At 37.8% G+C, this 141,058-nt stretch overlaps 5 protein-coding genes across 9 annotated transcripts in view; 2 read left to right on the forward strand and 3 right to left on the reverse strand.

Annotated features, from left to right (window-relative positions):
- Positions 1-1,243, reverse strand: part of LOC133870936 (uncharacterized) — a 7,755-nt gene extending 6,512 nt beyond the window's left edge. The window contains exons 1-3 of one of the 3 annotated variants that reach the window (XM_062308227.1): positions 1,100-1,243; positions 121-746; positions 1-12 (exon numbers count right to left, since the gene is read on the reverse strand). The exon at positions 1-12 is cut by the window's left edge and continues 367 nt beyond it. In XM_062308227.1, coding sequence (XP_062164211.1) covers positions 1-12; positions 121-673 — 565 coding nt within the window. In that variant the 5' untranslated portion in view covers positions 674-746; positions 1,100-1,243. Of the gene's footprint in view, positions 747-1,099 lie in introns of all 3 variants that reach the window. The other 2 variants (XM_062308225.1, XM_062308226.1) reach the window with 2 other exon arrangements.
- A 36,774-nt stretch (positions 1,244-38,017) lies between these two features.
- LOC133871284 (uncharacterized) lies at positions 38,018-82,239 on the forward strand. Of its 2 annotated transcripts, none has more exons than XM_062308695.1 (22): positions 38,018-38,280; positions 38,694-39,374; positions 39,462-39,880; positions 40,181-40,835; positions 41,756-41,842; positions 42,884-42,930; positions 44,130-44,239; positions 44,389-44,489; positions 44,689-44,781; positions 54,170-54,253; positions 54,568-54,651; positions 56,971-57,039; positions 57,665-57,724; positions 73,699-73,770; positions 74,043-74,150; positions 74,263-74,339; positions 74,795-74,878; positions 75,045-75,156; positions 75,278-75,367; positions 76,236-76,301; positions 76,378-76,473; positions 81,760-82,239. In XM_062308695.1, the coding sequence occupies exons 1-22, from the start codon at positions 38,164-38,166 to the stop codon at positions 81,880-81,882; spliced, it is 3,435 nt and encodes a 1,144-aa protein (XP_062164679.1). In that variant the 5' UTR covers positions 38,018-38,163; the 3' UTR covers positions 81,883-82,239. The 2 variants fall into 2 exon arrangements, with proteins under 2 accessions (XP_062164679.1, XP_062164678.1); XM_062308694.1 differs by having other exon boundaries at positions 38,020-38,280; positions 39,459-39,880.
- Positions 82,240-82,932: 693 nt separating this feature from the next.
- On the forward strand, positions 82,933-99,872 carry LOC133871395 (RNA-binding protein 208-like). Of its 2 annotated transcripts, XM_062308848.1 has the most exons (14): positions 82,933-83,121; positions 83,353-83,496; positions 85,260-85,321; positions 85,666-85,768; positions 87,804-87,880; positions 92,699-92,760; positions 92,869-92,956; positions 93,264-93,339; positions 93,478-93,508; positions 93,613-93,732; positions 93,858-93,926; positions 94,700-94,785; positions 98,548-98,721; positions 99,296-99,872. In XM_062308848.1, exons 2-14 carry the CDS (start codon positions 83,383-83,385, stop codon positions 99,608-99,610), a joined length of 1,377 nt encoding a protein of 458 aa, XP_062164832.1. In that variant the 5' UTR covers positions 82,933-83,121; positions 83,353-83,382; the 3' UTR covers positions 99,611-99,872. The 2 variants fall into 2 exon arrangements, with proteins under 2 accessions (XP_062164832.1, XP_062164833.1); XM_062308849.1 differs by lacking the exon at positions 93,858-93,926 and having other exon boundaries at positions 82,934-83,121.
- A 1,853-nt stretch (positions 99,873-101,725) lies between these two features.
- On the reverse strand, positions 101,726-106,917 carry LOC133871501 (U-box domain-containing protein 52). The gene is made up of 10 exons (XM_062308940.1): positions 106,728-106,917; positions 106,424-106,533; positions 106,175-106,296; positions 105,201-105,415; positions 105,032-105,098; positions 104,415-104,727; positions 103,943-104,044; positions 102,997-103,425; positions 102,120-102,878; positions 101,726-101,788 (listed from the first exon to the last, which is right to left on the reverse strand). The coding sequence occupies exons 1-10, from the start codon at positions 106,915-106,917 to the stop codon at positions 101,726-101,728; spliced, it is 2,370 nt and encodes a 789-aa protein (XP_062164924.1).
- A 4,669-nt stretch (positions 106,918-111,586) lies between these two features.
- LOC133871142 (uncharacterized) lies at positions 111,587-117,406 on the reverse strand. Its single transcript, XM_062308519.1, has 11 exons — positions 117,216-117,406; positions 116,874-116,957; positions 116,042-116,101; positions 115,583-115,684; positions 114,799-114,875; positions 114,290-114,413; positions 113,619-113,683; positions 113,304-113,367; positions 112,654-112,729; positions 112,257-112,350; positions 111,587-111,918 (listed from the first exon to the last, which is right to left on the reverse strand). Exons 2-11 carry the CDS (start codon positions 116,920-116,922, stop codon positions 111,796-111,798), a joined length of 834 nt encoding a protein of 277 aa, XP_062164503.1. The 5' UTR covers positions 116,923-116,957; positions 117,216-117,406; the 3' UTR covers positions 111,587-111,795.
- Positions 117,407-141,058: the final 23,652 nt, after the last annotated feature.

Raw genomic sequence — 141,058 nt, forward strand, 5'->3', positions numbered from 1 at the left:
CAGCAGCTGCAGCTGCGGCATTAATTGGAGGAGCATTTAAAGGAGATGGATTCATCATAGGATTAGGAGGATGCATCATAGGTATAGAAGACGATGGAAAAGGAGGATTGAAGGGGCCACCTGGAGGATGTGTAGCTAACCAAAGCCGGTAACGGTAGTGACCATGCCCATCCCCACCAAAGAGAAAACCATAGTCAGGATTATCTTGCTGCTTTTCACGAATCATAGCTTCGAATTCAGGGCCATTCTTTGCAGCATACTCAACAAGTTTCTCAATGCGTTTGTGGAGCTCAGGATCCGAAGGGGGAGCAGCTGGGGGTGGAGGTGCATCATATGGACCATGAAAAGGTGGAGGAACGAGGGGAGGGGGTAAGTGTGGAGGGAAACCAGCCGGTGGCTGCTGTTGCTGCTGAAGATGGAGGAGGTGAGGATGGGGTGGAGGATGCGGATGGAGCTGCTGTGGTTGCTGTTGCAGGTGGGGGTGATAAGGGAATTGTTGGAGAGAAGGATGTGGGGGCATGAAAGGAGGACCGTGCACGGACGGAGGAAATTGTTGATGCTGTGGAGGAAACCCAAACTGCTGCTGCTGTTGTTGTATGTTAGGGGGTTGCCGCTGTTGTTGGGCATATGCCAGAGCAGAAGCTGATGCATAATCGTGAGGCTGCCGATCCATATCTCCCTTTTAGAGAAGAACAAGCAGGAGAAAAATCCGGCAGCCCTTGTGAGGATAATCAACTTTACCTACACTAAAACACACACAAACACACCAAAAAATAACATCGGTTATCATCATGAAGGGAAGGGCTATGTCATTGTCTTGAAAGGAACAACCCAAAAAATGCTACAAAATTCTCTCATTGACACAAATGCCCAGAATCCCACACACACACATATATATATATAGAATTCATCTCCAAACCCCCATTGGGTCAAGTTTTAAACCCCTAAATACTTTCAACACGCAGAGTATGAGATTATGTGTGGTCCCAACAAAACAAGAAGCACAGACAGAAACAGATTAGAATTGCTAAATTTTCGTACCCATCAAAGCAAGAAAACCAAGTTCTAAGCTTTTGATTCTCAGCAGCCACATACATACCTTTGGGGCTTTATCAGTCGTTCGAGCTCTCTGACTCTGTTGCTCCGTTTGGTAGATTTTTGGGGTTTTAGGGCTTCGTTTGAAATAACCAACAGATGGAATTGAACCATATACGTATGTAACTAAACTTTACACATTTACGGAAAGACCTACATATTTTTTATTATTCACTGAAGACCCATAAGTAAAATATAAAAATCTTTTTTGAGTCCCATACGTGTCGCTCAGGAAGGGCCTTAAAGCAATGTTTACAGCTCTTCAGGCGATATGAAGGGCCCTTCTGAAAAACTGCCGGTGACGATTAGGTAAGGATTGCTGCAAAACGCTCACGGGTACAATAACTCACTTATTGAGGCGGCCAACCGTGCCATAATAAGGTCTTGTTTGGTTTGCAAATTAAACATAATTATTCTCACGGAATAATTATTCATTTGTTTGGTTGCACATTATTAATAGGAATAGTTATTCCTCTAAAAAAAAATGAATGAAAGGAATACCTATTCTTTTCTTATGAATAACTATATTGTTACTTTTCCCCAAAAGCTCCAAGCTCGCTTAACACCCAACAGCCGAAGAAATTTGCTACGGTCTTCGTCAAGCCAAAGACCATCTCTCATCCGTCTCTCTGTTTCTCAACCCAGTATCTCTATCTTCATCTTAGCAATTATTCTGCAAGAAATTAAAATTGGTTATCTGTATCCTCTCTCTCTCGCCCCCCGCCATATGTTTGTCTCTCATCCCTCTCTCTTTGTTTCTCTATTTGGGAGAGACAATCTTGGATATGGATATGAATTTTTTGGGGAGGGAACCCAGCCTTTAAGAATAATGGACTTGTTTGGCAAATACATGTACAGAACCAAGTAGTGGGTTGTTAATTTTGAAATTAGTAAAAAGTGATGATGTGATATAAAGTAAAAAGAATTTATATAGAAAAGTAAAAAAGTTTTGTATTATATTAAATTTTTTTTTTTTAATAGTAATAAAAAAATAGTGATATGATATAAAAAGTAAAAAAAGTGAAAATGTTTTGATGTTGATTGATATTAGAAAATATGAAAAAGCAAAAAAAAAGTACATGAACAGTAGAATGCACTACTGTGTACCGTTCATATTCTTGCCAAACAAGGCCAATCTTTTTCGCTATCTTTTTTCGGGAACCGCCTGCTAAGCAAGATGCATTGCGATTTCCTCTTCTTCCTCTTCTATGGACGCACTAGAAAATGATCTGGGGTGGGAAGAAAAAGACTTTTTTTCCTCCGGTGGGCTTTCTCTCGTAAAGCCAAAGACGCCCCAAGAACCAGAATAGACAGGATGCCTGTATCTTGGAATTGCTATTGTCATTTTCGGATCAGGATCTCCGTCTCTCTTAACTAACGAAAAATAAAAATTCACTAATGTTGTTTATCAAAGAAACTTCATACCCCACTGACCTTCAAACCCACAAAGCTTGTTGAGATTCCGACAATTTTTGCTAACTCTGTATTTCTGCAAGCTTTGCTCTAGGAAACCCCGTCGACGATCCCAAGCTAAAGCAAGCTCTGCAACCAGATTTTTCTGATGAGTAGATGAACCCAAGTGAAGAAAAATTTGGGTTCAACTTCTCTCAAGAAAATTAACCATGGACACTTCTCATAATCACGCTAGGTTTGAAGGTCAGTGGGTTTTCCTTATTGTCTCACATTGCTAAAATTGTAGGAAATCGCTTGGTGCTCTGTTTTCTGGGTTACAGTGGGATTAGGCCACTATAACCTATAATCTCAAGTAGATGAGCAATTGGATAATCAAAGAGATGTCTATAGCCATAGATTGAGAGAACAACCAGAGAGTTGTTCATAGTTGAATGCAGACTAGTGGATAATGTAGAATATCAAGTTAGTTGATGTGCTTTTCGTATAGGTTTTTTTTTTCTAAAAAAAAAAAAAAAAATTGATGGTGATATGATGATTATGTGCTTTTTTGTTTTTATAAATCATTTTGTAGCATAATTATATATGGAAAAAAAAAAAAAAAAAGTTATAGTATGATCGATTATGTTTCTAAAATAAAGAAAAAATGTCCTTCATAATGTAAATTATATTTGTATTATAAGGGTGTTTTAGAGATTTTGATTACAATATGATTTCATTCACCAGCGTATTCAACTGTACCAAACAAAGGAATACATATTTAGTGTTCTATTCCAGCGTTACAACCAAACAAAATAATAGGAATAGCTATTTCATTCCACCTTCTTCTATTTCCAAGAATAGCTATTCATTTTCTTAATGCAATAACCATTATGCAAACCAAACGAGGCCTAAGTCTTTAAATAAAATCTTATTACCTAGTGCATTCACATGGGCATAGAATCATTCTTGTGTGGACATGTCAAAAAAAAAAAGAAAAAAAGAATCATTCGTTTGTAGGGGGCGGGGAGAATTGTTAATTATTTTATGTTGCTTTTTTTTTTTAGTGATATTTTAGGTTGCATGTTGAGATATGAAAATAAACAATATTAAATAATGATACCACAAAGAAATAACATCAAGATGCAATGTGCCAAAGTGCAAAGCCTTCAAAATGTTTACAGCCATCTTTGAAGCAAAATAAGACAACTCCTAAAACAAAATACGGTAAGTCTAAGGCATAAGCAACAATTTCTCTATACCTTCTTCTCTTCCTTAAATATAGAGAATTTTTTTTTTAAAAAAAAAAAAAAAAACACATAAAATGTCACCAGCAGCATTTCTCATATTGCTTCCCTATACATTATCTTAACATAAAATATCTATCTCATCTCTCATCTTTTTGCCTTTAATTTGAGATTGTGTTAAGATATTGTAAAAAATGTGAAAGTAGGTAGGGAACTTGTATTTTGTAAATAAATAATATTTTAATGGTATATGAAAAGATAAGGAAAATTATTGTAAAGTGTATTTGAATATTGAAGTAAAACGTAATTTTCTTTCAAAAATTTAGGAAAAATCGAAAGGAAGTTGCTACTAGTGCTAATACTATGTAACTAGACTTAAAACCCTTAAAATAATAATAATAATAATAACTTTGATAAAACAAAAAAGGAAAATTACCCTATAAAATTTGGCCTTATAACAAATATATAAGAATCTAAATTTCTAATTTGAATAATTAAATATATGTGTTTTGATCAACTAACAAATAGGTTATTCCATTACATTTTTCGTCTAACTTTTAATGGCAAAAGTGCTAATTGGTATTTATTTTTTTTCACCTTTTTTTGTAATGTCCCAGGTTCGTAAATGCTATGTTAGTTTACCAATTGAACCCGTAAGCTCCCCTATGTGGAGGTGGACATGGTTGACATCAACCCTGTAGAGGGACAATAGATTAGCTATTCCTAATGAATAATTATTCATAATAACAATAGTGCAACCAAATAACAAAATAGTTATTTCATTATTGTGCCTATTCATTATGTGTACTAAACATGCAATAAGAGCACGTTTGATATATGGAATAGACCATTGGAATGGAATGACTATTCCACTCTCAAAATGGAATATACACTCTTTTATTTGATTGCACATCATTTTATAAAATAGACATTCACATGAAAATGGTTATTTCCCTAAAAGTTATATTACATACTACACTATCATCTCACATCCATCTTATAGAGCTAATGTGACAGTGTCCATCAACCATTGAATTAGCTATTGTTAAAATAATAAATAAATAAATAATCAATGGTTGATGGGTCGTGACACCCTAAGCCCCTAGGGTAATTTTCTTATATTGTTACTGTTTTAGTTTTCTTTATTTTATTGTGTAGTAATTGTTTGCTCAATTATCCATTATATTTTTGTGGGTTTAATATAACTGTACAGTAGAAGGCTGAAAAAGAGTTATAAAATACAAAAATTCAATATATGTTGAGTCAAAAACCTAAGAGAATCTGGCCAATTGTATTTTTCTCATAAAAAAAATAAAAATAAAGTTTTCTTTGTTAAGACAAACTTTAATTGTATGCCAACTCATCTTTATTTTATATGAGATATGATTTTTTGCCACCTCAAGACAGAACTCTTGACCACCTTGCCCAAGTGGCAAGGTGGTCCCCTAGGGCTTTAGGGTTTTTTTTTCTTCTCTAAAATAAAATAATAATAAAAAAAATAGTAAAAGTTGCCACATGGATAAAGGTGGTCAAGAGTTGTGTTTTGGGATGGCGATGTATCATATCTCATTTTATATTAATTGTTTTCTGAAGTTATTTTTTTAAGAAAAACAAAAAACAAAAAATCACTTCTAGTTTTAAAAAGGAAACCTAACAAATTCTACTACTAGTTGATTGCCCCAAACAAAGAAAGGAAATTTAATTTTATAAAAACAAACATGACTTTGTAATTGCACTAAAACCCTAAATTCCCCTACAGCCGTAAGTAAATGTTTCTCGTGATTTCTTCAAGTTTTTAGAGTTTCTTTTTCAACAAACCTGATAAAATTTCTCTTTATTGTTTTTCTTAATCTATATGTCCTAAATTTTGCAAAAATAGTGCAAGAAACCGATTCTTGCACAAAGAAACTACTGCTACTCAAATAACATATTATGTCTTTTGTTTTCTCTTAATTCACGGCTGAATTTTGCTTAGGTATGAGTTATATTCATTGATGCTTAGTTTTGTTATTGTGAGAATCATAACAAAAACCTATTAATGCATGAATAACTGAATTGAAGTTGACATTTGAGCTTTTTATGCATACTGCCAGCACTAAATGAAACACGTTAGATCTCATTTCTTCTCTTAAATAGCATGAATATGGTTTGTACAACACAATTGCATGATTTCATGAGTGTTTGACATTAGGATAACATGTATGAGTGACTGACTATGTTGTATTGCATTGTAGAGAACAAACATTAAGATTAGCAGGGACTGAGGGAGGGGGGTAGGGGCCATGGCCCCCCCTCCACTTTTAAGAAGAAAAAAATATTGAAGTGCAGAAGTGGACGACTGAAACTCAACCGGGACACCGTCGTTGATAAAAAGAAAAAGATTATGGGAATGGGTCTGGCTGTTAGGGACTCTTTGGGACAGCTTGCGGTTGCTTTATGCATGACCCAGCCTTACATCTCTGATCCAGCCACTGTTGAAGCCTTTGCTGCTCGTCGTAGAATTCAGTTGTGCAGAGAGTTGGGCATCCGGAACATCATTCTTGAGGGAGTGGTACGTCGAGTCTAGACGACTCCGTACGTGGATTTTAAATTTGTAAATTGAACCACTTCACAATAATATGAATCAATTGTACTATAGTAAGGGTTATCGAACCACAGGAATTGGGGGTTGTTTTGCATAACGGAATACTTAAATAGTGTATTTAACTTAACTTGATAATAAAAACAAAAGCAAAGTTGTAGAATTGAAGCTACAACGAGTAAAGTAAAGGAAAGCGGAAATCGAAAACAAACTTAAAAGAAATTTAGGGAAATGATCTTATCAAATCCTCAACCAATAAAATGCTTTACGTCTATATGGATCTTCCTAACATGCATGATATGAGTGCGTAATGGGCGTCAACCATTACGACGACCTCGACATGAAAATACTTTCGTTAAGACGTAATCATAGAGCACCTAGTTTCATATTAAACAACCCCACGTAAAGATTAATCTATAATTGAAAACGTTTACACTACAAAAGGTGTGGGGTGATTAATGCTCCCTAGCTTACTACTCTATAAAACATCCTAATAAGCATACACAATACATGAAAAACCTAATTAGGTCACAATGATAAGGTATCTAGTTTCACATCGATCACATCACGTAAAAGCTCTAAAAAAAAAAAAAATGAATGAAAGGAATACTTATTCTTTTCTTAGGAATAACTATATCGTTACTTTTCCCCAAAAGCTCGAAGCCCTCTTGACACCCAACGGCTGAAGAAATTCGCTTAAGTCTTCATCAAGCCAAAGACCATCTCTCATCCGTCTCTCTGTTTCACAACCCAGTATCTCTATCTCTATCTTAGCAATTATTCTGCAACAAATTAAAATGGGTTATCTGCATCCTCTCTCTCTCTCACCCCCCGCCATATGTTTGTCTCTCATCCCTCTCTCTTTGTTTCTCTATTTGGGAGAGACAATCTTGGATATGGATCTGAATTTTTTGGGGAGGGAACCCAGCCTTTAAGAATAATGGGCTTGTTTGGCAAAGGCATATACAGAACAGAGTAGTGGGTTGTTAATTTTGAAATTAGTAAATAGTGATGATGTAATATAAAGTAAAAAGAATTTATATAGAAAAGTGAAAAAATTTTGTATTGTAGTGAATTTTTTTATTTGAATTGTAATAAAAAAATATTAGTGATATGATATAAAAAGTGAAAAAAGTGAGAATGTTATTATGTTGTTTGGTATTAGAAAATATGAAAAAGTAAAAAAACAAAAACAAAAAAAGAAAAGGTACATGAACAGTAGAATGCACTATTGTGTACCGTTCATATTCTTGCCAAACAAGGCCAATCTTTTTCGCTATCTTTTTTCGGGAACCGCCTGCTGAGCAAGATGCATTGCAATTTCCTCTTATGTGGACGCACTAGAATATGACCCGGGATGGGACGAAAAATACTTTTTTCCTCCGGTGGGCTTTCTCTCGTAAAGCCAAAGACGCCCCAAGAACCAAAATAGACAGGACGCCTGTCTCCTGGAATTGTTATTATCATTTTCGGATCAGTCTCTCTTAACTAACGAAAAATAGAATTCGCTAATGTTGTTAATCAAAGAAACTTCATACCCCACTGACCTTCAAACCCACAAAGCTTGTTGAGATTCCGACAATTTTTGCTAACTCTGTATTTCTGCAAGCTTTGCTCTAGGAAACCCCGTCGACGATCCCAAGCTAAAGCAAGATCTGCAACCAAATTTTTCTGATGAGTAGATGAACCCAAGTGAAGAAAAATATGGGTTCAACTTCTCTCAAGAAAATTAACCATGGACACTTCTCATAATCACGCTGGGTTTGAAGGTCAGTGGGTTTTCCTTATTGTCTCACATTGCTAAAATTGTAGGAAATCGCTTGGTGCTCTGTTTTCTGGGTTACAGTGGGATTAGGCCACTGTAACCTATAATCTCAAGTAGATGAGCAATTGGATAATCAAAGAGATGTGTATAGCCATAGATTGAGAGAACAACCAGAGAGATGTTCACAGTTGAATGCAAACTAGTGGATAATGTAGAACATCAAGGTAGTTGATGTACTTTTCGTATAGGTTTTTTTTTTTTTTTTTTTTTTTTTGTAAAAAAAAAAAAAAATTGATGGTGATATGATGATTATGTGCTTTTTTATTTTTATAAATCATTTTGTAGCGTAATTATATATATATATATAAAGCATGAACTTGACGGAATTAAAAAAAAAAAAAAAAAGAGTTATAGTATGACTGTTTATGTTTTTAAAATAAATAAAAAATGTCCTTCATAATGTAAATTATATTTGTATTATAAGGGTGTTTTAGGGAATTTGATTGCAATATGATTCCATTCAACAGCTTATTCATCTGTACCAAACAAAGGAATACATATTTAGTGTTCTATTCCAGCGTTACAACCAAACAAAATAATAGGAATAGCTATTTCATTCCACCTTCTTCTATTCGCAGGAATAGCTATTCATTTTCTTAATGGAATAACCATTATGCAAACTAAACGAGGCCTAAGTCTTTAAATAAAATCTTATTACCTAGTGCATTCACATGGCCATAGAATCATTCATTTGTGGGGGGCAGGGGGAATTGTTAATTATTTTATGTTGCTTTTTTTTTTTAGTGATATTTTAGGTTGCATGTTGAGATATGAAAATAAACAATATAAAATAATGATACCACAAAGAAATAACATCAAGATGCAATGTGCCAAAGTGCAAAGCCTTCAAAATGTTTACGGCCGTCTTTGAAGCAAAATAAGACAACTCCTAACACAAAATACGGTAGGTCTAAGAGCATAAGCAACAATTTCTCTATACCTTCTTCTCTTTCTTAAACATAGAGAATTTTTTAAAAAACAAAAAAAACAAAAATACCATAAAATGTCCCCTGCAGCATTTCCCATATTGCTTCCTTATACATTATTTTAACATAAAATATCTATCTCATATCTCATCTTTTTGCCTTTCATTTGAGATTGTGTTGAGATATTGTAAAAAATGTGAGGGTAGGTAGGGAACTTGTATTTTGTAAATAAATAATATTTTAATGGTATATGAAAAGATAAGGAAAATTATTGTGAAGTGTGTTTGAATAGGGAAGTAAAAAGTAATTTTCTTTCAAAAATTTAGGAAAAATCAAAAGGAAGCTGCTGCTAGTGCTAATACTATGTAACTAGACTTAAAACCCTTAAAAAATAATAATAATAACTTTGATAAAACAAAAAAGGAAAATTACCCTATACCTCCTTGAATTTTGGCCTTATAACAAATATATAAGAACCTAAATTTCTAATTTGAATAATTAAATATATGTGTTTTGATCAACTAACAAATAGGTTATTCCATTACATTTTTCGTCTAATTTTTAATGGCAGAAGTGCTAAGTGGTATTTTTTTTTTTCACCTTTTTTTGTAATGTTCCAGGTTCGTAAAGGCTAGGTTAGTTTACCAATTGAACCCATAAGCTCCCCTATGTGGAGGTGGAAATGGTTGACATCAACCCTGTAGAGGGACAATAGATTAGCTATTCATAATGAATAATTATTCATAATAACAATAGTGCAACCAAATAACAAAATACTTATTTCATTATTGTGCCTATTCATTATGTGTACTAAACATGCAATAAGAGCATGTTTGATATATGGAATAGACCATCGGAATAGAATGACTATTCCACTCTCAGAACGGAATGGCTATTCTTATGGAATATTCACTCTTTTATTTGATTGCACATCATTCTATAAAATAACCATTCACATGAAAATGGTTATTCCCCTAAAAGTAATATTACATACTACACTATTGATGTGGTCTTTTATTTACCAAAATATATCAATAATAAAATTAACCACTCGCAATAGAACGAATCCTTGTAGGATAAGGCTATAGAGAGGGTGTCGAACTTCAAGGACTGCATAGGTATTATTATCAAGCTTTTCGAGATTAAATATAACTTAATTAAAAAGATGTTTGATTTGGTTTTTGTTTTATAAAAAAGAAATACATAAAAGTAAAAGACATAAATTTAAAGATAGTAGGGATGAGATAAAGAACAGGGGATTGATTTCACCACTCACCGCATGACAATAATCAATCATAAATTAACAAGGAAAATTCATACTATGCATGATATAGGGCTCGTCTCACTCAAGTAGTCAAGAAATTACCTCTAAAGAATAAGTATAATCCATCTTTGGTTGGCACGGACCGTCCAACTAACCACTAAAATGCGGTACAACCCGTCTTCCCTAGGCATGGACTAGCTACGTCTTTAATAGGATATACACACAATCAATGGAATAGTATAACTCATCTTCAGTTGGTACGAACTGTCTACCTAAATTATACTAAACTAGGGTGTAGTACAATCCGTTTTCCCTAGGCATGGTCTATCTAATCCTCTTGATCATATATCAATTAAAACCGTTGTATAACAATCATTCACATAATCACAGAAAATATGAAGGATTGAGTTCAATCAATATAAAAGACTTTCTAAGACAAGATAAGAAATTCATAATGATTGAATATAAACATTAAAATCAATTCTCACAGTTATACAACCATCATGCATAGAGAAAATCTCAAACTAAAATACAATTAAACCATTGTTACTTGAAAAGGGCTACATCAACACCCTATTAGGAATTTAGCCGCTCATCGTAGTGTTGGGATGGCCTTCTGCCATGTTCTTCTCCTCTTCAACTTGTCAGGCCTCTGAGAAGAATTTTCTGTCTAAATCTAAGCACCAAGCACCAAGCACCAAGCACCAAGCACACCTTCTCTTGAAGCTTAGGGGTCTATTTATAGGGAGCACACAAGTCCTAGAAGCCCTTGGAATTCCAGAAAAATCGCTCTTGAGTCTTCTTGTCCAAGTAGGAAATTGAAACTTCAATCCAAGTAGGAAAATGATTCCAAATTCGGCAAGAATTGCGGTCTTTTATTGCGAGGCAATTTTAACATAGTAAACGTTCGAATTAGAGAAAAGCTATTTCTGACTTATTTGTTGAATATTTTATTAGCTTTCCAACGCCACCAATTTCATTGCAATCCAATATCTGACGCAAAAGTCATGATCCAAACACTAAGACATATGCAGAATCCAAATTTGAATCCAATCCAATTTTGACTCTTAGTGGAGAAATTCCGATTTAATCCTTCACTTGATTTGATTAAACTTAACCACATCATATAGGTATTCTATTATGATTGGTTAAGTTTAAACATATCTTCTAGGTCTTCTCAAAGTGTGCTTTAAGCCCAAAATCAATGGAATTAATTGCATCTTTATTTAAAACCTAAAAACAATAAAACAACACAAAATCAAACAAATAACAATGTTAAGGAATTAACATATATAAGTTAAGGGGCTTGAATGTGCAACATTCGACGCTTATCAACTATCATCTCACATCCATCTTATTTGGCTAATGTGACAGTGTCCATCGACCATTGAATTAGCTATTGTTAAAATAAAAAATAAATAAATAATCAATGGTTGATGAGTCGTGACACCCTAAGCCCCTAGGGTAATTTTCTTATATTGTTACTGTTTTAGTTTTCTTTATTTTATTGTGTGGTAATTGTTTGCTCAATTACTCATTATATTTTTGTGGGTTTAATATAACTGTACTGTAGAAGGCTGAAAAAGAGTTATAAGATACAAAAATTCAATATATGTTAAGTCTAAAACCTAAGAGAATCTGGCCAATTGTATTTTTCTCATAAAAAAAATAAAAATAAAAGTTTTCTTTGTTAAGACAAACTTTAATTGTATGCCAACTCATCTCTATTTTATATGAGATATGATTTTTTGTCATCTCAAGATATAACTCTTGACCACCTTGCCCAGGTGGCAAGGTGGTCCCCTAGCGCTTTAGGATTTTTTTTTTTTTCTAAAATAAAAAAAGAGTAAAAGTTGCCACATGGGCAAAGGTGGTCAGGAGTTGTGTTTTGGGATGGCGATGTATCATATCTCATTTATATTAATTGTTTTCCGAAGTTATTTTAAAAACAAAAAAACAAAAACAAAAACAAAAAAAAAACAAAACAAAACAAAAAATCACTTTTAATTTTAAAAGGAAACCTAACCAATTCTACTAATAGTTGATTTTCCCAAACAAAGAAAGGAAATTTGATTTTATAAAAACAAACATGACTTTGCAGTTGCACTAAAACCCTAAATTCCCTTATAGCCATAAGTAAATGTTTCTCGTGATTTCTTCAAGTTTTTAGAGTTTCTTTTTCAACAAACCTGATAAAATTTCTCTTTATTGTTTTTCTTAATCTATATGTCCTAAATTTTGCAAAAATAGTGCAAGAAATCGATTATTGCACAAAGAAACTACTACTACTCAAATAACATATTATGTCTTTTGTTTTCTCTTAATTCACGACTGAATTTTGCTTAGGTATGAGTTATATATGACTTATCATTGATGCTTAGTTTTGTTATTGTGAGAATCATAACAAAAACCTATTAATGCATGAATAACTGAATTAAAGTTGACGTTTGAGCTTCTTATGCATGCTGCCAACACTAAATGAAACACGTTAGATCTCATTTCTTCTCTTAAATGGCATGAATATGGTTTGTACAACATTATTGCATAATTTCATGAGTGTTTGACATTAGGATAACATGTTGTATGAGTGACTGGCTATGTTGTATTGCATTGTAGAGAACAAACACTAAGATTAGGTTATTGCAGAAAATGCTACACCATTGCAGTCACCAAGAAAGTTGGTTGTAGGGTGTCTTTCAGAAAGATATTTTTCAATAATTTGACCATAAAATAAACTTTCTTTGAGTTTTCTTTCTAATGGCCCAAACCATGCGATCATTGGACACACGTAGGGTTTACAGCTAAGTAATCTTTGTTGACACGTTGCTAAAATTACAACACACACAAAGAGACTAGATAAACCTTGAGGCCTTAAAAACCTATCTTTTTGGCCCAATACCATATGGTCATGTTTAGAAGCAGTCTCTACTTCACACCAAAAACCGAGTCACACAGTTACAAATGCTATGAGAGTAGTGTGGCAGGGAGCGCACTTGACGGGAGATAGACACCAGCAGTAGAGAGAGAAGCAAGCCCCTAATTCAAAATATAATGTGAGGGGGACAGAGCTTCCATTTCATATATATCACCAAGGGGCTTGCTAGGGCTTTCAGAGGACCCTTCGGAGATGGTATCTATCACCTTTGTGGCATCAAGTTTAATGTCCAAGACGTTAATGAGATGTTTAAAATGTGAATTAGATTAAGCAAATGATTAGAGTTAGTAAAATGGCAAGAAAACACCTTGAAAACGCTTAGAAAACACTCAAAAAAAAGTTTCGAAAAGTTGTGTCCGGACAGGCATAGGACAGGGACAGGACGGGAGTTCTAGAGAGTGAAAACTCACTCCCTGGATGTTGTGTCCGGACAAGCTATACCCCTATCCGAACATCCAATGCAAAATGCTAATTTTGTGAATCAGAACTCGCGTGTCCGAACAGCCACTTACCACGTTCGGACACCGCGCGATATAAAATGAAAATGAGCTCATTTTGGCTCATTTTTCCGGATCTCTCTCGCCCCTCTCTCACTTTCCTTTAGGTTTTTCACCTAAAACACTATATCCTTGAATATCCAAACCTCTAAACTCAAATTTAACACCGGGAACATGATTTACGCGAAGGGATCTACGTTTTGACCGATTGATTTGAGGTAATTTTGAAAACCCCTGTCTCTTGAGATTTTGGGTTGATTCTTGAAAGATTGAGTTTAATCTTTCATTATTCTTTAGGTTTTAAGTGTTTTGGAGCTTCCTAAACGATCACCAAGCTACGGGTTGCGTTTGGGTGAATTTTGATAAGTTTTCCGAAACCCTAATTTTTGGACTAATGTTTAAATTGTGATTTTGAGTGTCTAATCCTAAGTAAATATTATGGGTTAATGTTAAATGTTAATGGGTTAATGTTATTTTTGTTTGGGTTGTTAAATGGAACCTTAAAAATTCTATGGATTTTCCATGGGTCTAGCTCTTGAGCAATTTAAGAGCGAAGTGTGAATCTAGAGTTAGAAATATTGTGTTATTGTTAATGTATTGTGCAATGTGTTAATGCAGTGATCCTTAGCAAGGCTTTGGTAGAGGATTCTTCTAAAAGCCATAAACCAAGTAGCCAAAGTGAGTACTTTACTTAGTGAGAACCTATTTTAATTTATGCAAATAAAATGTTATGTTTTGTTAAATCTCGAGCCAAGGTTATTTTAGATGATAAATATGCTTATGGGTATTTTCAATATGTTCAAATGTTTAAGATATGTAAAGCCCAGAAAAAATAATAATAATAAATATATATATATATATATATATATATATATATATATATATATATATATATATATATATATATATATATATATATATATATATATATATATATATATATATTATTGTTAAGCTATCAATAATTTTTGGTAAAAAAATAATCATTATTTTTCATTGATGATTTTTAATCTATGCAGAAATGCAATTTATCCACCTAGCTCTTAAGTATTATAAGCTAAGTTTAAAAAAATAAAAAAATTCCAGATTTCGGCTTAGGCTTACACGCAACACCTATTCTGGTTTTATGTAAAAAAAAAATAATAATGGTATTTTTTTTTGTAACTTAGATAGGATCCAGTCCGTCTCTTATTACTAGAAGAGTTCAATTAGTTAGTAAATTAGCATAAGTTTATTTAGTTAGAATGTAACCTCTCGTTAGTTAGAGATAGTGATGATTACTGATATTTAGGCAAATTCATCGAATACTTTCAAGATTTTCACTTGGACAGCGCATCATCCACATGCCTTAATCCTTATCCGTCGATTGTGAAACGTCTAGACTGTATCTGACCATCAATGATTTTATAAATAGGAAGCTAGCCTTGCACCATTGCCTTGCACCCATCTAAGAAACTGAAGCACTCACTCTCAAGCTCTTCTCTGTAACTTTTCTTCTCTTTAGTTTAGTGCAAAGAAACCTCCTTCTTCCGTCTATCATTCTCGTGGCTCCTTGAAAACTAAACAGAACAACAGAGAGGTTCCTTCTCCCTTTCGGTAAGCCACAATCCCTGTCTTTTTGGTTGCCTTTTCTGGTTTATTGGTTTTCTTTGCTAAGGAAGACAAACTTTCACACTGACTCTCCCTCTTTTGTTTGGCTGGATTAAGAATAGAAGAAGAAAAAGAAGACACATAAAGGAAGCTAGGACCGGTCCCCTGTTTTCTTTTTGGCAAACGGTAATCAAATAGAAAAGGGAACATGAAAGTTCCAGATAGCATTCTTTTAAGCCTTTTCCTTTTTGCCTCTAGAAGTTTCGAAGAAGAGACAAAAATATAAAAGCTTTTGACTTTTCTTTTCTTTTGAACAACAATTTTAGGTCCCTAACATATCTTTTTGGTTAAAAATACTCTCTTCTATTGAAAATAAAATAAAACAAATAACAACAGTACATATATATATATATATATACTGTATTGCATGCATATGTGAGCCTTGAATGTGTGCGGTGATGCAACTGCATGTGTGTGATTCAAACATATGTGTGTGGGCTATAAATAAATATATATGTACTAAAGTTATACAAGTTAATTAATAAAAGTGGTATTTATTGATGCACTAAGTTATATATATGTGGTTGAGTTAAGTTGAAAGAAAGTAAAAATATTTTTAAAGCACTGTTATGATACCCAACTATTTTAAAATTTTGTTAGGCGTTTAATATATTAATGCCGTTATTCTACCTGATTTAAAATATAAAATATTAATATTTATGTCATTGTGCCGTCCATTTATATTTATATATATAAATGGCGTTCATGGAATTACTCTACCTATTTTTGTTGGTAAACATGTATAAGGACAGTTATAATTTCCAAGTAATTAATAATGTCTTAAATAAATAAAATTGAGGATTGTAATAAAGAATTAAGAATAGCAATGATAATAATATTATTCTATTAGCATCTTATGCTAATTTATTGTATGTAGTCTGTATTTCATGTGGACATCATTTATATCAGAATTGTAAGTATCTTTGTATTTATTGAGAGTGAGGCTGGTAGATCTTTTCCATAATATTGTTAATACTTGTTTATTCATTTGTTTGCGCATGTGATATTTGCATTTTTTCCTATTTCAATTAAATTATTAAATAACAAAGCTGGTACGCAGCAGGGGGAGAGATGGCTGCCAGTGGAACTTTGACTTCTGTGACACTAAATAAATAAAATGATTGAGACCTTTGGTGCTCAGTCAACTGGGACCTTTGACTTCCAGCAACAAACAAATAAACTATTAAGTGAGAAAATCGGTACGCAGCAGGGGGAGAGATAGTTGCCAGCAACATGTTAATCCAGACCGTTGGTTCCTTCACGAGTGGAGAGTTAATAAAATTAAATTAAGACATTGCATATAAAACTGTCATATTATTACTTTATAATCGTGTATATGTTCAATCTATGTCTGTGATTCGCAAACATAGACTATAAATCGCATATACATGTGATTATAAAGCCTTGTTTCATTATGTTGCATTTCTTTAATAAATCAACATTCATTATATTATTGAAAATAGCGGACTCACTTAGGTATTTTGTATTGTTGTTTTCTCTGTATTATTAATTAATATAGGTTATAAAGAAGAAGAGTATCAGGACTATCCAGACCCTTAGATGGATCCTGATATTAGTACTTGAGGCTAGGTTACCTCCTTTTTGTAAACTACTATGTTGTAGTTCATTATGCTAATATTTAAAAACAATGTTTATATTTCTGTTGTTGTGGAATAATTATACTCTATCTATTTTGGCTTGTAAATTATATGTGTCTTGTGTGGTACAAATACTATCTTATGTGTAATTAATCAGTTGCACTTTACATATCTATTTTGAGGTATTTCAATTAAAAGTTCTGATGTGTTATTTAATTCCAAGTCTGTTGGATATATATATATATATATATTCTGCTGCTATTTTATAACTCTGATAAGATCGTAATGTCACGTTAAAAAAAAAAAAAAAAATTCACTTACTCCTTTTTGTAAAAGGCGGGGCGTTACAAGATATGCTTTGATGATGATTACGTGTTTTGATATGAGATTTGAGATTGAATATGTGTTTTGAAGTATAATATTGGAAATGATGGTTTGAGATATGTTTTGTGAGTTTTATGAGAAATTGTGATTTCATGATGCATTGGAAAAGTATGAGATGACATGATGATATTTGATTGAGAAAGCATGAGGCATAAGTATGTGTATATATATGTAATGAATGTGGAGCCAAAGTTGCCTCCAATGCGGAGCTATAAAGTTATCTACATGTAAAAGTGAAGGTAAGGGAGCCGAAGTTGTCTCCATAATAAATGAAAAGGAGCTGAAGTTGTCTGCGTAATGGATAATATGGGCCAAAGTTAGTCCCATAGTATGATGTTAATATGGGCCAAAGTTAGTCCCATATTATGACTGCATTGCACTACATGAGATTTAATGATTTTTATGTGATTTGAGCTAGACGTATTAATATGTATATGTGTCTTAATGAGAAATAACTTATGTATATTTTTATTCGATAAGTATGTATGTGTTAAGTGATGTCTAATTTGGATGTTCATGTATACTTATATTCCCAGACATAGTGGAATATCTGTATGCTTGCATGACCAGGTTATGATGTCAATGATTTTCATGCATGATTGATGTTATGTTTTGATGTGCCTGTATACTTACATTCTTCGACATAGTGGAATAGATGTATGCTTGTATGATCGGGATTTAGTGTTGTTGATTCTCATGTTGGGATGTGCATGTATACTTATGGTCTGTTTGGGATCAAAATTAAATTTCAATTCTACCTAGGTTTTGCTTAAAACCCACCTCCTCGAAATTCAAACCGGTTTCAACCTGGTTTCACTCTTGAATTCAAGAAACAAAACACGTGGATCCCACCTTTTCTATACTACATTCAAGCCGGTCTCCAAAAACCCAAAAAATGCATGGGTCCCACCTTTTAAATAATTAAATGGTACTTATTTAAATCAAATAATATTTTTTAATAATAAATAATTATTATTTCAATCATTATTCCACACTATTTTTCATAACACCAATCATTATTACCCAACTTTTCAAACCTCCAATCATTTCCTACCATTAAAAAACATTATTTTTCAATCTCAAAAATCCAACATCCAAATACAATTTCAAAAACAATTTAAATTATACTCATCACCTAAACACATTTTCTGTACCTCGAATTCACAAACAAAATAAGATTTCAATTCTGATTTCAAAAAAATTCGACACCCAAACAGACCATTATATTCTCCAAAGTTGTGGAATATATGTATGCTTGCATAACTAAGCTATGAGGTCATTGATTTATACTCAGAGATGCACGTATGCTTGTGTTCCCCGAAGTTGTGGAATACTTGTATACAAGCATAGTTGAATCAACTGCTATATATGTATGTGTATATAACGTAGTAGACTTTCCAGTTCATGTGTACTGGTGTTTACTCTTATCAGCTACAAATGTTTTAAAATAAAGGCATCAAGTTAAAAGTAGCTGTTATCATAAACGTATGGTATAAATAAAATGATTAGCTCATTATGAAAACTTAGTGAGTATTATATTGCTAAGGTGGTGAACTCATACCTTCACCTGTACGGACATGGCTAACACCATGACCGTATAGATGATAGTGCTTTGGCTGCAGGTACCGTAGATGTTGACGATGACCCTGTGGCAAACTATTTGGGATACTCAACTAAAGCTCCTCGCTCAGGTCGTAGATGTGTCGGACTCGGATGGTTCATTTTGTAGTTGTTTCGTATATGGCTATTGTCGCTTATGACACATGTATTTGTAAGCCATTATTTTGAGATGTAATTAATATTTTGATAAGCCTTAAACATATATATGTTAAATGGCTCTTTTATGTAATTAACAATTGATGTTGTATAGATGTAATTTCCGCTGTTCAAGTTAATGTTTTCCGCTGCATAAATGTTGACTATGAAATCAAGTGTATACTAATAATCACAAAGAGAAATGAAGAGAGGGGGAGAGAAAGAGAGGAAGAGGAGCTAGAGAAAGCTAAGAGATCAAGATGGGCGAGAGAGACTGAGAGAGTATAAGGAAGAAAAAAAAGAGTCCCCCCTTTGCCTTATCGTTCTTTTTTTTATAGGGCCACCTCTTATCATATAATATTTTTATGGGGGGCCCTACCTTATTATTATATTTTGGGGGATATTATCTCCCCAACAATTACCCTCTAATCCCGATGTTTGATCATTTGAAAAATTCTAAAATCAGAAATCTTTAGGGTAGTTAGGATTGAAGTTAGCTCAACTTTTGTTATCGAACATGGAGTGTCAGGAATGGGAGCTTGGGTGCGACCGGTGATAAGCTGTGAAGATCATGGTTTAATTTTGTTCATGCCATCATCCTTGTCATCCCAAAATATATTTACTTTAGATAAGTCCGAAGAGAGAAAACGTTCTTCCTGAATCATAAACAACAAAAAAATTTACTTCTACGCTTGATTTGAACTTCTTACTTATCAGGAAAATGCCCATAATTTCAATTCAATTTCCTTTCTTTCCCTCTACAACACTTTTACTTATACCAAAAATACTTAATTAACATTCATGGAAAATACTATTTTTACACATTAAAACCCATAATCTTTAATCTCCAAAGCCACAATATCATAATAAAACATTAAACTTCAAAATGATTCAATATTTTTTTCATTTTTTGTGAACATTCTCTTTAAAAAATCGGTCAAACCATATTCACGTAGAAACTTTAAACCCAAAAGCAAAATATCACACCTTCCTACATTTAATATATAATTTATTAAGTTTGTAAGCATAATGTTTCTATATCTTAAAAAAAATGACATTTGTCTAAATTTCAATTTAACCATAGAAAAAAAAAATAGGAGTGCATTTGCAAACATCCCTGAGCCATATCAATAATAACATTCATTCCAATCCAATCCACAAGAGGTTTTTTTTGATTGAATGGGTTCATTTTTTGATCTTGATGAATCATGAAATAAAAAATACATTTCTTATCAATTTTATCATTTATTTGATAATTATTAACCCCAGTCTTAGTATTTTAGTTCTGTTGGTGATAGTATCAATATCGACCTAAGCCTTATTATCAGTCTAATTTCTAAGACAAAAATTGAGAATTTTCCAATCAAAATATTTTTTATCCATATTTTTTTTCTATATCTATACTATCATCGCCTACTAGATAATCCTTGATAAGTATACCTTTCATCATATCAAATAGTTTGCGTTTAAGCGTATTGTAAGTATTAGAAATCTCTTGATTTTTATTTACTTGTAATGGCAGAATAACTTGGTTGAAGCATAATGATCATACATCTGTAATGCATGTATGTCCCATAATAGGTCCCATTCTTCTACCATTTCTCGGGAGTCGATGACTATTCATAGCTATTACCTTGACACCAAAGAAGAGTTCGAACCAATGCTTTATTTTTGTCCTAGTTGATCCCGATTCGACATTATAAGTATATTGATTTTTAACCAATAACCGAATACTTTTGTCTGTAAATAATATATCTTTGATTCCATTCATAAATCTATTTTCTTCCCTATGAGTTTTAGTCTCAATAAGAATGTTAGTTCTTACAATTCATATGTTATGATATGAATATACCACACTAATTCGTTATGTATGGATGATGAGATTCCATTGATACAGAGCCAATTCCAATAGACTTATTATTCTTTTTCCAAGCTTTTTATTCCTCAATTTAAAACATATAATGTTAATTAATTAAATAGTATTGTTGAGACAGTTTCCGGTAGGTGACGTGTCGATCAGATATATGTCTAAGTTGCTCCTGGTTGTACCTGGTTCACCTGAAAAATAAGGCTGCGTCGGGGGGTTCCGACAACCCCACTCCGATGCTTAAGTAAGTGTATGGTTCTGAGAATAAATGTGCAGAATAACTCCAAAGAGACTGATTAGCATGTACCTTAGCATCTGAAGAGGTTCTTGTATTTATAGAGGTTATGAAGCAGTTCCATTAGCTTCACGATTCGTGCACGAGGCGGTTGGAGGAGACGTGGCTCCGAATGAACAAATATTCCGGGTTCCGTATACCTGATTAGCATGTACCTCAGCATCTGAAGAGGTTCTTGTATTTATAGAGGTTGTGAAGCAGTTCCATTAGCTTCACGATTCGTGCACGAGGCTGTTGGAGGAGACGTGGCTCCGAATGAACGAATATTCCGGGTTCCGTATACCTCGGTGGCATCATTGGGTTCCATGACGTGCATCGTGTCCCTTAGATTCCGGGTACTGCCGAGACGCATGCACTCCATGACGTGCATCGTGTCCCTTAGATTCTGGGTACTATCGAAATGCATGCAGATGCGGATACCAACTAGCATTTGGGTCGCCAACTCAGGCCAGTTGCGACAGATTGGGCCCAAGTGATCTCAATGGGCCCGGGTAAATTATGCTCTTTTTGATATTTGGGCCTGGTCAGGTGGACCCGAGTGGGCCTACTTCCCGGGTTGGGCCCAACGCCCATGAAGGTCAATATTTGTCCCAACAAGTATAATTATTTAATACTTCAACTTGTGAAGTAAAATATTTATGTTGCAAGGAATTTTATTGAGAAAATAATACACACAACATTAAGAAACTAATATTGCTACAAAAGAAAGTAACGAAACTAAATTTAAATTTAAGAAGAATAATAAAACTACCTCCACATGCATTGCAAATTATTTCCAATAGAACTAAAATCAAGCATTGCATTTTCTATTGCAAAATTGTTAAGAACCAAAAAGAAAAAAACAAAGTACTTATAAATCCTATCATTTATTTCAATTAAATTGAAGCATATAATATTATTCTAACTAAAGAGTGGAATACGAACATATAATATTGTTAGCATCACATTTTAACTAAAGAGTATAAATATAAGACACTTCAATTGTGACATCCCACATTGTCTAGGTATGGGAATGAGAATGTGCTTATATGTATAAACGCACACTTCTTGACACAACACGTTTTAAAGTTGTGATGGTTATCAACCTATCAGAACTCCACAGTTAAGCGTGCTTATGCGAGAGTAGTACCAGGATGGGTGACCTCTTGGGAAGTCTGGTTCGGGGGAGCCAAAAGCGGACAATTTTATGTTGTTGGGGGTGAGTCGTTACAAATGGTATCAGAACCATTGCCCAACCTGAGATGAGGGAGCATGCACAAGCCTATGAGAGTCGCTAGCGGGTACTCACTGGGACGCCAAGAATGGGGTGATCCCATGAGGGTTGCAAGCGAGGACGCTGGGTCCCAAGAGGGAGTGATTGTGATGTCTCACATCGCCTAGGTATAGGAATGTGAACGTGCTTATATGTATAAACGCATCATTCTTGATACAACGCGTTTTAAAGCTATGATTAGGGGTGGACAAAACCCTCCTCAACCCTTGCAGACCGGATTTCATGTTGAAAATCACGGGTCCACATCCAAATTTGGTAAAATTGTGCGGGGCGGGTTGCGGGTACACATCTTTTAAAATTTTGGATCTCCAACCTGCCCTGCCCTGTTTAAACCTAAACAAAAAAAACCCTAACTCTCTCTGCCCCTCACGCCTCACTTCTTAGTTCTTTCTTCATCTTCGTTAGTCCCTGTCATGTGTATTTCATAGGTTATGTCTAAGAATGAGGGCGGCGGCTAAGATATGTTGAGACGGCGGCTGAGATATTTTAGGGTTGCGAAAAGAAGATTCTGAAAGGAAAAGAAGAGATGAAGCGTTGAAGGGTAAATGGTGGAAGCATCTAGAAGGCACGTGGCGGAAGCAAGGGCAGTGGGTGGTATCTGGAGGTCCACATGGAAGATGAAGATTGAATAGGCAACTAATGTTTTACAGCTGTTAGGCCATCTCCAGCAGTTAGAGTTAAAATAGCTACTCAAAAAGTACAAATCTCTACTTTAACCACTGACTATCTTAAAAACACTCCAACAATAATCTTTATTCCACTTTTCATTTTCTTAAAATATTGTTTTTTTAATCTTTTTCTTTATTTTTCATTTTTTTTTCACTTCTCCCTCTCACTCTCCTGTCTCCCCCAACCCCCAACCCCGACCCATCTCCCCAACCCCAACCCCAACCCGCCGCCACAGCCGATGGGACCCCCAACTGGACTCCAACACAGACAACGCCAACAATACTCAAAACGGTGACGATTCGGGCAGCGGAGCGCGGAAGAGGAAGTCGCGGTGGGCCGATGACGAGCCGAAGCTGCCAACGTCTCTGCCACTTCAGCTCCCCGATTTCATGAAGGAACTCACCGGAGGTATTGAATTCGATCCCGTAATCCAAGCTTTGAATAGTAGGCTTTTAGAGATTAGTCGGATGTTATCGTCCGGGTTACCTCTAGACGATAGAGCAGAAGGGGCTCGATCCCTCGGCTTTCAAGCCACCGGCAGATTATCGGCCGCCGAAGCTACAGAAGAAGCTTTACATACCGATGAACGAGTACCCAAGTTATAATTTCATCGGTTTGATTATTGGGCCGAGAGGGAATACCCAAAAGAGGATGGAGAGGGAGACCGGTTCCAGGATTGTGATTTGGGGGAAAGGGTTGGTGAAGAGGATGGAGAGGGAGACTGGTTCCAAGATTGTGATTTGGAGGAAAGGGTCGGTGAAGAGGATGGAAAGGGAGACCGGTTCCAAGACTGTGATTTGGGGGAAACAGTCGGTGAAGGAGGGTAGGTTGCAACAGAAGAGGGATCGGAGAAAGAGAGAGGGAGAGAAAAAATTAATAAAAAAATTCTAAACAGATGAACAGTGAATAGTCAATGTTGGCTATTTATTGTTCATGTGTTTAGAAAAATGGTTAAAGTAACCATTCTGTTGGAGAAGAAAAAAAAGCAAAAAAAGTCAAATATGACTTTTTGGTTAAAATAGAGCTTCTGCTGGAGATGGCCTTAGCCACTAGTTCAGACGGTGTGTTTGGTTTGATAAATCACGCACGCCCAGATGGTGCGTTTAGTTGATGTATGACACACGTTTCTGTTGCATCAAGAACATGTGTGGGCTTGGATTTCGCCTACGAAATGCAAACCCCCAAGTCCCTTCTTTCTTCATTAGTGCCGCCATGGTTCCCTCATCAGCCTTAAGCAGCCCATGATAGCTGTAGATCCAAAAATTATCGTATCCCATCTTCCAAACGCATCGTCAACCACCTCCAGGACGCTCATAGCCACCATCACAGTTCTGCCTAGCAACCACCTCACAACGGCCACCCCAACCGCCGATTCAGAACCCATCACACACCAGCACCTGGTTCCATCCCGTGTCGCTATAGTTCCTCTAATGCCGATGCATCAGTTAACTCCCAGTTGGCGCACACGTTCGAGTCTCAGTCATTGAGGTTTCTTCTTTGTTTGGTTCAGTAACAAGCTTCTTTGTTTGGTTCAGTAACCCTAAATACTTGACCCGCCCCACCCAACTCGCAATCCGACGGCTATAGTGAACAGTAGTCGGGACACGGGTAGGGTTTTTCAAAACCCACATGTGCGGGTCCGAGTGCCAAAATGGCCAAAACCCGGCCCGGCCCGGCCCGCCCCGTGCCCACCCCTAGCTGTGATAGTCATGAACCTATCAGAACTCTGTAGTTAAGCGTGTTTCTATGAGAGTAGTACCAATATGGGTGACCTTCTAGGAAGTCTGGTCCTAGAGATCCAAAAGCAGACAATATTGTGTCGTTGAAGGTGAGTCGTTACATCAATTTATGTACTTATATATTTATGTAGAAAGCAAACCCATTAAATATATTGAGAAAATAGGGAACTCACATCATTAAGAAACTAATGCTACAAAACAAAGTGAAGAAACTAAATAAACATTTAAGAAGAATGAAAATACCTCTACACGTATTGCAAATTATTTCCAAGAGAATTAAAAGAAATAACATATATTCAATATTTACAAACAGGATAAATTATAAAGATAATTTTATATATAAAAAAAATTAAGATTAATATAACTCTAGTGTTAGTGATCATGGGCACATGAAGAGACTGAAAAATTTGAGAGGCTAAAAATTTTGATGATATATTCGAATCCCAAAACACACTTAATTTGGCTTTTAAGTATTTAATTGTCATTATATAGTCTATATCTAGCTCTTCCATAACGTTAAAACCTTTTTTTTTTTTTTTTATCCTCGTGTTCTTCTATGCATAGAAGCTTTTTGAAGCAATTTGCTTCCCTGTGGATGTGCTTCTCTCCTGCAATTTTTTTTATTGTATTTTAATGGCAGAGATATATAGAGAGATTGAGATGAAAAGAAAGAAGAGGCAATTCAAGATCAAAGGGTGGTCATGGGCACATGAGGAGACTGGTCCTTGTGCCTGTTGCCCTTGTTTCGAAACAATTATTGGTGGTTTGACGGTTTAAAAGCACACTTCTCTAGGCTTAAGTCATTTAATCAAGCGCTTCTGAATAAAGAGTGACACTTGTTTAAAATGGAAAGCCATTTGCACAATATTATGCATTCTTCTTAGTGATTCCCCTATTATATATATACTAGCATATAATCTGCATCATGCGTGGATTTTTACAAACTAGATACCTACAAAAAGTGCTTATGTTTATAAAATAATAGACAATTTACAAATTTTTTAAGAAAAGTTTGAGTTATTCGATGAAAATGCTACGTAAAATATATAAAGCCAATAAGCATGATATTTAAGAACTTAAAATAGAAAAACTAAAATTTGTCAAACATGATCATTCTCATTATCAATGAAAATTTGGAGGCACTACCTTTATTGGGAGCATTGTGAGATCTACACCGACCACAAGAGATGTCATCCTCAGGGACTATGGCTACAATGCTCATGGCTAAGAAGAAGATTCTTCTAGACATGGAAAAATTCAAAATCGAGATGGTTGGCAACACGCAATCCTGCTTCAGTAGTTTGGTTGTGAAATTGACATTGTTAGACCAAATCAAAGTTCTTAAGGTTGAGGATTTGAGCCTAATTAAGATCGTGGATGAGGTACGTGCAGGAAAGAAGTCGGATTTTAATATAGCAGAAGATGGTGTTCTATAATTTCGAGGCAGATTCTGTGTACCATATACTTAGAGATCATAGATATCATTCTTAAGGAGGCGCATCGTTCCTTATACATAGTTCCCCTAGCAATACCAAGATATGTTGGGATCTTCAACAACACTACTGTAACGACCCAAAATTAGGTAATTGTATTTACTTAACTTGTAGAGTTACTGGCGATTCTCGCAGTTCAATTAACTGGTAACTAACAAGTGGAATTACCCATAAACCTATAACATTAAAAAGGCATGTGGAAGTAGAAATCATCATCTAAGACTTTTATCAATAAATCCACAAGGCATAATCATGTATCATTGATCATAGACCTAGAGTCTTCAAACAAACATTACTATAACAGTTAAATTCTATTTACTCCAACCAGACAGTATGAGTCATCCGCTTGGCATCTTCATCCTAACGAATTTCTCACTCTATCACCACGCAACCTGCTAATCTGCAAAATATCGAGGTGTTTCAAGGTGAAAGAGAAATAATTGCGTAAGCCTATGATTTAGTAAATAAATATTACAAGACCGGTCATACAATGAGCCCTAGGTGACATTTAATACTTTTGGAATTATAAACGTGGGTTTTCATAAAATGGCATTTGTTGCCCCTGTTATTAAGCCAAATAAAATGATAATTTTTTTTTAAAGAATTTATGAGCCATAATTCCGGTACAGTAATATTTTAATGCATAGAAAAACATGTTATATATATATAGTGTCAACCCTACTGGGTAGGGGCTAATATCTTAGGTAGACCATATGGAATTGAAATATGACATGATTCTTGTTATAAGCATGTACTAGATCTATACAACATACATGACCATTTTATGAAATGAAAATAATGATATTCTAATGCATGTGCCTTACATCTTAAACTGAGTTCACCCAATGATAATATGTGCATCATGCGTATTTTTACTCACTAAGTTGTGGATTTATGCTTGTATCTTTCCACTTGTGAATTATGTATTTTTTTGTATAGATAGTTTTATTGATGACGACCTCGAAGTGAAATATGGTCTTGTTGGAAGGAGTGCTCATGATCATCTTTAAGGGGCTATATCCCATTTGGTTGGCTGGGATGTGGAGAGGAGATAGTGAATCCCATCGAGATATGATAGATACCATATGTATACTTTATCTTTTTAAGTGTAGGACTTGACTTTTAATGTTGTTATGATTCTAAGATCTTTGGGCTCTAGATCTGTACTATATTTGATGATTGGTCTTTTGACCGTACTTTGAGAGATTTGGCTATCTATGTTATGATGGTTTAGTTTTACTCTAGCTATTCTTATTGTGATTACAGATTTTAGATTGCTATATTTTATTTTAAGTAAAAGTCTTCCACTATAGACTTTCTTCGAAGAGGATAAAATCCATGTGGTCTTATTTTAGGAAGAATAAGACTAGGAGACGAACCATATAATTAACTAACAGTTAGTTAATTTCACTAGGGCGTTACAGTCAAGAAGGGTATACATATAAGCACATCCTCATTTTCATACTCAGGCGATGTGGGACGTCACAATCATCCTCTTTTGGGATCTAGCGTCCCAACTAGCGAGCCTCATGGGATCACCTCATTCTTAGTAATAAGCGTCGAATGTTGCATATTCAAACTCCTTAACTTACGTGTTTTAATTCCTTAGCATTGTTATTTGTTTGATTTTGTGTTGTTTTATTGTTTTCAGGTTTTAAATAAAGATACAATTAATTCCATTGATTGTATCTTTATTTGAGAAGACCTAGAAGATATTGGTAAGCTTAACCAATCATAATAGAAGACTTATATGATGTGCTTAACTTTAATCAAATTAAGGGAATGATTAAATCATAATTTCTCCACTAAGAGTCAAAATCGGATTGGATTCAAATTTGGATTCTGCACACGTCTTAGTGTTTTTATCATACCTTTTAGCTCAAATATTTGATTGCAATGAAATTGGAGGCGTTGGATAGGGCTAGCAAAACGGGTCTGTGGGTCGACCCGTGGAGACCCGCGACCCTTTTAAGCTAGACTCAAACACGACACGACAATTTCATAGGTCACCCGACAGGACCCGTGAAACCTGTTTAGCTTAAAAGCGATTTTTTTTTTTTTTGGGAGGGGGCCTTGTAATTAGACATTTAACTTGAAATACAAGGCAAGGATTACACAAATATGTCTCACCTAAAGAGATACAATTAAATGGATTAAAAAAAAAAAGGGGCGATGCCAGCAGGAATAACTTTCAACAACAAATTGTAGAATTTGTAGCCACCATCATCCTGTTTTCATATTCATGCAGAGCCTCAAAGAACAACACATAACACTACTTCCACAGGTCATCGGTTCCAAGGGAAAATTAATACATAGAACTGTAAGCTTGTTGACCATGTGTGCTTACTTCAAATAAAATGATCTAACAATATTTTAACATAGCCTTGAGACACTCAACCCAGCACCAGATATGCACAGGGATAGAGAGAGGTTTCCACGCACAACTTAGATTACAGAGAGATTTCCATGTACAACTTAGATTTCAAAATAACCTCATCCTCTCGTGTTCTGGCAGGGAGCAAGCGCATGCCTCTAATAATTTCAATTCTCCGCTTGCCTCCCAAGAGTTACCTCCATATACATTTTGAATTTTCAATATATATGTAAACACACAAATAAAGTAATAAACAAAGATTAACAATTTAACATACCGGTGGTACCGGATGCAACATCGGCGGAAGAGAGAGAGAGCGGCGAGCGGCTGGCGGCTGCGATGTCGAGCGGGGAGAACGGCTAGCGGCTGTGAAGTCGGTAGCGAGTGGAGAGCAGAGAGAGAGCATCGAGCGGGTCCAACGGGAGGAAGAAGAAGAGGGGACGACGCTGGCGCTGAAGGAAAAAGAAAAGAAGTGTTAGGGTTTTTTTTTTGGTGTTTTATTTAAGGTTAACCCAAACCGCTAATTTTGTGTCGTGTTCATGTTGAGTTGTCAGGTTGTGTCAAAATTGCCAGCCCTAGCGTTGGAAAGCTAATAAACAATACAACAAATATGTTAGAAATAGATTTTTTTCTAATTTGGATGTATGCCAAAATCACCCTGCAATAAAAGACCGCAAATCTAGACGAATTTGGAATCATTTTCCTACTTAGATTGAAGTTTCAATCTCTTACTTGGACTAAGAGACTAAATTCCAATTTTTCTTGAATTTCTAGAGCTTTTAGGCCTCTCTTAGTCTTTATAAATAGACCTCTAAGCTTCAAAAGAAGGTGTGCTTGTGCTTAGCTTTAGACAAAAAATTCTTTTTGGAGGCTTGACAAATTAAAGAGGAGAAGAACATGGCAGGAGGTCATCCCAGCACTACGATGAGCGGCTAAATTTGTAATAGGGTGTTGATGTAACCCTTTCTAAGTGACAATGGTTTAATTGTATTTTAATTTGAGATTTTCTATATGCATGATGGTTGTATAACTACGAGAATTGATCTTAATGTTTATATTAAATCATTATGAATTTCTTATCTTGTCTTAGAATTTCTTTTATATTGATTGAATTCAATCCTTCATATTTTCTATGATTATGTGAATGATTGTTATACACTGGTTTAATTGATATATGATCAATAGGGTTAGATAAGCTATGCCTAAGGAAGACGGATTGTACTACACCCCAGTGTAGTGTAATTTAGGTAGACAGTTCGTACCAACTGAAGATGGGTTATACTTTTCCATTGATTGTGTGTATCTTATTAAAGACGTAGCTAATCCATACCTAAGGAAGACAGGTCGTACCGCATCTTAGTGGTTAGGTGAACGGTCCGTGCCAACCAAAGATGGATTATATTTATTCTTTAGAGATAATTTATTGACTACTCGAGTGAGATGAGCCCTATATTATGCATAGTATGAATTTTGCTTGTTAATTTATAATTGACCATTGTTATGCGACGAGTGGTGAAATCAACCCTTTATTCTTTCTCTCATTACTCTAATCTTTATTTTTATGTCTTTAAGTTTATGTATTTAACTTAGTTATAAACAAAATCAAATCAAACTTCTTTTAAATTAAGTTATATTTAATCTAGAAAAGCTTGATAACAATACCATTGCAGTCCTTAAGGTTCAATACCCTCTCTATAGCCTTATCCTACAAGGATTCATCCTATTGTGAGTGGTAATTATTATAATTATTGATATATTTTGGTAAACAAAATGCCACATCACTTGGCATTCCAACGAGTGCTCGATGGTGACCCTTATGGGCTTGTAAGGCTCCCCCCGTCTCAAATTGGGCAATGATTCTGAAACCATTTGTAACGACCTTACCCCAAAGACATAATATTGTTCGCTTTTGGCTCCCTTGAACCAGACTTCTCAAAAGGCCACCCATCCTGGTACTGTTATCGCATAAACATGCTTAACTATAGAGTTCTGATAGGTTCATGGTCATCACGGCTTTCAAACGCGTTTTGTCAAGAATGGTGCAAATATACATATATAAGCACATTTTCATTCACATACCTAGATGATGTGGGACGTCACACATACCCTAACATTAACATAATACAACGAGAGTTCTAACCCATGCACATAAAAATTCTAAATATAACCTAGGTACTCTAACCTATCAATAAAACTTTAATGAACCCTTTATGGGAAATGAACATTCGGTGTCAAGGTCGATTGTTCGACCAGCAAAGGTTGAATGTTTGGTCAAATGCAGCGAACGTTCGAGGGGTACCAGAATGCATGAAAAACTCAAAGCTCAAACCCATACCATTCTCCCTTTTAACAATGCTCAAAGTAGCTTTATAACAACATGTTAAATCATACCAACGTGAGAGTTTATGAAAAATAAGTGTACAACATTATTGCATTAATAACTGAATTAAAGTTGACGTTTAAGCTTCCTATGTATTCTGTCAGTACGAAAGGAAACATGTTGGATATGATTTATTCTCTTAAACAACATGAATATTGATAAGGGTCGAATGTTGCACATTCATGCTCCTTCACTTGCATATGTTAATTCCTTAGCATTACTATTTGTTTAATTTTGTATTGTTTTATTGTTTTCAGGTTTTAAATAAATATGCAATTAATTCCATTGATTTTGAACTTAAAGCACATTTTGAAAAGACTTAGAAGATATAGTTAAGCTTAGCCAATCATAATAGAAGACCTATATGATGTGATTAAGTTTGATCAAATCAAGGGAATGATTAAATCGAAATTTCTTTAATAAGAATCAAAATCGGATTGGATTTAAATTTGGATTCTGCATACGTCTCAGTGTTTGGATCATAATGTTCTGCTCAGATCTCAGATTGCAATGAAATTGATGGTATTGGAAAGCTAATAAAAATGAAACAAATATGTCAGAAATAGCTGTTTCCTAATTCAGACTATGCAAAAATCTCCCCGCAATAAAAGACTACAGATCTGAACGAATTTGGAATCATTTTCCTACTTGGATTGAATTTTCAATCTCCTACTTGGATTAAGAGACTAAGTTTCAATTTTTCTTAGATTCCTAGGGCTTTTAGGCCTCTCCTAATCTCTATAAATAGATCCCTAAGCTTCAAGAGAAGGTGTGTTTAGCTTTAGACAGAAAATTCTTCTTGGAGGCTTAACAAGTTGAAGATGAAAAGATCATGGCAGGAGACTATCCCAGCATCACGATGAGCGGCTAAATTCGTAGGGTGTTAATGTAGCCCTTTCCAAGTAATAATGGTTTAATTGTATTTTAATTTGAGATTTTCTATATGCATGATGGTTGTATAACTGTGAGAATTGATCTTAATATTTATATTCAATCATTATGAATTTCTTATCTTATCTTATAGAGTCTTTTATATTGATTGAACTCAATCCTTCATATTTTCTGTGATTATGTGAATGATTGTTATACAATGGTTTTAATTGATATATGATAAAGAGGGTTAGATAGGCTATGCCTAAGGAAGACGGATTGTACTACACCCTAGTGTAGTGTAGTGTAATCTAGGTAGACAGTTCGTACTAACTGAAAATGAGTTATACTATTTCATTGATTGTGCGTATCATATTAAAGACGTAGTTAATCCATACCTAAGGAAGACGGGTAGTGGTTAAGTGGACGGTTCGTGCCAACCGAAGATGGATTATACTTATTCTTTAGAGGTAATTTCCTGACTACTTGAATGAGACGAGCCCTATATTATGCATAGTATGAATTTTCCTTGTTAATTTATGATTGACCATTGTTATGTGGTGAGTGGTGAAATCAATCCCCTATTCTTTCTCTCATCACTACTCTCTTTACAATTATGTCTTTTACTTTTATGTATTTATTTTTAGAAAACAAAAATCAAGCTTTTTTTAATTAAGTTATATTTAATCTTGAAAAACTTAATAGTGTAATACCCGGGAAAGACACCCTACTTAAGTTATTAAGATATGTGCATAAGTACAAGGCTTAAGAATTGCTAATAGTCTAATAAAATTATGTATTTATGCATGTATAGAAATAGATCAGTAAAGTTGAAATCGATCGAGCGACTTTCTGGTCGATCGAGCAATTATGGGTCGATGTCGATCGATCGACTAATTTTGGATCGAGCGACTTTATCCAGTGCGACGCAGCTTACAAGTAAACAGTAGAGAAGTGATTTTCTACCTTTGATTTTGAACCCATTGCTTATGGACGGCTCCAAATGATTGAAACTTATTTAGTTGGCCTAAGTTAGCTTAGTTTGGTTGAAATTGAACTAGATATGGTAGTACAATCTAATTATGACACTAGATATGGAAAAAAAAAAAAAAAATCTAATATTAGATATTACATGATCTTGCATGGATCTCTCTCTCTCTTGCTGTCAAAGATCCGACCATTGGAAGAAATTGTGCTGGCTTGATCTCAGCCATTCGAAGTTATAATATATAGCATGCATGGGACATCAAAAACCAGCTAAAGCCCTCCCCATACCACTCACGTAAGCCTTCCTTCCCTTCACTGTTTTGATGCTGGATCTTCCATGGAAACTCTCTCTAACTCTTCTATGAAAACCAGCACTTATGAGCCAGAAATGAAGCCTTAAATCTCCTCTTGTTTCTCAACAATACAGCAGAAAACCAACATCTGAAATCTTTCTCTGACTTTAGCTCAAAAACCAGCAACTTCCAACTCATTTCAAGCACTCTGTTTTGGAGTTAGACCCCTTCCTTTTATCCAATCTGTTGGTGCGAATTTTGGTAATTAAATCTTCCTTTTTACTCTCTAAAATTCAGTATGTGTTCCATAGGATCATGGGTAGTTTCTCCTCTTGAAAGAATTACACTCATGAAGTTTTAAGCAAGCAAGATAGTAGCTTTGCTTTAATATTTTGTGTGGGGATGAGCTGCTGAAACATAGGTGTGTTGATTAATAAAAAGGAATGTGTGAAGTGAATGGTGTGTGTGTGTGTTGTATGCTGGAACTCCCTGCATGAATGAGAATATTAAGTATAAACTTAGTAAGTGAGTGTAAATGGGTATATAGCTAATGTTGTGTGTGTGTAGAAGTATTATTTTGGCCTCATATGGGTATGAATGGGAGTTATATAACAACATACTAGTTGGAATGAATGGCTAATAAAAGAAGATGTCTTAGTTTCATTATTCAATAATCTAAGATGGCATTCAATATCTTGATTAAGAAAACCAAAACGGAAATATTAGGACAACGATTAAAATAATACTTTAAGGATAAGTATAGTAAACATATTTGTAGCCTCTTTTCACTAATTTAGTATTACTACATGATTGAAATTATGCAGTTATAGAGAAAGACTTTTGAAGCAGAAACTAGTAAGTATCTCTATACTTACTGAGGACGAAGCTGGTTAGCTTTTCCTATAATATATGCTTACTACTTTATTTACTTGTTTGCGCATGTGGTTTTGTATATTTTATTATTTATAATAATCTGTCTAATAACAAGCTGTTGGATCAAGATCCACGGTGGGTATGCGAGGCTTCACATGAGTTCTAAAGTTTTCAGTGAATGAGGAGATACCTGAAAAGAATAATAAATACAAAAACTGGTGTACCAAGGTCACCAGGGAAACCAAGGTTTCTAGGAGCCAAGGCTCCCAAAGATTATAATTAAAAGTTAAGTGAGGAAACCAAGGTTTCAAATAACACGCTAACCGTGCCAAGGCCAACAGAGTAGTGGAAAAAGGGAAATACCTAAAACTCTACACTTAAAACTGTCATTGCTTTATGATTACGTTTATGTTCATTTTATGTCTATGATTCGCGATCATAGATTATATTTTGTATATACATGTGATTATATGGCCATTGCATTATGTTGCATTAATTAAATAAATCAGCACTCATATTATTATTGGAAACAGCGGACTCACTTTAGTATTTATGTTGTTTTCTTCTCTTTGTATGGTATTTGTAATGGTTCAGGCTATGAAGAAGAAGAAGATTATCAGGACTATCCCGACACATAGACGGTTCCTAGTTCAGTTTTTTGTAAGGCTGGATAGCCTATATTTTGGGACTACCCTGTTGTAGTTCATTAGCATAACTTAAGACAGTACTTATAATTTCTCCAGTATATGTAGATATTTGGCCTGTATGATTACCTAGCCCTGTGAGGCATGACTGATATTACTATTTGTATAGTTATGCTGACTGACTTATTATATTTTGAGGTATTTCAGTAGTAGCTCTGAGGTGTCATTCTATTCCCAATCGATATTACATTTATTCCGTTGCCAATAATTACCTCTGATAAGTTAGTAATGTCTTGTGAAAATTCAAAAATTTTCACTTACGCTTTTTGTAAAAGCGGGGCGTTACAGATAGCAATTTCTACACAGTCTTTGAGGTTCGACATCCTCCCTATAGCCTTATTCTATAAGGATTTATTCTATTGCGAGTGGTTTTCTATTATTGGTATATTTTAATAAACAAAAGACCACATCAAATATAGTTTGTACAACATGATTGCTTGATTTCATAAGTTTTTGACATTAGCATAATATGTTGTATGGGTGATTAAGTGTGTTGCATTGCATTGCATTGTAGAGGCCAAACATTAAGATTAGGGTGTTTAAGAAAATTCTGTAGCATTGCAGTCATCAATAAAGGTGGTTGTAGGGAATTTTTCATAAAGATAATCAATAAAGGTGGTTGTAAGGAATTTTTCATAAAGATATTTTGCAATAATTTAACCCTATAATAGACCCTCTTTGAGTTGTCTTTCTAATGGTCCAAACACGCGATCATTGGACACTTGTAGGGTTTACAGCGAAGTAATCTTGGTTGACACGTCCCTGGAATTACAGCACACACACACACTACTCGAACCATGAGGCCTTAAAACCCCATCTTTTTTGCCCAATACAAGATCTGTCTAGTGAACATTATGGTGACCTAAGAACCCTATAAATTTTTAGAGGTAAGTGGTGTTGGGACCTATGCTCTAAAGACCACAAGAAATAAACTCACATTGCATAATCCATGTGTAGCAAATTAGGTATACATGTGTAGTATGATCATTCAAAGAAAAGAACTGAACTTGAAATATGAAATAAGTGTCTTAAAAATGAGAAATCATATATGTCCCTTAGTTTGGAAAGTAATGTTTATGAGAAGAAAACAATGAAAAAGAATGAATGGTATACGAGAGCGTTAACAATAATAGTTGTTGTGAATGTTTGCTTAGGTTGCTAAGTGAAGGGTGTTGAACTTTTGAAGCTAAAGAGCGAGGTAAATAGATATGACCATACATTTGTTTTCTTCAAAATGTCAATGTCACGTTTTCTTAAAATTGTTATAAAGGTATATGATATAATGTTGGCCTTCATTTTGCGGCCCTTTAATGCATCATGAACTAAATGTTGAAAAATAGTTTAAATGCAAATGACTTTATGTGCATGCTTCCGCTACGTTAGGTATATATTATAAATATGTTATGATGCCTGATGAAAAGTAACTTAAAAGAAATAAAGGAAAGAAAACTAAGTAAGTGTATGAATGCATGAAATGTTTAAAATGTTTTCTTAGCCAGATGAAATGATGTATGGTATCGGAGCTAATGGGTGGGGGCAACCATCTTGTATTGTTCGACAGGAACGGCTCATTCGACTGCACCATAGTTATTGAGTGATATCCATATCATAGACACGGCTCCACCTATGGCCACAAGAATGGAGCCAGGATCTTAGTGATCACCAACCCTTCATACATGGTGTAATTATGTGTCGGCCACCCAAGAGTTTAAGGAAAATAGAAGGTGTATGATGATGAATGTTTTATTTGTATTTTTGATGATTTGAAACTTAAATATTTTTCCAACATTATTTACTGTATGTTGTACCTAGTATTTGATTCACTCTTTGTTTCTGTGTTTTAAAACAATCTATATGATGTTGTGAATGGTTCTACAGGTCAAGGAAACTAAAGAAGGAAGCCCTCACATAGAAGATGAATTGAATAGGCGCTCATATCACATTAGTTTGTCGTTTTCCAACATACTTTCTATTTTAAGACTAAGGGTTTAAATGATAAGTTTTTATAACATGAGGTGTAATGATGATAATACAATGACTTAAGTTTAAATTATTACGAGTTGTTTTTTTTTTTTTTAATGGAATTCTTATATCATTATGTTTTCGAATGAGCAATGCATAATATTGTCTTCTTATGGGAATGAGGAGTTACATGGGCATAGTCACATCGGCAAGTGTGATGGAGGTGTCAGAAAAGAAATACTAGTGTACAGGAGCTGTACATCCAGCAATAACTATTATCTTTCCGAATGGAATACTCATTCAACAAACCAAACGAGGTCGTGGTCTTTAGCATTACTTTTCCCCAAATAAAGAGGAATAGCTATTCCTTGAGAAATATATTGCGTTTTTCAAAACAACCACATTATTTATATTTTTTTTTCAAAACCTAGATTAAAAAAGAAATTCTAAATGAATTTTATGGGTGGCGACCACTCCAAGGGGTGGCCGGTCACCCATAGAATTTTTAGTTTTTTAAATCTTTTGTATTTTTATAAATTTTGTTCAATTAGAGTGAGAGCACATAAGTTGTTAACAAACAAAAGAATATGCATGATCATTAAATTATAACTTCTTATGTTCCAAATAATAACTATTCATATTTTTAAAGAAATGACTATTTCGTGTACCAAACATGTTCTAAGTCTTCAAACAAGTAGAGTTGTTGTGAAACATTAGGAGCAATTTGATCCATGATTAAGAGTTACCTTATTTTACTCAAAAAAAAAAAAAAAAAAGAAAAGAAAAGAAAAGAAAGAGTTACCTTATTTTATTATTCAAATTAATGATTTCAACAATTAAAAATTTCTATGATTGCATGCCTCGTGTAAATCTAAAATTATTCTCAAACAATTTGATCATGGCATCCCCAACATTAAACTTAGGAGGTCTCAATTTTATTTTATTTATTGGTCTTTGTTAATTATTCGGACATAATAGAAAATTACAAATATTGGATTAATCGGAAAAAAATATAGAAGTAATTGATTAAAAAATTTGATATCGCATTAAGCATAGAAAATTACTTTCTGCCCCACATTAAGCACAGCCCAAAACCCTCGGCCATAAACCCTCATCCAAAATCCCTCGCCCTATTCCAGTCTCTCTGTTTCTCTCTCGTTCTCTCACACTCACAAGCGAAGCAAAAGCAACGCGAATAGCAGAGCGATGATGGCAAGCGAATGAAAGCGTAATTGGCGATGATTCAGCTACGAAGGAGCTCGCTATTGCTCAGCAGCGCGAATACTTTCTCTTGCTCCATTTCCTCAAAACCTTTATCTTCTTCATCTCTTCGGCTCAACTCCTTCATGTCCAAGGTCACTCTCTCTCTCCTTTCGCTCTCTCTATTACCATTCCATTTGGCTTCTGAGAAACTGAGAGAGAAAAAAGAACATGAAAAAGAAAAGCCTGGATAGTAAAGGATTATGTTTCTATTTGATTGTATATAACGAATATTTTAAAAGAGGAAAAGTAAGAAGGATATGGAATTCAATATTTATTCGTTTTAATTTTATTTTTCAGAAAAAATGGTTGAAATGAAGAGAAGTAGTTTTGCAAATTTTCTCTAGTTTTGTCAAGTTTCTAGTATCGCTTATCGGAAACCATAGGCTGCTTGAATTTATGTACAGCTTTTCACTAATTTTTATGTATAAATGCAATGCCGTTATGTTCATGACCATCTATATCTGATTAGCTGAAAATAGTGATTGCTGCGTGGTTTGTGTTACAGTTGCAGTACAGGGGACTTCAGGAGAACCCAAGTGTGCATTTACATTGTTCTCCATTTGGCATTGGTAATGGCAATAGATACAGAAAATGTTCTCAGCTTAAATTTAATAAAGTCAACGTATCTTTCATGATCTCGGCTAACCATGCGAAGGCCGGAAAAGATTCTCATATTTTGAGTAGCCCTCTTGATGGTTCTCGGCGGGCTGCCCACTTAAGATTTGGGTCCCTTAACGATACGGCACCTGCAAATACTGTAATTTATGGTTCTCTAAACCGTGGTATCAGGAGTTCAGCTAGTTACGGAAGTTTTGCTAGGAGGTTTTTAGTATCCAATAAGGCAAAAGCATTGGCTGCTCACAGCAAGAACAGAGCCGCAAATTCTGATTTTTCAGCGTCTAAAGATGTTGACACGGTGACGAATAGGGAACAACTTGCTGGAGATGGGAAGGATGATGTGAAGCTGGGATCATCAATTTCAACTTCTCCTGTTAAAAATGATAATCAAAACTCTAAAGTTCATAGACAACAGAAGCAGCAGTCAGGAAGCAAGAAAAGCAAGATACGGCAATCTGCCTGTGGAGCTTCAGAAGAAGCTGTTGTAGCCAAAGGGCCTGAAGGTTCTTTTCAGGGAAAGAGGTCCAGTGCTAGCAAAAAAGGCAAGGAGTCCTCACAGGCTTCAGAGGTTAGGAACTACTAATTTGTAGAACCATCAAGGTTAAGTCCTTCATTTTATTGCAATATTTTAATTAACTCTAGCATTTTTCAGAAGAATTCAGTTGGGAACACACGTGTGGAAGTTCTTGATGGTTCTGCTTCAAGAAAACCCCAGTCCAATAAGAAAAGTGGGAACCCTGGTAGAAAGGGGAAATCTTTCAAAGCAGCTAATGAGTCACCAAAGCAACAGAATCCACAACATATAGACAAAGTGACGCATCAGGGGCAAAGGATGCTGAAACAGCTATATCCGCCCAGTGGGAAGTCTGTTGTGGTGGTGGAGTCAGTTACAAAGGCTAAGATTATTCAGGGCTACCTTGGTGATATGTATGAAGTCTTGCCTAGCTATGGTCATGTAAGAGACTTGGCTGCAAGATCAGGATCTGTGCGACCTGATGATGACTTTAGCATGGTGTGGGAGGTTCCATCTACTGCCTGGACTCATCTGAAGAGCATCAAGGTTGCTCTAAGCGGGTATGGTTTCACTATCCCCTTTAATCACTTCAAACTAACCTAGAGCAACAAGTGTTTATGAGGCTATAGAAATACATTGGAATATTTATCTATTGTTATACATCACATTAAGTTTTAATTCTTAAATTTGTGGAGAGGTGTTTTTGGTGGTAATTTTCGTAATCATTGGTGATGGTGATATATTGTGCTAGTAATAGGTGCCTTTTATTTTGGCTCTTTCTCTGTGTGTGTGTGTGTATATCCCATAGTCTCATTTTTCTGTTTCTGAATTTTCTTATTCTTTGCTGCCTTGTTCCTCAGAGCAGAGAATCTTATCCTTGCATCAGATCCCGACCGTGAAGGAGAGGCTATTGCCTGGCACATCATTGAGATGTTGCAACAACAGGATTCTTTACGTGAAGATATTGGCATAGCAAGGGTTGTCTTTCATGAAATAACCGAAGCATCCATTAAAAGTGCTCTTCAATCTCCAAGAGAAATTGATGCAAACTTGGTTCATGCTTATCTTGCACGGCGTGCTCTCGATTATTTGATTGGATTTAACATTTCACCGTTATTATGGAGGAAGCTACCTGGTTGCCAGTCAGCTGGGCGGGTCCAGTCTGCTGCACTCTCTCTTATATGTGACAGGGAAATGGAAATTGATGAATTTAAACCTCAGGAGTATTGGAGTATTGAGGTGCAGATGAACAAAAATGGACCTGGTTCTTTAGTGAATGGCTTTTCTTTCCCAGCACACTTGAGCCATTATGATTTCAAAAAGTTAAATCAGTTATCAATCAGTTCTTTTACAGAGGCAAATGATATTGAAGAGAAGATTAATTCTGCAAAATTTCAAGTGGTCAGCTCTAAAAGAAACAAAATGCGGAAAAACCCTCCTACCCCATTTATAACATCCACACTTCAGCAGGATGCTGCAAACAAATTGCAGTTTACTGCATCATATATAATGAAGGTCTGGAAAAATTAATTTCTATCTTTTGCATTTCCATTTTACATATTCGTATATAAAATCTTCACTATTATATTTTTCAAATTATTTTACTTGGATTACTAATTATTTTTGTTCCATTGTCTTTTAATTTTGCTACTTTCTCGCTCGCTTCTCTTCCTAGTTAGGTGTATCCTTTGTAGACTCCTAGTGTACTAAGGGTCGCCTTACGCATTTTTTAATGAGATTGGTTTCTTACTTATAATATTTTTTTTTTTTTGTTTTTATTCTTTTAATTTTTATACTGGAATATAATCTAATTTCCATATGATAAGGTTACAGAGGTGAACATGTTAAGAAAATATTGCATTAATGCATAATGGATTAAAGTGGACTACCTTATATTTCTTCATAAACTCCCATCCATAGGAGTATAGAACGAGTATGTGCCAACTAAACTAATGGTTATTTTGTGCTTCCATAATCGAATCGGTTACATAGCGTTTAAAGCAACTCATAGGAATGCTAGGATAAACCTTCGTTTGAAATGCTACTTCAAGAGCAGTGAGCTAATGGAGGACATGATTAGCTGTGGATTCTTACTTCTAACATTTTAAATCAATTATATAGGAATTAAGATGCTCTGGTTTCAAGGCTTTTAACATAGTTTGTTCTGTTCCACTAGAACCCTTATTTTATGCCAAGTAATGTGGTAAAGTATTAGTAAAACAAAAAGATAAAGCAAGCAGTTTAAAGCTTATAGTTACAAGTCAATAAGTTACTATAAGGTAGTATGGTTAAGCTAGTAGCTAAATTTGAAGAATAGTAGTGAACATAGGAGGACAATATTGCTTTGAGTGTTCACATCTGTTGGCGATAAGTAACAATATTTCATGAGAAGGCATATTACTGAACCTCTGACTTACTTTATCATATGAATGCAGCTTGCACAGAAACTTTATGAGGGGGTTCAATTATCTGATGGTAAGGCAGCAGGTCTAATAACATACACCAGAACAGATGGACTACACGTAGGTATCGCTTTGGCTGCATGGATGTTTGTGTGTAGTGCCTGGTTACTTAATTTAGTGTTTCATAACTTCCCAATGCCTATTGGTGGTTGAATTCACAAATCTTTGTTAATTTTGATTTTGATTTTTGATTTTTGATGTGAAGCTTCTGTAACTGCATCCCTATATATATATATATATATATATATTTTGTGGTAGTAAAATGTTTTTTTTTTTTTTTCAATGCAAGTTGACATCTACTGCCATAGTGTGAGTCAGAAAGAGGTTTTAATTTATAACTAGTATTATTATCAACTTTCTTAAGGATTTGTGGAATGTGACTTTGGTTTTGGCTTTATGGATTGGAGCCGCAAGGCAAATTTCATGGCGAAAAAAGCAGGAAAGACAGCAAAACTTTTTGGAGGCCATCTCTATCCACCTTGAATTTTCCTTAGATGGTGCTTGTTGCGCCTTCTCTTTTTCCTTGGAATATCTCTGCTAGTTCTTTTAAGAACTGCTTGCCGTCCTGTTTATATTATAGTGTCCTTTTCTTTTCTTTTCTACAAAACAAAGGTAATTTGAAAATCTCAAATCTATTGATGCTAGTGTGTGTTGTAAATTTAGATGGTTGAGGAGGGGGTCTATGTGAACCTACTTTAGAAAATGTATATGAGACAATTGATTCTTTTTCTTTTTTTGCCTATGAAAGTATGTGGACTTCACTATTTTTAAGTGATTGACTAATTGTTCTAAAATGAAATTGCAAAATCATTTACTTCTGATAGTAGAAGAAAGTCTCGACTTTGACTAGTGATGTAGATATGACAAATGGCTTTACATCTATTGCCTCATTGATTCTGAATGCTATATTATTCTATATAATATTTTAATTGATATTAATTTCTTAATATGGTTGTGTCGACTTGATGCGCTATCGCATTTACTTTTTATATGGTTGCATGTGCTCAATAGAGCTCCATGTTTGGCCAATATTGTTAAATTCTGTTGTGAAGATGACCCTTTTGTGATATCTAACAAAATGGCTTTTATTTTCTCTGTCAGTTGTCTGATGAAGCTGTTAGGGACATACGCTCAATGGTCGCTGAAAGGTGACTTATATAGTTGCCCCCATTTACGCCTTTTTCTTTTTGGGATTTTTTCATTTTAGTTTATGAGCTGCATAGGCTTGATGATGCACATGTGCGAACGAAAGTACTTACTTGTTCTATAATAGTGACAATTATACTATTCTATTGATTGTTGTCGTTAATCTGGATGTTTTACACGTTTACGGCTTACAAAATTACATTTTGTCATGGTCTGGAACTGGTGGAAAATGTTAACTATTATTGAAAGGTCATGCTGGTTTACAATCATTGAAAAGCCAGGCTTGCTAATGATGGTACATGAATGTTTGCCTGTGGTTGTGGGTGAGCATATGCTGGGCTTTAGTGCCCCGCCTGGTTGTTTGCCTGTGGTTAACTCTCCGTTGCTGACAGAGACTGTTCCAGCGAGCTCGCTGCTGCCAGGTACGTCTTCAGAGGTGGGTGGATCTTCAAAGGGGGGTGTTCTGGACGGGACGGGGCTGGTGTTGGAGAGAAGGGTGAGGTGAGGGTTCTAGGTTACCCCAAGGCTGTGCATGATGTGAAGGTGTGTTATCATACTATGGGGATCTCTTGTGGGGGTGATGAGGTGAGGTTATTGGAGTTCTTGATTTTACTTTAAGAGGGACAGCGTCAAGAGGTTTCAGTTTCTGCTTCTAAGCCGAAAGGGAGAAGTGAGCTAAAAAAATTAGAGTGCTCGATAAACTTTGATTCTATGGGAGATTTTTCTAGCCTGGGTAAAGGCAAGAGGGCTCTTGTGACGTAATGCAGGGCGTTTCTGCGGGTGTAGGGCTTCTGTTGTGGGTTTCTTGGTGTTTCTTTTGTTTTTTGGGTTTCTGCGGGTGCTTTCTTTGTTCTTTTTGCTTATTCTGTATTGGTGGTCTTTGTGTCTACTTTCTGTATGCTTAGGGGCGCCTTACGCTTTTTAATGATATTTTTTGCTTACCTATAAAAAAAAAAAAAAAATTTGATGGTACATGGTGGCAGTGCAGTTAAATGTTGCTTGTTGTTGGGAAGAAATAAACTGTTGTGGAAATAATTACAATTTCATTTTTATCAAGGCACAAAAATGTCATCTCATTAATATTGGCTTGAACTGCTCTTCCCTTTTCCTCTTTTAGCTATTTTATGCTGAAATTGTTTTTCCTTATGCAGTGAAACTCTTGTTTTTCCTTCATTTAATATAAAAAACGTACTTTGTGTAGGTATGGACAAAAGTTTGTATCAGGAAGTGCACGGAAATATTTTAAGAAGGTGAAGAATGCTCAAGAGGCTCATGAAGCAATTAGACCCACTGATATTCGGAGGTTACCATGTAATAAATAGATTTTCAGGCTTTATGATAACTTTATCTTTTTGGTTTTTAATCTCAATTTTATAATGCAAATTTAATGTTTTTAACATTACCTTCTGATGGACTTCTACAGCCAATTAACTATAGAATTTTCTCTCATTGGCTTTCAGCAATGCTTGTTGGAGTACTTGATGAAGATTCCTTGAAGTTATACACTCTTATTTGGTCTCGGACAGTGGCATGCCAAATGGAACCTGCTACCATAGAGCAGGTTAGAATGTAGATTTCTTTTTAAAGTATACACATTCTTTCCCTCATTAAAGTGAGTTAAGATAGATTTTCTTGTATTGCATTATCTCTGACTGGTTTTATTTGTTTTCAATTATGACTTGTTTTCTCCTTTTCTAATAGTATTTATCAATACAGTTACAATCATCTATTGCCTAACATTTCTCTTTTAATCAAACCAGATGCAAGTAGAGGTTGGGAATGCTGATGAGTCCATTATTTTGCGATCTGCATCCTCAAGAGTTGATTTTCTTGGATATCAAGCAGTGTTTGAGGTATGGACTATAGTACCATCTTGAGGACTGTCTGCATGGTAGTATTCCTACAATGATGTAAATGTGTATTGATATAATCCATCATATTATGACCTACTAGTTGATTACATTAAAGCGATTTGCCATTTTTTGTTACTTTTTGATAGTTGCACATTAGTGGTTCATAGTACTTGTGTTGAACCTTTTTATTCTTTTTTCACTTTGTTTTGTGAATGGACCATATAAGATTTGTCCATTTTGTATTGCCGTCTATATTATGAAATTAATATTTCTTTTCATAACATTTCTAACCTTAAGAAGAAGAAGAAACAGAAGGAAGTAAGGAATAAGGAGAATGACCGGCTACACTTTATATTCTGAAGTTTATCAATTAAGGTTGTAACTCTTGTTTGTGCAGAAATTCATATGATGCATCTAGTATTGAATGTTGCATTAATTGTCTGGAGTAATCTCTTTTTTATGTTTTCATGTTTTCCTAGTAGGTGAATTCAGGATGATGAAATCCTAGAATTGAGATTTGTTTCTGCATGACTTAGGCTGCTGGACACAAATGAATACTACATATATATGTGAGCACAAGTGTCTGTGAGTGCTGATTGACAAAAAAATGTAAAATTGAAGCGATGTTTCATGTTTGATTATAACTCAAAGGAGCTCATCCTGAAACGAAAAAGGAAAGGATTTGTTTGAAGATTATGAGGGACTCTCTAACAGATAATGTCCTGCAATATTCCAGTTCCTACTCAGATCCAGTTGGCCTAGGTTTGAAGGCTATTCTTCCGCTGCCACCGTGTTTCTCTATTGGTCCTAACGATGGATTCTTTACTTTTGAGTCCTTCTGTTGGAGTCCATCTGTGTTGAGTTCTGCTGCCATGTCACACTCCCATTTTAGGGCTATCAACGAGCCAAGCTTGGGTGAGTAGTGCCTGTCCAAGCTCGGCTCATTTTAAATTTTCACGAGCTCGAGCTCGTGACGAGTATTAAAACTTGAGCTTGGCTTGGCTCGCCAAGGAGAATTCCTTGTGCAAGCTCAAGCTCGCCTGCTAGGCAAGCTGAGTACTCGAAACTCGGCTCTCTCGACTCGGCTAATTAAGAATTTATAGATTTTTTTTTTAAAAAAAATATTTAACTTAAGCAACTCATCTTCCCAACCATCAGATGAGACAACTTGAATTAAATAACATTAGTAAAAACTTTTAACTTCCAAACAATCAAATTGAGGACAACTTTGTAATTAAAACTCAAAGTTACTGTTGTTGGCATGTGTGATGACACACATGGCTTGGTTTAAAAGGAGAGGCTTGCATCCCTTTTTATTTTTGATTAGTAAGAAATGTTTTATTAAAAAAACGTAAGGCACCCCTAAGTACACATGGAGTATACACAGGAACAACCAATCTAGCTCACAAAAAGAAACCCAAACAAACCCACAAGGACCTGACCCCTTAAACTCGAAACCCACAAGGAGCACTTACAGCTACAACACGTGAGCCTTTCCTTTCCTCTGACTAGAGGACACACTTGCATCACACAGGAACAACCAAACCAGCCCACAAAAAGAAACCCAAACAAACCCACAAGGACCTCAGCCTCTAAACCTGAAACCCACAATGAGCACTCAACGTTACAACACTTGAGCCTTTTATTTTCTTCACCTAGAGGGCACGCTTGCACCGCCGTAGTTAATGGAGCTTTTCAGATTCAATACCTCTCTCCTCCCTTTGATCTTAAGACGCACACCCTTTTCAACTTGATGGAAATCCTCTTCAATGGCATCCAAAATCGCGACAGACAGATTTTCATCTTCAACACCATCCGACACCCAATCTAAGGCTATGTCAGGGGGGTAGACACCCAAGGGGTAAGGGGAGTCTCCATCCTTCTCGACCCAAACCTCATTGCCCTGATCCCACACTACAATCTCCCTAGATGGGCCAAAACCTACCAGCCACTTCTAAGATTGGATCAAGCCAACTAACCTGAAATTCACACCCTTTTTAGCAATTGGAGAGGCGCAACCACCCAAAGGGGAGGGAACACTTGGGAGAAGGAATCCTCGCCAAAGAAAGCTAGACGAAGGAGACTTACCGACCACTCCCCCACCTGGCTTCGGTGAGGACTAGACCACGATCCCACCCAAAGCTTGAGAAGAAGCACCCAAAGACGGTGTCGCCGGAACATGAGAGCTGTTACAACCTCGTCAAACAGAGAAGCATCCATTTGAGCACCTCTGCCTACCTTTGATCTCTAGTGATATCTTAGCACTGATTTGGACTCAGATGAGTAGATGGGAGCCCCACACTGACATTACTTGAAGAGAAAAGCGGAGCCTTTCTCCCAACGCAGCCGCCCCCAAAGAAGATGCACTGAAGGAATCTGACCCAACTTTCGAGAAGTTGAGTGCCGTAGAAAACCCTTCAAAAAACCCCTTAGAATCTAAATTCGAGCAATGAGCACCCAAAGGGGACACTCACTGCTTCTGGAGGCAGAGTAGAGGCAGAGGAGGCTATCGCAGAAGGGGACCCAGAAAACGTCGAAACAAGACTAGAGATCGCCGACAACGACATACCTAGAAACACAAAGGCTTGCACGGGAGAGGAGGTGTACATAGAAGATTCCGGAGCAAAAGAATCTGGCCTAGACCCTGCCGGCAACAGAAGAGTATGCGCAACTTCTACCGCTCATTATGCAAATCCCTCGAAAACAATCGAAGAGAGATCAGCGGCCAACGATGTGTTCAAGCAAGAGCTGGCACCTTCAGGAGGAAAGGACAGCGGCCTCGCAGGAGTATCTTCAGCACCTCTAGACATCTTAGAGCTGGTCGGAGCAGACAACCCCCCACCCATGTCAACTGCTGTCGTCACCTCTGGCCGTTGAAGACCTGATGTAGACCTAGGACCCAAAGAGAGCTCAAAACCTGCTTCAGGATCCAAAGGGAGCCCTTGACCTGTAACCTTAGTTCGCTTGTTAGATTTGAGCTTTGTCATTACCCAACCTAGACGGAAACCTTTAAAACAGAAAGTGGGTTTTAGACCCAAATCGAAAGCAACCGAACGACCCATCAACGACCTAACAACCCGACCCATCATCCTCACTAGAAGGTTCCTCCACGTACTCAAATTCAAACGAGGCAAAATCTTCCTCACTGATTTTGGTGTGCCTTGAGCAGAGAGAAAACGTGGTGGATGTTCCTTGCCCTGCAGTTTCAGTAGCAAGTCCTTACCCAGAGGTTACCATTATAGAGCAGTCCAGGGCCAATCTCACCTCCTCCGAGGCTGCTGGTCTCACTGCCGGGAGAAGATCAAGGTCACGCCTCTCAACCAGCAGAACCCATAACTTGACAGGGCCCTTTGACCTCACCACCCCCACGAACGACGGTAGAGCACCACCCACAAAGGGCCAAGCCCCACCCGAGCTTGGGGGGGGGGGGGGGGGGGAGACCTTCAAACCCAAAACCTCATTTCCATCCTTCATCTCCACCGGAGACAACACACCAACGAGAGAAGACCCATACGTGGTTTCTAGGAAAACCATCACCTTGCTCAACTCATCAACCACTCTTTTCCAGTCCCACCCTCCTCGTCCCTCCGGGACCAAGATGAACCCTCTTTGGCCACCCACTGCATAGACCACTGGCTCCAAGAAGCGGCCATCCTTATTACAGCCTTTCCGAACAATCGAAGCCTTCGAATCTTCCTAGAAAGATTTGATGAAATCCTTGACCCCTTGAGATCGCAAAGCCTCCTTCATCGCTGCGACAACCCAAGTAGTACACTGCAAACCCAGTAGCACAATCCCTAAGAAGCCTTTCCTTCTCTCCTCCGTTCTCAGCTCAGACTTGCCTTTCTCCACCAAGAAGAGGAAAGTTTCGGCCTCCATGAAGAAACGCCTCTCCAAAGCCATCCTCTAGAGAACGGAACCCCTTTAGATTACTTGGGCAAGGAATTCTCCTTGTTCTTTCCATATGGGACAACCGGAGCCTTGGCTCAATAAGAGAGGCTTGCATCCCTATAGATTACTTAGGTAAGGAATTCTCCTTGCTTTTTCCATGTGGGACAACCAGACAAGTCAACTATTCTTGTGAGGGGTGTGTGTTTGCTTTTATTTTATTGGTGTGGGGTACTTGTGAGCAAGCAAATACAAAGAAAATACACATTAGATCATATGGTATAACATATACTTAATCATACTTATAAAATATAACATATAGCATTATAGCATATACTTCTTTTGCTCGTGCCTTATGGAATGTCATCTTCAGCCACTTCAGTTTGTCTTGGGTCATGTCTCTTCAGGTAATAGATTGATTCACTTATTGGTGGGCGGGTGGTCGCTCTCGGAGTGTTGTTGTGTTAAAGATGGTTCATTCTTGCCTTTTACGGTGTTTGTGGAGGGAACGAAATGATAGAAACTTCGAGGACAAAGGACAATTGAGGAGCTCAGAACTTTCTTTTATATTCTTTGTTCTCTTGGACTGTTGCGTTCCTATCTCTTTTAGAGATTAGCTTTCATGATTCCCTATTCTTTTTTCTTCTTTGTCTTAGACGCTTCTCTTGTATACTCCCTATGTACTTGACTGCGCTTTGCATTTTTAATGATATTTCTCTTACTTATAAAAAAAAGCATATACTTATATGACATATAACATAAATTATTGAATGTACTTATATCATTTACTTATATGCTTATACTCTGTGTGTGTGTGTATATAACCAATTAATTATTTTTACTTAATATATATTAACTATTGTTACTCAATGGAATGTCATTTTTATGTGTCCAGTCCAGGATTGAGAGATGGAGATGGTACTTTCTTTCTTCGCTTGTCTTTATTCTATTTCGGTTCGACATCGAGAGGATGATAGGTTAGTTTGGAAACTCTCCAAAAGGGGTTTATTTGAAGTGAAGTCCATTTATGAAGTGTTAAATAGAAAAGATGACCCTTGATTTCTTTGGAAGAGTATCTAGCGTGTTAAGGCTATGACAATGGTAGCTTTCTTTGTATGGATAACAACTTTAGGTAAAATTTTGATGCATGACAATTTGCGAAAGAGGAATGTCGTGGTGATTGAGTGGTGCTGTATGTGTAAAAAGAGTGGGGAGTCCATTTATGAAGTGTTAAATAGAAAAGATAGCCCTTGATTTTCTTGGAAGAGTATTTAGTGTGTTAAGGCTTTGACGATGGTAGCTTTCTTTGTATGGACAACAACTTTACGTAATTTTTTTTTTTTTGATAGGTAAGAAATCAATTTTATAGAAAAAGCGTAAGGCGCCCCTTAGTACACTGGCAGTATACCGGGAAACACCTATCTAGAAATAGAAAAGCGAGTGAGAAAGTCAGAAAATGAAATATACAAAGGATGGACATAAGCCGAAGTCCAACAAGAGTGATAGAGCAAAGAAAGGATCTCATCCGAGGATCTTTCCAAGTCTTCAAAACTCCTATTGTTTCTTTCTCACCATAAGCACCAAAAGATACAAATGGGCGCCATTTTCCAAACAGCAGTACTCCTTGATCTACCAGATGACCACCAACATGCAAGCAAGTCAATAACTCGTCTAGGCATAACCCAAGACATCCTGAAACGGCTAAAGAGAGAATTCCACAATACAGAAGCCACGTCGCAGTGGAGAAGAAGATGATCCACAGTTTCCTCGGTCTTCTTACACATGCGGCACCGATTGATCACGATAACATGTCGTTTTCTAAGGTTGTCCTGGGTGAGTATCTTATCGAGTGTTGCAATCTATACAAAGAAAGCAGCCCTAGGAGGAGCTTGAGTACGCCAAACACTTTTTCAGGGGAAGCGACTGCTACTAGCACTAGTTAAGGAGTAAAAGAAGGTCTTGACTTTGAAAACTCCTTTTTGGAGGGGACCCACCACAAACTGTATTCATTGTCTCGGTTCACTTTGATTGAGTGAAGCAATTGAAAGAAAGAAGCAAAGACATCCACCTCCCAGTCATGAGCCTCCCTGATGAAGCTCACATTCCATTGGAGTGAGTCACCCAACAGCTCCAGATTATTCGCCACAACGGCGTCCTTAAGACAAGCAATGCCAAATAAAGCTGGAAAAGCTTCTTTGAGGGTTGTGTCTCCACACCACAAATCATTCCAAAAACTGATCTTGGAGCCATCCCCCACGACAAATCTAGTGAAACGAGAAAACGAAATTCAGCCTTTCTTGATGTTTTTCCATACCCCCACCCCAAAGGCACCTGTTGGCTCGAGAGAGCACCAACCACCCCTAAGGTTGCCATATTTAGAGTCCACCACGACTCTCCACCAAGCATCTCGCTCAGACCCATAACGCTATTGCCATTTGCCTAGGGGGGCTCGATTGAAAGTCCTCAAGTTTCTGATACTCAACCCTCCATCAGAGATCGGAGAGCAAACCTTGTCCCGTCTGACCAAGTGATATTTGAATTTTTCACCTATCCCTCCCCAAATAAAGTCTCTTTGAAGCTTCTCAAAACGGTTGGCCACACGAGTAGGAATGGAGAAGAGAGACAAGAAATACTTAGGGAGGTTGGAGAGTGTACTGTTGATGAGGGTAACCCTGGCACCTTTGGACAAATACAACCTTTGCCAACTAGCCAAACGACGCTCCATATTAACCACGATATCATCCCAAGTAGATGTAGCCTTGTGGCGCGCCCCAAGCGGCATGCCAAGATACTTCAAGGGTAGTAAGGCGGTCCCGCAACCCAAGATAGAAGCCAACTCGGCAACATTGTCCACATTGCCAATAGGGACAAAGAGAGATTTAGCCAAATTGACCTTTAAATCAAAGACAGCTTCAAAACAAACTAGGAGAACACGTAGATAGCGAAGATGGTCAGGATTAGCCTCACTGAAGACCAAGATGTCATCTGCAAACAACAAGTGAGAAATGTTGATCACGACAGGCCTAGAACCAACCAAAAAGCCTGAGAGGCGACCACAATCAACAACACTAGAGAGCATTTTGCTCAAAGCCTCCATGACAACTATAAACAGGAGGGGAGAAAGAGGATCACCCTGTCTCAGCCCTCTATAACTATTGAAGTAGTCAGCCGATGAGCCATTGACCAAAACAGAGTGGCGCGCCGAAGATATGCAATGAGAAATCCAAGAGACCCATTTATCCCCAAAGCCGCATCTTTTCAGCATGTACAATAAGAACTTCCAATTGACGTGGTCGAAAGCCTTCGTAATATCCAGTTTGCAAAGAACCCCTGGGATACCAGACTTGATACGGCCATCCAAGCATTCACTGGCTATGAGGACCGAATCCAAAATATGTCTACCTTTGACAAAGCGTTCTGAGGCACTGAAATAATCTTCTCCAAAATACGGCTCATTCTATTAGCGAGAACTTTAGCAATGATCTTGTAAATACCATTCACCAGGCTGGTAGGCCGAAAGTTTGCAAGATCGGTTGCCCCAGGGGATTTGGGGATTAATGCAATGAAAGAGGCGTTGAGGCTTTTCACAAATTTGCTATGAGCAAATTTGCTATGAGCATGAAAATCTGTGAAGACCCCCATGATATCAGCTTTGAACACATCCCAGCAGTTTTGAAAAAAAGCTAAGGGGTAGCCATCAGGACCAAGAGCCTTGTCTCGGTCCATAGATTTTACCACCTCTAGGACCTTCCTTTCCTCAAAAGGAAGCTCCAATTGAGCGGCCTCCTCCAAGGATAAGGAGTTGAAAGCAATACTATCCAACTTGGGCCTCCAGTTGTATTGCTCAGAAAAAGAGACTCATAGAATTGAACAATGTGGTCTCTGATGGCATGATGATCAGAAGTGACTGAGCCATTAACAGACAAGGATTCTATGGAGTTGGATCTTCTATTCGAGTTAGTCTGATGAAAGAACTTAGTGCATTTATCGATCGCTTTAAGCCAAAGAACTCTGGATTTTTGTCTGCAGCTGATTTCTTCTAAGAGAATAGTTCTTTCCAGATCACTAGCAATCGAGTTTCTCCTCAAAAGATCCTCAGAGTCTAAGCCTCTCACTTCCTCAAGATTGTCAAGCGCACGCAATTCTTCAAGACGAGCCAATTTAAGGGATTCCACATTTCCAAACACCTGTTTGTTCCAAGATTTGAGATCAACCTTTAAAGCCTTCAATTTTTGAGCAAGGACAAAAATTGCGAAAGAGGAATGTCGTGGTGATTGAGTGGTGCTATATTTGTAAAAAGTGTGGGGAGTCCATTGAACATCTGCTACTTCATTGCGAAGTTGCTTGCGATCTATGAAGTTACAGTCATACTTTATTTGGGGTAGAGTGGGTTATACCACGAAAGGTGTTGGAATTGTTGACTAGCTGGGGCGCTTCGTTTGGGTATGGTCCAGCTAAGGAAGTTTGTTAGTTAGTTCCGATGTGTTTAATGTGGTGTCTTTGGCGGGAGTAGAATGCGCGACACTTTGAAGATTTAGAGACATCGATGTTGGAACTACGGAAATGTTTGCTTAACACGTTATATATTTGGATAACAGCTCATCATAACTTGAGTGTTTTTACTTATGCAGATTTTTTAAATTTATTTTATGTTCATTCCTATTAGGGGTTCTCTTTTTTGTATACTTTCTATGTACTAGGTTGCACCTTTCTGCACTTTATTAATGAATTGACATTACTTATAAAAAAAAAAAGTTATTGTTATTTAATTTATGCTTAGATATTTATAATATATATAATTGATTATTGTTACTTGATCAGTAATATAATATATAAGCTATTTTTATTAATACATATGTAAATATTAATAAATATATGAGTCAAGCCTAACAAGTGATTCGAGTCTTATACGAGCTTGATCATGAATATTAATTGAGTCGGGCTGAGTTTTAAACAAGTATGTATCGTTTAATAATCGAGTTTAGTTTTATGTTCACGAATAGCCCATTTAATAATTGGGCCGAGCGTGAGCTAAACTTAACCGAGCTGAGCCCGAGCGAGTTCACGAGTAGCTTTGTTCATTTACAGCCCTACATTTGATATAATTATGTGTAACTCATACAATTGGAAATACTTTAGCAATTCAAGACTGATTGTGCCCGATTGATTGTGCTCATTGTTCTTAAGTTGTTATTTTAAATTTTGCTATTGTGACAATAGTTTCTTTCCCTATCTTTTCCAGTAGTGTATGCCTTTGATTGGGACTTTGACATGTTTGAGGGTATATATGTTTGCATGAGTTTTTATTGGTTAATCCTGATTAATCTGTATAATAAGAGATCGATTTTAACTTTTTATTGCTATCTTGTCTCTTTTAGCTGGCTTTTCTTCTTCTCAATCTGGAAGTTGCAGCACCTTTCTGTCTTATTTGGTTGACTTGCATGTGATTTGTGTAATGCTTCATTTTTAAGTTGGCACTTTGTCTATTCTGTTATTGTAGGACATGGAAACTAAAGCAATCCGGAGTGAAGTAAATAAATGGGATGATCGCAATGAGGCTTTTGGGATTCTTAATTTATTGAAGGTAGTTATTCTCATGTATGATATTTCTTGTTTACGTGAAATAAAGCATCCTTCTCTTTTTTAATTTTCCATTCCTCACCTTCCAAACCCCTCCTAACTGCTCGGATGGGATTGGAACTCTATAGGAAAAGAATTTTCTTGTAATTAAACATTTTATGGCTGTTAATGAGGCATGCCACAGATTTTGTTGCATCACCAGGCCATTGTTCGACTTTTCTATGGTTTTTTATCAAAGTCTCTTGAATTTATTCTGATGTTAGTATTTTTATATACATGTTCTCTGGGGTGTGCTTTATTAACTTATTTGTTTTGTAGCGAGGAGATCCATTGCATCTTGGTAAAGTGGAACTCAAGCAGCACTATACCCAGCCTCCAGCACGCTACTCTGAGGGAACATTGGTACATTATCAGCACCATTATTTATAGCAGTAGTATTTTTTTGCAATATATATATATATTTTTCACTCTATGAATGAACACCCCCTTCATATAGGAAGACGATATTACACACACTCAAATAGGATATAAGAATTCCATAAACTGAAAAATCAAAGCCAAGCAAATGTCTCATAACAATTAAAAACTTGAACCATCATACTACTGTTATTAAAGCTCATCCCATTAAAAATTAACCTCCACATCCTTAGTCTTAACATAGAAATCATGTTGGAACAAAAACAAACTAATGTGCTACGTGCACTTATTCAAATCCTCTTGTAGGAGAAGGCTTCTGACTTTAGTTTTCCTGGCCTGTAGAACCATCCACGACATCATCTAGGTTGTTTTAAAACATAAAAACAAATGTTGAGTTGAATACTCAGTAAAAAGATACATCATACAATAAATATAGTTGGAAACAATTTTCCTTTTCAGAACATCCAAAAAGTACAAGTAAAACATTTACACATATTGCAAATATTCTTTTTCCTTTGATCTCTTGAATGGCCAACACACAATTACATCCTGTGTGTAAGGGTTGGCGATCGCAAGAATTCCGGCTTCTCACTCGTGGCCACAGGTGGAGCCACATCTAGGATATGGACATCGTTGCTTGATAAACGATGGTGCACTTGAGTGAGCCATTCCCAACAGACCATACAAGATGGTTGCCTCCACTCATTAGCTCTGGTACCATCGCACATCATTTCACATGGCCAAGAAAACAATTTAAAACCTTTTCATGCATTCATAAAATTGTTTTCCTTTTTTTCTTTCATTTCTTTATTTTCATTTACTTTCATCAAGCATCATAACATATTTATAACATCTTCATTACATAGCAGAAGCATGTGTATAAAATTGTTTAGATTTAAAACCCTTTATCAAACACAGTATTGGATGCATAAAAGGGGCTACCAAATAAAAGGTTAAAATTATATTGTATACCTTGAAAACAATTTTAAGAAAACATTGCATTGGCATTTTGAAGAAAGAAAAGGTACGATCATATCTGCTTACCTCGTTCCTTAGCTTCAAGAATTCAACACACTTCACTTAACAACCTAAGCAAACATTCACGAACAATTATTATCTGTTAACACTTTTGTATATCATTTACTCGTTTCAATTGTTTGATCCTCCTAAATATTACTTCCCACACTAAGTGACAGATCTGATTTCTCCCTTTCAGGACACTTGCTTTGTATTTCAAGTTCCTTTTTTTTTTTTCTTGAACGATCACACTATGCATGTATGTTCAATTTTCTACACATGGATCATGCAATGTGAACTTATTCTTGTGGTCTTTAGAGTGTAGGTCCCAACACCACTTACATCTAGTCGTTATAGGGTTTTTAAGTTGCCTTAAGGTCCTAAACAGGCCTGGTCTCTGGCCAAAAAGATAGGCTTTAAAGCCTCAAGGTTCAACTAATGTGTTTGTGTGTGCGCTATAATTCCAGCAACATGTTAGCAGAGATTACTCAGCTATAAGCTTTACGTGTGTCCAATGATCACATGGTTTGGACGATTAGAAAGACAACTCAAAGAGGGTTTATTCTATGGTCATTTTATTGCAAAACATCTTTTTGGAAAAAGGCCCTATGGCCAAAAAGATAGGCTTTAAGGCCTCAAGGTTCAACTGATGTGCTTGTGTGTGTGCTATAATTTCAGCAACGTTTTAGCGGAGATTACTCAGCTATAAGCTTTACGTGTGTCCAATGATCATATGGTTTGGATGATTAGAAAGACAACTCAAAGAGGGTTTATTCTATGGTCATTTTATTGCAAAACATCTTTTTGGAAAAAGGCCCTACAACCATTCTTGGTGATTGCAGTGCTACAGAATTTTTCTGCAGCAACCTAATCTTGTTGTTTGGCCTCTACAGTGCAATGCAACACACTCAACCAATCATACAACATATTATGATAATGTCAGGAAATCAAGTAATCATGCTGTATAAACCATATCTATCTCTTTTAAGAGAAGAAATCAAATCCAAGGGGTTTTCCTTAGTGTTGGCAGCAGGCATAGGAAACCAAATTCAAAGGGTTTTCCTTGCTGATTTACTCTGCCAAAAGGTGTACTTATGAATTGTGATGATTTAGTGGCATGAGTGCAAACTGGCCCACTGATACACACAGCTCTTTTTATGTGTGTGTCGAAGTACCAAGGTGTTTTTGGTTTTTTTTTTTGTGGGGGGGGGGGGGGGGGGGCTTAAATTACTTCTGGACTTCTGTGTTCTTGGTTGGCTTTCATCTTTGCTATCTTGAAATTTATAGGTTAAGAAGCTAGAGGAGCTTGGGATTGGAAGACCTTCAACATATGCGAGCACCCTGAAAGTTTTAAAGGTAAGTAGTTTCGTGCAAATTGTCAGTTTTAAAGGTAAGTAGTTTAGGTGTCAAATCAGTAGGTTTTTGCATATGTTCTTGGGTTGCGTACCTTTGTTGTGCTCTTCTATTTTGGGCTCTAGTGCGTGACACTACTTTCGAAGGGCCTCCTGACCTTTATATTTTCTTTTCATTCTTCACTAAATTCCTTTTTTTTTTTTTTTTTCTATTAACTAAAAATGCATCATTTGAATTTGTCACTTGACAAAATATGCTTATGAAATACTGCATAGGATTATTTTACTTGAAGGTTAATATTCAGGCAGGGAATCTTTATTTGCTCCACTTTTCACTTCCTCACCATTTTGTGAGTGAAAGGGTCATTTGCAAGTACAAGAGAGGATCTGTTCTTTCAAAATGTAGTGCAAAGCTATTGAATATTGAATATATTTCTAGTATTTATCGTGTTATGGTTTCATTAACTGGTGAAATTTTTGTAATACACTGCAAATTTATGTACATGTGCTTGTTGTCTGCAGTTTGTGGAAAGCTTACCAGTCTCATTCGTATTCTCTCTCTCTTTTTTTTTTTTTTTTGGTTTTTTCTGACTTACAACATTTCTACTTCTGATTTATCTACGACACAGGATAGAAACTATGTGACCGTGAAAAGTCGTGTATTGCATCCAGAATTTCGTGGTCGCATGGTATGTTCTGGACTTGTCACTGAATACCTTTATTATGTTATTCTTTCAACCATCTGATGGAGATTAAAATGCTAAACCTTAGCTTTCTATCACTAGAACTGTCTAATACTAGTGTCATTTGGCTGCAAAGACTAATTTTACAGGGGATACATTTCTGATTATATGAAAGGTTGAATTGGGAAATACTATATCTCAAAGATTTGAGTTTGTCAGTGGTGTCATAGATGCGGGTCTGATGTCAGTTCATACCTACCTATCCAAAAAATTTCTCTTGAGACTGTTCTTATCATTATAATTTTCTAGTCATGGTATTTGCAAATCTCAAGATTCTAAATATTCAAATTTCGAGATTCCTTGATTTTATATTTCCTTTTCTTTTGCAAACTGGAATAGTTGTAAACCCTAGTTTATGAGATTGCTAAAAAGAATCTTACAAAGTAACTTATATGGGATGAAAGTGATCTTCTGGTTTTTTCAGACTTAAACTCCCCACTTCAGGTACAGATTAAAAAAAAGAGAGGAAAGAAGTTTTTGGGGTTTGGAGTTTCAGAAAATTACTAACAACATTCCTTTAGAAGTAGTTTCCCCTGAAAAGACAAGGTGCTGCCTAAAGAATGGAATCTGTCCTTGTCAGCAAACAGGGAAATCTGATTCCTCTCATGAAAAACTTGAAGCTTTGGTTTTTTTTTTTTTTTGATAAGTAACTTGAAGCTTTGTTGGCCTGGTCCAATTGAATTGTTGAGATAAATTATAAGGATCATTCACTTAAGAGAGGACAACTGGTTGGGTGAGGGATAGTTCTCTGTTTGGGTTAGGGTTGCACTTGCTTGAATGTTGCCAAACAAGGAGATCTTAACAATAGCAGAACAAAAATAGCTTCGATCTACTTCTTCTTGCTATTGTTTAGCGCTACTTGTTACTTCTTTTAAGTGTGTATATGGAGATTTGTAGGTGCGTCGTTAGCTTTTTTTTTTTTTGTGTTTGATCTTACGATGGGGTTTTTGAGTTGGTTCTTTGTTGAGTCCAAAACCTGAGTTATCGGTAGTAGAAGGGGGGTCTTTGCTTCGGTTGGTCTAAAGTAGCTGAGGGTTTTCTTGTGTAGTGTTGCTGGGTAAGGTGAGTGTGGCTTGGTTGTCCTCTACAGTGGAGGAATTGGTACAAAAGGCAGAGGCAAATGAATTCTTCAAGTCAACTAGGGAGGGGAGTAAAGCTCTTATAGCCCAAAGAAGATCTAAGAAGTATGGTCACTTTGGTGGTGGAGGTGTACGGGGGTGGTGGTCGTAGAGGCTCCATTTTGTGTTGGAGGGACTAGAAGGGAGAGAATGGAGAATTTTCGTGGCAGAATTGGAAAAGGTGGTGGCTTTGAGTGGTGGGAGCTCTCGGCAACCCAGTGGTGGAATGCAAGCCACCGGAGTGGGTGACTCTTCATCGGCTTCTATGCGCAAGGCAACTACATTGGATGGCTCTTCTTTGACTCCAACATTAGGCGGCAGTAGCTCGTCCTTTGCGAAGGTGCTAGGCGGGATGGGGAAGCTGCTGAGTTGTTCTATGGCGAATGGTTTGAGGAGGGATTAGACATGTCCTACTCGAGGTGGTGCGGACTCGTCTTGTCACTATGTTCATGCTGCTGCGAGTAATAAGGTGTGGCGTGTATTGGTGGGAAACTGAAATCCATGAGAAAGTCAGATGGTGTTTTTGCAAGGGGAGTTGGACCGGGTGCTTGTTTTAGTGGATGAGGGCTTGGGTTCTTTTGGGCTGAAGGATGCGCTATTAGAACACCTCTCGTATAAGACTCAAAGTCCCAGCAGGAGTCTTGTGCGGCTCAATCTGTGGAGGTGTCCAACCGGGACTCTACTAAGAAGTCCTCTACTTCTATCCAAAAGCTGAGACATGTTATAGAGTCCTAATGCAATAGTATCATAACTAGATAAAGATTTCAAGTGTTATAGTTTGAATGTATTTAGAGGTAGAAACCGGTTGCTAGACTAGAGTTAGTATTTAACTTAAACTCTGTAATCAAACTCTATATATGATCAATGAATGCTTGGTAAAGAGCACGGTTTCAGCTTCCATAATTTCTATGTTCTATCATGGTATCAGAGCCATCTCAAAGACACACGTCTTGAGCTATGGCTCATTCTGATTCCGAATCCAGTGCTTCTGCTAGTTCGGTGGCTTCCATAGCCACTCAACCTCATCTCCCACCTCCCCAACCGCAACTGGTTGTCTTTACCATACCCAACATGAATCTGAATCTTCATATCAAACTCTCCAAAGGAAACTTTATGGCGTGGAAAACACAGACTCTCGCCTACATCAAAGGACAGGACGCCTACGGCTTTCTTGACGGCTCATCTCAGCCTCCGCCTCAAACGATTCCGAATCCTTCAACTGATGCTGGAGCGCCTGCCACAATTGTCAACCCAGAATTTCTTGCGTGGAACCAGCGTGATCAGATGATACTCAACATCCTTATATCCACATTAACCGAACCCTACGTGGTTCATGCAGTTGGCAGCGTCTCCTCGGCAGCTCTCTGGTCCACTCTGCTTTCCATGTTTGCATCTCAAGCCCGTGCTAGAGTCATGCAAATGTATTTTCAGCTTGCCACAGTAAAGAAAGGTAGCAGCTCCATTACAGAATACTTCCAAACCATCAAGACTCTTAGTGACACTCTCGTTGCCGCCGGACAACCTCTCAATGACTTTGAGAGCGTCTCTTTTCTCCTCAAGGGTCTTGGCTCCGAATATGACCCATTTGTGACCTCTGTCACCACCAGGGTTGATCCCTTATCCATAGATGAACTTTATGGTCATCTACTGGCTCACGAGATGCGCCTGGACCAGTAGACCTCTGCCCTTGATCTTCCTCCGGCTGCGGCAAATTTTACAAATCACTCCTTCCCACCTCGAGGCAGGGGCTACCGTGGCCGTGGAGGACGACCCTTCAACCGTGGTCGTGGCTATTTTCCTAACAATCGTGGCCGTGGCTCCTATTTTTCTCCTGATGCTGCTACCGGTTCCCGTCCTACCTGCCAAATTTGCGGGAAAATTGGCCATACTGCCTTTCGTTGCTACCATCGACAAGAGTCTATTCCAGATCAGCAACCTCCTCCTTCTCCACAGGCCTACTACTCCACACCAGCCCTACCAGCAGAGGATGTTTGGTATCCGGACACCGGTGCTACACATCATGTCACTAACGAGCTACAGCACCTCAACTTATCTCGTGAGGAATATCACGGCCAGGATCAGATCCAAGTAGGGGATGGAACAGGTTTGCCTATTTCTCATATTGGTTCTGCATCATTCATCGTTTCTCGGCGTAAATTTATCATTAACCAACTCCTTCGTGTTCCATCCATCTCTAAAAACTTCTTTCAGTTCAGAAATTTGCTTTTGACAACTCTGTATTTTTTGAATTTCACTCATCTTATTTCTTGATTAAGGACATTCAAACCAAGGCCATCCTCCACCAAGGGCCAACTAAAGATGGTCTCTATCCCCTTCTTCCGTCAACCAGTTCTTCGTCAATAAAACAAGCCTTTGTCGGTGAATGCACCTCTACAGCTTCATGGCACAAGCGCTTGGGTCATCCTGCCTTTCGCACAGTTCAGCATGTTCTTTCTCAGTTCAACCTTCCAGTTTCTTCAAATAAGGCTTCCTCCCCTTGCTCTGCATGTGCACAAGCCAAGGGTCATCAGCAGCCATTTAGTTCTTCTAGTGCTTCAATTTGTAGTCCTTTACAATTAATTTACTCCGATGTATGGGGACCTTCTCCAACATTATCAATAAACGGAAGTCGGTTTTATGTGTCATTCATTGATGCCTTTAGTCGTTTTACTTGGGTTTTTCCTCTACAAGCCAAATCAAATGTCATGTCTGTCTTCCTTAAGTTCCAAGTTATGGTTGAACGGCTCTTAAACACAAAAATAATCAGTGTGCAATCGGACTGGGGGGGTGAATATCGTAATCTTCACTCTTATTTTCAATCTCAAGGCATAACGCATCGTATTTCTTGCCCTCATACACACCAACAGCAAGGGTGTGCCGAACGCAAGCATAGACACTTAATTGACACCACTCTAGCCCTACTGGCCGAGAGTTCTCTCCCTCAAAAATTCTGGGAAGATGCTTGCCTTACCTTCTGTTATCTCATCAACCGAATGCCAACTCCATTGCTCGATGATCAGTCCCCCTTTGAAAAATTATTTCATCAAGTTCCTGATTACAAGTTTCTTAAAGTTTTTGGGTGCGCGTGTTTTCCAAATCTCAGGCCTTACAACACTCATAAATTCTCCCAACGCTCCAAAGAATGCGTTTTTCTTGGATACAGTCAACATCACAAAGGCTATAAATGCCTTCACATAGAATCTGGCCGAGTGTACATCTCTCGGGATGTCATCTTCCATGAATCCCGTTTTCCTTATGCTTCTCAAGGTTCTGCAACTCCCCCTAATTCCACTCCTGTTCAAGCTCCTATTTTCCCTCCTATTCTTTTACCTCCACCCGCTCCATCTTCACCACAACCTCCTGCACCGCCACCTTCTTCTTCCAATTCCTCTTCCAATTCTGCAGAACCACACGGCTCTTGTTCCAGTTCCTATGAGGAAACTCCTCCTGCCTGAGTACATCCCATGCATACTAGGTCCATGAACAGTATAGTTCAGCCAAGACAGCTCACTGATGGCACTGTCTGATATCCTGCTCCTCGGGGTTTATTAACACAGCATGCCTCAGCCACTTAGGAACCGACATGTTTCTCAAATGCTGTGAGTATTCCAGAATGGAGAAATGCAATGCAACTTGAGTTTAATGCTCTTCTCCATAACCAGACATGGTCCCTTGTACCTCCACACGGCTCCCAAAATCCAGTAGGATGCAAATGGGTGTTCAAACTGAAAAGAAAAGCCGATGGTTCCATTGAGAGACACAAAGCTCGGCTGGTAGCCAAAGGATTCCATCAACAAGCAGGTGTGGACTATGGAGAAACTTATAGTCCAGTTGTTAAGCCCACTACAATCCGAACAGTGCTTTCCCTTGCATATTCTGCTGGATGGTCAATGAAACAGATTGATATACAAAATGCTTTTCTTCATGGTCTTTTGTCCGAGGATGTTCATATGGTTCAGCCACCGGGATTTACTAATCCTAACTTTCCTCATCATGTGTGCAAGCTTCACAAGGCTATATATGGCCTCAAACAGGCGCCTAGAGCCTGGTTTTCCAGGTTAAGTACCAAGCTCATCCAACTTGGTTTTGTCGGGTCCAAGGCCGACTCATCTCTTTTTCTCTACAAAACACAGTCAGTCACCGTATTTCTGCTTATTTACGTTGATGATATCATCATCACAGCTTCGGATCCAGCTGCCATCCCGGATTTACTTCACCTCCTTAATGCTGAATTTGCTGTTAAAGATTTGGGTGATTTACATTATTTTCTTGGTGTTGAAGTTCACAAACTACACTCAGGTCTTCTTCTCTCTCAACATCGCTATATTATGGATCTTTTAAAGAAGACAAACATGCATGAAGCAAAGCCTAGTACTTTTCCAATGGCTTCCTTGTCCGTCCTCTCTACCTTTTCAGGGGATCCAATGGAAGATCCGTCTCTCTATCGCAGTACAGTCGGCTCCCTACAATATCTATCTCTCACAAGACCAGACTTAAGCTTTGCTGTAAACCGCGTGTGCCAATTCATGCATCGACCACTTAAACCACATTGGCAGGCCGTTAAAAGAATTCTCAGATACTTGCAGTATACACTGTCTCATGGGCTCCTTCTTCATCGCTCATCTTCCAATGTTCTTCAAGCTTACTCGGATGCTGATTGGGCTGGATGTCCAGACGATCGTCATTCCACCGGTGCATATTGTGTTTTTCTTGGTTCAAATTTGGTATCTTGGAGCTCCCGCAAACAACCCACTATCTCTCGGTCCTATACATAAGCAGAGTATTAGGCTGTTGCAAACACTACAGCTGAACTCTTATGGATCCAGGCACTCCTTCAAGAACTTGGTGTTCGGACCTCCTCTCCTCCAACTCTTTGGTGTGATAATATTGGTGCCACCTACATGTCCGTTAATCCGGTATTCCATGCGCGTACCAAGCATGTGGAAATTGATTTCCACTTTGTCCGAGATCGCGTTGCTGATAAGTCCTTGGTGGTTCGGTTTGTTCCTAGCTCAGATCAGCTTGCCGATGTCCTTACAAAACCTCTTGTTTCGGCCAAGTTTCAACAATTCTGTTTCAAGCTCAACGTGCGATCTCCCCCGTTGAACTTGCGGGAGGGTATTAGAACACCTCTCGCACAAGACTCAAAGTCCCAGCAGGAGTCTTGTGCGGCTCAATCTGTGGAGGTGTCCAACCGGGACTCTACTAAGAAGTCCTCTACTTCTATCCAAAAGCCGAGACATGTTATAGAGTCCTAATGCAATAGTATCATAACTAGATAAAGATTTCAAGTGTTATAGTTTGAATGTATTTAGAGGTAGAAACCGGTTGCTAGACTAGAGTTAGTATTTAACTTAAACTTTGTAATCAAACTCTATATATGATCAATGAATGCTCGGTAAAGAGCACGGTTTTAGCTTCCATAATTTCTATGTTCTATCATGCGCAAAGTGACAAGGGAAAAGGCCCAATTTGCATTGTTAACTCCTCCTGAAGGCCCTAATCCTAAAAACAAAGCTCTTTCTTTGGTTAAGAGAAATAAGGTACCTTTAGTGAAACACATGTTTCTTATGAAGCCTAATTGTAAATGGTTCAGGATAGCTCAGGGTGGGGAATCCCCTCTCACAGGTTTTGACCCGGTTGTGGATATGGATTGTATTAGCTCGGATATGGGTCCTTTTAGTGCTGCCCAAGCTAGTGGCTCGCTGGTGGATCTACCACGAGCCCCTGCTAGTATTGTTGCTGGTGCACTAGTGCCTGCCGGCAACGCGGCTCTGCAAGCTGTTCGCAGCTTACAGTTGATGGTAAACTTGCCAATAGTCGTCAAGGTTGATGTGGGTGGTGCACAGCTTTCTCCAGGGGTTGTTGCAGGTTTTGAACTTGTAGGTTTCTCTTTGTCCATGGAGGATCCATCAATTCTTTGGTCGTGTAACACTTCCCACCCTCCTTTCGCCTCATGTTTCATTGGTGATGTGGTTGAGCTGGTACTCATTCTCCCTGGTCTCTTTGGTGTGAAGTCTAGTGAATTTGTTTGCAGGCCTGTGAGTTTGCCTTGTTGAGTAGGCTTGATTTTTTTTGGGGCATTGCCAGTTAGTTTCTTCGTTTATCTCCTCTTTCCAAAGGGGAGTTTTAGAGGGGCAATGCATGTGTAGGGATGGATATGGGCTCTGATTTTTCTGATGGGGGGTGAAGTGGGTGGTTGGCCTTGTCTGGATGTGGATTTGTTCTCTGAGGAGGAGCCTACTCCGTTGAGATGCTTTCCAGCAGTTTCTATTAAGAGAGCAGCAGGGTCTTTGCCTTCAGACTAGGTGATGCAGACAGTGGAAAAAATCTGCCATATTGTGGGGCTTTTGTGTGAGGGTTTTGAAGAGGAGCTGGTGACCTTGTTTATGGCCATTGAAGCTAGCCATTCAGATCAGGCGTCAGTCTCATGGTCCAGTTTTGGGAAAAAAGGCAACAAATAATTAAGGAAGTTAGTTTGCTCAATAAATGATGATGCGAATAGTGGCAGTGCTAGGCGTGGTAGAGTGAAGGGGAGGGTTGCTAGTGGTTTTTTATGAAGCCCCAGTTATCTTAGAATGTAAGAGGGTTGAACGAGGGTGACAAGTGTCTCAGAGTCAGAAATCTTCTTAGACAGTGGAAGGCGGATATTATTTGTTTACATGAGTCTAAATTGGAGTTCATTTCCAGCAGTGTTCTGCGTAGCTTGTGGGGCTATCAGCATATGGATTGGTGCTACTCACCTTCTAGAGAGGCTTTTGGTGGCATTTTGGTTATGTGGGATAAAAGGGTGGTGGAGAAGATTGAAGAGTGTGTTGGGGAGAATATTGTAGCTTGCTCCTTTAGAAGAGTCGAAGATGGTTTCTCTTGGGCTTTTGCAGGGGTTTATGGGCCTAATAATGATTGTGATAGAAGGTTATTATGGGAGGAGTTAGCTGGTTTGCTTAGTTGGTAGAACTTGTCGTGTTGCATTGGGGGAGATTTCAATATTATCTGCTTTCCTAGTGAAAGATTGAGCGAAGCTCGCTTTAGCCCTGATGTGATGGAGTTTTCTGATTGTATTTTTGAGTTGGGTCTCATGGATCTTTTCCTTGTAGGGGGGACTTTTACGTAGTCTAATAACAGTGACTCTCCCTCTTGGTCAAGAATTGATAGGTTTCTTGTTTCTCCGGAATGGGAAGTCAAGTTACCCGTTATTTTTTTTTTAGAAAAGGTTTCATAGATTGTTCTCAAACCACTTCCCCATTCTCCTTAATTGCAGTGTATTCAGGGAGGCAAAAAAATCTTTTGAGTTTGAGAATGTGTGGCTTAAGACGGAAGGCTTTGTGGACATGGTTAGGCGGTGGTAATCTTATTACTTTCAAGGCTCTCCTTGCTTCATTTTGGCTAGGAAGCTGAAGGCCTTGAAAGTTGATTTAAAAATTTGGAATGAAGAGGTGTTTGGCAATGTGGAGTCTCATAAAAAATCTCTTATGGAGGAGTTGCATGTTCTGGATGGGTTGGAGGAAGTGAGAGCTTTAGTCGATGAAGAGAAGTTGAGGAAAATCTTGGTTATCAGTGAATTGGAAAACGCTTTATTAATGGGGGAGATTAGTTGGAGGCAAAATTCAAGGGCTTTTTGGCTAAAAGAGGGTGACAAATGCACAAAGTTCTTTCCTCAGGTGCCCAACTCAAATAGGAGAAACAACGCCATTGAAGTGCTGGCAGTGGATGGCCCAGTCTCTTTTGACCAATCTATTATTAGGGGACATGTTGTGCAATACTGTGATAGGTTGTTTTCAGAATAGTTCAGCTGTTGGCCTAAGCTAGATGGCCTTGTTTTTGACTCCATGGATGCGGGGGAAGCCTTGGGGTTAGAGAGCCCGTTTGAGGAGCAAGAGGTTTTTTTTTATAAGTAAGAGAAATATCATTAAAAAACGCAAAGCGCAGTCAAGTACATATCGGGTATACAAGAGAAGCGACTAAGAAAGAAAAGAAAAAAGAACAAGGAAATCATTAAAGCTAATCACTAATGGAGTTAGTAACGCAACAGTCCAAGAGAAGAAAGAAAAAAAGAAAAAGGTAATGAGCTCCTCAATTGTCCTTTCTTTGTCCTTAAAATGTCTATCATTTTGTTCTCTCTACAAGCACCACAAAAGGCAAGAAGAAACCATCTCCCACACAATAGCACTCCAAAAGCGACCACCTGTCCACCAACAAGTGAATAAATCTACCACTCGAAGAGGCATAACCAAAGACAGACTGAAGCGACTAAAGATAGCATTCCATAGAGCGTGTGCAATCTCACAATGGAGAAGAAGGTGATCCACAGACTCCCCATTCATTTTACACAAACAACATCTATCAATCACAATGACACTTTCTAAGATTATCCAATGTAAGGATCTTCTCTAGCACCACTGACCAAGCGAAAAAAGCTACTTTCAAGGGAACCTTGGTCCGCTAAATACTTTTCCAGGGGAAATGAACTACCTCTTTGCAAGCAAGGACCTTATAGAAAGATCTAACATCAAAGTTCTCTTCGTGAGAAGGAGACCATCAAAGCTGGTCTTACCCTTCACGTCCCACTCTCATGGAATACAACAAGGTGAAGAAGGAAGCCAAGGCATCCACCTCCCAGTCGTGGGCCGCTCGAATAAAGCTAACATCCCACTGAAAGGAACCACTCTCCGAAACCAAGTGAGTTGCAACGAGCGCATCCTTGTCACAAGCTATGCCATACAAAACTGGGAAAGCTTCCTTGAGGGGCATCTCTCCACACCATACATCATCCCAAAATCTGATCCTGGACCCATTTCCCCAAAAAAGTCTAGTATGACTACAAAACAAACTCCACCCCTTCCTTATGCTCTTCCAAAGCCCCACTTCATGATACCTAGGAGGGTCTAAGGAACTCCACCCAGCCCAAGCAGTACCATACTTTGCATTTCCACCAAGCCTCTCTCTCGTGCAAATAACGCCACAACTTCCCTAAAAGAGTCTTGTTGAAAATTCTCAAATTCCGAATGCCCAAGCCACCTTCAGAAATTGGGGAGCAAATCTTGAACCAACTAACTAGGTGATATTTGAACTCTTCACCTAATCCACCCCATAAGAAATCTCGATAAGCTTCTCTATACGATTAGCCACAGTGGCAGGAATGGGGAAAAGGGATAAAAACTATTTGGGAAGATTGAAAAGAGTGCTCTTTATAAGGGTAACCCTACAACCCTTTGACAGATACATTCACTTCTAGTTAGTCAACTGCCTCTCAATCTTTCCAACACCATCCGAAATGGGCTTTGCCTTAAAAGAGGCCCCCAACGGAAGGCCAAGATACTTTAAAGGTAAAGAGGAAACTCCACAATCCAAGATGCCAGCCAAACCGTCCACATTATCCACACAACCCACAGGAACCAAAACAGACTTAGCCAAATTAATCTTTAAACCTGAGACAGCTTCAAAGAACAACACACTTCTAGTCTAAGGGCAACCCATCCCAAAAATCATCATCCTTCTCCCAAACAACTATCTCCCCATTAAGATCAAACCCGACAGACCATTCCTGAGATTGAGAAAAACCATTGCCATCTATGGATGAAGGAATGATGCGACATCCTGGGGGGGAGTGAAGCCCTATCATCCCAACATCCTTGACCTCCCGAGACGCGGTAGGGGCTATCGCAGCTGGGCGAGGGTTGAGGAACCCCTTTTGAAGGAAACCCTTCTTCGTAGAACCCGCATAATTTTTCACCGGAGGCATTGCAGCTACTTCCTTTTTAGCAAAACAGATAGGCGTCTTCGAAGCTACTAGGGAATCTGCTAACAGCCCCTCATTCCACTTCACTGAGTGACCTTCCCTGAGATCCTTGGCCTTCAGGTAGTATCTTTGGAAAGGTTTAGTAGACTGTAGCGTGGGGAGAGAAGAACGAATCTTCTCACCCAACTCAGACGCCCTTGAGAGAGAAGGAAAAGGGTAGAAAGGTTGAATCAACCCAGCACCAACACCAATTGAGTTGCTAGACAGAAGGACAGAAGCATCGTAGGAGCCAGAACCCACTGTAGACCTTGCCGGAGCCTGAGGGACATCTAGGGTCACTGGAGGCAGCAACTCCGGAGCCGGCAAGGGGAGAAAAGCGTAAGGGGAAGGCAACGTGACGGATTCAGCCGCTGGATCGAGAGGCAGATGGCTCGACACACTCTCAGAAGATGATAGCCCCAGAGCCACCCTAGATTCTGTCCCTGACGAAATCTTTGGCTGAATCTCCGTCAGACCCATACCCACATCTCCAGCTGGAACAAGTTTCCGACAGCTAGGCCCATCCCCAGAAGAAGACAAACTCGAAATCAACCTAGAGTCTGTTGGCGATGTCATCTCCGGCCGAAGAGAGCACCCCAGAACGATCGTCGACACCGGACCCGCATCCTTAGAAGTTTTTGTCTGAAACGATGCTTTGGTTTTGATTTTCGGCAAGAAGCGACCCAACCAAAAGATTATTTCCTAAGTTCTTGCCAAAAGGTTGAGAAGGATTGTGGGGAAGATTATTTTGAAATCTTAGAATGCTTTTGTTCAAGGAAGGCAAATCCTTGATTCTATTTTCATTGCAAATGAATGTCTGGATTGAAGAATTAGATCTGCTGAGTTAGGGGTACTTTGCAAACTAGACATTGAGAAGGCATATGATCATGTCATTTGGGATATCTTACTTATTGAGGAGGTTTGATTTCAAGGAGAAATGATGCTCTTGGATAGCGTTGTATTTCTTCTATGCGTTTTTCCATTTTGGTAAATGGTAGTCCATCCGGTTTCTTTAGTAGCTCCCGTGGTTTGAGATATGGTGATCCTTTGTCACCATTTCTCTTTGTTATTGTGATGGAAGCTTTAAGTAGAATGCTTTCTGCCATTGTTAATGGGGCCTTCTCTTAGGATTTTCTATGGGGTCTAGGCACTCTTGTGTGGTTGACATCTCACATCTGTTGTTTGGGGATAATACTTTGTTTTTTGTTGGGCCAAGCTTGATCATTTTCGCTTTCTGCGTGTTTTATTTTTATGCTTTGAAGTTGTCTTTGATTTGAAGATAAATTTTGCTAAGTTGGAATTGGTTCGAATGGGTAATGTGGATGGGTTGGCAGGCATTCTGAGCTGTGGTGTTTCTTCTTTCCCTTTGAAGTTGCTTGGTCTTCTGTTGGGGGCCTCCTATAAGGCCAAGTATATTTGGGATGGGGTTATTCAAAAGCATTCATAATTGCCAAGGATGGATCCTCACCCTCAACACTATCCATCTCCCAATCCAAAGCCATGTTGGGAGGAAGAACACTAAAAGGGTATGTGGAATCACCAGCCTCCCCATCCCAAATCTTGCCATCCTGCTCCCACACAACTACCTCCCTAGATAGATCAAACCCTATTGGCTACTTCTGAGATTGGGACAAACCATTCACCCTGACTTCATTGCCCTCTTCAAGGAGAGGACTAACGCGACCACTCAAGGGGGAGGAAAGCCCTATCACCCCATCATCCTTGACCTCCTGAGACGAAGACGCCACGACCGACTCTACAAGTGAGGAATGAGGAGTAGAGACTATCAAAGCCGGGCATGGGTTGAGAAACCCCTTTCGAAGGAAACCCTTCTTCACATAATTTGTCATTCCTGCAGAAATCTTCACTGGAGGCGCTGCAACTGCTTCCTTAGCTGTAAAATTGACAGGTGTCCTTATTGTTGCTAGTGATTTTGCTAAAAAATCCTCATTCAACTGCACTGAACGACCTTCCCTAGCCTTTCGGTAGTATTTCTGAAAAGGCTTAGGTAATGGTAATACGGGAAGAGAAGAATGAAGCTTCTCACCCAACTTAGCCGCCCCTGAGGAAGGAGGAGCGAAGATAGGTTGAGAAGACCCCTCAGGTTTGAGTTGAAGGGTCAAGCCAACACCACCTGAGTTGCTTGGCAAAGGGGTAGGAGAACCGGAAGAACCAAAACCAACAGTTGAACTCACCAGAGCCGGAGGAGCATCTAGAGACACCGAAGTCAGCATCTTCGGTGTCGGCAAGGGGGGAAAGACGAAGCGGGAGAAAGCAAACTGCTTGACGGAATCAACCGCTGGATCAAGATGCAGATAACTTGACCCACCCCCGAAAGTTGACAAACCCAGAACCACCCTAGAATCTGCCGCCAAAGTCATCTAAGGCCGATGAGAACTCCCAAGGGCAACCGTCGGATGTTGAGAGCACTTCATAGAATCAAGACCCGCTACAGGATCCGACACAGGACCCGTAACCATAGTGGCTTCCGTCTTATGTGTTTCAAAGTGTTTGGGTTTCGGCAAGAACCGGCCCAAATGAAATCCTTTTCTTTTGAGGCCCAGATCGGACCAGCAGATCGGCCCAAAAGCTTCCCAACAACCCGGCCCATAACTAAGTTGAATCTGACGAACAACTTGCTCCACGTACGCAAATTCAAACGAAAATTTGACCCCCGAGCAGAGCCTGCCGCTCCTCATGCAGAGAAATCGAGCTTCTTCTAACCCGTCGGTGCTGCGAGTGGAAGAAAAGAGGAAAGGCTTCTTTGACGAGGCCATCCTGAGCAACCAGTGCTTCGCTTGGCTAGCGTCGACGATGGGGGTTCTTTTGGGTTTCCCTGGAGATAAAGGGTCGAAGGTTATGATCGTTCGTAGAGGTGGGAACAAAGATGGCCGATTTCTAGAGGCGGCAGCTTTTGGGATGGGCTATTGGAGAGGGATTCTTTTGATCCCTGAGGGTCATGGAGGGTGGGGTTGGCACAAATTTTCCGATGAGCTTAGGAAGGCTTCAGATTTCCTCTCTGCTACGGTGGGTTGCGGGAGTAGTTCCTCGTCTTCGGCGGAGAAGAAAGGTGGGAAGGAGGAGGGGTCAAGGCTAGGTTTGATTTTCTTTTTGTGGGCTGCTCCTGTGTACTTAGGGGCGACTTACACTTTTTTAATAATAAATCTTTCTTACTTATCAAAAAAAAAAAGAAAAGAAAAAAGATAGATCGTTGGTTGGCTAGTTGGAAAGTGATGTAGTTGTCTAAGGATGGTAGGGTTACCATCATTAAGAGCACACTTTCTAATTTGCCAACGTATTTCTTGTCTCTCTTTCATCTCCTTGCGAATGTTGCTAATTGCATAGAAAAGCTTTATCGAAATTTCTTATTTTTTTATTTTTTTTTTTTGGGGGTGGGGGGGGGGGTGGGGTTATAGTATAAAAGTTCAAATTCCACTTGGTAAGTTGGTCCAAGGTTTGTTCTTTGATCATTGAGGGAAGGTTGGGGGTTCAAAACTTGTTGATGTTAATCGTGCCCTCTTTAGGAAATGGTTTTGGTGTTATGTGCATGAGAGAGAGGCGTGGTGGAGAGTCGTGGTTGACTTTAAATTTGGCAATTCGTGGGGTGGGTGGTGTTCAAATGAATCACTTGGGGGTCTTTTGCAAGTCACACCATATTTGAGGTGGGATATGGCGCCAAGGTTAATTTCTTGCATGATCTGTGGTGTGGAGAAGCTTTCCCATATTTATTTGGTATTGCTTGCATTAAGGATGCTTTCGTAGTGGCTCACTTGGAGCTTTCTGGTGGTTCCAATCAGTAGAACATAAGCTTTGCTAGAGTGGCTCATGGTTGGGAGGTGGATGTCTTTACCTCGTTTTTTCAATTTGTTGTATTCAGTTAGAGTAAGATGGGGGAGGTGAAGACAGGCTATGGTGGACTCCTTCTGGAAAAGGGTTGTTTGTTGTTAGCTCCTTCTACAATGTCCTTGTTTGTAATGGTGGCATTGCTTTTTCTTAGAAGAATATTGGGCGGACCAAGGTTCCATTGAGAGCGACCTTTTTTGCTTGGTCGGCGGCCCTAAGAAGAGACATGTCATTGTGGTTGATTGGTGTTATATGTGCAAGAGGGATGGGGAGTCTGTAGACCATCTTCTCCATTGTGAGGTAGCTTGTGCATTATGGAGTGTGTTTTTCAGTTGTATTGGGCTTTCTTGTGTTGCACCTAGAAGAGTAGCTGATTTGTGTGCTTGTTGGTGGACTGGTGGTAGCGTTTAGAGTGTTGTTGTGTGGAAGATGGTTCTTTCTTGTTGTTTGTGGTGCCTCTAGAGGGAACGCAATGGCAGATGTTTCGAGGACCGCGAGAGGACGTTGGCCGAGCTTATGTTCTTATTTTTAGTACTTTGTATACTTGGACAGCTGCGTTTTAAGCTCCCTTTCTGCTTAACTTTTATGATTCCTTATTCTTTCTTCTTCTTCTACTTAGGTATTTCTCATGTATACTTTTTGTGCACTCGGGTTGCACCATTCGCTTTTAATAATATTTTGATTACTTATTAAAAAAAAAAATTGTGACTTCTTTCCAACTGCTCTTGGCCTAAACCCTTCATGTTCGGACTTTTTTCCAATAACTGGCATCTGCTCCTGATCTGTTCAATAACTTACCACACCTGTCTATTGGGGGAGATCTAGTTTGTGCCCTGCAAAATCCAAACTGTTGCAATCCCTAGTTAGTTTAATGGGGCTTGAAGAACATGATGTATATTCCCAAGTGCTTCTGGCTATCTTGCTGCCATGAAAACTATTTGTAGTCCCTCTCACACTTGCATAATTGCATCTCATATGTCATTATTGAAAGACAATTATTAGTCTTTATATCCAGTAGAAATTAAAAAAAGTCTCTTGTTTTTTATTCTTTTGTAGCACCTCTTCTGGATTTGTTTCTTTGTTTGATCAACAGTTCTTATTTACTTTCTTCTTGAATTATTATTGGAAGATTTTTGGTTCCTCTCCTTGTCACTAATCTGTTTTCGTTTTATTATATCTAGGTGTCGGCATTTCTTTGTCACCATTTTTCTGAGGTCACAGACTACAGTTTCACTGCCGATATGGAGACTGAGGTAATTCAATTTACCTTTTTGTTGCATATATTATTTTTGGTCATTACCTTCTTTAGTTTGGTTGTTTAGCTGATGTTGCTACATGAATTTTCCAACATACTAGCCTCCTTTACAAAGTGATATTATGTATGTGTAATAATCATTAGTTATTTGATGTACTTGCCTTATACCTTCTCCTGTATCACATAAATTTATTCAGACTTGAATAGCTTTTCTACCATGATCACTTTTCCTGTTCTTTTGGTTATTGATTTCTTTAACTCTTGCTTCAGCTTGATAACGTTTCTGCTGGATTAACTGAATGGAAAGGCCTTCTCAAAGATTATTGGACACGTTTCAGTTCATATTGTGACCGTGCTACTAGTGTCCATATTCATCAGGTACAAATTGCTTTCTTTGGAGTAAGGCTATGAGTGCTTTGTCCCCATGATAATTATAAGTTTGCCTAATGTTCAGGAGCTTTCCATTACTAAAGTTCTATGATATTTGCAGGTGGAGAAAATGTTGGAGAAAAAATTTGGGGATTTCTTATTTGATTCTCTCCCCGATAAAAGCAGGACATGTCCAAGGTATGTTTCTGGCTGCATGCTTCCTTTTCTATGTTGTAATTGGAAATTGCAATGTACAGTAATTGAATGGAGAAGTGACTTCTATCTGACGTGAGTAGTCCTTTATTGTCTTTTTAAGGCAAATACAACTTATGCTCATGCCAGATTGAATCTGTGACCTCACTCTCCACCCTTTGTTTGTTGGGGGAGGAGATGTCAGTTGGTCCAAAGACAATAAAGGATTATACAACTTGATACGTGGATGCCACACTTAAATTGTTTCCATGCTGATGTTATAGTTCACTAATATGATTTCATAAATTTTTTGTTGTAATGGTTAATTATTGTTATTGCAGTTCATCTTGAATCTAATATGATGCTTTAATAGTTTGTTTTATAATCTGCTTACAGATATGTGTTTTTAATATCTTCAACCGTTATTGTCTTACTGTAATCTTCATCTGGACATGTTTCAGTTGTATGGAGGGCACTTTGATTTTCAAAGTAAGTAGGTTTGGTGCTGGCTATTTTATAGGATGTGATCAACACCCAAAGTGCAAGTGAGTGTGAAACAGCATGGTGAAAGTTCACAGTGTTTTATGCATAAAGGTTCTGCTTGATGTATACTCTTAAGCTGCAATCCATGCTAGTGCTAAAGAGTGTCTTAGTAGTGACTGCAAAGTTTCCTTATTGATTAACTATCTTTCATTTGGTTGCTATGAGTAGGTATATTGCCAAGACATTATATGGTGACGATGATGAAGAAGCCAGCCCTCAAAACAATAGCAGTGTAGAGGAGCCAAAACTGCTGGGCATTAATCCAGGGTCCACTGAAAAGGTTTGCATTAAATATTGGTCTTGGAATTAGTTGTTTAATGTGATCATTGGACGTTTAATTTTGTTTTGGTGCATTGTTTCGGTTCTCATTTAAATTGACTATAAATTGTTCTTTCTTTCAGGTTCTTTTGAAGAATGGTCCTTATGGAATCTATGTACAGCTTGGTGAAGACAGGAAGGGATACTTGCCAAAAAGAGCCTCTGCTTCCCATGTATGTAACATTGTCTTTTGTCAACATGTCAGGACCAAAATTCCTTTTTTTTCTTTTTCTTTTTCTTTTTCTTTGTTTTTAACAATATTTTGCGTTGATATGGACCCTAGAGAGGTTATCATTGCATCTTTGTTTAAAGCAAATATCATTATCCCCTTCAGTTGTGCCAGTGGTCACCACCTGTGTTCCTCTGTAGTCATGTCATTTGAAATATCATTTATCTTGTTAATGAATGCATATTTATTTTATATGGCTGGTCTCTGTTTGCTATTGTATTCTGAATAATTACTAGGGGGAATACAGTTATTGCAACTTGTCATTCCCTCCTGGGATTATTTGCATGCTGTTTAATGGACATTGCCTTCCTAGTCCATCCACATCCGACTTTTTAGTGGTCCATTGCCGTTGTTCCAGTAATTTTCCCTCTTAAAGCCACAATTTTCCTTTTATTCATCTTCATCTCCCCTTTCTTTCCACTTCTACGCATATTCATGTAGTCTTTACATCTTTTGAGAACCCTTTACGTTCCGGAGAATTCCATAAGTCATATGCATATATATATACACATAGGTAAGGATTCAATGCCAGCTTCACCTGCTTCAGTGACCTTGCTGTCTTTGCCCGATTTTGTCGCTAGATTCTTTTTTATGAATCTATTGTTTAGCTCCCAACTTTAACTAAATGGTTTCAACCATGGTAAAACTGAATGTTAATGGTCTTCTTAATTGTAGCTGTTTTTGGTATCCAGTACCACTGCTTTTATCCTTTTTCTTTTCCCAGTTTTCCCTGTGCAGTACACGTAATCCAAACTTTTAACTGGGTTTTATAAACTTTAAAGTTTGAAAAGGCTAAAAGTTGTTCTTTTCAGATAAAGAACGTGGACTCTATTACCCTTGAAGATGCTCTTGAGTTACTGCGCTACCCTTTGCCGCTGGTATGCTTTTCATTCTCTAAGTTGAGTTTTTTTCATTTATTTCTTATTGCTGGACTAATTTGTTTCAACTTCTTAGGGAAACCATCCCAAGGATGGCCAACCAGTGATATTAAAGCTTGCAAAGCTTGGATTTTCAATTAAACATCGACGCACAAATGCTCCAGTCCCCAAGGTATACTTATATTGTTTAGCATTTTGCTGTTATGTGGTAGAGATTAGCCAAAAATATTTACAAAGTTTAGTATCTCCTTCTCAACTTCTGTCTCCATGTAGTTAAAGGATTGTTACTAGTTTATGTTATGGTTATTGGAGAGGACATGATCTAAAGACACCAAATGCATATATCTGAAATGTGAAAGGTGGATCTAGCATTGAAAAAATGATACCCAGCGTAAAATTATGTTAAGGCATATGGCAAACTTGGTAAAGATGAGAAAAAAAGTTTATGTATTGGATCTGGAGAATATAGAAATCAGATGGTTAAAAGCTTGACAGAGTGAGCAAAATTTAGTTAACTTACAAGTGACGCATTATCTATTGAATCTATTTTTGTTTATCTTACAATTGCATCACTTTATTTAAAATCTTCTTAAGATATGGTTGGTCTATTTGTGTTTGAATGTCATTGTTCTACTTAGTAACGTAGTAAACTCTACATGGCTGTCTATATGCAATAGAGCCCAGTCATATCAGTGTATGGAACTCTTTAGTTGACCAGATACACGGAAAATTACCTAAAACGAAAGAAAAAAAGAAGTTATAGAACTTGTTGCAGAAAGGAGTCCATCATATGGCTTACTATGGGCCTTCCCGGTTGATATACATGTCTATGGTGTGGATTCAATAAATTTCCTAGTTAATTTATGAGAGGACATATGAGCCTTAATAACAAAATGTACGGTCCAAACAAACTCTTTAGAAGTAGTTAGACATGTTTTTCAAAATACTCTCTCTCAACTTGATATTCTGGTGACTGGCCTGCATTTGGTGCCTTGAAATCCATTTTTAAAAATATTAGGACACCTTCACGTTGCTCCTTTCTGTAACTAATTAGACAGATTGGTATGAGTTATACTCAAATGATTATGAAACAACGGGGGCGCCCCATTCCCCCCTTCTCCTCCTGTTTGCCCACATTTGCGAACATAGATCCTTTTAATGCAGGCTAAGTTATGAGAAGCAGCAGCAACAGATAGATAGATGTCATCTAGAAAGAAAACATTTTGTTATAGCAGGTAATACATGCATAACATATACAAGTAAAACTATTATAGAGATGGACTTTTGAGAGAAAAATCATTCTAGGGATCAAGAAATGAAAATTGACAGAGGTCATGTTGCATAGAAAGAGCCTACTTTGTAATATGATTTGGACTAGATATTAGGTGTATCGGGGCCAATGTAGCCACCAACAGGGTCAGATGACATCGTGTACTGGAAGAAGGAACGGATGCTGATGTAAACCAAACAGCATAAGAACAAGGGAAAAAAGGATTGGGCTACTTCGAGAGAGCTGTGATCTCCAATGGCTACTTCGAGGGAGTTATGACCTTCAGAGATACCAACAAAGGTTCTTGGTTTGATTATAATTCAGCATGATCTTTATTCATTAGGGTTTACACTTATATAGAAGACGGTTAGGTCATAAGACATAACCATTAGGTCTAATTGTCGTTACATCATGCAGGAAAATTAACTTGAAAAGAATTAAACTAGTGAAAATACATTCCTTATTAGCTAAAACATTTAGGGGAAGTAAATATGGAGATTATACTCCTTATTTACACCGGCTTGGGGCTGCTTGGGGGCTACGGTATTGCCACGTAAGCCTTAGGAAATTTGACTGTATCATCCCTCCCTCCTAACAATTTCCTTGTCCCCAAGGAAGAACTCAGGAAATTGAGCCTTGATCATGTATTCTTCTTCCCATGTAGCTTTTGCCGGTGAAAGGCCTTGCCAATGGATCAACAACTCGGGTTTCTTGTGCTTGATCCGAGCCTCCAATACGGCTTGTGGTGAGGGAGTTATTCTGCTGTCTTCTAGCACTTCCGGAAGATGTGGACAGGTGGAGTGCTTGCTGCCAAGGTACCTCTTCAGCAGGCTGATTTGGAAGATTGGATGCATGCGTGATCGTGGTTGCGTGGTTGGGACAGCTCCGTGGGTTTTGCGAAAATCACGCCATGCTCTTCCAACATTTGCTCCATCCCTTCTTCCTTCTCCTTCCCATTTTGTTTCAGTACCCCCTTGATGTTTTCAGCCCCTTCTAAATAGAGAGACAAGAACTTTCTTGGTCTGTCGGACCCATTCTTCAGCTTCTTTGGTTTCGGCTAGGGGTGTACAACCGGTTGCGGTAGCGGTTATTAGCTCATAACCGCGACCGCAACCAGGGTTCCCGGTTATTGCTATTTCAATAACCGCAACTGCAATTGGCCTACCAGTTGCGGTTTTTACCAACCATTGGTTATCCGGTTATTTTAACCCGGTTGTTAACCGGAGAACCGGTTTTATGAAACTATTCAAAAAATAAAAATTACGTTAGAATTCTACGATGCTGTAGAAGTTGCAAGATGTTCTAAAACAAGTGGATTCAAAGTAGTCCTGGTGGATATGAGGAACTCCAAAATAGGGGGGCTTAATAGCGAATTAGCGTAAACACTGAACTGTTAACACTGGAAATATATTAACCTGGTTAACAGTTACAACTATAATTGTTAACATTGAAAATATTCACGTTAACATAAATACTAGATCCAGAGCTGAGAATTCAAAAACCCCTACAGGAATACTTCTACTCTGCTCATATTTACATAAATTAATTATTCAACAAATTAGCCCCAACAAATCCCAAAAAATTAATTAATAAAAATTAGCGTTGCGCTTAATTAGAAGGGATGCACATTCCTGCTTAACTTGTTCACATAAGTGAAAAATCCAACCCTGTACGGCAAATAAGATTTCCGCTTATCTACCTTCCTCTTCGCCTTATTCTTATATATATATATATATATATATATATATTATAATAATAAAAACCGGTTGCGGTTACCCGGTTATTAATTGGTTTTTCAGAATGTAATAACTGGTAACCGCAACTGGGTACCCGGTTATCCGGTTGCGGTTATTTTCGGTTTTCCGGTTTTCCCGGTTAGCGGTTATTAGTGGTTATCGGTTATTTTCGATTAATAACCGTACCGCTTGTACACCCCTAGTTTCGGCTCAAGTTGGTTGCTAGGTAAAAAACTGCCGACGACAACTTGCACTAGACTAGCAGCTACAAGAAGTCCAGCCACTCCTCCCCCGACAACACGACCATCAGGGCTTGCAAAAGAGACACTCATCCCGCCTGACCCCCCAGACAAGGAATGAAAGATCCAGACAAGGAAAGTATCTCAAACAACCCCCATGCGTTAAAGTACCCCCCAGAAGAATCAGGCTTTATTGTGATGTCCTCGCCAGCATTGACATTGATTATCTGGGGCATAAAATTTGTACCAACAGAACATGTGTTGAACTCTCCAGTTATGTTCTTCAATTCAGCGATAAAATTCCAAACACAAGGACTTGTGTTTTCTTTCTTTCTCTTCCTGAACCAAGGAAAAACACGTCTCTTCTTTCTTTTATTTCTGAGAGTGTGACGGCTGGGCTGTGCTGTACTGCAGTAACTATTGAGTGTGGGGTGGCTTGCGATGGCGGAAGACTTGACAGTGAGAAGCTTTTAGCGGCGTGGTGGTTAACGGCGCATTTAGAAGCCTAGATTTGGTGATTTCTGGATGTGCGGCTGGGGTGGGCTGATCTGCAGCCGGTCGACTGTGGAGATGGATTTTTGTTGCTTCAACCGCTTTTTTCTTCCTTTTTTTTTTTTTGACGGTGGCGGTCTGTGAGGTAGGTGTTATGGGTAAGGATTGGCTTGCTAGAGAGGTGTGTGGTGGAGAAAAACTTTTAATTCTTCTCATGTGCCCTTCGATTTGTTTGCTAGATTTATCTTTCCACACTAGGAAATCTAATCGCATCTTTTCTAGCTTCGCTTGTTGCTCTCCACCCAAAAAGTTTTGGAAAGACATGGTGGTGGTGGGGATTGGAGATTGTTGTAGAAAACAATCAACCTCGCTCTGATACTACTTGATATAAACTAAACAACATAAGAACAAGGGAAAAAAGGATTGGGCTACTTTGAGAGAGCCGTGATGTCCAATGGCTAATTCAAGGGAGCCATGACCTCCAAGATACCAATAAAAGTCCTAGATTTGATTATAATTCAGCATGATCTTTATTCATTAGGGCTTACACTTGTATAGAAGACGGCTAGGTCATAAAATATAACCATTAGGTCTAGTTATCGTTACATCATGCAGGAAAAGTAACTAGGAAATAATTAAACTAGTGGAAATACATTTCTTATTAGCTAAAACATTTAGGGAAAGTAAATATATAGAGTATACTCCTTATTCATGCCGGCTTGGGGCTGCTTGGGGGCTACGGTATTGCCACATAAGCCCTAGGAAATCTGACCATATCAAATGCACCCAAGTTGGGGAATAATTTGTTGAATCTTTCATGTGTCTGAACACCGTATAATGCACAATTTGCTTGCAGCATAATGTTAGTGTTGTACAGACGTAGTGGAATTGCAAGCTATGTTTAATAGTAAGTGAAGTTTTCCTGCAATGTAATTTGTCAATTGCTGAGCATTCCTAGTAGCCTCACCAAAATAGTTTTTTAGCTATTTTGGTGAGCCAATTTGATGAAAATCCTAAAAAACCACTCCCAGCAGCCTCACCATTTTAACCAAAAAAATTTGATGACTGAAATTACTAACCAAATTAGATGAGGCATTTTCGCTCAACAACCGACTCACCAAATTTTGTTTCACCTTTCTCTCTCACATGATTAGCACACTTTTTTCCTTTTTTCTCTCATTTTCTTCTCCTATCTCTCACACGATAATGTCCTTATTTCATGGATATGAACGATTTTTTGTAAAAAGATTATATAGAAAAAAATAAATAAATATGAAAAAATTATTATTTAAATGGAATAGTGAATATTGACTAGTTAAAATGGTGAGGCTGCTGGGAGAATTTTAATAAAGTGGCTCACCAGAATAGAAAAAAGTGATTTTTAGTTATTTTGGTGAGTAAAATTTGGTGAGGCTATTAAGAATACTTTTGCTTTCTTTGTTTTTCTTTGCAACTGCACGGAGTAAAATGAGAGAGGCTCAATTTCCATATGTAGCTTGCTTGACAAAAACTGGGGTACCGTACCATGTGCAGAGGTTTTTTTTTTTTCCCTACAGTGTCTTTTTGTTTGTTTATTTATTTGTTTTCTTATTATGAGCTTGAAACTGAAAACTTGAGGTCAATGCTTTCATAGTATGTGTGAGTTTTTTTTTTTCTTCTTCTTTTAATTCCAATTTATTTTCATTTTTAATATAATGGATTGTGTTCGGAAATGTTTGCAGAATCTAAAGCCAAAAGACATCACCCTTGAGAAAGCATTGGAGCTCTTGTCAGGTAAAGATGTAAAACGATGTGGCCGACCTAAGAACAAGCCGAAGCTTGAAGAAGTCATTGAGGCCATGTAGAAGAGTGCAAGTTCTTTGAAGACTAACTACTATATATGAAATACTAAATGGTGGCAACTTATCCCTTTTCATCACAAAACTTGATCAAAGGAAGAGCATCAATTTCCGGGCATCAGGAGATTCTTTCACGCGTCGAGAGCGGCGGCGTACACATTCGCGACAGTAGTCAATTTTGTTGTAGATTATGTCTTTTAATTTAGATCTTTTTGGTGCCATTTCTCAGTTATGTAAGGCCAATTTGTGATAATAATGTATATGCTTATTTTAATGGCTATAAAAGTTATGAGGCCTGCGATTTGTTAAATTTTATTCACATTTGACTTTAATAAAATTCTTCTCATGATGTTTTTTCAACTAGTTATAGAGATGATTGAGAATATTCAACTGTCATTTATCTGCAATGTGGGGAAATCTTCAAATCCTGATCCAGGAGCCGTGATAGATTTTTTTACTTCTATTTTATTTCCCCCCTTAAATATAGCATATTTTCCCTGATCCTGAAATTTTATATGGTAACACTTTTAAACTTTGTATACAAACAAGAATGAGGGGTTTTTTTTTTTTTTTTTTTTTTTTTTGTCTTTTCCCCGTCATCCAAAATCGATTTTAAAAACCATTTTTCAGAAAAAGCAATCAAATAGGTCATTATGATAAAATTATCTTATGTTTTGAAAAAGGATTAATTTGACAAATATGGTATTTTCCTTCTTACATAATTTTTACTTGAAAAATGCTCAGAGTAATACGACTTTTAGTATATTACGATAAAATTATTTTATGTCTTGAAAAAAATAAAATTAATTTGTTTTTGACAAATATAATATTTTTCTTCTTAAATTATTTAGATGTAAAAATTGCTTATAATAAAAATTAGAGTATCTCTCAAAACAGTTACTACAAAATACATTAAATTCTGAAATCAATACTGTAATTACAAGCAATCGTTTCTTTTGAAAATTAGTTTCCAATTATTTTGTTTTATATGGTTTAACCCAATAAAAAATAAACCGATGGAGTTTTAATTATAAACAAAATGATAATAGAACAAAGGAAAAACAACCTTAAACTATCCGAACAGAATCAGCATCGTCGTTCTCCGCTCTTAAGTTGCTCCGAGACCCGAAATCAGAAACGCGGAGCCCCGGGTAGAACCGAACAACGTTGAAGTCCGACGCAGAGAGAGAGAGAGAGAGAGAGAGAGAGAGAGAGGCGCAGATTTCTCATCAATCAGCTTCCCAGGTTCTCTTCCTGTCTTAGACTCGCACTGATTTATGTAATTTGTATTTTCAGAATAGGGCTGGTCATTCTAAATCCCTCAATAGAAATGAAAAGAGATTGTAAAATTCCGAGCATCGTAATTCTTGGTCGAACACTTTCCTGCGTTTTTTGGGGAACCAAACAAAGAGAGTGATTACTGTCTTAAAGTTGTTATCGATCTAACTAATTGTTTGTTGGGACCGAAATGTACAGGGAGAGAGACAGCGAGAGAGAGAGAGGAATATGCAACAGAGGCTGAAGCTTCAGCAACAACAACAGCAAGCCCTGATGCAACAAGCCCTTCTTCAGCAGCCTCACATGTATCACCCCGGTGTCCTCGCCGCTGCCATGTCTCAGGTATATACATTCGCGTACTTCTATTCTTGTATATATCAATCATTGTGTGTACGTATTTTATCTCCTTTCTGTTCTATATCTGTGGCATTTTATTGTATATTTTGGGTGCGTGCCATTTTGGGTTTTTTGCGTATGCTGCTATTGATGTCGAATTCAATGTTACTTTCATTTCCTTTTAGAATTGGGAACCCTGCGGAATTAATCGGCCATTTTCTTATGGACAATTACAGTGCATTCTTGTTTGTAATGCGACTTAGAATATCAAGAAAACCTGGCATTTCACGACTGAAATTGGATGAATCTGAAGGGGGGGGGGGGGGGGGGGGGAAAGGAAAATAAAACAAAAATAATGAGTAAAAAAAGGAGGTTCGTGCAGATATTTTATTGTTTGAACACACCTTGAATAAAGTTTTAGACGGGGTATTTATTTGTATATTCTTTTAGAAAGGTTTGTCCATGGAATTTTTGTTTATATATTCTTTTAGAAATGTTTTTCCATAGTATTTATATTTCTCTTTAAAAAAAAAAAAGCTCTTTTTTGGGGAGTGTGGTGTGTAAGACCCTGGTCCGATATTGGAAAGATGAGTAGTCCATATATAGTAAGTGGTTTATAAGAGATGCTTATGGGTGTTAAATCCCACATTGCTTACTATGTAAAGCTGGGCTTTATAAATGATTGTAGGAATGCTTCAAATTGATTAGTTATTTTAGGGTGATGGCATAGGTGTGGCTAGGGCTTTTTCCTGGGTTGTTACAAATGATATCAGAGCTAGGTTGTGATGCACCATGTGGTACTGTTAGCATTGCATGACGTGCCATTGACGAGGACGTCGGAAATTTAAGGAGGGGAGTTTGTAACGCCCTGGTTCTATATTGGGAAGATGAATAGCCCGTATAGAGAGTGAGTGGTTTATAAAAGATGCTTATAGATTCTAAGTCTCACATTGCTTATTTATTATGTGAAACTGAACTTTATAAGTGATTATAGGAAAGCTCTAAATTGACTAGTTATTTTGGGGTGATAGAGCAGATATGGCTAGCGTTTTTTCCTAGGTCGTTATAGAGTGTGTTCTGATTCGAATTTGTGGTGATTTATAGATAAACTTGTTAACACCTCACTTCCATGCAAGCTATGTAGAATATTTCGTTTAATTGTTTATTGTATGTAATTTTACTTTACAAAGAAGAAAAACTAAATGTGCTTTGGATTTGCATATGTACTTCTAGAATCCTGTGGATTTTGTTTGTTTTCAACATTTTACTCTCAGAAGTATTACATATGTGCAGAGTGCAAATTCATATGTTTATTTTGCATATTCATCAGGTTGACATAATTATTAGGGTATCAACAACTTAAATAATGTGGTTGCTTCTTGAACCTGTTGTGATGTCTAATCTTCTTTGTCTGTTTTTTCCCTGTATGCTTAAAGTAGCAGAATTGTAGTCCTTGATCACTCTCCCTTTTTCCTTCTTAGGCGATTTCCTAATGGTTGGATATGTGCCACCCTCTGCGTCTATAAATAAAATGGTTTATTTTGTTTTAGTTTCTTCATTTTTATTGATGAAAATAGAAATTTACATGTATCAGATTTGTTTTTTTTTTTTTTTAATTTTTTTGCTAAATTTATGGTCTGGGCTATTAGAGTTCTGTTAGCTGCTTGTTCTATTTTCTTGGGGATATTTTTTGGTTTTATCGAGGACGTGAGCTTGGAGTTGCTAGGATTTATTTTTTTCATTTTCTCTTTTACTTTTATATTTTGCAGATGGAGCCTATCCCAAGTGGGAATCTGCCTCCTGGCTTTGACTCAGCTTCATGCCGCAGTGTGTGAGTGCTATGTAACCGTTTTTTTTTTTTTTTGTCCCACCCGCCCCCCCTTCCCTCTCATTCGTTCTTTTAGCTTGAGGACTTCCTCTGTTTCATGGTCTTAGTTTTTGTTAGCATTTTTCACCTAATGGGACTTCTATAGAATTGAATTACTAAAAACTTGTAAATGCAATGGACAGGATTTGCTTGTTAGATGGTATTCCTTTTTATTGTGTTGCTTTTTAAGAATTCAAATTTGTTGTGTCAGAAGTGTGAGTTGGTATTATGTATACTAGTTTACCTAAGATGTTATTTTGCTGTTTTTATCTTTCATGATTACCAATCTGATTCCTCAATGATTTCAGCTATGTAGGAAATATTCATGTCAATGTCACTGAGAAGCTTCTTGCTGAAGTTTTTCAGACTGCTGGTCCTCTTGCAGGATGCAAGCTCATCAGAAAAGATAAGGTTCGATTTAGTACTCGAGTTTTTTTGGCATCCTCACTTAATCGTTATCTTGTCATTCTACTAGCTTTATTGTAACATCCACTAACGTTAGTTAATTTCTTTAGTTCCTTTCGATTATTTAAATGTGCTGTCAGTATTGAAGTCATTTGAGCCTTACTCATTCACAAAAGGCACCTCAAGGAAAGAGGTTTGCTCAAGACTTATAAAGCCTACAACTAAGGCATACCTTCGTCATGTGGGACTCTTAACACGTCCCCTCACATGTGGCATCTTTTGGCCAAACATGTGTTCAACATTGAGAGGGAAGGCCCAATATTGTTCAAGGGCTTGTGGCTCTGATACCATGTTAAATTACCACTTATCCTAAAAGCTTAAGCTGATAGGAAGAGATAAATTTAATCACTTAATCAGTACTTTAACACTCCCCTTCACGTGTGGGCTCAGACTTTCTTTTAATAGTTTAATAGGTGAGGCCCAACACGCAGAATATTTAATTGAAATTGAGGTAAATGACAAAGTCAATGTTCGAATTCAGGACCTTTGGCTCTGATACCATATTGAAGTCACTTGAGCCTTACTCATTCTCAAAAGACACCTCAAGGGAAGAGGTTTACTCAAGGCTTATAAAGCTCACAACCAAGGCATACCTTGGCAATGTGGGACTCTTAACAGTTAGTGATTGTTCGTGTAAATGTCTTTTCCATGATACTCTACGATTAAGATTGTCAATTTAGGGTGCGTTTGAAATTCTGATTTCGTAGACAAAAAGTGCGATTTTAAACCAAATCACAGAAAATGAATCGTTTAGAAATTGCGTATTTTGAAAATTGCGATTTGAAAAACACAGCGCAATTTGAAAACGCAGAAAGCTGCCTTTTCAAATCGTAGACAAGGGGGTGCTTTTTTAAAAATGCAAAATTTTAAAGCATAACCTGTTATTTTAAAAGCCAAACTGCAATTTTATCAAACGCTTAACTGCGTTTTTAAAAATCACATTTTCAAATTGCACATCGCACTTTTTAAAATCGTAAACCCAAACAGACCCTTAGTAAAGACATCAAATACTTGCTAGCATGACATGTACTGAGCAATTAGATTAAGTTGATGATGCAATCTTTTGGCAACTGTATGCATCGGCCAGTGAAAACTTCCTGTTATTTGATATAAAACTATTTATTCTCTTAAAAATTTCTCAAAACGTGAAGGTTAAGTTAAATTCTCTCAGTTTCTGATCCTCTTCTTACAGTGTATTTTACAAGCTTTTAAGCTAAAGAAGAGGACATATTTAACCTGGACCATTTCTGTTGAAATCTGAGAGTGAGGGTGTGGTGGCAGACAACTCCAGGTCCTGCTTTCTTTATGGTACCTGAAACTGGTGCTGTTCATTTCTGGAGTTGAAATATTCAACGAATTAAAAATTTGACCAACTGTACATTCCAAATAAACGAGCCACCTCAATAGACTATGGTGCTCTAAACCAACTTGAATAGGATGAAATAGGAAATAAAATTGGTTGCCCTTAAGTAAAACTCTTCTTCCTCCCCCACCTCCCCCCAAGAAAGACCCACATGAGTTCTTAGTTATTAAGCAACTATCAAAACCTAGGGGATCAGCAAAATGTGACCTTTTTCATGTACTCTTTATTCTTTATCTTCATGTGTGCTGTTGCAATAATCAGAGTGTATGTTCAGTCTTGTCATAACTAGCAAGTAAATGGCTCTAATATTTTATCGTTGTGGTGACTAAGGCTTATTCTTGTTGTGACTAGCATGTAACTGGGTCTGACTTTTTAGAAATATAACATGCAACTTACCTATTTAAAATGACCTGCACCTGAATAAAAACATTGTAGGTTTTTTTTTGGGGGTGTGGGGTGGGGTTGGGCATGTTGGGGGCATCTTGCAATTGTGTTCAGTGGGTATAGCATTAACACAATTATGTGCTGGAATTCTTTTGTTGATATTATTCATTGTGGGTGCACTGTGCATTCCCATTCTTGTTTTTGGTCTGATGCTTCGATTCTCTATCATTGCAGTCATCATATGGTTTTGTGGACTTCCATGACCGGACATCTGCAGCCCTTGCAATAATGAATTTGCATGGGCGCCAACTGTAAGCATTCACTTCTTTTATATCAACTGTGGTCATTATGGTGCCTTCCTTGGCGAATTTGATCTGTGTATTATGTTAGGCATTGACTATGAGGAGAGGATTTACTTTTATTTTTTCAAACCTTTGTCAAGAATCTATTTAAATGTGTAGATTTCTCATTAGTTGGCAATTTAAACATTATGATATGAAGTGTCCATACAAGTAGAAGTGGAATTTTCCATTTAGTGCTCCTCTTGCCAATTTAGTAGTTTTAGTTTTTAATTCAGCATATTTCCTTAAGTTTGATAGTTTGATGTTGTTAGAACCCTAGTAGTTTTAGGATTAGAAATCTTAATACCTTTTTGGTAGGACTATGTATCCTCTCAGGATTAAAAGTCCTATTCTTTCTTTATTATGAATCCTCGATTCCTTAGGAGAGCATTATTTTTGCCAATACATAAAGCCCATGTCAATAGGCTTATATACACAAATTATAGTGGGGCCCTATGGAGTGAGAGTGTGGAAATATGTGAGGAGGTGCGGAGTTTTTTCAAGTTTTATTAGATACGAGGTGGGAGATGAGTCTAAGATCAGGTTTTGGTATGATTTGTGGTGTGAGGACAAGCCCCTGAAGGGAGTTTTTTTTTTTTTTTTTTTTAATTGTTTAGTATTGCACGTTGTAATGAGGCATGGGTAGCGGATCATATGCAGTTCTTTAATGAAAATCTTCACTGGAATATATCTTTTACTAGACCAATGCATGATTGGGAGGTGGACTTGGTCACTTCTTTCTTTGATCTTTTGTACTCTTATCAAATTGAGACAAGTTGGTGGGGATAAAATTCGTTGGGATCCCCGCCAAAAGGAGGAAGTTTGAAGGAAGGTCCTTTCATCATGCATTGTCCATTCCTGTTGGTTCCCCATTTTGTTGGAAGAGTATTTGGGGAGTTAAGGCTTCTTCGAGGGTGGCGTTCTTTGTGTGGATGACGACACTAGGGAAGATCTTCACTTTGGATAACTTAAGAAAGAAACGTCATAGTGGTGGATTAGTCTTGTTGTGCAAGAGGAGTGTCATAGATCATCCTCTTCTTCATTGTGAAGTGGCAAGAGAATTATGGGTTTTGATTTTCCATCTTTTTTGTGTAGAATATGTAATGCCTAGAAGGGTTAAGAGTTTGTTGGCACGTTGGAGAGGTCAGTTGGGAAGCTGTAAGATTTTAGAAGTTTGGAGGATACCTCTATGCTTAATGTGCATTTGGATCGAAACGCAAGAAGCTTTAAAGATCAAGAGATTTCGTTGTAGAGCTAAGAACATTATGTTCATGTGTCTTTATACATGGAAAGTAGTGTACAATAGTTTGCATTTTTATAGTTTTTCTGAATTTTTGGACTTTTGTTCATTTTCTCCCTAATAGGGGGTCGTTCTTGTGCTTCCTATGTATCGGGGTTGCGCCCATTTACGCTTTATACTGAGATTGAATTACTTATCAAAACATAGATTTTATAGGAAGAGAGAGGGAGAGAGGTTCATCTTATTTCTCCTTGATATTAGTGAAGAAACACAATTGTGGTTGCTTGTGGACGTAGGCAATCTTGCTGAACCACATTTAATTCTTGTGTCTTGATTCTTGCTTTTTCTTCTTTTTTCATCTTTGTTGATATTTTTCTTGTGTGTGTGCTGCAAATTCCAATAGTGGTATCAGAGCTTAAGGTTGTATTGTTTTCTTTCGCACGATAAAATATCTTGATCTTCAAGTGCGCAATTTTTATGGCTTAAAGGTAAATCTTCTCTATTCCACAAACGCTCTCTCCTCTCTCCTCTCCCCAGTGGTGGCACGTGTAGGCGCGTCCCGTTAGTCTTCAGCCTCAGATATCTCCCTTCCTCCTTTCTTTCTCTCTGACTTGTCTAGGAGTGCTAAGTAAAGAGTGGTTCTGCACTCCATAGAGTTGGTTGGATCTGATCAGCTTGCGTCTCTTGGTTTTCAGTCATGTGAGCACCGCATGGCTGCTGCAAACCCCCTCGGGGGTTGTCCTGTGTGGTTGGGTATGGAGAACCGATTCTTTGTGGAGGCAAAATCTTTCACCTTCTCTGTGGTGAAAGGAAAAGAGGAATGGGTTCTCGGGGTGGGTTTTGCTGGGTGAGCGTTGCGTAGCTTGGTTGCTGTTGATGGTGGAAGAGGCGCTGCGAGATCGTGGTTCTGAGTTGTTCGTGAAATTTTTTAGGGAGGGTTCGAAGGTGACCATCGTTCGGATAGGTGGCAATAGCTCTGGCCGGTTCTTGGAGGTGGCAGTTTACGATGTGGGTGGCCGGAGAGGAATGGTAGTGATCCCTGAAGGCTGTGACGGGCGGGGGTGGGGTCGTGTTTCTAGGGAGTTGAGCAAAGTGTTGGTTTTTTTTGGTTCCTCGATGGTGTCGTCATCTTCTAGTGGCGCTCCGACGGGGAAGATATTGGGTAAGGCCGCAGGATTTTTGTCGTTCGCTGAGGTGATATGCTCGCCTGCTCCTGTCGTAGTTGACGGGCCTCAGGTTCAATCGGATTCTGTGGTCTGGTGTGAGATGGAAAAGCTTATTCCGATGGGTCGAGAGCAGGAGATGATTCGGTAGGCGGTGGACTGCTATGCAATGGAGTGTTTTTCTTCTGATCCTCTAGGTGATGACCCTCTTGTTGGTGGCTCCAAGATTCGAGGTTCTTGTTGGCGCAGTCTGGCATGTTCCATGCAGAGGGTTGTAGTGGGTGAAGGTGACGCTTCAGAGGGTTTCATGTCCAATAGAGGCAGTTTGGCATACTCGAAGAAGTGTGATGGTGACGCCTTAGAGGAGTTTGGGGTTCTCAGGAAGCTTCCTGGTCTTTTTGAATCGTGGCTTGGTTGGGCTTGTGAGCATAGGCTTTTTTTGGGCTTGCACTCCTCTGCTGGGCTGAAGTGGAGAATGCGTAGATTTGGGTTGGGTCGGTTGCTGAAGAGTGGTTTTGGGTTGGGCTGGAGGCGTTTTAGGGATAGGTCCAGTAGAGTGGGCTGTAGGTCTAAGAAGTCTTCCATGTCGGGTTTTGATTAGGTACGGGCTTCCAACGCTTTTTTTGTGGGTTGGTTTGAGAGCGAGTCCGGTTTCGGCCTTAGGCCCGGCGGCTTCAGCGGGTGCCATTGCTTCTCCGGCGTCGATTGCTTTAGGCTATTCGTCAGGTGAGTGCTCGATGTCTGTTGTGCACTCTACTTCTTCTTTGAAGGTCTCATCTCCGGCTGCTTTTGTGGAGGTGTTTGCCGCTGCTCCGGAGCAGTCAGCCGTGGGTTGCATCCTGACGCTTTCTACAACTGAGTTGTCTTCGGCGTCCTTGGTGAGATCTGCTCTGGGTGAGGGTCCTCTGTTGCCGTCTTCGTCTGAGGCTTATTGCGATTTGCTAGCTCCTTCTCTGGCTCTAGATGGGTTTCGTCCAGCACCCGATGTTTGCTTATCAAAAGCGGCAGCTCTTGGTGAAAGGTTGCGTTATTCTCTCCTTGTGATGTCGGAGTCTGGAGCACCTATTTACCCGTTGGAATCCAAGTCTGCGCTTAAATACTCCTGGAAGAATAAGGTTGGCAAATTGGATAAACATTTGCTTGAGGAGGCTCTTGAGTCTTTCGGTGTTCCCAAGGCTTCTTCCTTGCCGTCATTTGGGGTTGCTACCAAGCCCTTGTTAGAACTAACAAAGGACGGAATAGTGTCTACGCTTGCTCAAGACGAGGGTTGTCAACCTATTCTTTGGCATGGCTTTCTTCTCCCAAGGGGCACAGCCCCTTCTCCTTCAAAAGTGGGCGAGTCTCCCGAGGCATCCTTTGTTGATGATTCTTCGCGAGGAGGTGGTCCTCCCGGGGCAGCAATTGATCTTAGCTTCTATTTTCAAACTTTGGGGGTCTCACACAAGGGGAATGAGAATGACTTTTTAGACTTCATAGCTCTATTTGATGCGGAGCATCGTCTAGAGGCTCCAGTTTCCACTCCTAAGTTTAAAGGGTGTCGTGAAGTAAAGAACCTAGAGTGCACAATTAATTATGATGCCAAGGGTTTTGGTTCTAGTTGAGGCAAGGCAAGAAGGCCTCTGATGTGATGTTTTAGTTTCTGAGTTTTGTGGGCTGGTTTTGTAGGGGTCTTTGGGTTTCCTCTTGTTTTTGGGTTTTTTTTCGAGTGTTTTTCCTCCTCTCTCTCTCTCCTGTTTTGGTTTCCTCTTTGTATACTTCCTGTATGCTTAGGGACGCCTTTTACGCTTTTTATAAAATTCTCTACTTATCAAAAAAAAAATTTATGGCTAGTTTGATTTCTAAAAAAATCGAGGTGCCTTTGTTCAACGATTCCAATTATGCTATGTGGAAGTTGAAGATGCAGATTGTTTTAGTCAAAATAAATTTTGTGCTATTGCAATTGAAGGGAAGGAGAAAATGCTTGAAGACATGAGCAATGAAGTTTTTGAGCAAAACAAGTTGGTTATGGCAAATCTGTTTTTGGCACTAGAGGATTTAGTTATTTTCAACATGGCTGAGGAAAAGATTGCTAAAGGCATATGGCTGTGTGATATTTATGAAGGAAAATCAATGTCAAATTGGATTCATCTTAGGAGGAACTTGTACAATCTGAGAATGAAAGAGAGTTCCTTGTTTCAAGCGCACCTGAATGAGTTCAATGCCCTTGTCAGTAAATGGTTTTCTTGTGCATGTGCTGCGAATTCTAACAGACATTTATCTGGATGTGTTAACGTTCATAGATGGTTTTCTTTCTCTTTTATTTTATTCAATGATCTTTTGTTTTTCTATTGGATTTTCATTTTCATTTTCTTTTTCTTTTTTCTTCTTGCTTTATTACAATTTCAGCTATGGTCAGGCACTTAAGGTGAATTGGGCATATACCAGTAACCAGCGGGAGGATACTTCAGGTACTTTAGGTTTCTATTCTTTAGCTGTTAGTTTGATTTCATTCCTTGTTGAGTGCCATATATAAACATTTCATGTATTTCTCTTTAATGTGCTTTTAAAATCATCAGGACACTTCAATGTATTTGTTGGTGATTTGAGTCCAGAGGTTACTGATGCGACTTTATTTGCGTGCTTCTCCGTCTATCCTAGTTGTTCGTGAGTTCCTCGTTGCCTTTAATATATATATATGGGTATCATATTTGTCACAAGTATGTAGCAGAAAAGAGTGGCATGCTCTATATTTCCTGCAACTCTGATTCATGTTTTGGCAACATATCCTTGACCAATAGTTGATGGGGAAATTACAAGCATTATCATTAAGCTGCTTGAATTTTGTATTCCCCTTTGAGCATGGTGTGAACCACTCAAATTTATGTGGTGTGTTGAGAATATTTGGTTTATGAATTTTTTTTTTTTTTTTTTTTTTTTTTTTTTTTTTTTTTTTTTTTTCTGTCATTTGCAGTGATGCAAGGGTCATGTGGGATCACAAAACTGGCCGCTCAAAAGGATATGGATTTGTTTCTTTCCGTAATCAGCTGGTATTGCTTATTAGAAATCCGGACCAGATTTTACCCCCCTCCCCCCCCAAAAGAAAAAAACCCAACCCCCCAAAAAAGCAAAAAAGAATCATTCAGAGTCCATGAACTGATAAAATGCCTTATGGAATTGTTTTGCAGGAGGCACAGAGTGCTATCAATGAATTGACTGGTTAGGCATCTTGTGGGCCTCCGTTGCTTAGTTTTATCTTCTTCAATTGTCTGGTTTTGAATCCTTTTGAGGATGTGAGATCTGTTTTTGCCACCATCTTGCAGGTAAATGGCTTGGAAATAGGCAAATAAGATGCAACTGGGCAACCAAAGGTGCTGGTGCTAATGAAGATAAGCAGATCAATGACAACCAAAATGCAGTTGTACTTACAAATGGATCTTCAGGTAGCATGAAACCTTCTACTTGATTCAGTCCACTATGTAGAGTCCCGGCGAATTAGGACAGAGGGTGCCTCCTTAATGCCTATGTTGACCAAGGTTCTGGTCACCATGTTCACTGGAATATGCAGATGCATGCAATGTGGAATCACAACATACAGCACAACATATTGTCCAGCACTCGATAGCCAAAAGCTGGGGTACATCAGTAATTTAATTATGATTAGCTCTTATGGAAAAAAGTGGCAAGTGTACCCATACAATTGAAAGATAACCATTGACCAAGAGTTATATGACTTGGAGGATGTGAACTGTTGTCCCAGCTAGTTGCCGTCTGTTAGTTGGGTGACAATCTGATTTCATTAGGTTTATTTTGCTATTACTTGTTTAAATCACAAATAGTTGATAGTCCACGATAGACTGGAAAGTGATGCACATAGCAGACTCCAAACCTTTGCATTAGGATTTGCTTGGGCTTGTTCATTAACATTGACAACTTAAAATGCTTTAAAACTTAATGAAGTACAACACATCAACCCCCAGATATTTATATTGAACCACTGAAAATAATAATAAACTTAATCTTAAATATACAACTCATGCACTTGCTTGGGAATGAATACCCCTCCCTTCCTATGGGGGAAGAGCCATTTGGCGCAAGGACCTTTGGCATCAGCATGCAATGAATGGTAAAACAAAGTGTGAGTGGAGAAAGAGGTCTCCTTTTCATCTCGTTGATATATCTCTGGAAATTTCTCAGCTCAATAGTTTCATGGGCACTTTAGGAGTGTAATAACTGATGTTAACTTGTGTCAGAGGAGCTAAGCTCATATATTAAGTGGCCTCTTTAAACTCAACGTACTTCCTGCTGTATTCCAAATTATGTGCACTAATTAAAACATAGGCAATGCTAAAATTGGCTTGGAAGATCTGGATGCTGACAGCTATTTCTTCTGTTTTCTTTGTTTTGTAGATGGAGGTCAGGAGAATACCACTGAGGAGGCCCCTGAAAACAATCCAGCATACACTACTGTCTATGTTGGAAACCTCTCTCATGAGGTAATTTAGAAATGCACGGAACTTTGGTATTTTCTTGCACATAGCTCATTAACCCCTGGACAGAATTGTTTTCTTGGTACTCTGTTCCCTAACTAATTTGAAATTTCTTGTAAAGATTCTTCTTTTTCCAAATACAGATGCATGCCTGTGTGTATACACACACACACACACACACACACACACACACACACATATATATATATATATGAAGTTTTCGGCACACAAATGATCCTCTAGGAAATAGTTTAGTTTTGAGAAATTTCTATATTATTTTGGTAAGATGAGATTAAATTCTGTGGTTAATAGGGATTGGGGCAGCCTGGGCCAGTTCCTCTTTTCCCGTTCCTGCCCTTCTCTACCCAAGTGAGACCCCTCACGATACCTGACGTGTACTTGCATTTGTGCGAACTTTCTTTCACCAACTCTGCTCCGCCTAATATTGATAGCCCCAGTCCTTGCTTTGCCCACCCATTTTTCAAAATTTTCTCATCAAATAACTGATTCATACCTCTGGTTTTTTTGCATTCACCGTTCAAGCCCAAAATCAAAAGGTGTGTTTGGCATCTGGAAAGGTGAAAAGAAGTGTATATCACAAGGAAGTTCTAAAAATTTTTAGGGAAAAGAAAAATTAGAAGAGTGCCAATGGGCACTAAATACTTTTCGAGAGATCTCCCCCAAATCACTAGTATGGCTATCAAAATTGTGAGCATCAGCATGTAGGTTTTAGATCCAAGTGGTAGCATCAAGTGTTTTAGCTATTGTTCTTGAGAAATGACCGTGTCTGGCCCATTGCTCGAAAGAAGTTTTTATGGAATCCCTATCTTCCAAAATTTACTTTCGTTTTGCTAACGAATAATCATTGAGTCCTCTTTCCGGACAACATGTGCAAAGAGATTCACCAATAGTTAAGTAATTAGTAAACCTATTAGAGATGTTTATACTTAGTTCTTTCTCTCCTATCGGCCTTCTATCTATTTTCTTTAGTTATCTACTAGAACAATTATGATTTGGAAGTTAATCCGGGTGAAGTGTTGGGATCTAATAGGACATAGTAACTCTCTCATGGATATTGCAATTTAATCTTTCGGTTAAAGATCCTAAAAACAAATACTGACAAAAGAAAAAGAAACCTAGAATATGAGGGAGAGGAATGGCATAGAAGAGTTGTCTTCGAAGGAAGCCTTTAGATGTCTATTTATATTGGCATTAGGAAATTACTAAACCATGTGTTGGAAGGTGCTATAAAGGGTAATATTGTAGAGGGAAAGGACCAGGTGTCCCTATTTCTGGAATATTGTATCAGCTGTTGTTTCTTCTAGAATGATGCATTTTGGTTCTATCAACATAAGGTGAGGGCTAAATGTATTCTGAGCTTCTCTTTTGTGAATCCCTATCCTTGATATGGTGTCAGAGCCATCTCTTGGAGTTTAATAATATTTTTTTTTTTTTTTTTTGTCGTGTTGTTTGCCTTCTTTACTGTCTTCTCCTCTTGTTTTGTCTTTTTCTTCTTTGTTTTCTTTCTTCCTGTTTGCTACAGTCCTGGTGTTGTAGGCTTAGGCCCAATACCCATGGCTGGAGGTTGATGCTGGGGTCATCACTATAACAGTTGAGATGCTGTCGCCATCAAGCTCATCAATGCGGTGGTAGTCGTCAATCATTATGGGTTATTGTGGTAATTTCCCCTTAGTAGGTGATTGATTCAGGGCGGTCAGTGTCTCTGTGTGGTGGTTGGAAAATTCTGTCTGGTTATTTGGTCAAGTTCCCTATGTCATGGTGGTCGGTTTTGTGGTGGTGTTTCCATGCGTGGTCGCTATTATGGTGGTCTCCAGTTGTTTCCCGGTGGAGTGTTTTGTTTTTTGGTTGTGCCTAACGGTAGTGTGAGAAGCGGCAAACTGATCTGTGGTGGTTGACAACAGTTAGCGTCTGTTGTCGCTGACGAATTTGCGGTGGATTTGGAAGAGAAAGGTGGTGTTTGGTATAGGTGTAAGTTGTCTTTATCCAGGATAAGGTTATCTGTAGTTTGCTTTAATTAATTCTTGGTTCAACGATTATTCCAGCTTAGTTTTCAAGCTCAGGTCCAGTCCATCAAATTATGCCCAAGTAAACTCTGATCAACTCAACCAGGGCTAAATCCATAACTCAGTCCATTCATAAAATTGAATTAACCTAGTTTACAACCAGATGAACCCGTATTCGAGACCGAGCGGAGTCCCATTCCGGTTGGCAGCAAAGTTTTCTCACCAGTTTTATTCCATTCCAGGCAGGTTTTTTTTTTTTTTTTTTTTTCTCTGCCTGTACTGATTGTTCCTGGCGAGTTTCTTCCAATTCCAACCGGTACTGATGGTGTTTCATTCGGATCTGTCGTATTTCGGTCAGTTTAGGCATCGTTTCGGCTGGGTCTATCATATTTCAGTTGGTTCATGCAGCGTTTCGGTTCTTTTTGTTGTGTTTGGCCGGTTCCATGTGTTTTTCGACCTATTTCAATGTGTTTTGGCTGATTCAGTTTTTTTTTTTGGCCTATTCAAGGATTTTTTCGGTCAGTTTTTCGGTTTTGTAGCATTGCGCTTGGTTCCAATGGTTTTTTGGTTTTCAGCTGGTTTATTTCATTTTTTTGGTCAGTTTAGTGTTCTTGCAGCTAGTTTGATTGTTTTTTGGCCGGTTCAGTGCGTATTTGGCCGGATCAAAAGTGTTTTTGTCAGTTCAGTGCTGTTGCAGCCGGTGCTAACTGTTTTTTGGCTGGTTCAGTGGAGTTTCAGCTGTTTTATGTTGTTCTTTGGTTGGTTTAGTGCAGTTTCAGTTTGATTCTTGCAGTTTTTGGATTCGCTCCCTTGAGGGGAAATATCTACGTCATTCGTGAAATTTGAAGGCTAACTTGTTGATGTGTTTACAAAGTCATGTTGTAATTAGTTATAGTTTATTTATTCCAAGTTTGGCTTATATAATATACAAGCTTCAGCTTGATTGGAAATGTTAGAGCGTACTAGAAAGGATAATATTGTAAAGTGATACGAGCAGGTGTCCCTATTTCTAGAATATTGTACCAGCTGTCCTTTCTTCTAGAATGATGTATTTTGCTTCTAAAAATATTAACATATGGTGAGGGCCAGATATATACCGAGCCTCTCTTTTGTGAATCCCTATCCTCGACACAGTGCAAGGGAGTTATTATATGTAATCAAGGCTGAGAAGAACCAATTCCATACCTTCTCTAATCCATGTTGGGTTTTTACCCCACCCGGTGCATGTTCCAATTTGCTCCAAACCTACCCCATTGGTTGGGGAGCCCTTCAAAAGCATTTTCCTGGTGGATAGTGTACCTATCATACTTTTCCAAGAAAAGCTAGATTTTGGCCATTTCTTTCCTCTTTTTTTTTTTTTTTTTTTTTTTTTTTTTTTTCTTCGGATAGTGCTAAACAAGTCTAGATGAACCTGTTACACATTCACATTCAAGTGCAAGATCTTCATCAACAGTTTAGTTCATGCACCATCCATATCACGAGGTCCCTCATACTCTTTCTTGACATTTCAATTCATTGCAACAACTATATATTTTCTTCTCTTTAATTTTTTCTTTGTCGTCTTGAAATATGTTTTTTGTACCATACTTTCATATATCTTTTTGGTCAGTTTCGAAGGTTAGTTTCCCTTTCTTTAATTTCTAAATTGAAAATATGGTTCCATGGCTTAATCTTCATAGTTCAGTGCAAGAAATATGTGTTAAAAGTGTATATTTCCTCCCTGAAATTTTGGTTGTGTGCTTAGGTAACTCAACCTGAACTCCACTGTCAGTTTCATGTTCTTGGGGCTGGGGTTATAGAGGAAGTGCGTGTCCAGAGGGATAAAGGATTTGGATTTGTTAGATACAACACTCATGAAGAAGCAGCCTCGGCCATTCAGATGGCTAATGGTAGGATAATTCGCGGGAAACCCTTGAAGGTAAGAAAACCTTTACCGGGTCTTTTTATTTTGACAGTCACTTCTTAGCTTCATTCTCATAGATATAATAATATTATCATGGATCGGATACTCACCCTAAGGCATTCCCTATTCTCTTGTAATGGAATGGACTAACAACTAACAAGCCCTGTGCAAGGGCATGTTATGAAACGCACCACTGTCTGATTTCCATGCATTCTCAATGAATGCAATACAGTACTGATCTTGAGTTACACAAAAATCCTATCTTTTGTCTTATGGTTAGTCAACAAAACAGCCAAAATGTGGTAAGCAATAAAACTATTAAAAAGGAGTTGATATTAGAAATATTATATTTTGAACTTGCTGATGGTTATATTTGGAAGTAAACAACATCCTTGAGCTGCTCCAGAGGGTTTTTTATACATGGAAGTAGGCACCTCAGTCTTGCCAAAAAGAGGAAGAAAAAGTAATAATAAATAAGAAGAAAAAAGACTTAGGAGGGGCATTGCCACAGTGACATCATGAGAAAATATGTGTTACTTGATATATGGTTGTAGAAAATATGTAATAATTTTTGAATCCATGTGTGCAGTGCTCATGGGGTAGTAAGCCAACTCCTGTGGGGACTCTTTCAAATCCGTTACCGCCGCCAAGCCAACCATATCAAATCCTTCCAAATGCAAGTATAAACCAAGGCTATTCTTCAGCTGAGTTGTTGGCTTATCAGCGCCAACTTGCCTTGAGTCAGGCTGCTGCATCTGGCCTCTCAGGTCAAGCTCTTATGCAGATGACTGGGCAGCATGGCCTGGTTGCTGCCTCCATGGGATCCAGCTCTGGGGGATCCCAAGCCATGTATGATGGATATCCTAATAATTCATCCGCCCAACAGCTCATGTATTATCGTTGATGGCCGTCTCAGTTGTCAGTACGTATCTTTTTCGTAACTTTGGGCTTTCTGCTGGAGATGCGAGTCATTCTTCAATTACTTGAATTTTTCTTTTTCTCTTTTTCTTTTTTTCTTTTCTCTTGTATTATGTAAGGTATAGATTATACGCTTGGCTTTGTAACGGGATCTTCTTTTGGATTTTGTATCCTTGTTCATGTCATTACACATGGATGCATGGATGGTGCTTTTAATGTTAACAACATTTGGTTATGAGTTAAAATCATCGGTAAAAGTACATAAATCTGGGAAAGGTGGGACTCTCTTGCATGTGTTCATAAACATCATGTTTTTTTCAGTCGAGAAAAATCAATCGCGAGTCAAAAGTATTTCATTTCTTAGAAGGAAGGACAGACTGAAATAAAAGTATTTCAGTAGAGAAAAATGGTATGAACTGTTTATGATTGCGACATTGTTTGTTGGAAATAGTAATCTTCTTGAATAAGATCGAGTGGCTGCAAGGACTTGATCAAATTTAATATCGGATTGGACCAATGAATTAAATGGGAATTTACTGATTAGATTAGTTTTTGGCATTTGGCCACTATGGATTAGGAACGTGAAAAACTTTTTACTTCCAAGATTGCTTGCTGAATGGCAAGCATGAAGAAAACAAGAGAATTTTACCGCTTCTATTACTATTTTTTTTTTTTTAGAGAGAGAGAAGCTCTTTCCCTCTCTTCATACGTGTGAGAGCTTTTTCTCCTCTAAGTGAGAGGCCTCGATCTGTGTCCCCTGTGAGTGCTCGTGGAGGAAGAAAGAGTTCTATATCTCCTTACTCTCTCCCCTCACCCAAACGGGCTGAACCCCACCCCTTACCACCCTCCCCTTCTTCTCCTCTCTCTCTCTCTCTCCCCACATCACCCCCCGCCGCTATTCTCCACCATGTGTGTACCCCATGTGCCAGCCTGGCGTATGCAGGCTGCATATGCCGTAATTCATTTTGGTTTCACGCAACGATTTCTTAACTCTCTCCTGTAAATCCTCTCCGACTTCTCCCCTCTCCTTTTCTTCTTCATAGCTTTTTTCCCTTTGACGATTGCCATATCCTCATTTGGTGTCCCCTAAGCATCAACAACAGGGCAACTCACCCCCTGGATATTGAAGTGGGGTTATTCTTTAGTGGCTTCAGTCCAATCAACCACAGCCCAATCTTATTGTGGCTACCAAGTTTTCTTACCGCACTCTACACTAGTAGAAGTTTCTTTATGCAGCCTATCCTTAAAACTGCCTAAAAACTTTCATTTTAAGCCGCTCCTTTCTTCGCCTACTTGCCAAGAAGTCATTGGGCCGGGCTGAATATTGTTCCGACTATATTGGGGTGATTGTTGGGGTAGATCTCTCACCCTTTCTTTGTTTATGTACTTGTTCTTTTATATTTAATCCAATCTTGTTTAAAAAAAAAAAAAAAAAAGATTGGAGACTTCAAAATTTCGCTTAATTAGATATTTCAAAAACATAAAATGTCGTTTGAATCTTTGCTTGGTCTCTCAAACGGAGAAAGAGACGAAATTTTCTCTTGCACTATCCCCTCGTCTATTGTAATGATCCGAAATTTAACATAGAAAAACTTTAAAGGAAAGTATCTCTGTATATATATATATATATATATATATGTATTGTTAAACTTTGTGGCACAAAAATCGCCAAGCCAAAGTGTGTACATATCCATATTTGCTCAAAGAGATGATGCAGCTTCCTTGAGGGGATTTTGGTGCCTGTTTGCTATGTATATATATGTGTTGTGGAACATGTATTTGTTTTTCTTTTTCTTTTGGAGGTATATATATACTATCTCTGCACAACTTATCTAATTTATCAGTGAGGACAATAAGTGTTTGATTGTTAAAAAAGAGAGCGGTTACCATAGTATACAACAAGCTACTATATATGCTGAGGAAAATTGCGACACCATCTTGATTCGCTGTACAGGATGGATGGATGGATGATGCAGTCTGCGAATACAGCTTTTGCGAATCAAAGATGAACATCAATTTACCTACAAAATTTACAATTCACCCCTGTTGTTACAATCCCTTTGGACAGCTTTGAGTTCAATCAAAGATGATAAGAACATCATCAAAGAGTGGTTGATGGCGTTCTGGAGCTCTCTCCAGAATGTGCATGTGGAAGATCCCCATCCTGCAATAAAGTCAATAATATGTTGCAAATGCTAAGGAATTCTTTCATTATAGTTTTGAAGTTTATGAACCGGGAAACTTCGCTTACAACCCTTCAAGTATAAGCTGTTTTGTAATCATAACTTCGAAGTTTAAGAATTTACAATGTTGATCGATATCCTATGTTTCAGCCCCTTTTAATTTAACACTTTTTTTTGGAGGGGGGGATAGCAACATTGTAAATTTTTAAACTTAGAGATTATGATTGCAAAAACTGCTTATATTTTTAGAGATATAAGTGAAGTTTCTCTTTTTGTAAAAAGAAGGTTGAGTTTATGCAGTGTCAAACTTACTAGCTGCAAGGAAACTTGGCTGTGGCCGGGTGAGGAGCTTGCACTGCCATTCATGAAATTATGGTGCATAGTTTCTTCAGCAAATGCTCTCAATCTTTCAAGTTCTGGCAAGACATCCCTACCAAGATCCGGCCTGTCTTTCCGTCTTAACTCCGCGCATTGGAGCGACAGTTTGGCGAAGGACATAGCATCTTCAACCGGCCAATCCGACACGGCAGGATCCAGCATTTCAGCAAAAGTCCCCTTTTCAATAGCCCTTTCAACATGGTGAGTCAACCCCATTGGTGGCTTGGCTGTTATCATTTGCAGAAAGAGGATTCCAAGGGAGTATATATCAGACTTCACTCCAAGCATGCCTGTTTGTTGATACTCTGGATCAATGTAGCAGAATGTGCCGGCCGTTGACGTCATGCGATATTGCGTTACGTTGTCGGCCACCGTCGGCGGTACTAGCCTGGCCAAGCCAACGTCGCTAATCTTGCTGACATAGTTGCGGTCAAGCAAGATGTTGCCTGGTTTTAGGTCACGGTGCACCAATGGCTCAGGCTTTGTTTGGTGGAGGAACAGCAAGCCAGTGCCTATTTCGGCTGCAATTTTAAACCTATGTTGCCAAGAAAGAGGTGGAGTGTTCCCCCGGCAGAAGAGACGATCCTCTAAGCTCCCCTTGGACATGAACTCGTATACCAAGCAGCCATATTCCGGGCAAGCTCCTAGGAGGAGAACCATGTTGGGATGTCGTATGCAGCTCAATATCTCAATCTGTGAATGGTCATTAGCAAGTCATATATATTGTTTATCCCAAAAGCTTAAGCTGATTGAATTGATAAATTTAATCATTTAAATTATATTATAAGATATATAAGGATAACATATATACCTCTTGTTGAAACTGTGACCTTCCTTGAGCAGCATCCGGACGAAGAACCTTAATTGCAACAGGTGTATGGTCAAGATGACCCTTATAGACTGGTCCATAACCCCCTTCTCCAATCTTACGGGAAATTGCAAAAAACTCAGTAGCTGCTTCAATCTCCGCGATTGAGTACCTCCTATATCTAACGTCTGACTGTGCCAGAGCATCAAGTGCCTTCCTCTTCTCTTCTCCCTCTTTCAATGCTCTCAATTCTGCTGTAATTCTCTTTTGCGCTTCCAATTCTGCTATCCTCTTCGCTGCTTCGGCCGCCTCAATGGCAGCCCTCGACTTTGCCTTCTCCTTTTCTGCAATGGCCAATGCCGCTTCCTCAGCCAACCGCGCCTCTTCCAACCTCCGCTCTTCTTCCCATTTCCACCGCTGCAGCTCTACTGTCTGTTATACATGTTGAGTATACATGTGTGAGTGTAAAAGGATTGAGCCTTCTTTTAACCTCTTTCTAGGACATATTTTAGATGATTCGAATAAAGAATATTATTATTTAACTAAGTAGAAGGCTTCAAAATATAACAAAGCTCAAGAATATTATTATTATTATTATTATGAATAAAGATCATTTTCATAAAACTCAAAACGAAAACCCTATATCAAACGCACCACAATGATGTCATTTTTGTATATTATTATTACTTTTTATATATAAGGGTATGCGGTTAGCAGTTATTAACTGTCTCTACCTACTTCTAAAACTGCTAACCATTCCACCCTATGCAGTTAGCGATTTTTTTCCAACCGCCTACAAAAGCGATTATGCGATAATGAGATTAGCGGTTAGCGATTATTAGGTGGTCAATAACCACCCACTTGTACACCCATATGCCCTATTAATTAATAATCAGAGCTAGCTTTTGCTTTGAAATTATCATCAAAGGATTTTCTCTTACGTGCGTACCTTTTGTTTTGCTGTGAGTGCTTCTTTGCACGCGGTACTGTACATTTCCATTGTTTGCTTCAGTTCCAGCTTTAGCCTCCTCATTTCAGCCTCCACTTCTTCCTGTATTTTTCATTACAATATATATTATCCATCTCGCATTTTTTTCATGTGTTAATAATATCATTGCACCCATGTATTAATTCATGCATGCAACTCCACACATACAATCATACAGATGGTTAGCCATTTAATTTATATTCAAACACTCCTTATAATGCTTGTGCTCAAACTTTTCTTAATAGGTGAAGTCCGTTATGGTTCGAACTCAGAAGCTCTACTCCAACGCCGTGTTAAATCACCGGCCGCTTATCCTAAAAGTTCAATTTTGCCCCCAACTTTTAAAGAACCGAATCTTCTCCGATCCCATTCATTTAAACCGGATAGGATTCGATCTCCTTGTTAATGAAGCACAGAAAAGATGGGTCCTTACCATTGAGTGCGGTGAGTTTGATAGGCTATCACTGTCATGAGAGGTAACTGATGAAAATTCACGAGGTGGAGAGGTGGCATCGAGTGACCTCCAGGCATGAAGCGTTGATTCAAAGTTGTGGTTATCGATTTCTGAGTGTGACATCCGTGGGGGAGTGTGGCTGCCTCCATGATCTAGACTGTCGTAACCTGACGAGAATATGCGGTCAACGCTATGCCTCCCCGGGTTGATATAGGATATGTCATGTTCCGGCATATGGATTTCCCCGTACGATTTCCCAATATTCCACCCTCTCCCACCAGTAAATGGGGACCTGCTTCCGCCAATGAGAATTACGTACATGAGAAAGAAATATATTAAGAGAAAGAGTAATTGCTATTTAGGAGATTGCTATATATATATATATACACGACTAACGCCTTACAACTGGGATGAAAACTAGTCATTGATTTTTCTTAGAATAATTCTATTTAGAGAGATGTATAAATAGATGTTCAAGAATCATTTCTCTTCTATTTAATAGACTCCTTGAGGATAGTATTACTCATATATTAATTAATATATATATATATATATATATATATATATATATATATATAGTGTCGTCAGTTGATCACCTAATGATGTTGTCCGTCTCTTCATGCGATCTACGCACTGCCTGCGCCTCAAATGACGGCTTCTCGGCTGCACTACGTACATTGGGTAAATGAGATCGATCGATGGAAATAATTAAAGAAAGAGATCTCGAAGAAAAGAGTATATATATAGGTAGGTAGTTAAATAAACCTTTGGTAGTAGAATCCCGGTTGAGTTGTGGCTCCGATGTATCTGATTTGATGCTGCCATGACTCTGAAGTTGGGAACGTAAGGGAGAGAAGGGTGGCGCCGGACGTGAGGCAGATCGCATCGACTGAATCTTTCCTTTGGATATAACGTATACATTGCTAAAATCTGGTGCTCCTTTTAGTACACAGCTTGGGATATCGGTTGTCTTGAATCTTCTGAATAAAGGTGTATCAGCTAGGGTTAAGTAACCAACTTTTCATAAATACTATTCTATATTTACCCGATTAATGAGTAATGCTATTTACTAGATTGTCATACGACTGTCAGTCTGTCATATGATTGAAATGATGCATGTGACAGAAAAAATCAGTGTCTTATAGCAGTTTACTGAATAGCATTACCGATCTTATCGAATATAGCAGGCCTGGACTCTCAAAGATTATTTATCCCAGGCATTAAAAGAGTAACAAATAATTGTATTAATAAGGAATAGGACGCAGATTTAAGTCACAAGCTAGTCCTAGCAAATCAAAGTGATCACTAATGTTATTTAGTAGACTGTTATACGATTGTCATATATACAACTAAAATGACGTGACAGTAAAAATCAACATTTTTTATTCAAATGCATCAATATTCACTACGACATTATTTCAGTTATATGGCAATCGTATAACAATACACAAAATAGCATTTCATTATGCATCAAGCCGCTTTGTCTCTATGCTTGAAAGAATTCTGCAACTGTACGTTGCCAAAGTCACAAATCATCCTAGCCAACCAAACTCACAAGTCTCTATATATGTAGCATATGATTTCCTCACCCATGGCGAGCCAAAGTCCCAAAAAACTCTCATCCATCTTTCACTTTTATTTATTTATTTATTTTATCAAAAGTTTATCTAGCTAGCTCCAGATAAAAGAAAGGTATGGAAAGAAGAGCAATTTCATAAATATTGATAGATCGTACATACCTAAGAAAGCCAGTTTTTGATGAGGCGCCAACAACCAGATTCTCAATAGATGATTGGCTAACATATTCAGTTAATGCTTTCGCCACGTCTGTGTCTTCTAGTACGATATCTTGTGGATGGATCTGATCATGTCAAAAACAATATATATATATATATATATATTCAGAAAAGTATCAACATTTTCTTATATATTATTCCACAACTTGTACTAATTAATCCGATCGACAAAAGATCGAGAAGCCAACTTACGTCTTTACGTGTACAAAAACAACGAAAAGGAAGGAACAATTCCTTGGTTTGTTGATCAGGTTCTGCGCATCTCAGTGCATTAGTCTCACCACCATTCCCATGTTTTAGTACTCCTGCATGCCCAGCCCCCAAAAATACATTGAAAAATTAAAAAAATTTACGTGGATTTAAAATTTGGTTGTACAGAAATGTGTGAAGAATGTATGCGTAAGTATCATTTCTCGATCACGAGAATGATCGAATACCCAGAAAAGGAAAAGATTTCCAAAGAATGATATGTGTGTATATATATATATATACTCACTTGGGGAATGAAGAGCAGCAGAGGGTGATTTGAGGTTGACATGGATGAGAAAGACGGTCTGGCCCCTCTGGAGGAGATGTTCAATAGTCCATTTCATTGCGAGCTGGCTGCCTCTGTCTCTGTCTATTGCCACTGCCACCAGCCCGTTGCCGCCTCCTCTTCTTTCCACCGCAGTATTTCTTGCCCACATGATCGAAAAACTCTTTCTTGCAGTACAAGAGAGAGAGAGAGAGAGAGAGAGGGAAATTAATTAATTAAGCTGTTAATTAATTAATTTATATGTTAATTAACAAACTAATTAATTTGTTGATCGATCTTTTCATGGATCTCCTTTATCTCCCTCCAAAAACCCAAGAGAGACAAAGAAGGCCTAGCTAGGTTTGAGCTTCTCGATATATGTCTCGATCTTGTTTCTTTCGACGTTTTATTTTCTTGGTAGCCACACGACATGAAGCACCTGATCACCTTTCTGTTCATCTGTTTCCTAAATTAGCAGCTCGATCGGTTCTTTTAGCTAATTTGACTTCTTCAAACCAATCATTCCACAAATCTTTCCTGTTAATTCAGATGCATGGATCACTTGCGTGGGAGACCGCTCGCCATTTTCGGGATCTTGGGTGTTTTGTCTGTTTGACCTTCTCGAACTTCTCCCGTCCGTTACAAACATTTTCAGGTGTCGTCCAAGTTTGGTCGTCCATTCAGTCAATATTTTCTATATTCGTAATAATCATGAACAAGACTTCATCAAACTTGGGTCATAAGGATTTGATTCTTACACTATACCATCACAACAATTGCACAACAACTCCACGCACTGGGGTTCACCCTCATGTGAGAAGTTGTTGTGCAGTTGTTGTATTGGTGTTGTAAATCTAACATTTTCCTATATATATATATATATATATATATATATAAAAGGAATGTCAGAGCTCATTTTAGTGTTCTTCTGGTATCCATTTAGAAGGACATAAATGTAATAAAAAAATTACATCTATGTCCTTCTAGATGATATGAATGCAATTTTTTAATTTTTTTTTTATTACATTTATGTCCTTATGGATAGACACCAGAATACCACTCGAAGTTCTATGATTATTATATATATATATATATATATATATATATATATATATATATATATATATATATATATATATATATATATATATATATATATATATATATATATATATTTTGATAACACGGTTAGCACCGATCTTCTGCTATATATCTTCTAGTTGCTTAATTTATTTACATGCATTAAAAAATTAAAAAATAAAATAAAATAAAAAATGGCAAGCGTCAAAATCAAATGGTCACTTGGTTCTCCTCCTTCATAGGAAGAGTAGTTGTAGAGAGTCTTGGGTATGGTTTTTAGAGGTCAAAGGAGTTGTGTAATTTATTTTAATCGTGGGCACAAAAGGTAGGTAGAATTACTTTAGCGTAGATTTATGCCTCAAATGTTGGGTTTATTCAAAAATTAAAAAAAAAAAAAATGTTGGGTTTATTTGGTAGCCATTAATTGATTTCCGGTATATATTTGAACGCTGAACAAACAAACTCTTCTTCGCCCAAAGAAAAATAAGAGATTTTTCCTTACCTAACCATTTAAAAAAAATAAAAAATTTATTCCAAATATAAAAAGTATAAGGAAAAAGAAAAATATATTTTAGCCCTTTAAACTATGACTTTAGTATTTTTCTTTCCAAAATACCTTTGAAGATATTAAAAAAAAAAAAAAAAAAAAAAAAAAAAAAAAAAAAAAAGACTAATTGAAAAACAATTAAGGGGCTAATATGAAAAGGGCCACCCCTTTTGGTATTTTAAATTTAAAAAAGAAAAATTTTAATTTTAATTTGTTCAAAAGGTTTTTTTTTTTTTTTTTTAATAACTTTAAGGGTATTTTGAAGAGAAAAATACATCTAATTTGACGTGTCGTAGTAGTATTGGAGCTATGATGTCACTTTTTAGAGTTTGGAAGCGTAAATAAAAATGTGAAATTAGTTGAGAGGGTTAAAATAAAGTATATTTTCCTCAATTATAAATTAAGGCTCCATTTATTTCGACGTAAAATATTTTTTTTTGGAAAATATTTTCGAATAAATCCTTTTTCAAGAAAATTATTTCAGCTGAAAACATTTTTCGGTATTTGGCTCGTACGAAAAATAGCGATGGCGGACAATAGCCGGTTGCAACAAAAAACAACCGACAACTTCCAAGGAACTTCAGTTGTGGATTCTGGTGACCACCGGTGCAGCAGCCAATGAACTTTGCATGCGCAAACTCTAGCCGAAATTCGACGACCTCTAGCAGAGACCGGCGGTGGCGGAGAATAAACTGAGAGAGAGTGCGTGGGAGAAGTAGAAATTCAAACTCGAAAAATGGTTTACGATATTAAAAAACGAAAACCATTTTCCGAAGATTAAATAAGCTTTTATGGTCAAACCGAAAACATTTTTGGTTTGACCATCATTTTTTGTATCACCAAATACAAAAAATTATGAAAAACATTCTACGTCAAAACAAACGGAGCTTGAAAAGAAAAACTAATGAAAGAATTAAGGGGAAAATATACTTTACCCCCTCAAAGTATCCACCCATTTGCGTTTTAGCGTCCAATGATTAAAAAATACAATCGACCTCCCCAATGTAGCTTACGGTGGCAAAAAATACCATCTATCTATTTTTTGTCTCTTTGGATGGAAACCAAGCCACTTGCGTCAGTGCGTGACAAATACTTTTTTCGACCAAAACTTTCGAAAATGCCATGGGTAGAGCGTAAAAAAATAATAAATAAATAGAAAAGGTGGGGTGGTTGAGCCATCCTTTTTGAGATAAGTGATGATTTAACAAAAACAACAACACAATTGTAAAAGATGAGCAAAAGCGTTTGCAAGATTATGGGCGCTTGAATCAGTGCTACGCCAAACCTTTTCAGTTTACCAATTTGAGCTGACAGGTAAGAAAGAGATCACATTAGAGATTATGGGAGATATAGATTAGATTTGTAATTTGTGTTTACAGCATAATAGCTTGCATAGAAATGGAATTATGAGAGTGTTTCTTTTGGGTTGATTGTATATTGTTGAGTTGTAGAGTTGTTGCTGGTATGTGTTTTTGCAAATTGCAAGTGTAGTTTTTTTAGGAAGTAATACTATTTGATAGACTGTAATATAATTTTTATATAACTTAATGATATGACATTGAAAATTAGATATTAATTCAGTACTTATAAAAAAATAAAAAAATATATTATTTTCACTGGCATATCATTTCAACTATATGATAATCGTATAAAACATTACTCTTGGTTTAATTGCTGTTGTTTGGTTTAGTATTGTTCATTTGGTTGTCTGTTTTGGAACTTTGATATTGGCTGTTGCAAGGTGCCTTGCTGGCATCTGGGTTCTAGCAGATTGTGTGTTGTATTCTTTGTTTGTTTGTTTTTTTTTTAAAAAAAAAAAAAAAAGAAATTTATTCATTAAAAAAATAAATAAATAAAAGAGATGGTGTTTCCTTTGGTTAATGCTATCCCGATCGGTGCACCCGTTTTTGGGGATTAGAATTAAATAAAAGTTCTACATAATCATGGTGTTGGTCTACTTACTATCAACACCCTCCGAATGCAATCCAACTGAGCACAAGATAAAAGAAATCTTAGATTATTCATTTTTAATTGGACATCTGCATGCGACAATATCATTTAAGATAAAAACAAATAATTAGGGTTTTTATTTTATGATAGGGACCCTTAAAGAGTGATCAGGTGGTGTTTGATAACCTTTCTTTTTCTCTTTTTTTGGATGAATAAAATCTTTTATAAAACCAACAAACCAATTACATCACTCCAGTAAAAACTGGAACACAATCCATCAAGGATTACAACCATCAACACAAGCCACACAAAACAGGCCTAACCAGCAACCAACACTACAACACAGCAGGCTAAAAAGAACAAACCAAACAGCCTAAAACATCCACAAACACACCAAGATTCTGCAGAACAGAACACCCAAACTGCTAAAAGCCATCCACAACGACAGACTAACAACTACAAATGGAGATTCCATCGATGCATAATCTCTAAGTTCTTTCCAGAATACTTAAATCTGCCCTAAGCCATCATCCTAGACCGAACATCCCACCTGATCTGCTTCAAAATTGCTTCTTCCGTTCTCGGCTTGTTACAATGCAACAAATCATTTCTCTGTCTCCATAAATGGTAAACAGTAGCACCAAGACACAATCTTCCCAAGCTAGCCTTAAACCCTTTACCTTGTAGCTCAGCAGCCCCCCAACTTTCAATATTGTCCAAATCCAACGGAACATTCTTAAACGAACACTAAGTCATGATACTAAACCAAATCCTGCAGCTAAAACTACATCTAAAGAAAATGTGTTTTCTACTTTCCTGACTTCCATAACAAGAGAGAGACTCTTTCCAGCATAATCCCAGCAACACATCTTTTGTTTAGTCACGAAAGCATCCCAGAAAGTTAGATAACCCTTTTTAATAAGTATTTTTTGTGTTTTGGTTAAAAAAAATATTTTGATGTAACATTAAAGTAAAAAGAGTTTTGAGATTTTTGTGTGTTTTATGAGGAAATTGTTTGTTAATGTTTTGCTGTTTTTGGGTAGAAATGAGTAGGAAAAAAAAAAAGGGTTAACAAACAAGCCCCAAAAACTCTGTTTAAGTTTATATTATGTCTTTTGTTTTGAGAAATTGTTTTCCATTTTCAAAATAAAAATGTTAACAAATAACCCCCTATTAAATTTTTTCTTTCTTTCAGTGATGTAATTTTTTTTTTTTTTTTTTACTTGCTAAGTTTGGAAGAAGAAGAATGTAAGAAACACCATAATTACGCTAATTTAACAATTTCTTATCATTTAGGTATGCCAAAACTAGGTCTTACAAATCACGGGGTTTTACCTTCAAGTATTCTTACAATGTGAGAGTAGACATTGATCAAAATATTGGCACCAACGACAGAGCATGGAAGTTGATGTCAATGCATGAAAATGTGGCTAGAGGCAATATGGCTAATATCTCTGTTTTTGTTACAGTGGTTCACTTTCCCCTTCTTGTTGACGCCCTGGAAAACATTTCTTTGATGTTCCTTGATTCTGTCTCCACTTTCACCTTTTTAGCTTGCTTTCCAGATTTTGCACTCTTTTTGTCACTTCCTTTTCCCTGATAAATAGTGCACAGCATAAAGACCATTCAGAATGAATTGGAAAAAAAAAAAAATCAGATTACTCAAAAACAAAAGCATGTGTGGGCAGTCCTGTGAAGGTAGAATTCAATCACAAAGTCTCTGGCACTATGCCAAGAGACTTTACCAGGTGAGCTAGGTGGCACCTTCCTGCAGAAGTGTATTACAAACAGTGGTCTTATGCAATTGACATACAAGCAGCAAGGAAGTTAGCAGATCATAAGGTGAGGTTCTCCCTAGACAAATAAAATTTGTGCAACCAATAAGTTCTCATAAATTTATATGGCAAAGCGGCCTTAGCTCTGACAATTCATACCTGTAAGGCACTCTGAGATCCTAGGTTACTTCCTGAAGCAGCTAAAAGGGTCTCAAATTCTGGTGCTTCTCTAGTTGCCTCTATTAAGTTTATCCTGCAAACACATTCGGTAGCCAAGAATGGGTTAAAGCATCCTAAGAAATTCACTCTAACCATAAACGTATGTCATTGAAATATATTTTTTGATAACCAGTGCATCTAGAGCTTCGCCCTGACTGGATATCCGGGACACTGTGCAAAGCACTCCCTTCATACGGGTCGGGTAAGTCTCGGGCTTTCGCCCGTGGACGTTGACCCCTTGTGGTTCATTGAAATACTTGTGTATTCATAAAAAACACATAGTAAGATATAATAGAGTATCAATGTGTCAAATAGGAAAAAGTAAATAAGGGAATACTTCAGATGATCACACAGAAGCTTCAACCAAGGCTCATCCTTCACGTACTCCCCCAATATCGAAATTGCATCAGCTACTGCACTAGTAAAAGAGGAGAATTAATGAAGAGTTTTGTGATTTCATGATAAACTGGACTATGAGCTTGACGAGTTGACATGCAAACCAAAATTACTGATGGCATTTGCTCAGTTCTGAGAAGGAAAAACACCCAAACACACACATAACAGTTCACAAGAACAACACAATCCGATTGGCTTTATAGTTTCCAACCCAAATCCAGCAATTTCAACATTGCCCAAACCTTAACCTTTTTAATTATATTTGTATTATCCTCAACCACACCCACCACCTCCCTCCTCCTTTTTTCTTGTATGGACAAATGATTGAATAACTAGTCTAATCATCATAAGGTCTGTTTATCAATAAGATTATTTGGTATGGAAAGAAAATTAACTAACTGACATGAACCATTAATCGTGCCCAACGTTGTCTTTGCTACAACGTCTATGCTATCAAGTAGAAAATAGGTTCACCACCCTTTTCCCATTTCTACATAAACTATAGTAACGAAAACTCCATTAATTCCTACAGAATTTAGCTAGCAAATTCATGATATGAGAAGGTTATAAACTTTTGAATTATAATTATACATGTCTCTTGCTGTGCGGCATAGTTTTTGTCAAGTACACAAAGTGTCTGGTTTAGCTCACGTATCTGCAATTACAAAAATACCGGTAACATTATTAAAGGAAGAAAAAAATCTAAAATGAATACAAGATATTTAATTGCTTTCGGTCATAGTCTATAAGGATCAAAGAAAGGTCAGTTCTATTGATCAAATGTCTTAAAAGCATTTAGGAGGTTTCTTACCAAAACACTTAACTAAGCATAAACACGAAGATTGGCTCTTCCAATTTGATACATCCGCATAGATCAAAATTAAGTTCAAGCAGATGAGGACATACCTTGTGGTGTAACCAAGCTAGAACCTTTGAATCATCAAGTCTAAAAAACTTTGATGATCCAACTTCTGAAATTAGAGAGAGAGAGAGAGAGAGAGAGAGAGAGTAAGCATTTTTCAAACAATACCCATTTGATAAAATACAAAACAGTATTTGAAGTATTATTTTGGAAAAAAAATCATATACAAATATATGAAAGAGTTCACCACACATTACATGCTATCAACATGGTTGGGACCTATCCTTAGATCCTCAAGCTCCCCAAGGGTTAAGAATATTCAAATCTCATCACTAAGGACAGGTATCTCTTCTCATTCCAAGAATGGATAGCATGGTCAGATTTCAATTTGTCCATTGATGGCATGTCACAAACAGTGAAGTACCAAATGAAGAGTGATAATAAAAATGTGGTCCAAGCAAGCAACCTAATTGCAAGCCGCAACACAAACAGGCATGTAATGTGTATTAGCAAATAAGAACTGTATATGCTAATAAACACCCCCCCCCCCCCCCCCCCCCCCCCCCCTAAAAAAAAAAGAAAAAAAAAAGAAAAGAAATATCTAATCATTACATAAAAAACATTTAAAGCTGATATATGCTAGCAAGCTCTAACTACAATTTGCATTGGGAAAGTAACTTATGAAATAAATAAAATGGTGCAGGTAGACAGCCACCTTTGACTTCACAAACGACTTGCATTGAATTCTCTGCAATAGACAATAAATGTTGATATCCAGGATAGCCATTAATGAACATTATCTCATCTAACTGCCTGAATTTCCCAGAATCATCCCCCTTCTGCATTCATTTCAAAGGAATATTACTGCCAGTAAGGTTTATAAAAAAACTAAATAATCAAAACAGAAGGTTGGCATTGATAGCCGTTGCCAAGCCTAGAAGATGTTACACTGTCACACATCAGAATTGAAAAAGAAAAAAATTACTTATAGAAGGATATTCCACTGTGAAACAGGGTGAATATATAGTTACAGCAGGGAGATATAGAAGACAGAATTTAAACTGTTTGCTCAACCTTTCCAATGCAAATGGTTTATCACGATTGAATGAATATGCAAATAGTATATCATGATTGGATGAATAATTAAAATGGAAATATTAGGAGAAAAGGATTTGCATTGCTAATCCAAATAGTGCATTTAAACACCATAAACTATAATTATACCTTCATTCTAGCTTCCTCAAAAATTGGCAGCATTATGAAAACAGGATCAACTGGAGTTGCAGTATATAGGCGGCCATCTGTATGGGAAAATAAAGAGTTATGCTTAGTTGACATTACAGGAAATGCAAACAAACAAGTAGGATCCAAATCAAACACAGTCATCAGCCATTTCAAGGTGATCCAGGACAAAACAGAAAAAGCCACTATATTCATGAACTGCATTAGAGAACCAGAGTATAATGACAGAACTAGTAGGTAATAGTCTTAATCCAAGTTATCTCCCCTCTGCCCTGTCTTTATGGGTTTTTTTTTTTTTTTGGTTTTACTCGCTCCTGAATATTGTGCTTTTAATTATCTAACAATTTAGCTATATGCCTTTTGGTCATCTAGGATTCAAGAAAAGATCATGCATGGTAGTATACCTATCTAGCAGACCTAAAGTACAAAAAAATAACTCGACATGTACAAAAAAACGTGAGCTTTACTTCAATCAGGCGCACACTTGCACTTTGCATTTCGTGCATAGGGTCTATGAGACCTTTGCAATTAAGTGCACCTGGCACTTTCAACAACACCAGGAAAGGAAAAAACAAAAAAACAAAAAACAAAAGAAATTATTTAAAGTAAATGATGAAGCATAATAGTAGACTCCCAAAAGAAATATAATGGTAGCAATTGTTTTTGTGCCACAAAATGTACTTGATAAAGCCAATGCACTGGCTCTAAAGATTAACATTTCTTAAAACCAAACTTTGAACTCTAACCATGCAAAACTAGCATCTACCTTCACAAACATAATCCCCCACAAACCAAGATCCATAAGATTGCTTAAACCAATGAAGTTCTTGAAGCAGCCCATTGACAAAGAGATAGCAAGTCGTGTTTCCTGCCAAATTAGTGAAAAGATTAACAGTTCGAAGCTGTTAGTATATACATGAGATGTTAATCACTTCTAACTTTAGTGAATAAATTTCATGTAGAAATAAATACAAAGATAGCCCAAACTTGACAGCAAGCGATGTCAGCAGGAATATGTAACTAACCAAAGAGAGTGTTTGGTTTTCCATCTATCTTGTCTTTTCAACAACAAACAAACCCCAACTCATCAAGGAGGACTTTTGCATAACTAGATTTTTAAATTCAAGAAGAGGACGAAAAAAAAAACACCTAACAAGATAAAGTAAACAACTAAAAGGGGGTGGAGGAGAGAAAACAACACAAAATGAATAATATTGTACATCACCTTTTTTTGGATGGCGAAGCGATAGCAATTGTCCAACACCATTTCCTGTTGCCCCAGGATCTAGAAGGGTATATCCAAAAACATTAGAATACTCAAATTGATGCATCAATGATAGCGTGTAATAACAACATAAATTGACAAAGAAGTTAAAGTGCTTAGCAAAAGAATATAATGATCAAAAAATTCCTTATCAAAAAGCTAGAAACTACAAAATCACCCTTCGGTTTATGATTGCCTTGCTTGTGATCTTTCAAGTACCTAACTAAAATGCTTAGAAATGTAAATAAAAGAAGGACCTCTCTTCCAATTTATACGCTAAATAGTTCTCCAAAAGCCAAGCAAATCAGTAAACACAAATGCGAATCAATCAGAAGCTACTAGCCCCCACCCCCAGACCAGCGAGAAAGAGAATTGGCAGCTTTGAGTAAGTCAGTAGCAGTTCATGTTAGCTAAAAGCAAACACTATTGAAATGTCTAACAAGATCAATTAAAAATGTCATGAGTCATATTGTCATTTCAAGCAGTATGGTCAATGATTGAAAGTTCCAGTCTTATCAGCCATCAGATCTCATGATATTGAGAGCTCTTGTTGCCACCTTTTTCAGAAGAATAATGCTATTTAATAGACTATTCTAATACTGTCATTAAATTGAAATGACGTGGCAGTGTGAAATCAGTATTGGCACACCATCAAGTTATATGGCAACCCTTTCAAAAAACGTTATCCTGAACCATACCCTATATTCATAATAATAATAATAAAAAAAAAGTACATGTTCTTCAAAGGAAAGGTAGCAGAATTAAAGAGACCAATGGTCAGGGAGTTCATTACCAGATGCAATCAGAAGACGAGTTTCATCAACACCTTCCCACCAAGCCATGGAAATTATAACAAGCCCCAGAAAGCTTTTCAATCCTAGCAGTCACCCAACAATACTTATTAAACTGCAGCGACAGTTCTAAACACACACATGGAACACATGTAAATAATGGGAACATTCAAATGAACAACATCGTACTTCCCATATTATGAAAGCTATTTCTAACACAACTCTCACCAAGGGAAACAAAAAATCGAAAATCCAACATGTTAAAAGTATAATCGTGATGAGTTAGAAGACAGTATAAATGGAGATGCGTGAAAAGTTTGCTTTTTTTTGACAGTTAAATATACCAGTGGATAAAGCTGTAACCGTTGAGCTTCAAAAAATCCCAGGGAAAAGAAAACAGAAAAATGAAAAACCCTAGGAATTAAAGAAAGAAAAATGTGCTCCACAGACTGCCCGGAAAGAGAGAAGAAGAAGAAGAGGAAATTTTTGGAGTTGTTTTAGGGTGGGAAAGTGAAATGACTAGCTCCCTCCGAGTCCCTCGGACTCGGAGGCTCAGAGTATGAAAGTTTGGGCGGGTTGACCCGAATCAGCTTCGACTCATCAACCCGCTCCATCAGATTATTATTATTTTTATTTATTTTTTGAACAATATACAACACATGGAAAAGGGGTGACCAGGTGGTCTTTTCTACTTTTATGCCACTTCGACCAAAGTGGGCTTTCTACTCTTGTAGCATCTCCGATAAGCTATTCATTTTAAAGTTTTTATTAAATTCTAGTGAATAGCTTAAAAAAATTAAGGAGTAATTACATTTTTCTCCTATAAACTACCAAAAAATGCACGATGCCCCCATAAACTACCAACTCAACCAAAATAGAGCATTCAACTACCAAAGACAACCCTTTTCCCCCCTTCCGTCAGTCAAAGGGGTTAAAACAAACGGTCAACGGGTCACGTGACTGTCACACGCCGTTTTACCCTCATTTTCTTCCTCTTTTCCCCCCATGAACTACCACCATCTTTCAACATGCCCCCATGTAAAACGGCACATGACCCGTTGACTGTTTCTTTTAACCCCTCTAACTGACGGAATGGGAGAAAATGGTTGTTTTTGGTAGTTGAATACTCTATTTTGATCGAGTTGGTAGTTCATGGGGGAAAAGGTAATTACCCCAAAAATTAATTTCATTAAGTCAAACTCTCTATAATTTTTTTATTTTCTCTTGTTAGAATTTCACTTCAAATTTGATTCACAAATTCCATGAGCTATTTAATTTTTGATGAATCCTAAAACTCCTTCTAGTGTTCTTCTAGTGTCCATCTGGAATTACATAAATATAATAAAAAAAATGAAAAAATTGTATACATGTCATTCATAAGGACATAAATGAAATATTTTTATTACATTTATGTCCTTCCAGATGGACATTAGAAGAACACTAAAAGGAACTCTAGCATTCCTCTTAAATTTTCAATCATTTTTCAGAATTCTTCTCCTCTTTCACTTTACTTTTCACTTTTCCTCTCTCCTCATTTGTTAGGAGTGGTTGCTTAAAATTAATAAAAAAAAAAATTAATATTTAGTTAAAATAGATAAATATTTAGAGAATTTGGTATAAGAAGTTTGTTTAAAGTAGTAATTAAAATAACAAAAATAGATTTTTTAGTAAAAATTTAGTTAAAGTTTGGAGAGTTTGTTGGGGATATATATATATATATAAGGCAAAATTACATTTTAGCCCACAAACTAACAACCGTTTTAGAAGTAGCTCTCAAACTACCAATCATTGGGCTCTGGCCCTCAAACTACAAAAAAGTTTTAAAAAGACACATTTTGTCGAAATATGCCTATAATACCCCTGACATGTGTCATTTTTCAATTAAAAATAATAAATAATTTTAAATTTAAAAAAAAAATAAAAGAAACAAAAAAAAAGAAAAGAAAAGATATAGGGGTGGCCGGCCACCCCCATTTTGGCCAAGGGGTTGCTGAGCCTAGGGGTGTGCACAGGGCGGGGCGGATTTCCGCCCTATTTGCCTCCGCCCCGCACCCTTGCGGGTTGCGAAAATCGCACCCGCGCACCGCACAAAAAAGTCAGGATCTGTGTGGTGCGGGGTCATGCGGGGGCGAGGTGATGCGGGGCAGGACGGTTTGAGAGCTAGATTTTCTCAAGAACCAAACAAGAAAATCATATTCAATTTATTCAAACAAATCACTGGAAATCAGTGAAATCACAAACAAATCACATACCGGCCTTGAAGAGCGTCGTCGACGATCTTCCCGCCGTTCCCGATCTCCTCGTCAACCTTGCTCTGGAGCTTCATGATGTCCCCACAGGACCGGCGGCTCGGCAAGGCCTATCAAGCTCTCCAATCTCCATGGTCGACATCTCTTCCCAAAGAAGAGATGGGAAGAAGCCTGTAGAAATGCAATAACATTTCATGTTGTTGAGTGAAAAAGCAATAGAATCAAACAACGTGACAAGATCAGAAGGAAAATAAGACTGAAGAAATTAAGGAAGAAAGATTATGCCAGAGGGAAGAAAGAAACGAAAAAAATGAAGAGCGCCGAGGGGGGGGGGGGGGGGTGATGCGGCGTTAGGTAAGCATAAAGGTAGGGTTTTTTTTTTCTAGGCTTTTCTTACAAGGGCCGAGGCGGGTCCCTGATTTTTTTTACAACCAAGACCTGCAATCCGCCCCGACCTACACGGATCCCCCATATTTTGACCTGGATCCACTGAAAAAACAATAAAACTGGTCTTTCTAGGGTCGGGGCGGGGCAGGTCCTGCGGGTCATGCCCACCCCTAGGCCTGAGCCACCCTAAAGGCTGGTTTGGGGGTAGTTGAACTACTCCCATGGCCATTGGGGGTGATTCGGCCACCCCCAATGGCCAAAAAGAAAAAACAAAAACAAAAAAGAAAAATCCTAGGGTTTGGCCTTGGGGGTGGCTAAACCAACTCCAAGGGCCATGGGGGTTGTTCGGCCACCCCTAGACCAGCCGATTTGGGGTGGCCAAGCCACCCCTATATTTTTTTTTTCGTTTATATATATATATATATATATATTATTTTATTATTTTATAGGCATATTTCGATAAAAATAGTCTTTTTAAAACTTTTTTGTAGTTTGGGGGCTACTTCCAAAACGACTGGTAGTTTGAAGGGCTAAAATGTAATTTTTTTTTTTTTTTTTTTTAATTTTAAACTAAATATAGCGTCTCAAACACGCTTTCACTTCCATGATCCCCCACCAAATTCTCTAATCATTGAATTGCAAGCAAAAACTGCAAACAAAGAGAGAAATGGTGGCGGCGTTGTAGTGATGATAAGGATGGAGTGAAGGAGTATTTGTTAATTGTTAGGGTTGCGCATGGCCCACACTCCGACCTAATTGTTTTGAACTGCTTTTACTTTTCTGTCTATCTTCTGCTTGGGCCCAGAGGCCCCATTCACATTCGGCTATGTGTCAGAGTGCTAGATACGATTGCTGCATCGGGTATGTGAGTGTTACTATAGCTTTGTCTTCTGATAGTGGATTTCCTGGGTTTGGCTGCCCCGAAGTGGTTTTTCTCTTAATTGAGCTTCCACTTCATTAACAAAATAATTGTGTTATTTAAATTCTTCATTTATATTATTTTGTTACACGTTGCACACACACACAGTTAAATTATAAGTCATCTATTTCAAACAATCATCGTTTTGGAATTGTGATTTGGATTTGGATTCAAGTATGACCCAGTCAACCATGAGCACAAGGTTTTAATTTAGGGGTCTTCTCTGGATTCCTTTACCTTAGGGTTCATACTTAAGATAGACTTCAATAAATGCACAATATCTCCCTAAAATATACTCTCTAAGCTCTAAAGAATTCAATACCAAATTCTGTAAATAATACATGCCTAGAGGCCTCTATATTTATAAGCTCAGCAGACCTAAATCGAGTCTGAAACGGATTTCTCTAGGTGGCGTCCGAACGATAGTTGAGAACGTCTGGACGGACAACTGTGCAACTGGCTTTCCATAACGCGCTTCACGAAATACCATATCAGGGCCGCGTCCATATGGTGTTGCCCTAGAGTTCGGACGATTGCACTTCTATTGCATGTAATTTCCATAATAAAGACTGACGTCCGGACGGTGTTATCATAGCGTCCGGACTGTTGCAATTCTTCTCCACGTCTTGCCTTACCAAGGATAGCGTCTGGACGGTGTAGACTTGACGTCCGAACGTATGCAACTGTCATCCCATATCTATGTCTAAGAAGGAAATCCAATTTCTTGTTGAATACTGATGAGCATCCGGACATGTTGCTGAGACGTCCGGACGGATGCAACTTTGAACAGTTCGAAGCTTCTAGACACTGATGGGCATTCGGACGGTATTGCCACATCGTCCGGACGGATGTTGCTGACTGATGAGCGTCCAGACGTTATACTAGGCCGTTCAGACGGATGCTTAGGATCCGACTTCTTTGACTTGGAATTTGCACATAATCTTCTTTGAACTTCTTGAAACACAATTTTGAAACGAAGACTCTAAAATAAACAGTATCCCTGATAAAATAGGGATCCCAAATGATTTTGTCAAACAGAATGCAGCCAATCACAAACTAACAAACTCCCTCTTTGGCCATTTTGGGACAAAAAATCACTTGAAGTCTCAACAGGACAAGAGTAAACAGAATATAAATAAAATCCAGAATTATAAAAGTTTTACAATAATCCAAAAAAAAAAAAAAACTGTCTCTATATAAATCAAAAACACCACAAAAACAATCAATCCTCATCAGGATGATGGTACTTGAGACAATCCTGGATATCGAGCTGGTGAGCTGATATCTCCCTGCGAAGAACTTAATGCAGCCAGTAACTGAGCATATCCAACATCATAAAGTGGAAGCGGAGGAGCAGTCTGGGAGGAGGAAGTTGTTGCATGCTGATCATCCTGAGTTGGAGGAGGCTGATAAGCTTCACCTTGACCTTCGAACTGCAGTTGGGCATTAGACTTTATAAGAGTCTGACTGCCAAGGGAGTCCTGTATCCTCGTCACAAGCTCTGCAGAGACATTTATCCTAGATTGAATAATAAGCTTGGTGATCAAGCAAGCAAAAGGAAGCCTTATAGAGTGTTCATCCCTCATCTCTAGCATAAGATTGAGGATGTGCTTACACAAGCAAAATGACATCCTCATACAGAGAGCATATAAAAACTGAGCCCTCTTCAGAACAAGCTCACTCCTACGAGCTGGGGGCCATAGATTGTGTAGAACAATCTTTGCAAACAATCGGTGCAGGGGAGAAAAGGCACCTATCTTGATAAAAGCATGAGCTCGCTCATGGCCCTGTGGATGGGCATGAAAGTAATCCCTGAGCTACTTCAATGTAAGGGGCTCCATGTCCTCTGTGAAAGGACTGACAGAAACCAGTAGGACTGGAATATCAATGATGGCACTGATGACCTGAGGATCAATCTGAAGTATGTGGCCCTGAACGGAAGTCTGAAGAATGATCCCATGGTCCTCATCCTAAATCACTTCCAAGTACTCGTAAAACTCCCGCACTAGCCTGGGATATACTGTGCATGCACAGTTGTAAAGATATCCCCAATGATTGTCGCGGATGATCTCAGCAATGTAATCTAGAGGAGCTACCATCACATCTGCTCTAAGGACATTCCTCTATGGAATAGCCTGCCTGTTCTCTACTTTTGCTAAGGAGGCAGCTCAAGCTTCTTCAGTCCTCTGTCGGACCCTGCGCTAAGAACTGTCTACAAACATAGTGCTGGAAAAATAACCCAAAAGTTTGCCAAAAATAATGCCAGATAAATGTCATTAGTCCCCTTAAAAAATTCAGCATTATAACGGCAGTAATTTGGACTTTCCCAAAAAAAATAATAAACAATAATATCCCAAAACAGTCCAAATAAATAATAGAACAAATATCACAATCTCAGCAGTAGCCAATAATCATCCTCAAGCAATTTTTATCTCAACAATATCCCAAAATATATCTTAAACATCTAATAATTAAAAAGAACCAAAAAGAATACAAAAAATAAAGCAAAATACTTGAAAATGGAGAGAAGGATCACAAAAAAACAAAAGAAGATGAGAATTCGTGAGAAAGCACGAGAAAAAGCACCAAAAAACGCACCAAAAGGCAAGAGAAAACGAGAGAAAGAAATGGCAATGCGGCAGCTAGAGAAAGAGATGCGATTTAAAACCTGTAGGGTACTCGTCCGGATGCATCACTTAACCCGTCCGGACGCGAGCTGCCATGTCATCCTTCTACAAAACCACGCGTGTCTGGACGTGTCACTTGATCGTCCGGCTGTCTGAACTGCACTTGTTCGGACGCAAGAGAATACGCATTGAAAATCTAAAACTTGAAGAAAATTTGCAGAAAAAATATATTTCCCTAAAAATAGCTTCAGAATACGCATGGATAATCAACTGATAAAACAGTCAAAAAGCATTTCAAAAAATTCAAAGACATAATTTGAGAGTTAAGAGTTCAATTAGCATAAATTTCCCTACAGATAGAAATTTTAAATAGACTACTCAACTCATGTAATGCTTGTGTATGTGAAGACTTTCTCAATAAGGTATGAAGTTCACTGACACGACTTAAAGCAACTGAATTTTCCAAATAAGAGAGAAAATTAATGATAGATCAGTCAAAAATCAAACCTTATTTAACTAAGGCCTAGCCACCCTCATTTGATACACTCCCCCTAAGATGTAGTACTTTTCTTTTACTTAGTCCTTTAGCGACCGTCTATTTTCACAATGATTTGGTCATTGACTGTTTTTATAGGGACAAGTTTAAGAACAGATTTATAACACAATAAGCAGTTGATCTTTTTACTTATCCATATTTATTGATTTTTGAATGCTTTTTATCACTTGGTGCTGCAACCTAGAAAGAATGCCAAAAATTTTAGGTCCTAGGTTCAACTAGCGAGTTAGTCAATTTGACCATCGTAGCAAAAAAAATCTCTCTTATAGGAGTTTCCAGAAGCTAAAAGTCAAAGAGAAAAAAAATTGTACCTTAGGGGAGCCTTGGATAATGCACAAAATCATTGCATGAGAAAAGTAACTATCCACCATTAAGATGCACAAGAAAACTTAGCAGATATCAGACATAAACTCTTAATCATATCTAAGTGTAGTCAATCAATACACAATGAACTGAGATATCAAGCAAAAATACATACAATATCTACAAAGCTATTTAAAATAAAATATAAAATCTGTATCTTCTCCCCCAAATATATATTTTATTATTATTATTATGAAAAACAACAAAAACAAGCTTCAAAGGTAAAGAAATAAAACTAAACCTAGCATATGTGGCAAGATCAAACCTATCCTCAAGGAGAAATGATCAAAATTACCAATACAGAAAAGCAGCCGCCCGACTTGCTTTTTCTGTCATTCCCAAATAGTACATGTAGTATTTTCTCAAGAACAACAAGAGAAATAGGGGGAAAAATAATGGTTCCTAGATTGCAAAGCAAGTAGAAATATGTCAGAGAAAACAGTGCAATGCAATCAAACTTGATGCTCTAGGATTAGGAACCAAATCCTAAGCATGTGTACCCTCACCATCTAGGTGTGACCACTCCCCCTTAAGGGGTGAACAATGTCATCCTTTCCGACCCATGTTTGCCTTCCTGGTGGTGGTTGTGGACAGGCTTTCATCTGGTAATCCATCCATTGTATCATACTCTGTATCCATATAGGCAGCTCCATATAGAATTGATCATCCTTAAGCTTCTGTGGCGTATTCATGTAGTGACTTGATTTGTTTTTCTTGGGTTTGCCATTCTGATTGGCAGGAACAAATCGCTGTTGATGCCACTGATGCCGAGGAGCCTGATGCTGTGGGGCTTAATGTTGGGGAGCCTAATGCCATAGAGCTTTATACTGGGGAGCCTGATGCCGTGGAGCCTAATGTTGTGCCAGAGGTTTAGTGCTGAATGTAGCTTGTCTTGGCACCTTTTTCTTGACCTTTGATCTCTAAGCTTTGAGAAAGGAGCATTGGGGTCGGATGTGCCCACTTAAACCACAGTGGTGGCATATAGGAGGCCTTCTAATGATAGGAGGCTTCTAAGTAGCCTTATCACTAACTGGAACATCCCCTTCAATTACTTCCTTTACTTTATCTAGGCCAATGGATGGAGGCTCGGGGACTGTAGGCTTGACAAATATAGTCCTAGAAGTAAGGGAATATCATAGGGAGAAGCCACATATCCGAGTCCGGTCTTGTCTGTTGGGCTCTTCTAGATTGACAACTTATGGGTTAGTTTCTCATCAGTGACCCTCTCCAATTGTAGCTGTGTCTCTAATAGCTTCTCCTCTAGGTCTTGAATTTTGAGCAGTAACAAACTCTTCTCTATCTGTAGATTGTTCAGCTCATGGATGTGCTGCTTGTGAGTCTCTCTTAACTCTATGAACTCTACATAGAGGACTTTATAAGCCGCTGTGAGTTCTTCCCCATCTTCATCACTGTGCTCAGAGTAGTAGGAATAAGAATCCTCCTCGTCTTCATGTGGAGCCACAAAGGCTAGAAATTGATCTTGACCAGGAGTTTCTTCTTCTTTGGACTCATCACCGAGAGTTGCATTGTAAGCTTTCCCTTTACCTTGCTTGAGATTTCCACAGTCAACTCGAATATGTCCAAAGCCTGAGCATTCAAAACATCTAGGACCTCTTGGCTCCTTCTTCTCAACTTCTTCAGGCTAAGATTTTCTAGGGGCCTTCTTCAGTCTTTCGGTGAATTTCTCCTTAAATTTGTCATTCTTCATCAGTCTTCCAAAGTTCTTGGCCAGCATTGCCACTACATCTTCTTCATTGTCAGACTCTTCCTCAGATGAGACTCTGGCCTTCTTAGATGTCTTGAGGGCAATAGTCTTCACCTTCTTGACTGGAGGTAGGGAAAGTTCATAAGTTTGAAGAGATCTCACCAACTCTTCAATCTTCATCTTTTCTAGATCCTTGCTTTCTTCAATAATAGTCATCTTTATTCTGAAATGCTCAGGTAAAGATCTTAGAATTTTTTAGATGAGCTTTACATCCGAGACGAACTTCCCAAGACTCACCATCGAGTTTCTCAGGTCGCTCAGTTAGTGTAAAACTCTTTGAATGCCTCATCTTCAAGCATCTTAATCTCTTCAAATCTAGAAATCAACATCTAGAGCTTGGCAGATTTTACAAGTTTTGTGCCCTCATATGTTGTTTATAAGATTTGCCATGTTGTTTGAGCGGATTCACAGTTTGAGATTCTTGCGAATTCAGACGGTGAAAGCATTTGACATAGAGCATGGAGTATCATTGGAAAGTCTCGCGCTGGTTTGAACAATGGTAAGTTCGTCAATTGTATCCTCTGGTTTAGCCCAACCAAATTCAACAGTTTTCTAACAATCAATGGATTTTAAAAAGAAATGCATACGAACTTTCCAATAGCCATAGTTTGTGCCATCAAAGGCATGAACAAACATAAGATTTTGAGACATAGCAAGATAAAATAGAAGTCAAAAAGAAAACACTCAAGAATTAAATCTAAACAGAGTGTACCAAGCTCTGATACTAATTGAAAAATAGACGACTTCTAATTTAATCGTGTGTGTGTACAACGTGTAACAAAATAATGTAAATGCATAATTTAAATAACACAATTCTTTTGTTAACGAAGTGAGAACTCAATTAAGAGAAAAATCACTCCGGGGTAGCCAAACCCAGAAAATCCACTATCCGAAGACAAAGTTAGTACATATACAATAACACTCACATACCCGATGCAACGATCGTATCTAGCACTCTAACATGTAACCCGACGTGAACACCTCCCAACCAAGTCTCCTCCTTGAAGGGGTCTTCTATGGACTCCTTTAACTTAGGGCTCCTCCCTAAGATAGGCTTCAACAAACGAGCATAGCAACAACAAAACGGCAATGGCTTGAGAGCTAACAAATCAGCACAATATCTCCCTAAAATATACTCTCTAAGCTCTAAAAAATTCAATATCAAATTTTGTAAATAATACATACCTAGAGGCCTCTATTTATAGGCTCAGCAGACCTAAATCGAGTCTAGAATGGATTTCTCTAGGTGGTGTCCGGACGGTAGCTGAGAGTGTCCGGACGGACAATTGTGCAATCGGCTTTCCATAACACGCTTCACGAAATACCATATCAAGGCCGCGTCCGAACGGTTGCACTACTACTGCACGTAATTTCCATAATAAGGACTGGCGTCTGGACTGTATTGCCCTGACGTCTAGACGGTTGCAATTCTTCTGCACGTCTTGCCTTATCAAGGATAGCATCCGGATGGTATAGACCTGACGCCCAGACGTATGCAACTGTCTTCCAATATCTGTGTCTGAGAAGAAAATCTGATTTCTTGTCAGACACTAATGAGCATCCGGACATGTTGCTGAGAAATCCGGACGGATGAAAATTTGAATAGTTCGAAGCTTTTAGACACTGATAGGCGTCCGGACGGTATTGCCACATCGTCCGGACGAATGTTGCTGACTGATGAGCTTCCGGACGTTATACTGGGCCGTCCGGACGAATGCTTGGGATCCGACTTCTTTAACTTGGAATTTGCACAGAATCTTCTTTTAACTTCTTGAAACACATTTTTGAAATGAAGACTCTGAAATAAACGGTATCCCTGATAATGTAGTAACAATACATAAAAGTGATTTTGTCAAACAGAATGCAGTCAATCACAGACTAACAGTTGTGGTCCTTGTGGATGCAAACCAACAAGCCTTTTATTTTTGCTGATTGAATTTCTCTCTTGTCTTGACCTTGTCGGCCTCTGTTTTCAGCTCTCTCTCTTTTTATAGAAGCTTAAGAGCATTTGTAATGAGCTCATCAAAGTTTAGTCAGATTTTGGCTAAAAAATATACTTTTGTTATTTTAACTATCCACTTTTTAAAGACATTAAATATCAAACTCTTCAAATATTCTCTACTTTAAATAAATATTATTTCCTTTATTGGTTTTAAAACAACCACTTCCAACCACTTAACCAAAATTCATTAGAAATCCAATGCTCATACAGAGCTCCAACGCCCATCTAGCTTGTGAATGAATGACAATGAAAGCTACCGATTAATGAACATCATCTATAAATGACAATTGATGCTCCAACGCCCATATATGCTTTAATTTCATTTTGTGAATTAATGACAATTGTCAATTGATGAGTATAGCTCCAACCCTCATATATGCTCCAACACCATTTTGCTCTTAATGACAATTGATGAGTACAAAAACCAACGCCCATATATGCTAAGAATTAATGGAAGTAGTTGGATGCTCCAACACCAATTTGCTCTTAATTACAATTAATGAGTACAAAAATGCTAAGAATTAATGGAAGTGCTTGGATGCTTCAACACCATTTTGCTCTTAATGACAATTGATGAGTACAAAAACCAACGCCCATAAGAATTAATGGAAGTGGTAGGAAGTACAGGACTTGGTTTGAATCCATCCCTAAAATCAAACATCCATGGATCACAAACAGATTTTCTGGTCTCTTGGAGTAACCATTCAACTTATGACAACTAAAACAGAAATGTATTATCTAAAAACTATCTCAATTATCAAAGGAACAATGCATATAACAAAATCCTAATCATACTTCAACTATTTTACACTTCTTATTATACATCTAAGCCTAAGGTATAGCAAAAAAGAAGCTCAATGTCAATGGTGCAAGTTATAAAAACACCTACAACAGAGAATACCCAACCACAACATCATTCCAATGAAACAAATGTATCCAAGAAACCCATAACTAAAACCCAGTAAATCATTTGCAACCCCTTCAACCACAAAGCAAACAAATTTATGTCAACCACTCTAGTTCTAGAAAGCACAAAAAACTAAACTAAATAAAGGCATTTTTACCAAGAACATGCATCAATCACATAGCTTAAACTTATATAACTGATTTACCAAAAACCCATTTTGGATAAACAAATTATAGTTAAAAAAAGCAAAAAGAAAAACCCATTTCTAACAAAATTACATGCAGAACCCTTTTCAAATTTCACATATATAACAAACAAACTCACAAAAAAAGTCTCTCTAATGTGATGTCTTGAACCACTTCTAGTTGAATCAGAAGGGATCTCTAATCTAAAAGATAGAGCGAAATGGGGTTTCTTAGATTTTGTCAAGATCTTTGCCTACTTATCACGCAAATCGGCCATAAAGAAGAGGAAGAGAGATTCAAAACCCACAAACCAAAATCAAAATACGAGATTCAGAATCAAAACGCATAAACCAAATTAAATATGTGATTCAAAATAAAAACCCATAAACAAAATCCAATATGAGATTCAGAATATAAACCAAATCAAACAAAACCCATAAACCAAATCAAACTTGGGATTTAGAAGCTTGTAAGAGGTGATCTGTGAGAGGAGGCACGAAGGAGCTCAACTTTTTTGCTTCAGGAGATCGAGAACGCGGGAAGGCTAATAAAAAAATGAAAAATATGAAGAGATGAAAGGAAGTTGCCTCAACAGACCAGACGAGTGATTTAGACCCTCAAAGCAGACAAGCGATTTGGACCCTAAAAAACATGAAATACCAATCATTTCTGGGAAATTGGCGTGATGGCATCCTCCTTTAGAATCTTAAAAAATATTACAGGCTACAGAGAAGTTTCATTTTTTTTTTTTGTAATATATAATAATAATAATAATAATAATAATAATAACCGGTTACTCGGTTATTAACCTATTTTTTAGAATGTAATAACCAGTAACCGCAACTGGGTACCCGGTTATCTTGTTGCTGTTATTTTCAATTTTTCTAGTTAGCGGTTATTGCCGGTTATTAGCGGTTACCAGTTATTTCCGATTAATAACCGCACCGCTTGTACACCCCTACTTTGAAGAGAACTGGGGTTCATCCAATTACTTCTCAACTTTCAACCTTTCCAATCACATTACTTGAAAAGATCACCGTAGGCCCCAGTCAGGAGTGATGGTCTAAGACTCTGAAGGACATATGAGCTGGTTCTAATTGGCTGCCTGCTTTAGCTGATTTATTGTCCTAACTCTTGAAGGAAGGTGCTATTTTTTTTTTTGCGTGTATTTTTGTGTTGATTTATGGAAGATTAAATCATGATGAAGGTGATGAAAATGGCAAACGGGGCAAAATTGTCCAAAAAATTGAAATGATAAATTTTGGATCGATTTGTAGTATCACAAAACAATGAAATTTTAACAGACAAGAAGACATGTTTAGTGTAAATTTGAGGATGTTCATTGATCCAACTATGCCATGTTGGCTCTTGCCCAACCATAGTTGCGACTGAGTCGTGTCTAGCCATGGCGACTTGGTGACTTAGTCATGGCTGTGGCTAGCCATGACCTAGATGTACACCATATTTTTTTTAAAAAATGATTAAGTTAATTTTATAGGAGGGGCATTACTGTATTTTTGTAGGGGTGTAAATCCGACCGGTTTCTCGATTACCGGTTAAAACTCGTAACCAGGTACCAACTGGTAACCAGGAAACCGATTTGGTAACCGGCTACCTAGAGCCGGTTACCAGTTATAGCATTTTCAAAAACCTGGTTATAACCAGAAAATCGAGTGTATATATATATTATTCTTGAGACTTGAATGGGCCACTTGCCAGCCCTTGCACCTCACCCATGACGCCCCATTGGCAAATGGGTTTCAAAACCAAGTGCATGACTTATCAAAAACATTACCCATAGGCCCTCACTCGTGCGGTTTCTACTTAGCCTTAGGTTTTCACTCAGGCACGTAGCCTTAGGTTTTCACTTGAATCACTTCTAGACTTTTCTTGTTTTCTATTCTTTTTCTTTTTCTTTTTCTTTTTCTTTTTGTTTGTTTTTGTTTTTTCCCTAGGTTTTACGCCTCACAGTGACACAGCCCTAGGTTTTCCACCTCACAGCGACACAACTCTCACTTTCCTTCCTTTCGCCTCACTTCAACCTCCGACCTTTCCCTTTCCGATGCCGACGCTGACAATGCTTCTATGCCTCAGCCTCGTCCTTTGAGCACGAAGTTTCAAGATTCAGGCACGACGAGCCTTTGGCCAAACAATAGAGCCCTTCATATCAGAGATCGAGACGAAGCTCCTCAGCTCCTCATCATTGAAAATTCTCGATTTGATTTTTTTTTTTCCAGTACCCGGTTCAGATAACTGGGTACCAATCGGGATAGCTGTTAACCAGCTACCCAGTTCCGGAGCCGATTGGTATTTTTTAATAACCGAAGACCCTGGACCCTGTTACCGATTTTAGCTAATAGCCAGGAACCGGCTCTGAGTTTATGCCCCTATATTTTTGTGTCATTTTTGTTCTTTATTTGATAGAAAAATGGATGAAAGTTTTAGATTTAAAATATACAAGCTCATATTAAATTTATAAAATTGAAAGTTGAGGTCGAAAAGTCAAAATCGAAAGAACGGGAGAGTTTCATAATATTTTTCAGAAAAATAATATATATATATATATATATATATATATATATATATATATATATATATATATATATAAAGAAGAGAAAGAAAAAAAAGAAATAAAAGTGTATATTTAGGACATCTCCAAGCCAAATTAATTTTCCAAACTTGAAAAATCAGGTGATAAAAACTAAAAAGAAGCCAAAAATCTCAGTGGTGGTGGTAGCATTTGTTGAATAAAGAAGTATATAATTAATCTTGTGGCTTATTAGTGCGAGGGGACTAAGCCCCAACTAAATCCTGCACTAACATGCGAACAAGGCTCTCTTTTGTGTGATTCTGGTTAGAGCAATCAACCACTGGCTAACAATTCCGGTGGACAATCTCAATCGGAGATTTTCAAACCTTCCATAATTGGGTGAATTTGGATGCTCAAGCCCATTAGCTAGCTACTGCTTCTACCCTATTTTAGAATGTTCCTAGCTCGATCGTAAGTGGTAATCATGTTCAATCTAGACCACAGAGATCAAAGGGAGAAAAAGTAGAAACATCCCCCGATAATTGCGTATGAAAAAAACAAACACAGTTGCAAGAACTGTTTGAACTTTGAAGACCAAGCACTACTTTGGTGGGGACCTGGTCTCAAATGAAATCTTCAACTCACCGCTCATGTCCAAGAACATGGCACCACTGTTTTATCAAAGTTTTTGTTTGGAGTATGGTTTGCAATATGTGTGTTCTTTGTTCACAAAACACAATCTGAAGATGACACATCAATTAGGGGTGTATATACTGGCGCACATTATCCCTCACATTCACAATCCGCACATGTGGATATGGATGACAAAAACAATATGCAGATTGCGGTGAATAAATTCACCAAAACGTCATTGTTTGGATTGTTTTGGGTAATATAGCTTTGTAGAAAAATTCTTCTACTAGAGAGCTATTTGGTAACTACAAGTCTACTACATGTCTTAATCTTAAGTGTTTTGAAATTGTTATACTTGTTTGGTAAAAAATAAAAATAAAAATAAAAATGTACTTCTAAAAACACAACTCTAGTAGACTAAAATCCCAAAACATAAGAAGTGCCTAAACCCCCAAAAATAAAAATAATAAGCCCAACTTTGTTCGTAACCAGTGTACAAAAGCCTAACCTGAAATTCAACGACCCTCCCGAAATGCCCGAAATGAGTCGGTTGCATCCGAATCAAAACCAGCCAAAATCTTAGGTACACCCCAAACCCTAAAACCAAATCCCTTTAAACTCTTTTCCTTCTTCCCAAAACCTCTCAAACTTCACAACCAATTCCAATGAAAAAGGCAGGTAAAACCCTAGGCACCATCTGAAAGCTCTTCCTCAATTTTGGGTTGACCTTGTGTACATAAATGAGATGTCTATCCTAGACACATCTTAGGGTTTGTAGATTTTTGTGGTTCTAGGGTTTTGACTTTTAGAAGAGAGGGTTAGAGCTCAAAGATTGATTAGGGTTTTGAAAGAATGGGGATTTTGGGCAAGAATGTTGTTTCTTGAAGCAAAGAGGTTGTACCAAATTCTAGGCAGCAGCTGTGTTTGCCTTTGTGCTAAAAAAAAAATAAAAAAATAAAAAAATAAAAAATAAAAAAAGGAGAAAAGGTCAAAGTAGGAGTTCTAGTCCTATTATGACAAGTTAAGAACTAGAATCTATATAAGTTTGCTTTTGTGCTGAAACAAAATAAAGATGAATAGCAAAAATTTCAAAGATTTGGTTTATGAAAGGCTTGTTTCCAAGGTGTTTTAGTTTTCACTTCTTCTTTGTACTGTTCACTTCACTATTAACAAGCACTGGACAGATTCAAGCTACATCCTTGTTTCCAATTCTTTGCAACCCCAAATCAAATCCTTTTCTTTACCATATGAAAACCCTAAAAGCATACAATGTTCTAGAGCCTTTAGCCACCAAATACATCATTGAAACAAACTTAGAAGCACCAACTCTTATTGCTAACAAAATTGTTCTTGCAAGATACAACCCATCTTGGCCCTTTAAATCCTAAATTTGAACCTATAAATTCAAAACCCCAAATCCACAAATTCTCCTAATCTTAAATCCACCACAAGCATGCATAGAACCATTAACCTAATTTGTCTATTAGAAATAGAAGCATAACTTAGTATGATAATACAACTACAAAATAATGAGATACCAGAACAGAATCTATAATAGTTTTTTTAGACAAACTCCAATAAAAATAAGAAGAAGAAAAAATGCAGCCAAAGACATCATAAGCTCCTGCTACTTGTTTAGTTTGAACAAAATTTATATGTAATTATGTAACTGCATGTTATCTATCCATTGTGAATTACAAGGCTCATGAAAAGATCATGAAGAACATAGGATAAACACAAGGTGATAGTTAACTAAAGACACGTGACGCATTGAATTCAATTGTCACTATCACTATCGAGGAGAATGAGGCTTCCCACACAAGCCGCTGCCCAAAACTTTTCTGGAACTATGCTCAGCATTCTCAACAAACTTGTGTTTCTTCTTTTTTTATGTCATACCAAAAGAATCTCTTACAACAATCATCTACCATTCACAATCCTTTAAAAATGCTAGTGACCAGCTGTAGCCAAAAGTCATAGGCACCATACAAAGCCGATTCCAACTACTCGCCACTTTGTTCTTCTTCATCATCCAAACGTCAATGGTCATTCCCTCAATATACATAGTCTGCGTCGAAATTCAAAGAAAATGAAGAGAATGTGGCCATTTGTTTCACTTTTTCTATCAGTGGTAAGTATAGAAGTATGGGGGCAGCTGGTGAGGGGTAAGTTGCAAATGAAGATTTTGGGGTTTGCCACAGTAGTTGAAGTCTTCTACAGTTATCTATGCAAAATGCTTTGTTATCTGCAAACTGTTTTGGTTGAAGGATTTTTATGGTTGTTGTTTGCTTCTGGTGGTGGTAAGAACACAATTGAGGGGTTAAGGGAAAGTTGCAACTGAAGTTGTAGTTCTCTATGCTCTGTTATCTGAACTTGTTCTAATTGAAATAGAATTGTGTTGGTATTGTGATTGTTTGATGTATTTGAGTTTTGTATAGTGGTTACTATTTCTTTGTTTTTTAGTGATTGTCCTTCGGTAGAGTGGTATAGTTACTTCTTGTAGTGGTTGTATAGGGTGTTGGAGATGTTTGTAACAGGATGCTCTGTAGGCATTTGGGTTCCAGCAGATTCTAATGAGGGTGTATTCTTTGTTTGCTAATATAAATTCATTCGTCCAAGCCAAAGACATGCGGAGTCTTTTTTCAAATATTGTCAATGAAGTACTCCAATGCTCATCTGTCTCCAGACACCATTTTATATCAAAAGTACCGGCAAATTTGGCATTAATATAAGCTTTTATTCACCTTATATACATATCAATAATATACATTGTGCTGAAACAAGTAATGGTTTGGGTAAAACAGGAGTCTTGAGCTTCCAAGCACAAATTCAGGTTTTAGCTTAGTAGCGGTCAGTTAATGCAAATAATGCTGAAAAATAGAAATGTAATTAAGCAAATTTATTAGCATATAAACTCCAGTTAATCATATGCGCATCATTTTATGGTGTGATTTGCTTTGGATGCAGATTTGCCTACATAGTTGCTGCGGTATATTATATCAAAATCTTGTAGTTATAATATTGACGAACTCATGAACCTCCCATAAATTAAAACTCTTAAATAAGATAGTTTCGCAATATATTATATCAAAGTCTTGTAGCTATCTCACCAAAAGTTCATCCGCCTTATTTGATCCTATAAGATAGAACAAGCAGTCAAGAACAAGTACCACCTCTATGAATGAAGGTTCTTGAACAAAATTGTTTTCAAACTCTAGCCAAGAGATTTCAAACTGTTAGAAATAAGGAGTAGTAGAAAACAGAGAGAGGGAAGAAGAAGAGAACACAAAGTAAATCAAAGGACTACATCTTCTCTGATTCATTACATTATTTTGGTTACAAAATATATCAATATACATCCCACATAACATGGCATAAAATCTAGAGAGAATCAGGGAACATTGAAGAGGAAAACATGGAGGAAATCAGGGAAAATATTGGAGAGGAAAAAAAGGAAAAGTCAGCTATTATAGGGTTGCTGTGTCTTGGAGGATTTTCTGCATGATTTGAGGATCCTTTGCCTGAATATATGTTATCCTCTAACACTCCCCCGCAAACTGAAGGGAGGAACTTCCATCAGTTTGACTTCTTTTTCTCATCATTTTTTTTTTTTGGGTGAATTGGCCTGGGTCTTCAAACTTTACCTCAAAAGCCAAAATAAGGGTCAACTGAGGGCCAAGAAAAGAGCCTACAAAGGACTTTAGTGAGCTTGAGTCTTAAACATTATCTCAAGCAAGAAATTAGGCCAACAATGAGTCAAAAGAGCTAACAAATGGCGTAAATGGGCTTGGGTTTTTAAACTATACCTCAAAGCCAGAATTAAGGCCATCAATGGGCCAAGAAAAGAGCTTCCAAAGGGCTTAAATGGGCTTGGGCCTTTGAACAATTGCCTCAAGCTAAAAATTGGGCCAACAGTGGGCCAAAGAGATGAGAGCCAACAAAGGGCTTAAATAAACTTGGGCATTTAAACATTTACCTCAAGTTTGAAATTGGGCTAACAATGGGCCAAATAGAAGAGGGTCAACTATGGGCCAAAGTGAGATTTTCCCTTTCTTTTTTTTTTTTTCTTTTTTTTTTTTTTTTCATGTCTAGCAGCTTCGAGCATCTTCTGGTTTCCTTTTTCCTTTTTTCTTTTTATTTTTCCCTTCAACGTTCTAGTATCCTCTTCTGAGTATACCATAGTACAAGACAAGACAAAACAAATAAAAGAAAAATGGACTAAAAACGACGGTAGACAAGAAACAAAACCAAAAAAAAAAAAAAGAAACTGCAACTTGTGGACAACCATATGAGGAGAGTTCACGGTGGATGGAGAAGGCAGGGAAACTGGAGGATTCACGGCCAGAGACGGTGCCAGAGGTGGGAGACTTGGCCGGTGGAGAAGCCGTCTGGGAAGGATGCCGGAAAAGACGCTGGAGGTGGTGCTGCAGTGGAGCACACAAACTTTGCGGCAAGGGACTGTTGATCAGCAAATTTTTGATCTGCATTTTTTTTTTTTTTAGTGGAGGAGAAGGGATATTGGGTTGATGTAGAGTATGTGAGAAGGATGATGAAGGAAAGGGGGTTGCAGAAAGCATCTGGGTCGAGCCTGGTTCACTAAGGAGATATTATGATGATTGAAGGGTCACTAGAGGTGGAAGTTGAGGTACGAAATGAAGATGGTCATAACGCGGTGCAGAGTGTGCCAACGATAAGGGTGTGCAAGATAGAGAGGCACAAAGGAAGATTTTGAAAACACTGGGCATAGCAAAAGTGCAGAGGAGCTTAGGCAGGTCTTTTGCCGGTAAGCAAGAAAATAAGTTTGCTTGTTTTTTTTTTTTTTTTTTTTTTTGAGAAATGAGATTTTGGGAGAACTGTGGAGAAAATTGGATCTGTGATTGGGTGTTAAAGAGAGGGCAGAGAAGGAGAAACAGAGGTGAAGGTGAGGTGTGTTTGATAAAATTTCTAAAAGAGAGCAAAGAGTAAGAAATGCTCTTGTAGAGCTCCCTTAAAGCATTGGACAGTGTTGATGAAAAAAAATAAAAGAGAAGGGGAAGTGAAGCTTACTGGTAGATACTTTTGTGTTTGACAAAGGTTGCAAAGAAGAGTTTCTGTGTGATGGAGTTTGGGAAGTGTTTTGAATATGAGGGGTTTGTGGTTGCAACGTGAAGGATCGAAAGATTGGCGCTGGCCTATTCAAGCTTTGATACCATGTTAGAAATAAGGAGGAGTAGAAAACAGAGAGAGGGAAGAAGAAGAGAATACAAAGTAAATTAAAGGACTACATCTTGTCTGATTCATTACATTACTTTGGTTACAAAATATATCAATATACATCCCATATAACATGGCATAAAATCTGGAGAGAATCAGGGAACATTGAAGAGGAAAACATGGAGGAAATCAGGGAAAATATTGGAGAGAAAAACAAGGAAAAGTCGGCTCTTATAGGGCTGCTATGTCTTGGAGGATTTTCTGCATGATTTGAGGATCCTTTGCCTGAATATATGTTATCCTCTAACACAAACACATCTAGGAGACATTGTTTAGTCGACTGAGACATAGCCCCACCCTCTAAGATATGCACTTATGTGGTCTATTTGACTTCGAATCCTTAACTAATTTGTGTTCTTCAGCCAGGATTCCAAGTCCTATTAGGACAAGTTAAGATCTAGAATCTATGTAAGTTTGGATAAATAAAATTTTATAGAAAGAAACTGAAATACAAAACACTCTAGAAACCTGGAACAGAAGCTACTACATCAGCTTAACAATGACAACAAACAAGTAGCAATCATTTATCTACCAAATCCTAAACACAATAACACCGGTACAAAGCAGAACAAAAAAACACAAACAACTACACTAAATCTGTAGACTGCAGTGAAGAATTCTTTCTAAAAGCCCCCAACTTAGGCTAACAACAATGTTTTCCTTTGTCTTGCTGAAACAATCTATAGGATATAGGCTAACAACAATGTTTTCCTTTGTCTTGCTGAAACAATCTATAGGATATAATCCTCCCTTCAATTTCCCAAACAATACTCTGCAACACCTTTTCCTCAATTTTAAGCAAATTGCCAAATTTCAAGTCAATTTCTCTGTCTCCACAAATGAGGAACTGTTGCACCCCAGCATATATAACTTGCATAAAACAGCTTTAAGTTCTTTATCTTTCCATTCTTTTATCCCCCATTGCAGAATATCTTCCCCCATAGTAGGAGGATTCTCAATATGACATTTCTTCATAACCTCCCTCTATATCCTTCTACCAAAACCACAAGCAAAAAACATGGGATCCCTTCGCTCTTTACAACTTCTGCAATACAGGCACAAGACCACACAATATAAGTTTGTCTTTATGCTGAAACAAATTAAAGATGAATAACAAAAATCTGAATGAAAGGCTCCTCTGCCTAAGGTGTTTTGTACTCTTCACTTCACCGTTCACACCATTCACACTCTAGCTAGGTTGGTGTTGCCGTTGCAAAGGAGCTCAATGATGAAGACATACAGTAGCCAAGTATAGTGCATCAACCTCCTTTAGCTAAAACAACAACTAGTGGGTTTGTTAACAAAGTTAATAGCCAAACTCAGCATTAGTTTAGTTGGTTTATACCATAATACTTTCAATGATGCATCGGATCACTTTACTGCATGTGTGTTTTTTTTTTTTTTTTGTTCCTGCCTAAGGTTAATAAAGCATTTCACACCATGTCAAAATCCCAATAAAAATAAGAAAAAAAACAATTGTTTCGAAAATGTAATTTTGTAACTGTATATACATTATCCTTACATTATGAATTACAAGGCTTCCTAAATGCATAAAGAAAAATAAATAATCAAAAGGTTATGGAAGATAATTGAATTCAATTGTCACTATCACCATCCAGGAGAAGGAGGCTTCCCCTACAAGTCTCTTTCCAAAACTTATTGGAAAGATCATTCTCAACAATTTTACGTGTCTTGTTTTTTATGTCATACCAAAAGAGTTTCTTAGGGCCATTCTCCTCCATTAGAACCTTTTCGCTGTCCTTTGAAAACATTAGTGGCCGGCCGCCGAAGTGTAAAGTCATAGGCACCATACAAAGCCGGCTCCAACTGCTCGCCACTTCGTACTCCATCATCCAAACGTCAATGCCTTATGCCTCAGTATGCTGAGAAACACAGAGTGATCCTCCCAAAACCTGCAAACCCGTACACCATTGCAATTTGAACGGAACCGTTTGCAATTCAAATTTCTCGATGATGAGATCGAATGTGACAAGGCTCCTTGCTCCAGTTATACTCTCAACCGACCAATGAATAACACCGTTTGAGAAAGCCGGCCTCAAAGAAATACGTGACTCCCTGTGACAAGGCCATCGCCACCAAGAAATACGTGACTCCCTGTTACAAGGCCATCGATCTTCTACTCTTCTCCAAGAATGTGCTTTCATACTATATGCCTTAACTTCAAAGTATTCCGGATCCCAAAAATCCACAATCCTTAAAACCTTGTAATCGTTGTTGACAGGGTCATACCTGAATCCTAAATGGAGTCGCAATATTCGCTTGTGCTCATTGTCCATAGGCTCCAAGGTTAATTTCTTGTATTTTCTAATTGATGGGTTCCAAATCAGAAATTCATAAAGATTGTTGTGGTTGCGAAACAAGCAATCATGGTTGAGGATGCAAACCAAGCTGTTGCAAGAGCCTATCATTGAGAAGTTGTTGAGGTTTTTTGGACGATTGAATCGTGGGAAGATCTTCACGGAATCGTCGAACCGATCCTCGTTGGAAAAGTCTACCAAGTTGTAATCCTTTGCACATGCGGATAATGGTTTTTGTATCATCACATGTGGATAATGGTTTTTCTTAACTGCATCTGCATTTGCATGTGCGGATAATGGATAGCGGATGCGTGCGGTTAATATTTATGCAAAAGAAAATGATCTACAAGGCTAAGCTTTTAGAGTTTTTTTTTTTATGTAACAAGTTGTTTATATCATTATTGTAACAAGTTTTTTTCATTTATTCACAAGCATTGATACAACCTTGTTTTCAACTCTTTGCAACCCCAAATCAAATCCTTTTCTTTACCATATAAAAACCCTAAAAGCTTACGATATTCTAGAGGCTACCAGAATTATTCCTACAATAATATACAACCCATCTTGATCATTTAAATCCTAAATTTTGAACCTATAAATTCAAAACCCCAAATTCTCCTATTCTTGATTCCACCACAAGCATGCATAGAAACATGCATTAAGCTAATTTGTCCAATAGAAATAGAAGCATAACTCAGAATGAAAATATATACAATTCTAAAATAACAAGAAATACCAAAACATAATCTATAATATAGTTTTCTCGTCATATTCCAATAAAAATAAGAAGAAGAACAAAAAAAATGCAACCAAACACTTGTTTAGCCAAAAAAAAAATTATTATGAAAATGTAATTATGTAAACTGCATATTATTCATCCATTATGAATTACAGGGCTCATAAGAGATCATGTTATGCATTGAATTCAATTGTCACTATCACTATCGAGGAGAAAGAGGCTTCCCACATAAGTCGTTGTCCAATAGTACTTATTAGAAATTTGCTCAACAATTGTGCATGTCTTCTTTTTAATGCCATACCAAAAGAGTTTAATGTCCTCCATCAAAATCTTTTTGCCATACTGTGAAAACGCTAGCGATTGGTGGTAGCCGAAAGTCATAGGCACCGTACAAAGCTGACTCGAACTGCTCGTTGTTGACTGGGTCATACCTGAATACTAAATTGAGTCCATCTCCTTGCTCGTGATTATTGTCTAGGAGAAATGATTCTTACACTCATTTCTCACAACAGTCGCACAACAGCCTACGTGGAAAGTGATTTTTTATCGTTTTTTCTTTTTTCTTTTCTTTTCGTTTGGGATTGAAAACTAGTTGGAGGGGACTGAAATTTTCATTTCCCCTCCAACGCAACTCTCTCTCTCTCCAACTTTCGTCTCTCCAACTTCCGTACAAAACTGCCGTTGCCGCCGCTGGTCTTCCCTTTCCCGGTGCCGCTTCACTGGCGGTCGATCTCCTCCGTCCGAAACCGCTGCC

The sequence above is a fragment of the Alnus glutinosa genome, chromosome 6 (genome assembly GCF_958979055.1).
Source record: "Alnus glutinosa chromosome 6, dhAlnGlut1.1, whole genome shotgun sequence".
Taxonomy (NCBI): domain Eukaryota; kingdom Viridiplantae; phylum Streptophyta; class Magnoliopsida; order Fagales; family Betulaceae; genus Alnus; species Alnus glutinosa.

What these genes read in the sequence shown, in the direction of transcription:
- LOC133871284 (XM_062308694.1), top strand. Translation starts at nt 38,164, where the DNA reads ATGATTCAGCTACGAAGGAGCTCGCTATTGCTCAGCAGCGCGAATACT. An exon ending in CCAGAACAGATGGACTACAC is followed by an intron (nt 41,843 to 42,883) that starts GTAGGTATCGCT and finishes TTTCTCTGTCAG; the next exon opens with TTGTCTGATGAAGCTGTTAG. An exon ending in GCACCCTGAAAGTTTTAAAG is followed by an intron (nt 57,040 to 57,664) that starts GTAAGTAGTTTC and finishes TCTACGACACAG; the next exon opens with GATAGAAACTATGTGACCGT.
- LOC133871501 (XM_062308940.1), bottom strand. Translation starts at nt 106,917, where the DNA reads ATGTGGGCAAGAAATACTGCGGTGGAAAGAAGAGGAGGCGGCAACGGG. An exon ending in TCAAAAACTGGCTTTCTTAG is followed by an intron (nt 105,416 to 106,174) that starts GTATGTACGATC and finishes ACCTTTATTCAG; the next exon opens with AAGATTCAAGACAACCGATA. An exon ending in GGTCACAGTTTCAACAAGAG is followed by an intron (nt 102,879 to 102,996) that starts GTATATATGTTA and finishes GACCATTCACAG; the next exon opens with ATTGAGATATTGAGCTGCAT.
- LOC133871395 (XM_062308848.1), top strand. Translation starts at nt 83,383, where the DNA reads ATGCAACAGAGGCTGAAGCTTCAGCAACAACAACAGCAAGCCCTGATG. An exon ending in TCAGCTTCATGCCGCAGTGT is followed by an intron (nt 85,322 to 85,665) that starts GTGAGTGCTATG and finishes CAATGATTTCAG; the next exon opens with CTATGTAGGAAATATTCATG. An exon ending in AGCTCATCAGAAAAGATAAG is followed by an intron (nt 85,769 to 87,803) that starts GTTCGATTTAGT and finishes CTATCATTGCAG; the next exon opens with TCATCATATGGTTTTGTGGA.
- LOC133871142 (XM_062308519.1), bottom strand. Translation starts at nt 116,922, where the DNA reads ATGGCTTGGTGGGAAGGTGTTGATGAAACTCGTCTTCTGATTGCATCT. An exon ending in TTGAGGAAGCTAGAATGAAG is followed by an intron (nt 114,414 to 114,798) that starts GTATAATTATAG and finishes AAATGAATGCAG; the next exon opens with AAGGGGGATGATTCTGGGAA. An exon ending in TAGCTTGGTTACACCACAAG is followed by an intron (nt 113,368 to 113,618) that starts GTATGTCCTCAT and finishes TTGTAATTGCAG; the next exon opens with ATACGTGAGCTAAACCAGAC.